The sequence below is a fragment of the Numenius arquata genome, chromosome 1, assembly GCF_964106895.1.
Source record: "Numenius arquata chromosome 1, bNumArq3.hap1.1, whole genome shotgun sequence".
Lineage (NCBI taxonomy): Eukaryota > Metazoa > Chordata > Aves > Charadriiformes > Scolopacidae > Numenius > Numenius arquata.
In genome coordinates, this window is record NC_133576.1 from 122,716,023 (window position 1) to 122,860,201 (window position 144,179).

The 144,179-nt window shown below is 44.4% G+C and overlaps 1 protein-coding gene across 1 annotated transcript; it reads right to left on the reverse strand.

Annotated features, from left to right (window-relative positions):
- Positions 1 to 48,791: 48,791 nt before the first annotated feature.
- LOC141462875 (E3 ubiquitin-protein ligase rnf213-alpha-like) lies at positions 48,792 to 113,292 on the reverse strand. Its single transcript, XM_074145015.1, has 69 exons — positions 113,064 to 113,292; positions 111,882 to 112,059; positions 110,720 to 110,802; positions 110,242 to 110,338; positions 109,676 to 109,797; positions 107,949 to 108,012; positions 107,331 to 107,370; positions 106,929 to 106,997; positions 106,633 to 106,809; positions 105,780 to 105,994; positions 104,803 to 105,089; positions 102,297 to 102,502; positions 101,245 to 101,415; positions 100,406 to 100,604; positions 99,485 to 99,549; positions 98,929 to 99,124; positions 98,431 to 98,550; positions 98,235 to 98,333; positions 97,886 to 98,014; positions 97,477 to 97,681; positions 96,515 to 96,694; positions 92,814 to 92,945; positions 91,386 to 91,963; positions 90,215 to 90,380; positions 89,804 to 90,021; positions 89,069 to 89,206; positions 88,353 to 88,532; positions 85,974 to 87,444; positions 85,004 to 85,197; positions 84,192 to 84,347; positions 79,734 to 83,297; positions 78,611 to 78,744; positions 78,378 to 78,473; positions 76,971 to 77,086; positions 75,772 to 75,900; positions 75,043 to 75,107; positions 74,450 to 74,594; positions 73,073 to 73,214; positions 72,678 to 72,851; positions 71,887 to 72,020; positions 71,530 to 71,687; positions 71,050 to 71,253; positions 69,669 to 69,859; positions 68,646 to 68,766; positions 68,130 to 68,230; positions 67,386 to 67,559; positions 66,685 to 66,860; positions 66,510 to 66,606; positions 66,310 to 66,424; positions 65,487 to 65,670; positions 64,093 to 64,304; positions 63,405 to 63,506; positions 63,002 to 63,217; positions 61,659 to 61,740; positions 61,218 to 61,252; positions 61,026 to 61,120; positions 60,497 to 60,647; positions 60,185 to 60,345; positions 59,922 to 60,021; positions 59,255 to 59,509; positions 58,907 to 59,042; positions 57,873 to 57,956; positions 57,445 to 57,613; positions 57,117 to 57,312; positions 54,275 to 54,352; positions 53,552 to 53,752; positions 53,260 to 53,349; positions 52,695 to 52,855; positions 48,792 to 51,371 (listed from the first exon to the last, which is right to left on the reverse strand). The coding sequence occupies exons 2-69, from the start codon at positions 111,985 to 111,987 to the stop codon at positions 51,194 to 51,196; spliced, it is 14,985 nt and encodes a 4,994-aa protein (XP_074001116.1). The 5' UTR covers positions 111,988 to 112,059; positions 113,064 to 113,292; the 3' UTR covers positions 48,792 to 51,193.
- Between the last annotated feature and the right edge of the window lie 30,887 nt (positions 113,293 to 144,179).

Sequence of the window (144,179 nt, forward strand, 5' to 3'; positions counted from 1 at the left end):
GTGCTGAGGGATTCTTTATACCTACAATTCACTTCAGTCTCCAGAGCAGTGGCAGAAAGTGGTGAACCCAAATGTTAGCACTAGAAAAATAATTTTTAGGAAGGTCTTTATTACCCCATGTATTCATCTGTTGCTACTGTCATGCTCCTGTTTAATGAATAAGGGAGAGAAGGATATGGGAGCGTAAAATGCCTTCATCCCATTTATTTACTATTGGGTGTTTGTATTTTGAAGCAATGAAAATTCAAACAAGAGTAGTTGCTACAGCATTTCAGATTTTGAGTCAAAAACCTTAAAACATTGAGCACTTTTGGATGCAAAAATTTTACAGAATTTTCATTGAGTAAAATAATTTGTGTTTCCATCCTTGGTTGGGTTTTTTGATTCCTTGATTAGGAAGAAATTTTCACTCTGAAATTTCCTTTCATTTGTCTTAAAATATTTTAAATGCCAAAAATTAAAATGAACGAGCACTTGGATGGTAATTTTTAGATAATCAAATGTTAACCTTAGTTCTTTTATTTTCTTTACAGCTGGCAAAAAATTGGCAGAGCACTAGAGGAACAAGCTCTCTTCTCTCCTTCTGCAGCCAATATGACTCTTAATCATATTCTGCTGCTTCACCTGGCAGTATTTTTTTATTATAAATGTTATAGCTCAGTGTTGTGGGTAGTCGGTGCTTTTGTAAGGTGAAGTGATACCATTTTATTTCCTTCATTTTGGTACAGTCTGATCTCACTGACGTAAAAAAAGAATTGATGCTTGTGCTTTTTTTTTCAGGGGGAGGGCATGTATTTCAGATATAGTTCTGTTTCCTGATGGCTCAGAAGTTAACACAACAATTACCACAAATGAACAAACTGGCTTTTGATAGCAGTGAGAATTTGTTTTTTTCAGGAACTGTGCAATTTGACCAAAAGCTGCTAACTACATGCTATCATTTTCTTAGTGGTTTTGCATATCATTAATGAGATAGCAGTAATAACTTCTCTCCTAATGGTTGCTGTTCTTTATACCTCATCTCCTGGGAGATGAGAATCTCTACTTTCTTTATTCCTTCCATTTATATATTTTTTCTGCCCCCTTTTTTTCCAACAAAGCCCTGAACGTAAACAAGCATTAAATCATCTCAGTACTTAATTATTCATTGTATTTGAGCTAGCAATACTATGATAGTTGGAACTGAGCATCCATGCTCTCAGATTTTGGTTCCCTTTGGTACCTTTTCCAATTTTTGAACCAACAGAACAGTTTCCAGTGCCTATATTTTAGTTAGGAGGAAATGAGTTTACACCATCACTTTTTTATCTGCTCCAGTCTTTGAGCCTCTTGGGGCCTATTTCCCCTATTCTTGGCCACCCTTGTACGTCCTTATAAGCAGAATCATAGAAACCGTAGAAAATAGTATGAGAAGAGACATCATTTGGCCCATCTTTATATTCCACAGCAGGATCATCTCCACCTAAATTAGTCCTGAAGGTGTTTGTCCTACTTCTTCTTGAGATTGCCTGGTGATGGAGACACCATATACACTGTAGGCAAAATGCTCCAGCACTGATGGGTCTGTACTCTTCGAATAATTTCCCTGGGAAATGTCTTTCAAACAGTCCTCATGGGATTAATTCTCTAAGTGCAGATGTCTAAGGTATATATCTACAAATACTGTAGGTTTCTAAGTTTCTGCTAGAAGTGGAAATCTGGATCTTGGTTCAGTTGTCTGGTGATGAGAGGGAAAGAGCACCCGTAATGTCTAGCCCATATCAAAAGCCGTTTTGCTCTGTCTCATACATAGGACAGGTATGCAGTTTAATTTATTCCTTTCCTCTTTGTTGTACCCTTTACCCTGATTTACTATATTGCCTACCCTGATTTACCATATTGCCTCACATCTTCTACAGACTAAACAAGTCCACTATTTCTTTAAACACTGTTTATTCTCAGATCATCCTTTTTGTTCCTCTTTGGACTCCTTCCAGCTGGTTCACTTGGTTCTCATAATAAGGAACTCGAAACTAAACACGTGGTGGAAGAGAGACTGCATGACATTAAATGTACACTGCGTGAACCCCAGCTTATCTTTTAGGACGGTGGGTGGGGAACTTAATCAGAGGAAAAGCTCTCTTCCATTACATCACCACAGAAGCAAAAGCAGTACATGCAGCTCTGTAGATCACTTCAGGCTATATTTGCTGCAAAGCTGAGCACTGGATACCAGTGAGCCACAAAGCCTGGTAGGAAAGTATCAAAATCAGCAAGCATTGTGTCAGCAAAAGTGTGCTGGCTGTTCCTTGATTTGTGTCTACAGTGCTTTAAAAAAGATGCTTGCAAAAAGAAGGTGCCAGAAGTGCTCTGAAGAAACTTTATCATCTCAATCACTAGTTTAAGAAGGTATTGCCTTCATTCTTGAAGTTGTGGAGTAAATTTTCAAGTTCACATGTGGGGGAGGAATACTGAGAGGATTTTTTGCATATATCTAAAAAGCAAGTTGATCTAAAAATACACTCCATTGTAGCTCAGTGTTCAGAAATATTACTCTTTTCAGTTCTATTTTTATAAACAGCTTAAATGATTTATAATAGTTCCTTTAAAAATTCCTTATTACTATAGTACATCTTATGATGAAGGATAATTGTCTCTGAATCTTCTAATTGTTCGTGTGTCAATCAATCTATAAGAAACTCAGAACAGTTTTGTAAGAATAACGGAACAAACTTCAAGTGGAGAGAGTTGTCTCAGGTCAAAGGTAATACAAAGAAATGCAAATGACCAGACTAATGTTAGGACTGTGTGAGAATGCACAAGTATCTGCAAAGAGTGTTTGTAGTAAATCCATACCACTTTGATCATACATTGATTTTATTAGCATTATGATCCTAAAATGACCACAGTGAACATGCAAACTGGGACTCTGGATTTCACATGAATATCATTGGTTTAGAAAAGTCATCACATTTTGAAAGATAGAAAACAAGACAGAAGAGTCTTCATATGCTGATGCCACTGTTTGTTCACCTAGAGACATCGTATTCAGATCCTGCTGCTTTGATACTCTTAGTTCAAAATCATCTGAGAGGAAAGATAGGACATTCTCTTCCCTGTGGAGGCAGAACTGCATTAGATTTTCAAGTTTAAACTTTTCTTTCACCTCCAGATCCTCAAGGCAGGGCCCACTGGAGGCTTGGAGGGGGATTTTTGATCAGTTGTTTTGATGCTGAGCCAAGATCCTGGGTGAGTCCCAGCCGTGGCACGTAAGCTGTGGACTGAAGGCTTTTATGTTAGAAACCTTGTGACAACTAATTGGGTTTGTGACTCTGAAATTGAAGACCCATTAACATCTTGATTGGACACCCTCTGCTTTATGATATTGTCTAATAGCATGTAATATTTTCCACTTGCACCTTATATTGCAAAGTACTTTGAATTCATATTGTTATTCTTTAATAAATCTCTCCAGTAGTATTCTATTATTATTGTTACTGATACTTGATAGAGCTTTAAAATTGGGCTATTGGCAAATCTGTATGAGTTTATTGTGATGTACTGACTGCTGCTAAGTTTCTCTGTGGACTTTTGGGTGTGAGTTTTGTCTTTTTAAGTTTTACATTGTTCAGGACTCGCTGATGTAAAGGACAACCTACTTCTTCCAGTTATTTAACTATTATTTATTGTTTGTTTTATTGTTACACCTGAAGGCTTATTAGTAGTAGATCAAGGACTTGTTCTAGGTGTTGCACAAACACAGAATGAAAAGACAACCTCTGTCCTCACCATAGCACCTCACTTAGAACAAGAGAAGATAGATGAATGCCACAGTAAGATGCATGTGGTCTGAACAGCCATTGATTTTGGAGAAACGAAATGAGGTATTTCCATATTTGTATGTAGACAATTCAATTTTTCTCATCTGAAAGTGACTTTTCTACTGAAAGCGTGTGGTGAAAAAAACAAAATAATAATCAAAACTGAATTGAAATCTCTTTTTAAACCCAAGTAATTTTGTAATTTCTTTTTTTTTTTTTTTTTTTTTTAATTGACACAAACACCTCTTATCCTGGAGAATTTTTTTTCAGTTCTTGAAAATTTTCCCCAGGTGGGAAAATTATTTCCCATTTGCCTCTTCCCCAGAGGACAGTGACATGAAGGAAGGCTCTTTGGGTCTTGTGGCACAGCCTGCACTGACACAAGAACACATACAGTAAACTCTACAGCTCGCTTTTCAGAACATCACACAATTTTATAATCAATCTTCCTGATTTTTACTTCTTCCAAGAAATACTTAATAGCAATTACTAAGCATGCCACTAGTGCTTTTCAAAATTTAGAGTTAACCACGTTGTAGGTGACCTCTGTTAAAGGACAGCTTCTCTGTAGAAGCACCGAGATCATCAATGTTATGAACAAACTGAAACCGTGGCTCACTGCAGAGCATTTGAGAGGTAGGATGTGGAAAAGGCCCTGACACTGGTTCTTTTTTTCTCTTGTCAAATGTCAGGTTAATTTTAGTTACCACTATTACTTTTACTTGGTGTTTGTTCTATCTGAAGCTGGTCTGAGTTTGCTTGAGCATTGTAGACTACTGAACCTAAGGCAGAGCTGACACTACGTGGGGTTGATTCTGTGTTAGCAGAAGATTTGTTATTGTTTAGACACACCATTGTGGGGTGAAATCTCACCATGTATTTAAAAGTGACAGTGTGAAAAGATTAACACGGTAAAGAGGCATAATGATTTCCGGTTTGATGTTTTAATATGTCCTGTTGCAAAATTCACTGGCTTGATTGCTTTGTGTGCAATCTCCCAAAACACATTATGAAAGGGTGGCATCTTAGCCAAAGGTGAAAAGACAGCTCAGAAAAGCTTTACTAATATACTAATATAACCCAAACATAGTTGCCTCATGCTAGACCTACCCTAAAAAGGGATGATTAATCTTTTAAATCATAGAATCATAGAATCATTCAGGTTGGAAAAGACCCTTGGGATCATTGAGTCCAACCATCAACCATACGCTACAAAGTTCTTCCCCACACCATATCCCCCAACACCACATCTAAATGACTCTTAAACACATTCAAGGATGGTGACTCAACCACATCCCTGGGCAGCCCGTTCCAGTGTCTGACCACTCTTTCTGTGAAGAATTTTTTCCTAACGTCCAGTCTAAACCTACCCTGTTGCAGCTTAAAGCCATTCCCTCTTGTTCTATTGCTAGTTACCTGTGAGAAGAGATCAGCACCAACCTCTCTATAGTGTCCTTTCAAATAGTTGTAGAGAGTGATGAGGTCTCCCTTCAGCCTCCTCTTCCTCAAACTAAACAGTCCCAGCTCCTTCAACCGCTCTTCATAAGATTTGTTCTCCAGGCCCTTCACCAGCTTTGTTGCCCTCCTCTGCACTCGCTCCAGCACCTCGATATCTCTCTTGTATTGAGGTGCCCAAAACTGGACAAAACTCAAGGTGTGGCCTCACCAGTGCTGAGTACAGCACTGTCTTGGAAGTCCTCAAAAGTATTCCTGCATTTCATTGTCTATACAACACGTTAACTACAATATATTGTGATTGCCACCACGGTTCAAATAAAAATAATACTGCAATTTTTAGTTACAACCCAAAATGAATTTAGTACAGGTCTGGAGGACAGTACATAATGCCGGATGGAAAGCTGCTTCTCTGTTAGCAGCAGCATGTGGGTTTTCAGTAAACTGGGACATTTGGTGATGTTTCAGCTTTCACAGACGAAAGGTAAGAAGATTTACATTTATACATAAACACACACAGCACGGGGGAGGCTCGTCTGCCTCACTGCTTGCAGCAACTGTTCAGTGGAAAATGAACACTTGTTAAGAGTACTATTCTGGGAAGTGCTAAGAGTCCATGCTGCTCACTGCGCCAAGGGCCCCAACAGCAATACACCTTAGATGTATGCCACAACACGGTCTGGCTGACAAGTGCATCCTCGGCTTCAAAGGGTTATGGAGTTCAATGAATTACTTATTGATCAAGCATGAAAGAGCTCAGCAGCTAGTAGTGGAAGTTATACCGTATACCAGAAACATCCATACTGTGTCCGAGGGAGAGACATAGGTTGACAACATTAGTGCAATTACTAACCCAGCAGGAGGCAGGGAGATGGGAAGAGTCTGGGCCATGTATCTGCCTTGGTACCAGACCACTTGTATTTCTGCTTTTAGTGAAATCCTGTCCGATTTGGGACAGGCCTCTATTGCAAAAATCCTCAATGGATTTGTCTTACTGGAGGCAAATCTGTCCCGGTGTTTGCTGTGGGGATGAGTGCAGAGCCACTTTCTTCCTGGGATAGGTGGGAGAAATAGCTTGGTGTCCCAGATCCATGTGATGCTATAGGACCCTTTTTGTTCGTGATGGCAGGAATTGCTTGATGGCAACATTAAACAGCTTTGATTTTAGCTCATGTCCATTTGTGGGTTCTGTCCCTGCTAACAGTCCTGTGTAGTGGGTCTGTTCATGGTTCTGGTGTTCAGGTGTTCTGCATGAGGTTTATGTTTGCTTTGTGTCCTTGAGGAGTTTCTGTCCACTGGGTTTTTGATCAGCAAAGAACCAAGCTGTGCCAGTTTGTTGAGCAGAGGAATGGTTCCCTACCATGGAAAACCATGAATCCCCAGGCTGCTTCTTAGAGCTATAACCTGTTAGAGGCAGAGCTGTGTGTTCCTGGGACAATCTAATGTCATGGTGGAGGTAACCAAGAGAGTATTGAAAAGAAATCACAAAGCTACAGTCTTTGCCTTCTCTAGATCTTACTCAAGAGAATCACTTGCTCTTGTGTTTGCTGCTTTTTAGTAGGTAGCAGTGAGACTTTAACATTTAGAGACAGTTGCCTGACGTAAGTCAGGCCATTAATTCAGCCTTACCTCTTTCTGCAAGAGGCGTTGCAGCCTGGGCTTAGCCTAGCCCTCTTGATAATTGTTTACAAGCATCTTGCCAAAATACTAGCACAATATGTCCCAGGACTGGCTCTAGGCATATCACCACATGAACCAAGCCTTTCTGTACTCTTCTCCGAATGTGTTGCTGAAGGCTATGGTTGCAGGAGGACGATACTCCAGGAATGGTTTGCATAAGGTTAAATTTGTATCCTGTTCTCTGAAGAGAGCTTGCAGCAAGCCTGAATGAAACTTGCTGTTCTTGCCTCATTTTCTTTTAATACATTTTCAGGATCATCTGTTAGTATTACTGCATGTATATTTGCATCACACTTAATCAGTATGATTAATCTGCTATTTTTACACAGGTGACAATCTTCTATATTAGGAAAATGCCAGGTTCTTGCCTTAGATGTCACAACAACTTTCCCCGTATCAGTCCTTATTTTGAGGATTAATTAAATTTGATTTAAGTTATGTCATACCTCAGGGTTAACCCTCTTTTTATTAGAGAGTAAGTGAATGTTTCCTTCTTTAATGTGATTTATTGTTCGGCTGTGTGAGAGTTATGTGTCCAGAAGAAGGCTAAAGTTTAAAACAAGTAAAAAGGCAGCCTTCAGGTCAGTTACTTCTCATCCATATAGGGAAGGAATTTATAAGATATCCAGTTTAGCTCTCTCTAACTGGATTAAGACCATGACTTCATTCTAGCTAACAGTGGTGTATCTGAGCTGGTTTAAAACCAGATTGCCTAGGTACCACTGGCAGTTTCAATGTGCTGGCATGGTACCCCCACGTGAGCTGTGAAACCTGACGGCACAACTTTGTGATTCAGAGAGTTTCCCCGCTGCTCTGTTGCATGCCACCAGCACTTGGCGTCAGTTGGGCTGCTCACGCATGTTTCTCAGCCCACTCCCAGATCCCTAAACTATCTACTAGGGCTCTGGGGATTCTGAGGGGGAATCGGTCTTCTTCAGGATCACCACTAATTCGTGTGTATTTTTCTCTCTACTTTTCCAGCTACCCTAAAATCACTCATAGCACTATGCGTATTAGTACTACAAGAACTGCATTTTTAAAAATAAAAATTAAAAAAAACCCCCTATATTAAACTAAAGCAGATGTGAGAAAGTCATTGCTTTGTTTAAGGTCAAATGCACAGAAATATGGGAGGTTCATTCTCTTTCATTCTGCTACAAAGCTCTCAGGCTGCTCACTGAATCCAGTTCTTTGACGAGTCTCACTCTCAGATTTGTTTGTCCTGAAATCGATTCTGGTTTGGGATCAAACTTATTCCTATGTCACCATTTTTCTCCAGAAGCCTCCAAGGAAGATTTCAAGGAAGCCCTCAAGTGAACCTCTGTAAAGCTCTCTGTGATCTTTTGGATCACAGTTTATAACTGTAAAAAGTAGCTACTGAAAATGAAATATGAACATATTTTTTGAGTGCCCCTTCTGAGACAGAATGTTTATATTTACAAAAGGGTGAAAAATATAAGTCATTATTGGTGCTTTATAGATAACAGTTATGAAGATACCAAAATGAATTTGGGAGCAATAGCGTATCGGTAGTAAATGACTCCTCTCTTCCCCTGTAGTCGCCCAGGTCTGGCTTTCTGACACTGGGATACCGTGATGTGTGCTAGAAAGCCAATAAAACCTCAAGCAAGCAGTTCTGTGCTGTTGGCAACTCCACTGATCGCTGCACCTGAAACAGCATTTTTCACTGAGCAGGTGCAGTCACAAAAATCTTTACTTTGGAGGTGCCTGGTCCAGCTGAGAAAGCGGCTTCGTGATGCATCTTCTCATTGTTCATTCCTGGCCTGATGGCACTCGTCCTGCACCGCTCTGTTGTGGGGGATGTGTAGGAAACTGAGCCTTTTGGGAGTTCTTTTTTTTTTATTCTGCTGTTGTAAACTACAATAACTCCAGCTGGTGCTGGAGTAAAGATATCTTACGTGTGCTCATGCATTTTTAAGAGCTCCAGCTAATGCTTGGGGGAGGTTCTATATATATATTTTTATATATATATATAAAATTAAATACTTTCTGCATATTCATCTGTGAACTTGTTTTAGTCAGTGAGTAACAATCAAATGAGGTATGTTTCAAATATCTTTTTATTTTCACTGGACCCTGACATCCATGCAGTATCAAGGAGGGTGGCATTTATTACCCATACTGTGTGATGTTTTGCACCTGTTGCTTGTGCTATGTATTACTTTTGATTCTCAGGAAGTGTAGTATTTAACAGATATCTTGAAAAATTGTTTTATCTTGCCAGATTTTCCTGCCTATTTGGTGAACGTGGTTTCACCAGAAAAGGTGTTGATAGAGGGTTATTTTCGTCCCTCTGCTTGGTGATTTTGTGCCAGGCTTTATGAAATGCTGATCTGTTTTTCTGTCCAGAGAAAGCATTCAATGATGGTATCAACATTTAAGGGAAAAATGACTGATCACAGAGATTACGCACTAGTGGTTATGGGAAATTCCCTGTTTGCTTCAAATGCAACTGCTAATGGGTTTTGCATTAAAGTAGAGCAAAGTTATCACAGGCTTATTGCAGTAGCTCGCAAACCAGCCAGGGTCATGTTTCTGTGAATTCTGCACCTGCACTCGTTGCAGAAGACCGTGGCTATAACCTGTCAGATGGTGTTGATCACAGGAGCTCCAATGTGTGTGGCTTTTGGGTAAAGTGTCCTCAACTGCTGTCAGTTTTGGTGGCACCGCTGTCTGAGGATGACCTCTCTGAGCAGCTGTGGTGCAGATCTGCGGGTGCCTGGCTCTGTGCGCAGCCCTGGCCAGGAAGAGGGTGCTCCCAAACATCAGCTCAGGGTGCTCAGAGTGACTGTCCCACCACCACCTCTGTTTGGGCTGAGTTCGTAGCACACTTCCCACATGGTGTTGTTCTTGGCCAGCTGATGCTCTGTTGGACAAAGCCTGGTTTAGCACAGGCTTGGGACTATTTAATGGGCTGAGGCCAATGGGATGAGGTTCAGCAAGGTCAAGTGCCAGGTCCTGCACTTGGGTCACAACAACCCCATGCAGTACTACAGGCTTGGGGAAGAGTGGCTGGAGCTGCCCAGTGGAAAAGGACTTGGGGGTGTTGGTCGACAGCCGTCTGAATATGAGCCAGCAGTGTGCCCAGGTGGCCAAGAAGGCCAACAGCATTCTGGCTTGTATCAGGAATATTGTGGTCAGCAGGACTAGGGAAGTGATCATCCCCCTGTGCTCAGCACTGGTGAGGCTGCACCTTGAACACTGTGTCCAGTTTTGGGCCCCTCACTATAGGAAAGACATTGAGGTGCTGGAGCATGTCCAGAGAAGGGCAGTGAAGCTGGAGAACAAGTCTTATGAGGAACGGCTGAGGGAGCTGGGGTTGTTCAGCCTGGAGAAAAGGAGGCTGATGGGAGACCTTATTGCTCTCTACAGCTACCTGAAAGGAGGTTGTAGCGAGGTGGGGGTCTGTCCCTTCCCCCAGGTAACAGGCAATAAGACAAGAAGAAATGGCTTCAAGTTGTGCCAGGGGAGGTTTAGATTGGATATTAGGAAAAATTTCTTCATGGAAAGGGTTACCAAACATTGAAACAGGCTGCCCGGGGTAGACATGGTGCTTAGTGATGTAGTTTAGTGATGTTTTTTGCAGTGTTAGGTTAGTGGTTGGATTTGATGATCTTAAAGACCCCTTCCCACCTAGACAATTGTGTTCCCTGCAGGCAGTTTGGATGAGGCCACTCTGTTTTAGTGGATGGAGGGTATCTACATGGATGTGAGCCGAAAGGTGCCAGTTGGTCAGATAAGAGTCCCTGGCATGTTTTATTTACTTGTACAGATGTGGTGTAATGGATAGTCTTATGGGCCTTACTATCTGTATTTTAATTATTCCTCTGTCATATAGGCTTAGAAAGTGTTACAGAAGTGCTATGCGAATAAATGCATTAAGAAAAGGCTGTGAGATGCTCAGAAAATGTGGCTACCAGGACTACTTAAGCACTATTGATCAAACTGGAGCACCATGTTTAATGAATCTCTGCCATTTCTTTTCCTACTTTAATGTTCTTGCACACTTAGCATAGATGACACTCAAAAAGCATAGAGAAGTAAATGCATGTAAGCCAGCTTCCCCAAAATAAATGACAGGAGAAAAAAAAAACCTGCCATCAAGAGCATGTATTACTATATGGCAAAGGATGTGAATGTTTTAATTGCTGTTGGGAGTGAGAGAGCTTCTTGCTGTTCCTACCTGTTCCTCTTTGTTACCCTGTTTGACATACGGAAAAGCATTTATAAGGCCCTCTTAAAAAAAAAAAGGGCAGTGTATTACCATGCAAAAGCCAGCTCTTTCTGCAACTGAGGAATCCTTTTGGTCTCTTCTGCAGTACTTTTAATACGTAGCCTGACTGGAAGAATACAACATGCTGCTCCATCCCTGCTGGCCAGAAAGCTGCCCTGATCATTGTAGACACAGACTGAACTGTGATGAGCCGTACACCAGAGCTCTTATGGCTTCATTATTGTAACTCATTAGGTCTTAATCAGCTTAAAATCAACAACACTTGATTGTGCCAAGTGACAATGTGTTTGCTTCATGACTGTGCCCTGCTCTGTATTGTCTCTTCTCCCAGTACAGTGCCTGGTTCATGGACAGTGTCCCCTCAGAGCCCTTTGTGACCCTGGCATGAGGTTCCTGGGGCCCTTGCTGCTCCTGGGGTGGTGAGCGATGGAAGATGTCCTCTGCTGGAGGACATTTGGGACTCATGCCATAGCCACGAGTACTCCAGCTTCCTCAAGGTCAAACCGTGGTCAAACCAGTACCGTGGTCTGAGGGAGGGATATTTAAAGCCCTGGATGTGCTGGAGCTTCTTTAGTGTCAGAGCAACTCACACACTAACAGCTAAATAAATATCAAACTAACTGCAGACTCACAAAGCATGGAAAGCCCTTCCAAGCTGAGCTTTCAGTTAAGAATCACTGTTCTCAAAATATCCATCTAGCTTGTCCCATGGGTCACCCGAGCTATCTACTGTATTAAAGAGACCGGGAATTACTTTCTCTTCCAAGTGAAAATATGTGGCAGGTGTCAGCATCCTTTCCAAGGTAGAAGGCCAAGCTGAATGTTTCCTTTCCAAATTAAAGGTCAAATGTGCCAGCAGAGAATTGCGGGAGCCAGAGCAAGATGCCGCTAATCAGATATCTGAAGCATCTTGGCTCAGGGTGAAGCGCCGCCCAGAGGAACAGGGATCTGAAGCCCTTCTCTCTCCTGCCCTGCAAGATGTCATGGCCCTGAGCTCCAGCTCTCTGTGTGCCATGCGGGCTCTGCCCATTGGCTTCCTTGGTCTCTGCTCAGCAGGTTGCCCATCCCTGGTACTCGGCAGGGACTAGCTGCTTGGAGCCCTTTTAAAGTGATCAGCTTCAAGGGCAGCAGCCTGAGGGAGGTGGGGTGGGGAGGAGGATGAGAAAGATGGTCACGAAGTTACTAGATTCAGTTGCTGAAAAGTTGTGACTCAGATTTACACCCCACCCTCACCCCCCAGAATCGGGGCAGTTTTCTTTAAAACACTGATTTATTTTCTTTTCTGGCCCTCCCTCCCCTCTCCCTAGCCACATCTCTGTGCTTTCTTCCACCATGGCAAGATTTAGAAACGGGATTAATTTGCACTTTGTCCGACCTCTGGCCCTGGGTTTTGAGCTGGGAATGAGCAGGAGGTGGGATTAACAGCACAGCAGCCAGCACCAGGGAGTTCAGCCTCAAGTGAGGGTGGAGAGCCCACTCCCAGACCTTTAGGCAAATTCAGAGGGCAGAGAGAAAAGATGAAAACAGGCAGCAAAGTCTATTTTAGCAGGCTCAGAGGAGCAGAGCTGAGGATGAGGGACTCAATGAGCAGTTTTGTAGCTCTGTGCAAATCCGAGGAGGCATTAGGGAGCATCAAGGTATTTGTGGTATCTTCTCCTTCCTGGCGCACTAGCGGGATTGCCTGTGGCAAGTACTCATTTTAAAAATTGGTCCAGGCTTGGGGCTTTTTTTTCCAAGAGTAATTAAGATGCACAGAAAAAATATGGTTTTTGTTATGTCTTTGCTGATGACTGCTGTCAGCCTGTTGCAGTTTGGATTGTCCATGTCAGCATTAGACCTGTGGTTAGTTGGTGTCTTGCATGGGCTTGTTCCAAGTCCACTAGCATCCTCTTAGCTAGACCTGAAAGACCATTCAACAAACTACAAATAAATTTAGGACAGTACAATGCCCTAAAGGAGCGTCTAGTGACTGGGGCCAATCTGACAGGACATTTATTTTCCACTGACTCTGTTAATGAATAAAACCAGTGCTCAGCACTCATCTTCTGCAAAACATGCCCTTTAAAGATGTTGAAAATTGGTACATAAAATAAAATTTTTAAAATTTGGACTACCATTTATTATGGCTTTAGGTTTTTTGACTATGACTATTGTGAAAAAGAAATGGAAAATTGGTGAGCCCTAAAAACTCAGTAATAATATTTTTTTCACCATTACAAAACGTAGTTTTTCCATTAGCTGAACTTTTCTCCTGGTGTTCCAGCAACGAGGCTGAACTCTACTTGCATTTAACATCTCTGAATGCTCCTGTGGTCATTACTTGTGGTGATACCCAGACCTAATTTGTAGGAACAGTAGGCAAGAGAGGGGAAATTTAGTCTGAACATTTTGTCCTTGAAATTATGGGCATGAAGTTAATAATATAGATAAAACCTTAATTAATGTTATTTTCAATCCCTTTTCTGAACCAGAGCTATTGACATCTCTGGTGTAATGTCCTGAATGCAACCCCACAAAAGCTTTCGCCCACATACCCTGTTGTAGGAACCAGAGCACCTGAGCATATCCATGTTTGTTGTCCGGTTCAATCAACCTTAAATACCAGTACCTTTGCCTCAGCAGTGATGCCTTGGGCACGACTCGTCAAGCTCTCTGCACTGACTCAGTATCCTGCACTTCTCTGTGAATCTAACCTTCCCTTTTCTTTCTTCAAAGCCCTCGAGGGCAAAAACCCATTTGCTGGTAGTAGTTCTGCTTTTTTATGGATGGAGAAAATATTCTATTTATTTCTAGAGACGTGCATTTAACTTTCATGTCCTTTTCCTTTTCTTGTTAGCTAAGAAGCTATTGCAAGAGTTTCTTTTTCCCTCGGTGGATTTTTCCACATAATTAGTGAGAAATGGCAATTGCAGTGTTCACCATGTACTTGTGCTGTGGACAAATCACATTCAAGCACTGTGAAAAATGTAGTGTCATTTCCCACCAAACATAATGAACAATATCGTATCACCTACTGAGTGGCAATCTGTAAAGCACTGACTGCTCAGGAGTCGATGCAGAATGACAATTTAGTGGTTGATGTTCTCCGTTTACTCACAAAGCCTAGGTAATATAAATTTGCAGTCCACGAGATGACGTATAGTGCTTAATTTTTATTTCACAGAGACCTTCTGGAGGGGCTGGAGTGGGTCCTGATGGTTTTGGTCTGTCCAAAAATGTGTCTATTGAACAACCTCAGGAGTGACAGCCATACAGGGCAAACAGCTTTAGCCAGCTGCCTTAGGTAGTGGTAGCAGTCTAGCCGTGGTGCTTGTCTTGTGCCCTTCATCCCAGGATGCTGATTAAAGCTGGCAGCTTTTGGAATGCAGATACATTCCCATTAATAGTGGAACTGGGATCAGAAACCTACTAGTTTCTAAAATTACTGCATCTTGAGAGGACTCTGATAAATGGGCATCTTGTAGGATAAAATGTCCTCAACCTGTTCAGTTAAGCCTTCCAGTGACCCCACTCGTGTTTTTGTTGAGATAAAGCAGAGGAACACTCACTGCCCTGTTTACTAGCTCCCCAAGTCAATCAGGTAAAGCTGAGTACTCAAAGGAAGGTCATTAATTACTGTACAAAGCTCTGGTCCCCCCACCCAGCAGCGTCACTCAAACAAAGCAGCAATTCTTTGCTTGGTGCTGCTGCACCACGCAACATTTCCTCACTCTGTTGGTATGCAAGGGCACGTGTCGCGTGGCAGCAATGAAATAGGATGCAAAGGTGAAAAAAAAAATTCTCAGTCATTTACTGTTATCTGTCTGACAGCCCTAATAACAGTAATTTAATAAATGATTCAATATTTTTTACAGGAGGCAGTAAAAGGTCAGTTCTTCACTGTTAAGAGAATGAGACTTGTATCCCAGATGTCCAGTGTGCAGTACATGTACTTTGTGCAATGTCCTAAGTATAAAATCTGAGTTTAACTCTCCTGGCCAGATTTTGACTCAGGAATAGTAGGAAGGCCTGATCCCATGTCCTTCAAAAACAAGGAAGGAAACTACTCTAGTGGACTCCTATATAACACAGATGAGGCTCTGACATTGATTAGCTAGGTTAACTTCAACTTTAATTGAAGTAAATGAAATTGCTGAATATTTACCTGGATATAGCAGAATAGAAAATCTAGCAGGTTATTTCTGCAGCATACTTCCATTCTCAAGTCTGCAAACTCTCATCCTGGCCATAGGAGATGCTCCTTGCTACATACTTAGAGCTTGCTGTCTACTCACAGCTTTCATTGTAAATCAACTGTAATATTTAACAGCTTTCAGCCAAAGAAAACTTTCATGCCTTTATTGAAGAAGCCACTTAAACAATTAATTGTTTACAGAAGAGCATAGGAAACCAACTGCCATTTGTTTTAAATGGAAACAGAATCAGTACCCTTTTAAACAGATATTTTTCCTAGTAGAGTCAAAGCTGTGAATGTTATGGGACATGCCATACTCCTAATTCCTAGATGGGAACCCAGGTGTGATATTGGACACACTGGCCCATTTTCTTGTTCCAGTTTCCTACATAGCTGAGAATTATAGCTGGAAAAAGCGGGGCTGGGTGACTCCTTACAGGTCACCTACAGTTGTCCTTTTACCCAAGGAAAAATTAACTATAACTATGCCATCCCTGAGATGTGTTTCTCCAGTATGTTCTTAATGATGATGAGGATGGGGAGGGGTCAGCTGAGGCCTCATGTGCTCTGAGCAGGTTGTGGGTATCTTCCACAGCTTTCCTGCCCACTTATGTCCGGTTTATTCACTCTGGGGCTGATTTCTGTCTTTTTATAAGAGTTCGGTTTCTCTTCATCCTGTGATTCCCTCTAACTGTACTCTTTCCTGAGTAGTGCTTCATCTTTCTGTATATGTGTGTCTGTAAGTGGTAATTATGGAAGTATGGAAGTAGATCCATTATGCTAAGGAAAAACAGAAATGTTTTTTCTGATTTTGTTGAGGTTTTTTTTGCTGTTTCTAGTTTTGTTCAGTTTGTTGAAATGTGTTTCAACACAAGAGTTTGGGAAAGAAGGGTAGCATTTTTCATCTTGGTTTGGGTAATTCATAGCAAAGTACTTCATAGCTGTACTAATTCAAAGCTGTTATCATGCCTCTTAATTGCCTGGATAATACAAATTAGCTGGATGCATCACTGGCATGTCCCCCATGGAAGGAGGGACATGGGAAGTGACTTAGCTTTTTACTCCGGTGTAAGCCTGGTCCAACCACCCTAAGATTGAAATAAGAAGAGAAAGTGGCATGTGGGGCTGGTTCAATAGATGAATAAGGAATTTTAGCATTTGTAGCTAAAATTTGACACTGTCCACTTGCAGTAGATTTATGAAGGCATGCAAATCCAGAGAAATTGGTATAATTTATAGGACAGTGTCACAGGTGGAACAGATTAACTGGGATCATGGCCACATCTTCTTAAATTCAGTAGCAGTTTTACATTTCAAATGGTAGTTTCTTTCTGTTTTCTCTCAGTTTAATTTCAGCAGGGCTAAATTCCTGTTTTCAGGCTGATTTGCACAGATGGATTATCTGGCAGAACATAATACAGACTCCTGAAAGAATCAGATTTCTGTAGCTGGTTGCCATAATTCACAGCATATTTAAGGCAGTAAAAAATTGCAGCAGAAGGAAAGTAGAGAAGAAAAGACGGGAAGCAGGAGAAATGATGCCAAGGTCATGTCAAGATCATTGAAGTCAGGGGAAAGAGATGCACTGATTTGCATAGCCTGTGGGTTGGGCCCATAGGAGACAATTACTAGAGCCCCTGGGCATTGGGGTGAGTTTGTCTCTGCATTTTATTACTTGCAGTGGGATTACAGCAAGAATGAATTTAGCAGAGTCATCAACCTCTCATACAACTCCTTTCATTTATCTTTCATTTACATGCTGTCCTTTCCCTCCTTATATTTCATTGTTTCTCCTCTGCACCCTGATTTTGCAGCACGTGGAGTAAGAGGCGGATGCCTTTCAGGTGAGACTGGGACAGAGTAGTGAAGGCTGATCTGATTAATGAGCAGTGGGAAAGGAGGGCAAGTCAGGGGAGGAAAGGTGAGACCAGGGAAAGTTCGCCTCAGAGTCCTCTGTGTGAGTGCTGCAGGCACTATCAACTTCTCCTGGTGTTCCCTGCACCTGTGAAAAGAATGGAAAAAAGAATTTCTCCAGGTCTTTTGTACCCATGTGTATTGCCAGGCCCTTGAGAACCTGTCCTGACTATTTTCTCGTCTTCTTCTGTGGCCCTGGAAAAAGGGGTACTTTATTAACAGCGAAATGAGATAATTGAAGCAGCCCTTGCTATTTTGTGTACTAATACAGGGGAGCAGGTAAGGGCATACTGAAGCCCCTTTCAAAGCAGTGAGATTTAAACAAATGTTTAACATACGAATATATGATTGATTGCACCCCAAATAAAAATGCTTTTCTGAACTGGGACATTAGTTATCAAAGCAAAGGCACAAAGGAGAAATAAAACCCTTCAGATGCCCTTCCAAGCTTCTTCAGCAAGATAGTAAGAGACAAGGCATAATTGTCCAGCATTCAGGGAAGGATTCAGATTGTGAAACCTGAATGTAGGGGACTGAGAGCTCTAGTGCAAAGGATCCCGTGATGGGTAATGGCATCCCTGGGGTGGAGGGAGCTGCTCAGCAGCCAGGCTCTAGAGACCTGCATGCATGGTTGGGTGCCTGCACGTAAAGTCGTTTAAGCTGCTTGGCCTCCAGCAGGCCATGATTCCCCATAGGTCATGGGGCTGTCTGCCAGCACAGTGTGGAAGTCTTGGGTGTCCCCATTATGGACCAGAACTTTTATTCTATACTTAGGCAAAACAACTTCAGGGTTATTGACAGTGCTGGTGAAGAGCATTATTTCACATTGAATAATTATTTAATACTGTATAATCATGCTAAGATATTGCAGTCATTTCCTGGGAACTAAACCACAGAGAATAATAAATTGACTGACATCCATTGATTTGTTTGTGACAGTGTTTAAAAAGTAGAAGTTATTAAAGCACTGTTTTGATCAACACAACTTCACTGATTATATATCTCATCTATCTCACTAGATTGATTTCTCCCTATATTATTAACTCTGAAACTTGGGTTCTTCTAACAAAGAGTTATTTCTAAATCCAGTATTTCCATTACGCAGTTAACTCCATCTGTTTTTTGCACATGTGCTGGTTACAGCTGAAAAGTCAGTGTTGGAAACATGGTATATTATGTGAAGTGCTGAATATAGGAGATGAGGTATGCAAAACTGCTGACTGATAAGTGGCAGACTCCCCTCATATACTGCAAAGATGATGGAGAAATCAATGTCACCAGGGTGCAATGTCACCTGGGACATTTTCTCTACACCTCTGAGACCCCCTCTGTGGGGTCAGTACCTGCGGAGCATTGAAGTCATGGCAGGCAGACTTCACTTCACCTGACTTCAGTCATCTAGAAGTAAGGTCCAGGCAAAGCTCATGAAATAGCCTCCATCAGTGTTCAGAGAGGCAGAGAAAGGCATTTCAAAGGGTGATTCACTTCCCCCATTGACTAGAGAGGGAACTTAATCATTAACTGAGACTGGATACCTACCTTTTATACAGCTGAAGTTATGTGACATGAATACCTCCAAAGTCCTAAATCTGTAGGAACATTTGCAACAGCTCTGGAGCCTTTTGCTCTGTACTTAGAAAATTGCTGCATCTGCTGTAATTTTAAGTAAAGGTCTATTGTCATTAAATTGAGACTTCAGTAATAAGCCTGACATTTGAAATTGTGTTAATGAATTGAAAGACCTGCAGAGACCATTTAAAATTACATGCCTTTCTATCTGTGCACTGAGTAACTAATGCTGGTCTGGTTACTAATTTCTGTGTAGTTTAGCAGGGTACTCAGCCTATTATCTTACTCATTTCATCTGGAGCAGAACTCAAGACCAACAAGTACCACTGTGCATATCATTACCAATCACTGCCACTCTTTCTGCAGTTGCCTTAGTTGTACTTCATTACTTGTATCAACATCTTGTATTCCAGGACTTTAAATAAAATGATCTTAGTTTTTAAGGTGCTAGTGGAGAGGCTAGTTTGGACTTTGGCATTTCCGGAGACAGTTTAATAGTGAAAACAGATTACCAAATGCAGAAAGCTTACAGTTTTTTTCTTGTATCTGATATTAACTTTTCTCTAAGTGTGATTTTAACATTTATTTTCCAGTCCAATGAATCATATGTAATGGATTGTATTTTGATCATCACCTCTGATTTTAGGGATGTTAGAGTGAGGTTTGAGTCTCCTAAAAGGACCTTGTTTTTCAGTCATATGAGCCTATGGCTTCTTTTTAATGGCACCAAGAACCTTAATTTTCCACTTTGGGTTCCCTTTATACATCCAGGGTAATTTATTTAAATAAGAAAACATAACAGAAGTCCTAAGAAATGGGCAATTGTTACCAACTGTACCCAACATTTCATTATGGTTACAAAGCATTTTAGGAGTCTTTGGAATGATCAAATACTAAAATGCAAGTCTTGGCCAGTACCTTTCAAAGCTGACAAATCATTTAGGACATCTTATTTCTTAAGTAAGCACCTTGACACCATGACTACAATTGCTGGATTTGACAAATGTGCCAACTCCCAACTTCTAAAAATCAATTCCTTTCATTCAGTTGAATTAAAACTCCAGAAACATTGACCGCTAAATGTACTGATCCTATGTTTAGGAGAAAAAAGGCACGCTTCTTCCTTCCCATGCTATTTTTCTATCAATCAGGTTAATGAGCAATCTTTGCTTAGATAGAGATTTTCTGCACAAGTTTTCTTTTGACCTTGAATATTAAATTTGGCTCAGGCAAGCAACACCAGTAAGAATTTAAATAAACATACTTGGGACTTCAAGGTTTGTTTTTATATTTGTCCCTTTTATCTGGTGCCAAGACATCTTTTATTGCAGAATTTTTTCTCAACTCCTTTCCAATGAATATGTAAAGTTCTACCGATGTCAGGGAACAATCTCCCTTTTGATAGGAGTGTTTGCAATATCTTCTGCCCATTTGTCCCGGTTTGAAGTAAAACCGAACCAATTTTCTGTTCTGTAATTTTACATCTTAGCTAGGCCTCTTCTAACTGTCTGAAATTAGCGGTACATTGTGGAGAAAACTGCTCGTTCTCAGAATGATAAGACCAATGTTTGTGCTCCTTGCCAAGGAATGGGATGCAGGGAGGCCCTTGCTTATACTTATTGCTATAACAACCAAGGTCAGCCCATTTCGTTATTTGCCCCCTTAGGGGGTCAGAAACGGAAAAAACGTAGAGGGGTCACATCGGTGGGGAGGAGTGGACAGGACAGGTGACCCAAACCTGACCAACTGGGGTATTCCATCCCATCTGCCCCATGCTCAGTATAAAGGCTGAGGGATCAAAGGGTCAGCCCCCTTCCTGCGATGGCCGACGTCCAGAGAGGACTCTGTCTGTTCATCTGCCTTTGATCCCGATCCGTGTGTTCCTGACTCCAGAGCTGGAATCCAGTTCCCATTTGTCACTGAGTCCAGTCTGGGACTTCCCCAGTGCCTGCCGGTGATGTGACTGTCATCCTGGGAGTTTGATACGGTTTTGTATATACTGTATCTATTTCATTATTTTTCTTCTTTATTTTTATTTTAATATTAATTCTCCATTAAAGTAGTTTAGTTCATTCTAAACTTCTGAATCTCCTTATCCCTTTTTCTTCCTCTCTCCTCTTTTGGGGGAGTGAGGGGAAGGGAAGGGCCATCTGTCAGTCTGGTTTTGGTAAATTCGGCCGAAACCACGACACCATTTCCCCCTCACATCCCAATTTTAGTGACATAAGTTTGCACTTATGATCAACAACAAAAGTAATTCCAGTTTTCCAAGCGCCATGTCAAGAAGTCTGATTATCTCAAAACAGCAGCAACAGGGTGCTTGTCTTCACAAACTGCATTATCAAGTTCAGAGAAGAGAGTTGTGATATTAAGTTGATTAAGGCTGTTTATGATATAATCTCATATCCAGGGCTTAAGATTTTCTTCAATGAGATGAGGAAGAAACCCAGCACCTATGATTCCAAAAAGTATTTCTTAAACAGAAGTACCTGTATTTGGAAAGACATATAGCCTATTATTTAGTGTTCTTATTTTGATGTGTAAGTCTGAGAGCTCCACCAGACACCACTTCTTTTCATCACATAGAAGCATAGAATCATAGAATGGTTAGAGTTGGAAGGGACCCTAAAGATCATCGAGTTCCAACCTCCCTGCCATGGGCAGGGACATCTCCCACTAGACCAGGTACTCAAAGCCCCATCCATCCCCTCAACACCTCCAGGGATGGGGCATCCACAGCTTCTCTGGGAAACCTGTTCCAGTGTCTCAGCACCCTCACAGTAAAGAATTCCTAGTATCTAATCTAAATCTCCCCTCTTTCAATTTAAAACCATTACCCCTCATCCTACCACTGCACTCCCTGATAAAGGGTCCCTCCCCACATCTTTTCCTTTCCCTGTTGCTGCTGGTAGCTCATGGGAACTTCACCTTCCAATGCCAGACTCAGCTTTTGGTGGGAGTGATTTTTTTTCCTTTGGTTATAGATGAGCCTCAGACAGCTCAGGACTTGGCCAGCTTGCTGCTTCGCTCAAAGCCCGTAGATGGCCACTACTCCTACAACACTGAAAGCTGCAGCATTCTCATTATATGCCATTCCCTTGCATACCTGAGGTGATGGCTGATGGGCCTTCTTGTTGCAGAACAGCTTGGTGGGAGGGCAGATGTGGCAGTGTTGTTGCCCTCAGGTATGAAGAGACTCTGCTGTCTCCTGAGTGAACAGAGATTGTAAAGGCTGATGAGATTTGGAAGATTGTGAGGGACTTTATGGGCTGTTAGGTAAAAGCAGGCCACTCTCTTTCTCCTCTTGAGCTTTCCTGCTTATTTCCACTGCCCTGTAACCTATCCTGGAATAAATGTGACAATGCAGCATCAGTCAGTCAGAAACAGCTACCCTTGGATCAGTCTTCCATCAGAAAAATCAAGAATAATTTGTCTGATTTTTGAAGCAGGGGGCTCTGTGCCATCTGCAAATCAGGTCCTGTATCCAGTTTCAGCTCCAGTTTCTCAGATGCTGAGGTCACCAGAATTAGTGACTGCTCTTTAAAATGTGGACATTAATCCCATAATTAATACCACAATGCTTCACATTGAGATCAGCGTATGCACAACTGAGATCCAGTGGAAGAGACTTGAATATTAGGAGATGACTTAGTGGATTTGTCTGAGTGCATCACTGTAAGTGGACCTAAAGTTTCAGCTTAGTTGTGGAATTTGCATTGTGATGTGAATGAAGAGGTCACAGAAATGGTTTGCCAGACATTGCAATGAGCACATCCCTTGGAAGCACATGTGCAGGCATTGATTCATTGACTCATGGAATGAAATTGTATTTTAAGCATTAAACTGACAGCTGCTAAGCAATTAAAAGACATGCCTGTTCTCAAGTGCTGATAGAAAGAATATAGTCAACATCTTTAAAAAATGTACCATTGCAGCATACTTTGTGACAGGTTTCAATCCCTTACACTTCACGAATTATTAGCAAGTTTGACAGTGTAGGAAGGCTTTGATCAAACCAGTCCAGTGCTTCAACATCACCCCAAAATGGCAGACAGGAAATCCTAGAGAAAAATGAAACAACTTTCCTCCCTGCTTTTGACCAGAGTGCGTGGGAGTGCAACTGCCATTCCCACATAATTTTCAGCAATTTTCTATTTGTAATAATGGAAACTTTTTTTTTCTTTTCTTTTCTTTCTTTTTTTTTTTTTTTTTTAATCACAAAGGAACCAATACCACAGAGAAGACAGTTGTTTATAGGCATACCTTTTTGTACAGGCTGATTAGGAATCAGGCTTTAGGCTGCAAAGCCTCCCACCAAGCCTGATGTCCCACACTGGTACATAAGCGTGAGCCCTGGCGTCACCTGGGGGGGGACGAATGTCCCACCAGCAGGCACCCACCAGAGACACTCTTGCAGCTTTTTTTTTTATGGGAGACTTTGATTGTGGAGATGAACTCCCCAAACTCAACACATCCTGGCAGCGTCTTGACAAGATAATGGGTCTGTATGCCCCTTAGGTCCAAGATATAATTTTTCTACTCATTTTCACAATGCCTTACAATAATTGTCCCTCTTCCCTTCTCTCCCCTGTCATTTCTTTGGTGAAATAACAGGGTCTGTAGCTGTCTGTTTGAAGAAAGGCCCTTTCCTGCTTCTGAAGAAAAGCAGACAGTACTTTTAGGATTATTTTCCACTGTTAAACCCTAGTTTGAAGAAGCTTATGATTCACAGGACATGTATAAATGCTACCCACTGTTCACCACCTCTTGCTGTTATACAATCTCTCAAATCTGATAAACACTTCTAGGGCTTTGTCATATTCTCTTTGTTCAGGTACATGAACAGTCTTCTGTAGGATAACACGTAATTGATATAGTTTGACTTTCATTTAAATCCCCATGGAGGATCCTAGTTTATCAGAGGCAAGAAGTCTTCCATTTGGGAAAAAAAGGGCTCAGTTCAGTACAAACTGCTCTCTAGTGAGACTAGGGGAAAAAAAGAAAACTATTTTAGTGAAAAACTAAAGCTGAAAATAAAGGGGAAGGTTTGTCATCAAGACTTTGAGGCAAATAATAGAAAAATCTCACTTCTGGGCCAGCAGACCCAGGACACTGCAGGAGAAAAGAGTTTAATGGCAGAAAGGCAGCAAGAGGGGGAAATTATCCTGTAGGTAGGCCCCTTCTGCCCAGTGAGGACTCTGTACCCACTTGTACTGGAGATAGTCCTTTGGGAGTGCCTTGGGGAATTTCTCCCCATGGATGAGAAGAGGCAAGTTAAAATGGAAGATGCTTCAGTTGTCAAGCGTGTAGATAACTGGGTTTGTGATGCCAGCTGGATGCAACAGTGGGAGAACTTGTAGACCTCTACAGAGGCTTGTAGGGAGTAGCTGCATGGTGGTCTGCCTTTTGCCATTGCCATCTTTGCTGAAGTGCTCCCAGTGCCACATTTCAGAAAGGCTGTGATTTAGGAAATGAGGAAAAGAAATGAAGCAGAGCACACACTCATCATAGAATCATAGGATGGTAACTGTATCAAGGGGTATGTGCTTCTGTTGAAATGTGAACAGTCTAAAAGCTGAAATCAGGGAACAGGTATGTTGGCTTTTAAATTTAGAAATTGACATAGCAGACACCTCAGAACTGGAAAGAAAAAACCGATAATCATTGGTATATTGTAACACCTGGGAAAAAAAAACCCAACAGAGTGGCTGCCCACTTCTAACAGTCAAATCAGACAAATAGGTTGTGTAACTCAAAACACAAACTCACCATGGATAAAAACTCCAGAACTCAGGAGTTCTCTGGTTCAGCCTCCTGCTCAAAGCAGGGTCAGGCCTGAGACCCGACCAGGCTGCCCAGGGCTTCATCTACTCTAAAATTAGTAGAGAAAGTTTTACAACATGGTGCTTAAATCAGTGGAAGCTGCTTAGTCTTTGTGAAAGAATTTAAAGGGCATTTTGAATCATAGAATCATAGAATCATAGAACCGTCTAGGTTGGAAGAGACCCTTGGGATCATCGAGTCCAACCATCTACCCTACACTACAAAGTTCTCCCCTATATCATATCCCCCAACACCACATCTAAACGTCTCTTAAACACATCCAGGGATGGTGACTCAACCACCTCCCTGGGCAGCCTATTCCAATGCCCGACCACTCTTTCTGTGAAAAATTCTTTCCTAATGTTCAGTCTAAACCTGCCCTGTTGGAGCTTGAAGCCATTCCTTCTTGTTCTGTCATTAGTTACCCGTGCGAAGAGACCAGCACCAACCTCTCTACAGTGTCCTTTCAAGTAGTTGTAGAGAGTGATGAGGTCTCCCCTCAGCCTCCTCTTCCTCAAACTAAACAGTCCCAGATCCTTCAACCGCTCTTCATATGATTTGTTTTCCAGGCCCTTCACCAGCTTCATTGCCCTATAAGTTGCTAAAGTTGAAGTTGCTAAATAATAAGTTGTTACGAATGTCCTGTTGATAAGAGCTGCCTCAGTGACAGAGAAGCTGACAAACGTGGCTCTGATTTTCTACCTGGATTCTACAGATACCCTCAGCAAACTAGAAGGGAACTACAGTAATGAGGAGGATCAGCAGATACATGGACAAACATGGACTTCTGTAGAGATCTTCTGTAGAGTTCGCAGCTAAGAGCCAGTGAGCATGGGAGCTAAGGCCAACTGGTTCAGGTAACTGGGTTTCCAGAAGGCTTTCAGGAAGATCCATCACTGAAGACTCTCAAAGATAATTAGTCACTGAGGATAAAGGTGTACATTTGCTCATGGATTAATAACTCATTAAAAGATGGGGAAAAATGACACCATAGATATAGAGATATTGCAAAGACTTCTGAATCCTCTGTCTGAGTTACTAAATCTCTTGCTGGAGTTGGGGAAGTGTCAGGTAAGTATTTTGGGCAGGTCACAGCTGTACTTCCATTTAATAGCATTTCCTTCTTGAATGACATGTGAGAAATGGAACAAATGTCTCCTAGTTGCATAAAAGCAGTAGCATGTCAGGACCTCACAGGATTTAATTCAGTTTCTTCTTTTCCAGTTTCAATCCAGTCAAGTCTTTTGGTGAAAGTGATTTTGCGCTGTGAAGATTGGTGTTTCTCCTCAGCCGTCTAAAATCTTTACTTCATTGCTTTCTTTTTTTCTTCAATGTACTTGTCTAATTAACTGATTAAAGGGGCTTTTATTTTGTAAAAAGAAACTCTTTTCATAGAATCATAGAATCACAGAATCACAGAATTATTTATGTTGGAAAAGACCCATAAGATCACCGAGTCCAAACGTAAACCTGACACTGCCAACTCCACCACTAAACCATGTCCCTAAGCACCATATCTACTTGTCTCTTAAATACCTCCGGAGCTGGTGACTCAACCACTTCCCTGGGCAGCCTGTTCCAATTTGAGGTGCGACCTCACCAGTGCCGAGTACAGGGGATGATCACTTCCCTAGTCCTGCTGACCACACTATTCCTGATACAAGCCAGGATGCAGTTGGCCTTCCTGGCCACCTGGGCACACTGCTGGCTCATATTCAGCCAGCTGGTGACCAACACCCCTAGGTCTTTTTCCACCGGGCAGCTCTCCAGCCACTCTTCCCCAAGCCTGTAGCGCTGCATGGGGTTGTTGTGACCCAAGTGCAGGACTCGGCACTTGGCCTTGTTGAATTTCATCCCATTGGCCTTGGCCCATTGATCCAGCCTGTTCAGATCCCTCTGTAAAGCCATCATACCCTCAAGCACATCAATGCTCCCGCCCAACTTGGTGGTGTCTGAAAACTTACTGAGGGTGCACTCAATTCCCTTTGTTCAGATCCTTGATGAAGATAAACAGAAGCGGCCCCAAAACTGAGCACTGGCGAACACCACTGTGCTGTAACCTTCTCTGGTGGCCTCCACCCCTTTGCATGAAGGGTGCCTAGGCCCTGATGTCTCCCAAGGTCCACATTGATGTCCCGGAGACAGTGTGTCCAACTTGTTGGTGTACACGGGGTTTAGAGGTTGCTGTGATGGGCACCCTGCTGCATGGGCTCCTTTCAGGTGGGTGCTGTGTTGGGCAGGGCCAGTTGTGCCCCAGGCACAATGGAGACACGGTGCAGAAGCCCCCAGTGCTGTGGTCTGATCGGCTACATTCTGATGCCTTAGGGCCCACAGGACAAGCACTCATGCATGGATCCAGGCTGTCCTCCAGCTGAGGGAGGAGTGGCAGGAAGCCACTGATTCAGGTATATGGGACCCGTTGGGCTGGCTGGTGATGCAGTGCTCAGAAGTACCATTTGGACCTCTTCCACAGGTTGAAACAAGGTTCTCAAACTCTGCTTTGCGTCCAGAAAAGATGAGGGTAGGGGACTAAAGTTATCTCCTCGGTGATGAGGAGGCTGCAGTGGGAGGCAGAAGAGCTCAGGCTCCACTGACTTCCTCACTGTGAGCTACAATGAATGCAAACCAATCATCACTCAATGAAAATTTTAAGAACAATTAAAAAAACCCCAGATACATGTTTTGTTATTAAAATAAACCCATGAAAAATTAACGTAGGTTGTGACGGAAACTTTCAAAATATGTTCTCTTATTTTATGCAGCCTACATCATGAAGCTAAAAATGATACTTATATTTTAGTGTTACTATGGTTACTGATACTATTCTTCTGAGTCTTCAGAGGAAATAAATTGATTGTGTTAAGGAGGAAGCTGTATACAGGAGATAACTTCTGACCTTCATGATTGTTTCATTTATATTGGTCTGATTTGAAACTTTCATGGCCTAATCTGCACTTAGCTGAAGTAGCTGTAGTTTCATTTTTCTGTCTTTGTACAGACAAGTTTAAACTCTAACAGATAAGGTTGAAAGTTTTGGCCTGAACTCCCAGAAGACAGAATTTTTGTTCATTTACTGTTGCTCCCCAAACTATTCTGTGAGATAAATAACTTGTTGAATGTCCTGGTAGACTTTCCCATTTAATTTCATGAATTCCAGATATTTTAGAATGCAGAAGGTATTTTTTGGAGTAAGGATGATCTTACAACCAAAAATATTTTTTATTTGAAACCTCTCTCCATTCCGTTTCTCCCAACCCCACACTGACTCCGTGTGCTATTTGCTGTGAATCACAGCACCCCAGGGTAGCTCAGGCTGGAAGATCTCTGGTCCAACCTCCTGCTCACTGCAGGTCAGCTCTGAGGTCAGACCAGGCTGTTCAGGGTGTGATACAGTTGTGGCTTGAAAACCTACAAGGACGAAGTGTTGGTCCCTGCCCCAAAACACCTGTGACTTCCAAGTACAGGAGAGACAAAAATGCAGAAGAGTAGTCAAGTTATAGCAGGGGATTGGGGCTGTACAAAGAGCTGGTGGCAGAGCCAGGAGCAAAGGCCTGATCTCTGGTACTCAAGTCAGGTCAACAAAAGTTGACAAACTGTTCTATAGACACTGATTTTATGTAGTTTCCAATTTCTCCAGAAGCAACACAGCTATGCAGCCCTTCACCGTAAGGCAGACCTCTCTCTGGGGTGGTGTCTATCATCGGGGTATGCAGTCATGCGGAAGCTAAGAAGACCATCTCATAGCTTTGGTGCCAAAACCATTCAGGCACATTTAGCTTGTGCCCACGCTGGGAGAGGCTGAATTCATTAAAGCAGACATGGTTCTGCATTAATCCTCCTACCTGGTTCTGCTGGATGGAGTGGCTTATGGCTGTCAGCGCGTGATGGTGGAGCAATGCCCCAGGGGAGGAAAGATAAGAGGTGCTGCTGCTTGATGATAATGCCTTTCAGCAATGAACTGCAAGTGGTTTGAGGTGAGTATGTGGATGATTTAAAATAAGGAGACATGCAGAATTTGCATTATTCTCAGGACATTTGTGCTGTAATCGCGTTACGCTGATAACACTCAGCTCAAGTTAATGTGTTACCTGCGTTCAGAGCCTACTCATGGCAGCTTAGAGCTAACGCACGCCTCGTCCTGTAGTCTCACTTAATAATGGGACTGTTTCTCAACTGGAGAAGGTGAAAGTATATGCATGATTTAAGACTAGCACAATATTGTAGGGACAGCTTAACTTGGTCTAAACCTAGTTTAGCTTAAATCAAATGGGTAGTTTTTTGAATTCACACACACAATGCTTGTGTTGTTTTCATTAACTCTGTTTGGAAACCACTCTGGCTAAATCAGGGCATCCCCTGGTGTGATATAATGAGGTGTCTCCTCAGATGAGTTACAGTGATATAAAGAAGCTATACAGGAATGGTCAATGCAGCATAAAACTGTCTGTAAACAGGCCTTAAGACATAGCAGATTAAGACGGCCTGCTCAGGGATTTGCACTGGTTTAATTAATTTGGTTTGTTAATTGAATTCCATTAAATTACAGAAAGTTTTGATTTTAGACAAAGCCATGGGCCCTGATCTTCTGTTTGGACCTTTCAGTAGCACTGGCTGAACTGCTTTGGGTGAGTGCTTCATTTGCAACAGTTCAGTGTTGGTCATCGCCAGACTATTAGTGAGTATGACCCAATTTGCCAAATGCTTTCCCTAAAAGCAATTTCGGGGGCTGATGACGAGGCAGTCTCCTATCTATGATCTCTAAGCTCACTAGCTACAGCATGACTCGAGATGTGTATGACCCAAGTTCACTTTGAATCCTCTGTCTAAGGCGATGTGAACTGATAGCTCCTTGCCTGAGCAAAAAGGTTTCTTCCTCCTCCGCCTCAAGAGCCGTGTGCCCTGTGCTCACTGCAGTAATGCCATTTCTTGTAGGGCTGCTTAACGCAGCAGCTTGGAATATCCTGGTTATGGCTGCTCTGAGACCAAGGAAAATTAGAGAGAAAGAGTGGGAACATACTGGCTGAAGTCAGGAAACACAGCTTTGTCAGTCCCCCTTCTGGAGACCCTATTAGTTAGGTGGCTGTGCCTTGTCTGAGCAAAAGCTACGGCTTATGCTGGCTCCTTCTTAGACATGGGGTGACACCGTAATCTGGAACAAAAGAGCCATAAAAGGGTTTTTTATTATCTAGAAACTAATGTGAAAATCTGGTACGGAGAGACAAACATGATCTGACTCACTGGGTCACTGTTTCCATCGCTATTGACTTGAGCCATGTTAAAAAACAACCAACCAACCAAAAAAATAAGAGTTTTGGACAACAGGGTAAGGCACTGTACCTGGGACCGACATGTGGTACAGAGCACAGCAGCTGTTTCTGTGAATTGCATACTTATAAAAATGCAAGACTTTTACACCATTGTAAAAGCATACAAATTTAATGAAACACAGTTAAGCTTCGTGTAAATAGTACATATTTTCTTAGAGTGCCAAATACGAACAAAAAGAACCTGATGAGTAAACTGAAGCATTTCCAAGGCAGTGCTGCTGTACGCTGGATCCCTAATTCCTGCTCTGGGAGGTTTCACTGACAGTGATGACAGCACATCTTCTGAGGGTCTAGAAATACCACTGGACAACCATTTCTTTTGGTTGTTTTTTTTTTTTTTTTTGTTTATTTCATCCCTCCCTCCCCACCCTGAACATTTTTGTTCAAAAATGTTGCCTGAGGCACATTGCCTGTGCCTCATGGGAGTAGCAATTTGTGTGACTAATCCTCTCATTTTCCTTCTCAGGTGGTGCTCTCTGGCCCTCTGACGCCTTCCCAGGGCGGTGTGTCTCCTGGGACTCCGTGTGGCAGAAGCATGGTCTCTTTCCACTGGGAAAGAGAAGCAATATGCCCTGGGAAGCACAGCTCCTCCAAACAGCCTGGTTCAGGGGAGAAGGGAGCAGGGGGCCTTCATCTGGGCCAGGGTTATGTTACATCTTGGCGTGCCTGTTTGGTGCCAAGTGGGAAATACCTGGCATGACATGGCTGATAACCATGTTTCTTGTGCTCACAGCTCTGAGGTGCTGTCAGGAGGAGGTGAGACTCTTTCCCTGGGTCAGGGGAACCCTGCGTGAGGAGAGAGAGCCCTTCGTTTTGTCAGTTGAAAGAGAGACGGGATAAGATGCCAGGAGGTGTGTAGCAGATGGGCAGCTTGGGTATCTCCTCACACCGCTGGTGCTGGCTGGCTTCTCCTGTGTCAAGGGCTGGGCTGCATGTGGGGCTGACCTCTGCACCCTACAAGGGCTTTGAGGTTTGATGGCTTTGGCACGGGCTGTGCTCGCACCCATGGTACGCAAACACAGCCCGGTGAGAAAATACAGCAGCCCTTCCTTGGAAATTTTGCATTTTACTCAAGGGGTTACTCCTTTTTGCTTGTTTTTGGCACTCTGTAAGAAAGCATGAACCCCGCTGCAACCATATGCTGTCACATGGGACTGGCGTTGCTTCTGGGGCCACCCCGGGGCCCTCTGGGGCAGGAGCAGGGGCATTTCTGCAGTGGGACAGGTGTCACGGGTGGGTGCTCGGGTGGCGACCTCCGGCCAAAGGGGCGACAAGGCCGGTCCTCCTGCGGCCGCGGGCGTTGCTCCCGCTGCCCAGCGGCGGGTCTCCGGTGCGGACGTAGGACAGCTCGCAGGAAAAGCAGATTCGGCGTCTAACAGGGTGGGGGATTTTTTCAGCTTTTAGGACGGCACCGTCTAGCGGGCTGTGTGAGTATTACTGCCCGCCCGAGGAGCTCCCGGCCCGGCGCACCCTTTCCCGCGGCCGGTGGTGGCGGACGGGCAGCGCCGCAGCATCGCTCGCAACCGCCGCCGGCCCGGGGATGCTGCGGTCCGGCCCCGGGGATGCTGCGGGACAGCCTGGGGGCTTTGTGGCCTCAAACCCAACTAATGGACTGAGTGCAAGCACCGCTCCTCAGCCTGCTGCAGGGCTTGCTGCTCCCTGTGTCCTATATCCTCAGGGAAACCGTGGGGATTTTAATCACAGAATCATAGAATATTTAGAGTTGGAAGAGACTTTAAAGATCATCTAGTTCCAACCCCCCTGCCATGGGCAGGGACACCTCCCACTAGAGCAGGTTGCTCAAAGCCCCATCCAGCCTGGCCTTGAACACTTCCAGGGATGGGGCATCCACAGCTTCTCTGGGCAGCCTGTTCCAGTATCTCACCACCCTCAGAGTAAAGAATTTTTTCCTAATATCTAATCTAAATCTCCCCTCTTTCAGTTTAAAACCATTACCCCTCATCCTATCACTGCTTTCCCTGATAGAGTCCCTCACCATATTTCCTGTAGGCACCCTTTAGGTACTGGAAGGTTGCTATAAGGTCTCCCCAGAACCTTCTCTTCTTCAGGCTGAACAACCACAACTCTCTCAGCCTGTCTTCACAGGAAAACGTGCTCAAGCCTTCTGATCATCTTCATGGCCCTCCACTGGACCCGCTCCAACAGGTCTGTGTCCTTCTTGTGTTGAGGGCCCCAGAGCTGGAAGCAGTACTGCAAGTGGGGTCTCACCAAAGTGATGTAGAGAGGCAGAATCACCTCCCTTGACCTGCTGGCCACGCTTCTTTTGATGCAGCCTAGGTTGCCTTTCTGGGCTGCCAGCGCACATTGCTGACTCATGTTGACCTTCTCATCAGCCAACACCCCCAAATCCTGCTCAGGGCTGCTCTCAATCCATTCTCTGCCCAGCCTGTACTTGTACTTGGGATTGCCCTGACCTTGCACTTGGCCTTGTTGAACCACATGAGGTTCACACGGGCCCACCTCTCAAGGTGTCAGGTGCCTCTGGATGGCTGGAGGTGCCTCTGCATCATCCATCATTCAGACTGGCATGGGGCAATATTAATAATTCTCCAACAATATTAGTAATTCTCCCCAGTCATGTTTTTTCTCCCACTTGCTTTCTAGCAGTACTCCCCACTCAGCACAGCTTCAGCCCTGTCCCAGCTCAGGCAGCTCTCCCTAGTGCCCAGAAAGCACGGAGAGGAGAAGAAGAGGGAGACAAGAAACTGAAATTGTTGAGATGTACCAATGTGGATGTTGCAGATGGAGGGGAGGAGGGCCACAGAGCCCAGAGGCCCATACAGCGCCCCTGTGCCTGCAGAGGTGTTAGGCAAGATGTGGAATAGTTATTTCAGGGTCAGAGAACAGAATCATGGAATCACGGAATTTTCAGAGATGGAAGGGACCTCTAGAGATCATCTAGTCCAACTCCCCTGCTAAAGCAGAATTGCCTAGAGCACATTACTCAGGACTGCATCCAGGCAGGTCTTGAAAATCTCCAGAGAAGGGGACTCCACGACCTCCCTGGGCAGCCTGTTCCAGGGCTCTGTCACCCTCACCGTAAAGAAGTTTCACCTCGTATTTAAACGGAACTTCCTATGTTCCAGCTTGTGCCCGTTGCCCCTCGTCCTATCACTGAAAACCACTGAAAAGAGTCCGGCTCCACCATCCTTCAACCCGCCCTTTAGGTACTTGTAAACATAGATAAGGTCTCCCCTCAGCCTTCTCTTCTCCAGGCTAATGAGCCCCAGCTCTTTGAGCCTTTCCTCATATGGGAGATGCTCCAATCCCTTACTCATCTTAGTTGCCCTATGTTGGACTCTCTCCAGTAGTTCCCTGTCTCTCTTGAACTGGGGAGCCCAGAACGGGACACGGTATTCCAGTTGTGACCTCACCAGTGCAGAGTAGAGGGGGAGAATGACCTCCCTCCACCTACTGGCCACACTCTTCCCTATGCAGCCCAGGATCCCATTGGCCCTCTTGGCAACAAGGGCACATTGCTGGCTCATGGAAAGTTTGCTATCCACCAGGACTCCCAGATCCTTCTTCTCAATAGTGCTTTCCAGAAGATCCATCCCTAACCTATATTGGTGCCTGGGGTTCTTCCTCCCCAGGTGCAGGACCCTACATTTGCCCTTGTTGAACCTCATTAGGTTCTTCTCTGCCCAGCTCTCCAGCCTGTTGAGGTCACGCTGGATGGCGGCACAGCCCTCTGGAGTGTCGGCCAGCCCTCCCAGTTTGGTATCATCAGCGAACTTGCTGAGGATACACTCTGTCCCCTCGTCCAGGTCATTGATGAATATGTTGAACAGGACTGGGCCAAGACAAGAATTACTGAAAAAAGCAGTCTGAAAGCCCTGAGCCACCTAATGTTATTTTGACATTGTCTCTGCTTTGAGTGGACACTGGACTACGTGACCAGCACAGATCCACTGCAGTCTAAATTATTCTGTGATTCTACAGTTTGCTCTATGTCTGCATTTTAAAACAGCAAAATTCCCCTGTGGTAATGTATGGTCTTTTGGGAATCATATTACTGGCATTAGCCTCATAAAAACTGACCAGTTATTTACCTAAAGTACTGACACATCTTCCTGCAGCATCAACACATTTCAAACGTTACTGGGGTCATCTCCCTTTGTTGGAATTACAGGATGTTTTCCGACAGCTTCAGAAAAGAAAAGAAAGACTACATTGGAGGGTCCGGCTGTCAAATTAGGGCTTTGCACATTGACTGCATTCTTGAAACTATAGTTTAAGAAGTAGAGAAACATATTGGCTGATCACAAAACTGAGCCCATGCAGGACAGAAATGAAATGTTTTAGATTTGAGAGAGAGGGACACAGTGGAGAATTCTCAGCTCTGTAGAGTTTGTAGCAGCAGTGCTATTCCATACAAACAGAGAGAAGATACATATATTTCCAGAAAGGCAGCAAGTGCATGTTCCAGGAACAGTTAAAGTGAGTAACAGTTGAATTTCTGAAGAAAAAGTGCAAGGTCAGTTAGTCCCTTCTGTTAGCACAAGCAGCATGTGGAGAAAAGTCTTAGTTAACTGTTAAAATCAGTTGGAGTTGAGAGCACAAAGTGCGGGTGACATTGTTTCTCTCCCCCCCCCCCCGCTGGACAAGTGATCCTGCCGGCGATTTTGTCCCCTGGCAGGGGCTCAGGGTCACACATGATTTTCTGACGGTGCAGTGACCAAACAGCTGTCAGTGCAGGCAGATGAATGGCAATAGAGCTGGGCCGTGTTGCACAGGTCAGGATGCCCTGCTCAGTCCCGCTGTCCTCCCCCCTGCCCGCAGCAGGTATGGGGTTCACTGCTTGCCCCCCATTTCACAGACATGATCCGGAATAGATGTATATGCTTAGGTTTATAGACACATCAGAAAAAGGCACCGTAGTGCTTATTCTGCATAACCAGGATATATGGGTAGAGAGAAGGAAAAGAAATCCCTAGAGGAAGACCACGTCTGTAGCTGTCTGCAGCATTACACAGCCGTGGCACTCCCTGCTCAATAAAAGCACATTTGCCCTTCAGTAGTTTCCACGTTATAGATGCTTAGGAAGAAAAGGATGAGCTTTGCAGAGATTAATGTGATTTGGGGCACAGCAGGTGCCCAGATGTGAGACCATGCTAAGTATCAAGGCAGGACCACATCAGTCCCATCTCCAGCAGCCAGCTTTTCCTTGGGGTGACATGTCCCCCCTCTCCCCCAGCATCCCCCTGTGTACCCCCCAGGGCAGAGCAGCCCCCCAAGAAGTTGGTTGGGGAAGGGGCTGGTGCAAGATGGCAGCTGGTACATGGTTGCCAGTGATGGTGCTGGCCCTGCTGCTGCACAGGCCACGGTCCCACATCCTCTGTGTGCTGCCAAAGCTTGAGAAGAAACAGAATTACTTAATTAAAAAAAAAAAAAAAGAAATCCCCTCAGAAGCAATATAAAGAAAGGATTTGCACTCCCCCGTGCCTTCTAATATAACCATGAAGCGGAGCAATTTTGGGTATTTATACTCTTATTCTCCAGGCACCTGCTGAATATTTATTACTGTAACGTCCCTTGTGCCTTTCTGTCTGTTCATAAACAGCTCAATACCAGTGATTTGAACATTCATTGCTTGAAACTGAAGCCAATAGTTATTGAAAGAAAGTGCTTATTCCACACAAGTTCCCCACATCTTCCTCAGAAAAGGTGATTAAGGGACAACTGTAACTCAGGGGCTCTAGAATATGGTAATGATGCCCTGCCTCTGGGAATGAACCACAATTAATTACCTGCCTTGGAGTGATTTGATTGTTTCTGGCAGGTTTCAGATAAGCCAGGTCCCAGGTGCAGACCTCCTTTTCCTTGTCAGAGGGGAAGCATCTGCGCAGTGGTACACAGCATTTCACAGCTGGGGGTCCTGGAGCTCTGCCGGCCTGTAAGGCGTCAGCAAGTGCTCTGCAAGTTAAGAACAAGGACTTTACATGTTTGCATGTAGGCGAGGAGAGAAACCAAATGAGTGGATATAAAAAATAGTAAATAAGCATTCGAAGCTTTTTTTTTTTTTTTTTTAATTTTTCATTGGAAGTGAGAACTGCACAAATATGTACAGGTTTTTTTCCCTCCCCAAAACGGCAGTTGGCTTTGATGGAAAAGTAACTTTATGCTCACTCCTTTGCTTAGGCTTCACAGTTTTGTGAACATGCATCATTGAGTCCTTCTCGGTCAGATCTGTGGGGTGTCGATGAAGACACCCAGACAGTGATGTGTGTACTTAGAGCTGAAACTGAGCTGGATACCTGCCCTGATTTCCCACTGATTCCTGGGGAGGCAGCATCTGAATCCTGGAGCCCAGCTGGCCATGAGTGCACTCCCTGCTCTGGTTCTTGCCAGCACAGCTCCCACAGGATGCTCATCCTGATCACTCTTTCAAAGCTGAGACCTGCATTAGAGCAGGGTCTGTAATCACAACAATTCTTCTGCACTCATCCTGGCAGAACTTCTGTCTTCTCAGAATGCATTTGGTTTTTCTTTTGGGGTTGTTTAACTGGGTTTGTTTGTGTTTTATTTTCACATGGTGGTCAGATTGGTGTAGGAGACAAGGCCAGTGGATCCACATAAAGACTATGAACCACCTTTTCTTGGCTTAATTTCCTCAGGAACTGAGGTTTATGGGATCATGCCATTGCTCTCTCCCTCTATTATTCTCCCTCTAGTAACTTTTGGATCCAATTTGAACCAAGCTGGACAGGAGGGTAGATGTATCAAATAATATGAATTGTCAGCATGTGTTGAGTGAAAATAGCTGGAGAAGCTTGGTTTCTTATGGAGGGAAAACCAAGGAGGTCCTGCTGTATCAGGCACCAGAGAACATAGCCCAGTGGCTGGGACTGAGACGGAAATGCTGAATACGGGGACAGGCTGGTTCTGCTGCTCACGCAGGCATTGAATCCATTCAGCAGTGGGGAGACACAAGCCAGACCACCTCCAGTTACTTGCCAGAGGGCACTGGTCTGAGCACTGAGTCCTGCTCTCTGCTGCAGTTCGAGGATGGATGCTTTGGGCAGTCAGGATTTAAAGGGAGGCCTGGTCCCACTGCTTAAGCAGGGATGGTCTATGTCTGGGCCAGCAGTACCTTCAGCACCTTGTGGGAGAAACTGCTGGACCCTCACAAGGTGGCTGGATGGTGCAGTCTTGGTCCAGCCACCCCACTGCAGATGTGGTCCATGGTGGTGACATGGCACATGGGTTGGCTGTACTCATTTTTCTCAGAAGGGGGATGGAGGCAAGTGGTAGGACAGTGTCTTTCTGGGCTCCAGAGGAGATCATCCAGTGCAATGCAGTGTGTGCTATTGCAGAAACGGAAATAGAGCACCAAGCTTTTAATACTATCACCATGTTCAGAAAAATGGGGTAGGGTTTAAATATGGTGTTCTCCTTCTTTTTCATCAAGCTGGGTGCAGTGCTGAGCCAGATGGGTGCAGTCTGTATTGACAAGGGCACTCGCTTTCTAAGAAGGAGTATTGTTTATCCATCCATCTGCTTTGTATCCATGCAACAGTGAAATGAAGCAGCTTTTGCATATTTATACCCTTGTTCAGCCTGCAGCACTATGAGAACCAAATGACACGATCACAGGGAAGTTTGCCCTTTTAGAAACACTCCAGCAACCACAGAGGACTAAATGTGAAATGAATGCTATTTAATTATTTTTAATCAATAGTAAGAGTTTGGCAAATTCTGGAAAGAAGTATCCGTCAGCGTTAGATCAAACAAAAATTGTGCTTTTACTTTGGTATTCACTCCCATTTTTAATGGTGCTCTGAGAATGTGCATACAAATGATTTGTGCTCAGCTGAATGCAAGTGCGGTGCGGAGAGGCTGTCCTTTGAAGGGAGGGTGGCCTTGTGATTAAAGTCTCAGGAGCTCAGGGACAGGTACTTAGTGCTGTTGCAAACTTTCTTTGTGACCTTGAGCAAGTGATTTAGGGGAAGCATTTTAGAGCGCGTACTGGATCAGGCACTTGGCCACCAGTTAGAATTTGGGTGCTAGATCCTACCTTGTGAATTTTGAAAAAAATTTGCCCTATATGTATCTAAATATCTTCAATTCCCCTTGTGCAAAATTTGGATAATCATATGTCCTGTCATCTGTAATTTGTCTTGTCTACTTACACCATAGACTGTTGCAGGCAGGAGCTATCTCTACCTGTGTGCTTCTGGGGCACGCAGAGCAGCTCTGAGAGCTCTGCAACCACTGGTGCAGAAATCAATATGCGCAGAGTGAAAAACCTTACGAAGGTTCCTGTGATGACCATTTTAAAACTACTTTGATTTCCTTCTAGCCACGTGTCATTCTGGGCAGGGAGCAGATAGCACAGGAGTGTGTTCTGCCACGTGTCTATGGTCCCTGTTGGCTCCTCCTGGGCTGCAACATCTCAGGCACCACCTCCAGGGTATGCATCCACCGTGGCTAGAAGGTCTGAAACCCTGGAGGTCAAGAAGGATCAAACGACCTCACAGAACAGGCTCACCGGCAGCGCAGAGATGGCCAGGGATAGTCTTGGGGCTTTTGAACCTTTCCCATTAAGTGACAGATTAAAACGACTTCTGTGGATAGTTCCTAGGCACAGAGAAGGGCTGTCGTAACCTGATAAAATATTGGCTACTGGCCACTACTGTGTAAAGGAACACCACGGCTAACTGGAAAGTGTCTTTTCTTCATGCTGCAGCGGGATACGTATAACACACCTTCATATATGCCCAAGATACATGCCCATATACTTGTTTAAAAGAGGTTATGTTGAACAGAGGCAAAGTGAACATGGTGTGTAGAGGCAGAAATGACATATTTTTTTGAAAATTCTGTATAGTGAAAAAAAATTTCAAGAATTATCTCCCAGTTCAAACAAAACCTGTAACCTCTCCTTTTCTCTACAGGTTCAAAGGCCAGTGCGAGTCAAGGCTGAATTGAGGTGTAAGGGTTTTCCCCCAGCAACACACTCTGAAGACAAGAGCTACTGTGCCATGGAGGATAGGGGACCTGGGCTTCAATGAGAGTGACCTCAGCCTGACTGTCACTTCTGCTGGCTGCTGTTACTCTCCCTCCTGCTCACCCTGCTTGGACAGCATTTGGCACACGTGAAGAGAAGCTGAGAGGAGGACATATGCATCCCCACACCTTTCCATGTTGGGGTTCTCCCCCTAACCTTTGAGCTGGTAGTGATGCCATGTCAACACTGCGTCACCTTTATGTCCTTGCCAGGCTCTGCTCTGTGGATGTCTCACAGCTTTTCCTGATGACTGACCACAGCCGCCTGAGCTGCAGCCATGCAACCACAAGGGTGTATCAGAGCTAGGCTTTGGGGCCTCGGGCTAGGGATGAGGAGGTGACAGCTGGGGTTGCGGACAGAGGTTGCAGCTCTCAGCATCTATGGCCTGATACCATTTGATTGTGGATACCACCACCCCCTGATATCACTTGATTGCGGATGCCACCCCCCTGCGTGGTGTTAGGGCTTGGTACCAGGCTAAGCCTCTGCTTGCATTTCTGCCGAATGGGCTGCAGCCCCCGGCAGGGATAAAGGTCTCTGCAGGTCCATGGGAGCCAGCCTTGCCCTGCTCCCTCATACATGCAGGGCGTGATGCTGCTCTGCTCCCAGGCCTGGAGCTGTGGTGTTTCGTCATGCTCTCTGCAGCCAGACAGTGGTACGAGCCACTGCTGCGATGTCCAAGGAACTGGCACATGGTGGACAATGCTGCTCAAAGTTGCATTAACTCTTTGGGGGGGTGTCTGCCAAACCTGACAGTATTTCTTTACCTGATAGTGCAACCTTAGTGCTAGCAATGTGAAGACATCAGCTGGGAATCTTTCTCTCCAGCTTGAACACGTATAAATCAAAGTATGCATATCGCAAAGCATTATACTGCATAACAACTTCAAGCACATAAAAGTGGGTTTCACTGATGTTTAATACTTGCTCTTCAGTGACAGCAATATTCACATTTGTGTGTTTTCTAGTAGATCTATAAAATATTTTTGTCTCACCTTATTATAATCTATGCAAACATCAGTGATTTATAAAAACTCCAGTAGCTTGTAATGATGGGATGGCACCAGAATTGATCACACACAGAGTGAGTTATTCTATTGTAAGTTAATTCATGCAGCAAAGAAAATATCTTATTCTAATTTATTAGCTAATATTCCAGCCAACAAGGTACTGTTTCTCTGTGATCTTTTGATTGCTTTTGTTCTTTATTTGCTTAATATCCATCAGTTCCATCTTCTTCCACTAGTAAACAAATTTTCTTTATATTTGGCATAAATAAGCAACCAGTAACACCAGGGCGACATTCTAGTGTAACAGAATGACAGCTACTGAAATCCTCCTGCTTTCTAGGCATAGTTAGTCTTACTGCGGAGATCTTTTAACACTGACGTTTAATGCTTTGTTGCAGCTTGGACAGAAAAAGATTTTTAATGGCTAGGGTGTTCAATACTATTAAAATTTCGTGTCTCTAACTTTCTTTCCCTCTAAAAGAGATGTTGATCTAAAACTGATTAAGGATTAAGTTTATAAGTTACCAATTAAGTTTTTCAGTTAACCATCTGCATTTGACCTATTATATAAATTGCCTTGGTTAAGCCCTGGTTACTAGACAGGTATAAATTTCCTCTAATAGCTCTCTGTATCATCTGGGATTGTTACTTCTGTCCCAATTCAATCACAGTATTTTATTATTTATTACTTCCCTGTCCTAGATTCTTTCCATACTTGTGTGATAGGGCTTACTGGAGTCAAGAGTAATGTTGGTAAGTTGAGCTGCATCCCTTTGAGTTCTGGTCCCATGGTGGACCACCCTGTAACACAACCCAACAAAACCCATTGAGATGGTTATTATATTTTTGAGTACATTTTCCTGAAGCTTGAATTGATGAAATCTCATTTTCCAAGATGTGTTTGCTCTTTGTTTTGTATTTTGTTTGTACTTCTGTGTTCTACACTGTAGGGCTGTTTCCTGGAAAATCCCTGTGGGATTCACTGCACTCTTGGTAGTTTTGGGGCTTTCCAAGTCCTCTGCCTTTTTTCTTTTTATGTATTTTTTTTTAAGTTGCTGCCTACCTGAATAGCTATCTTGATTTTTTTTGTTTTTACAACTTGTTTTATTTGAATGTGTAGCTATTGAATACTTAATATTTTTAGTTGATATTCAACTGGTACTTCATTAACAATGCATATGACTGAGGTGCCTGATTTCTTGGCCAGTCATTGCAACGTGAGAAGAGAATCCATGGATGACAGGGACAGAACATAAACCATTAGAGTGATTGGAAGTTTTTCATCCCCATCTTTTCCTGTGTTGTTGGCCATCCCAAGGCTTCCTTTAATGTTCAGTTTACGCTGCCCACTGAGTTGGAGATGAATCCTAAAATGTTGTTCCATTTTGGAGCAGCTGCTCTAGCACTGTATCTCCGTGGCTCTTAGGGCTGCAGCCTTCACTAGTGCATCAATGTTCTTAACTCAATCCGCTCTTTTATTCTGATTTTCCATGGGCTTTCACATGCATACTTGTTTATCACCATGTCTTTTCCTTAGGGTTTGGGCCACTTTGTTCCCAGAGGGCAACATGTAGTATTAGCTTGCCATCTCCTGAACATGTCCCTTTGTTCTCCCATGTTGGCATCCAGACAGCAATAACTTGGCCAACCTATGAAAATAGCAAGTAGTTTTTCCCAGTCCTCATTTTATAGTATTTCTTTAACAGCCCAAGCTTCAGCTGCTTGAGCTGAATGGAGGAGTACTTTCATTTTTATGTGTTTTTGTGCTTCTCCAAATAGCTGCAAATCCTCTTTCAGCTTCCAAATATTTACAGTCACTGCACCAATCAGTAAACAGTCTTAGCCATTTTCCTTCCCTTCTATTTTTTATGTCTGAGTATGGATTTAACAGTGAAACTTGCTTCCTGATATTTTTGTACTTGGTAGATACTCATTTGGTAGAGGTCCCAAAGCTTTCCTCTTCCCGGTGTTTTCCCCTGATTCATTAAGGACGGTATCTGCCCACTAGCTGTGCTTTGCTACCCACTGTTTTGGGCTTTCCCAGTCCTGTGTGTTTGCTAGGTCTGCGCCGGGGGGGACTTCCCCATGTCCCCCGGCCTGTGTCCCTGGTGTGTGCTCCTCCATGCGGTGCTAGAGCTGGCTGCGAGGCAGTCAGAGCTCTTGCCCCACACATAATTCTTCCTTTTGCATCAAGACTACCCCACCTTGTCAGTGATGGGTCACTGAATACTCAAGGGGTCTCCTACGCTAGGGCATGCCAGTACAGAAGCCTGAGCAAAATCTTCCTTCAGCCATTTTGGTGCCCCTGCCTGGTCCAGGCCCCATGGCCACCATCTCTTCTCCTTGAGGGTCATGGTCAATGTCTAGCTTTTGCCTGTTAACATGGGAATAAAACCTCTGAAAAGTTAAATATTCCTTGCAAGGCTCATAATCCTGATACGACTGAGCATGTGTGTGTTTCAATGAGCTCTACCTGCTGTTTGTCAGCAAACTGTCCTCTTGACCTGAAAGTATACCCAGCTCTTTAAGTTCCTGCTACACCAATTGGGCCTTTGGTAACCTAAACTGAAAACTGGTTTCCTTGGTTACCTGCAACACTATCTCTTTATTTATCCATACAAGAGGGTCCGTGGATCAAAATACCATCTAGAGAAGGTGTAACTGAAGCTTGGCTGTTTTCCAAAAAGTTCTCCCACATCTCCATAACACACACAGAAGAGGTTGCTGGAGCATTAGGATCTCTAAAGCACTGACTGCCCCATCAGAGTATGAAACAGTCCCAAAATCTGTGTTTCTACTTCATGTCCAGTATAGATCATGGCTGCTTTGCTTGGTGGGTCTCTGGGGTCCCCAAGAGGCTCTTGCATTGAGCCAGCTGAGGCTCCTGGACCTGTCAGCATTTTGGGGCTGCCTGTATTCACTGTGTTGTGATCAGTGCTGTAGTTGCTGGTTGGCCCCGTAAAGCATGAACAGCTCTGGGCAGGAGCAGCTGGAGGTTTTGAGGAGGCGTGCATCCCTACTGTGCAGAATCAGGTCTGTCTGTGTCAGGCTTTACTGCTTGTTCCTTGTCCAGCTCTTGTGGTTCGGTTAATTTGGGTTATTGTTCCAAAAAAGCACTAACGGGTGCCCCTCTCCCAGCATTTATGTTTTAATCTTCAGTCCTCAGCTCCATGACCTGCTGAAATTCCCTCTGTCTCCAGTACTCTGGCAAAATCTTAACCTTTGCTTAACTTTGAAATACTGGCATTCCTCCATTAACCTTATTTTATATGGAGCAAACAGTTAGTGGCAAATGTTACTGCTTCTTCTTTCTCTTTACATTCTGCTTTTCTTTCTTGTTACATTCTCTTTACCCTCTTCTTTCTCTTTACATTTTCTATCTATCTGTGCCCTGTAAATTTTTTCTGCCTGAATGACTTTCCTCTTAAGCTAGCGCTGAGTCAAATGCTGTTGATTTACTGGTTCAGTAATTGCCCTAGCAGCTGGTACCAGTCCATCCATCATTGCAGGTTTAATTTTGAACCTCAGCATTAGGTTGCTGTCTTGGTCTCTCCTGGATGAAATCTGATCTTGTATTCAGTACCTGCTTTCTTGACTAAAAAAACCCCTCTGGTCCTTCCTCAGCTTTCTCTTCTTCCAAACTGAGCAACCCCATTACAATTAGGGAGAGCAGCAGTGCCACTGCAGTCCTCTGCAGTGGGCTGTGGGCCATGGCATTCTCCCCCAACTTCCTCCCCTGGTCCAGTTGACACTGGGTTGAGGTTGGACAGTGCTGTGGTGGAGTTACAATCACTCACGGTTGTTACTGGGGCTCCTGTGAGTCCCACTACCCCTATACAGCAACATCCACCCAGGGTCCTAGCAGCTGTTGTACAGCTCTGTCTTGTTCCAGGCTCTGACTGAGGTCTGGCTCAAACCTGCTTCTGCATCCCTCCATCAGCAGCTCTGTGCCAGTGGTGACCGGAGACACGAGGAGGGCCAGGGCTCCAGCGCTTCGCTGAGGAGCCGTCAGAGGTAGGGGCAGGTGTAGACGCAGTAACCTGGTGACTCCACATAAGCCAGCCTGGGATCAGACTAGCCAGCCCCCTCCCTGGCCCAGGGGTCAATATCTCCTCCCAGGAGCCCTTCTCAGAGGGCTGCAGCTACAGGCTGCTGCTGCATGGCTCTTCCAAAGAGTCAGTCATCCTCTGACAAACCAAAGCATCAGATCCATGATGCTGAGTGTCTTTTGCCATTGTTCTCACGGGTCTCATTGCCAATCTGGATTCTGATCTCAAGTTTCTGCTGTATTAGCTCTTGTAAGCTGTCCATCACATCCTGCCCAGGCTCCCTCTGCCACTGGTGTGGATGGCAGGCTGCCTGCTGCAGAGGCACACACGTTTCTCCCTCAGTTCCTTCAGCAATTTGGTCACTTATTTTAAATCCATTCTTCCCTTTTCTAGACCTGCAATTTTATCTCTAAGCCCTCCTTTTACCACTTTCAGTAGACTAGTCAATGTAGCTGCAACTTTCCACAATGCCCATAGCCAGCAACCTTAATAAGTCTTGACTTTCGTACTCTCCTGACAGATTGTAAATGCTCTTTCTGCCTTCCCTGAAGCACTGTCATCCATGCAGTTCATCAGCTGCTGTGGCTGGGCTCGCTCATACTGCATGACCCAAATCCTAAACTTTGCTGTGGATGGGAGAGTCTGTCTTTCCCCCGCAAGCAGCCTTGCTTGTATCTGCGTTGTGGTGTTTAGTGCAGGACCCACAGTGAGATCTGAGCCTCCCTCTGGGGTCACTCTGTTTTGGGCACACTTCAGCACATGTGAGGAGGTGCTGCAAGCAGGACACACACAGCTCCAAAGAGCAAAGCTAGTATTTGCTAGCTAACACACACAGGATAGCTGGAGCTTGATGAGGTCCCAGCTCAGGGAGCTCACCACCCTGTACGGCACCCAGAACCTTTTCTGGCTGCACAGGCACCACCTCAGGGGGAGAAGAGTTGGTCTCTGCAGCCCCAGAACACATCCTTGATGGTGCTGAGTTTCCTTATTTCACCTCTTTGTTTGCTTCTTGAAGGTTTTATACCTTCCCATGACGTTTTTTTTTTCTTGAGCTGGAAGTGATGCCATCTCAATCACCCTACCTCTGCCTCTGGTGTCACCTTGTGTCCTTTCCTGGCTCTGATGTACAGCTGTCTCACAGCTCCTCCTGATGACTGTGCATCAGGCCCGCAACAGTCTAAGTCATGGCCATGGAGCCATAAGAGTGTATCAGAGCTGGGTTTTAGGGCCTTGGGCACAGGCGCTTGGCCCCAGGAGGATGAGGAGGTGACAATTGGGATCACAGACAGAGGATTACATCCCCAGCTGCTGCTGGAGACAATGCAGCAGCCGCAGGTCAGGGAGCTCTGGTGAGTCCCCACTCAGCTCATGTGAACAAACGGGCACTGCTGGTACTAGGTCTCCTGGACCGCGATGTCTCCCTCCTGAGTCCAGCAATATCAGTTTTAGGATGGGTGCTGTAGTCCACTGTGCAAGCTGTAGCACATCGAGCAGGGACCTACACTGGTGAACACTAGGAATGTCATTAAGATTTTTCACTCCCGCACAGAATAAAAAGAACTGGCAGTAATTGGGGTGTATAAGTGGGATGTTTGAGCAGTGGTGACTATGGGAGTACAATCAATAACAGGGGTGAGTTGCAGTGTTGTGGAGAGAACTGTAAGTTGTATGTTTTGTCTGTGTACGCAGGCTTGCACGTTGCTTTTGTAGCCACAAATCGAGCCCATCTGCATGATTTACTTTCTCCTCCTACCGTCTCCCTTTATTAAGTTAAATAAATCATCCCACTGCTCTGTGATTTATGGCTTAATGTTTTGCTGGGTATGTGTCACAAAGTGAAAAGCAGAAGTTTTGATGTATTAGTAAAACCAAACTTGTCTGCCTAGGGTGAGATTGGAAGAATTTAGTTTCCTCTTGGATGAATTCTGATAGATGATATAAATTTCCATCCTTCCCTCTTCTTCCTCCTCCTCCTCAACCCACACCCGGCTGCAGAGAAAAGCCTTGAAATAAGTGGTGCCAAGGCTCAGCCATTTCCCAACCTGTCAGTGTGTCCTGGCACACCTTGACCTGCACCCTTCAATACCTGTGGAAATTTAAGTCTCTGTGGCAGCTCTGCATAAAGCCACAGATGGATGAATGGATGAAGCTGAAGAACTCAGCCCCACCCCAGGTTGCTCTAATGAACTCCAACAGCCAAGAGTGGCTGGCATCGGCCATGGCCAACTGAGGGTTCAATGATGGAGATGCCATCAGCTAGTTGGGCAACATTACATGATATGGTCAGTCTTTGTCTTCACGAAGACTCACCCAAGGAAAATCTGATCAATGTGGGAGACCTTGTGATGGAAAAGGAGTTTCCCATTCAAGTGAGGGGGAAATGGCTGGTCAAATACCAAGGCCACAGTCTGGGGAGCGCCGCAGTCCAAACATGCTGGCTTACCCACCATCCCATGTGCTCTCCACTCCAAGTGTGGACAATAGAGTTTTATTTTTCTGTTGGAGGAAAAGGCAGAGGGGCAGGTATGGCCCTACCATGGCACTGTTCCCTCTTTCAGAAATGGAGACCTCGTCTCTCCCCATCACATGCCTTTAACTGAGCTGAGCAGCTTCTATCATCCCTGCTCTCTCCACTATGACATGGGGTATGTGTGGCCACAGGCCTTTAGAAGCCCTGTCTGAAGGGTTCACACCTCCCTAGACCTATTAAAAAAACTTTTTCCCTGAGGGAGAGTCCACTGTGTGTCTAAATCACAGAATCACACAATCACAGAATCTTCTAGGTTGGAAGGGACCTTCAAGATCATCTTGTCCAACCATCAAACTAACTGACAAAAATAAACACCCACAAAACAACAAAATGCAATACCATCACTAAACCATGTCCCCCAGCACCACGTCAACCCGTCTTTTGAACACTTCCAGGGATGGTGCCTCAACCACCTCCCTGGGCAGCCCATTCCAATGTCTGATAACCCTTTCAGTGAAAAAATTTTTCCTAATATCCAGCCTGAACCTCCCCTGGCGCAACTTGAGGCCGTTTCCTCTAGTCCTGTCGCCCGTGACTTGGGAGAAGAGACCGACCCCCACCTCTCTACACCCTCCTTTCAAGTAGTTGTAGAGAGCAACTCTACAGCTGTAGAGAGCAACTCTCCCCTCAGCCTCCTTTTCTCCAGGCTGAATAACCCTAGTTCATAGATTCATAGATTCATAGATTGGTCCAGGCCGGAAGGGACCTCCAAAGGTCATCTAGTCCGACCTCCCCGCAGTCAGCAGGGACACCCCCTACTAGACCAGGTTGCCCAGGGGCAACCAGTTCCCTCAGCCTCTCCTCATAAGACTTGTGCTCCAGACCCCTCACCAGCATTGTTGCTCTTCTCTGGACCCGCTCCAGCACCTCGATGTCTTTTTTGTGGTAGGGGGCCCAAAACTGGACACAGTACTTGAGGTGGGGCCTCACCAGTGCCGAGTACAGGGGGACGATCACCTCACGAGTCCTACTCGCCACACTGTTCCTGATACAGGCCAGGATGCTGTTGGCCTTCTTGGCCACCTGAGCACACTGCTGGCTCATGTTCAGCCAGCTGTCCACCAACACCCCCAGGTCCTTTTCTGCCAGGCAGCTCTCCAGCCACTCTGGGGCTGGGGTTGTTGTGACCCAAGTGGAGGACCCGGCACTTGGCCTTGTTGAACCTCATCCCGTTGGTCTCAGCCCATCGATCCAGCCTGTCCAGATCCCTCTGCAAAGCCTTTCTACCCTCCAGCAGGTCGACACTGCCACCCACTAGTGTCATCTGCGAACTTACTGAGGGTGCACTCAATTCCCTCATCCAGATCATTGATAAAGATGTTAAAGAGAATGGGTCCCAGTACCAGGCCCTGGGGGACACCACTCGTGACCGGACGCCAACTGGATTTAACTCCATTCACCACCACTCTCTGGGCCCAGCCCTCCAGCCAGTTTTTAACCCAGTGGAGGGTACTCCCATCCAAGCCATGGGCAGCCAGTTTCTCCAGGAGCATACTGCGGGAGACTGTATCAAAGGCTTTACTAAAGTCCAGGTAAACAACATCCACAGCCTTTCCCTCATCCACCAAGCGGGTCACTTTGTCATAGAAGGAGATCAGGTTTGTCAAGCAGGACCTGCCCCTTGTGAACCCGTGCTGGCTGGGCCTGATCACCTGGCTGTCCTTCACGCGCTGCATAATGGCACTCAGGATGATCTGTTCCATGACCTTCCCAGGCACTGAGGTCAGACTGTCAGGCCTGTAGTTCCCCGGATCATCCTTCTGACCCTTCTTGTGGATGGGCGTCACATTTGCTAGATGCCAGTCGGCTGGGACCTCCCCAGTTTGCCAGGACTGCTGGTAAATGATGGAGAGTGGCTCCGCAAGCACTTCTGCCAGCTCCCTCAGTACCCTCGGGTGGATCCCATCTGGTCCCATAGACTTGTTTGTATCTAGGTGTTGGAGCAGGTCCCTCACCACCTCCCTTTGGATTACGGGGGCTTCATTCTGCTCCCCGCCCCTGTCTGCTAGTTCAGGGGTCTGGAGACTTAGGGAACCCCCTACTCTACTACTAAAGACTGAGGCAAAGAATCTCCTCTCCTAGCCTCTTCTTCTTCCCAAGGGTGGAAAGCAGCTACTCCCCAAGTCCAACTCTCCTCCTTTGGTTTGGAGGATTGAAAGGTAGAAGACTGAGATGGTAATGATGTTTGTTTATTAATTAAGCAAAACACACCTCTAAAAAGCTTGTAACACCTTAACTACGTCATAAACATGTCACTTTTTAGTAGCATAATTCACAATTATGTCACTGCAAGTAATACAGAGTGACAATTCTGTTGCTTATTACTGGTATTAGTACTGATACATAATTCTATTACTACAAAGAAATCATATAAATCAAGCACTTATTAAGCTGCAATTCCATTGTCTTTCTTCCTGCACTTAGTATTAAGGTACCAAGCCTATCTTTCCTTAGAAGTTTATGGATATTTACTGCACCCTCCCACACCAAGTCTTTTGGATCAACCTGGTGGGGAGACCAGCGTTCTCTCCAAGAGGTAATTCCCTCCAGCATCCCTGGTGGTGTTGGGTCCACAGCTCAGCTTTGGCATCTGCACTCCTTTTGTCAGAAGCTTCCCACCCATCTTTGTTTTCCACCTGATCTTATACCTCCCTGCCCAATTTTTTCATTTTCCTTTTGCCTCCCTTGCACCCTTTTTTGCCTTTCAGACTCCTCCCAAGCAAATAATCCCCAATTATTCATTGATCTCATCTCTGTTGCATTCATACCCATATACTTTTGGGGGCAGAATTATCTTACTCTAGCCTTACTCTGTTTCTCGTTTTGGGCACAGAGCTTTCATACCTCAGCAACAATATTTGTGCATTTTGTTCTCACATCCCATCTCTCTACTGGAAGAGCTCTCAGCATGCTCTCAGTTCCCATCAGAGGTCTTGAACAGTTTTGGAGCCTGGTGTCTCAGCAGGGCCCCTGGCTCTTAATACCCAGCCCTGCAACAGACTCCACTTCCAAGTCTCCACAGATCTGCTCCATGAAGACATCACTGTGGGCGAGCCCAGCGTGTTTATTCCTGCAGGGGCCTGGCTCACCATCCCATGTTGTCCTCCAGTGGCTTGGTGGAAGGAGATGAGCCATTTGTTCTACTTCTTGCTGCTCAACTGCAAAGTTATGGTGGGGATAGGGGGAAGCCCAGGTTTCACTTTGCACCAGGGCCAGGAGGACCCATCTCTTCCTTCCTTTCTCTGTGAGCTTATAGCACCTAAACTTCCCTGAGCTTTAGCACTGTACAACTGTGTGTTCAACTGTTATGATAGTTTTTGTGTCTTCATGTTTGTATATATATTTATACATGTGCATGTATATGTGTATATATAAATATATGCAAGCATATATACATATGTACCCATATGTACATACACATCTATATTTTTGTATATACACACACAGACACACATATATATAGCAACTAACACTAGTAACAAAAAGTCACTATATGCAGAATAAAGTATGTATGACCCTAGAATAAAAATGCAAAGAGGAGTACAGGCATGGGATGAGATCAGAAGCCTTGAAAATACAGGCACAAGATGATATTCGAAGCTCCAGAGCTATTAACTGCTCACCGATTGTCAATTACTTGTCACCAGACAAATTCAGTCTTGGGAATTGGGATTGATTTTGGGGATACCAACGAAAACAAAGTTGGGACAAATAACGAAGTACAATGTGTACTTCTAGGTCAGGATGAGCAAAACTGAAGACCTGATCCACGCCAGCTGAAGAGGTGACTTATCATTTCTCTCAAGGCGCAGAGTCTCCAAATAGGGTATAAAATGGGTCTTCACTGCAGTTGGAAAGCGTATCTTTATTGTGGAAGTATCACTGCTGAGCCATGCTGAGTGCCGCAGCTGCTCTAAGTTTCTTGCTTTTGCGTTTATTTCTAGGTGTATTTTTGCTTACATTGCTTTTGCTGCCTTGAATATGCTATCGCAGCTATTAGGAAAAAGCACAAATACAGTACTAAGCATTAAAATTGGGTTCCCTTTCACTCCCCCTTTCCAGTTGATTGTGTTTTGGTAACCTACTCTGAAACTTAGATGCAATAAATTGAAACTTAGATGGCAATAAACTGAATGGTTGGTGGAGAGATTTTTGCTAGGGAGCAGCAGGCGTGGGGTTGTTCCAGACAGGAAAAAGAGCTGGGAGCAGAGGTTGACCCCAGGAGTTGAAGGACAGTGTCTCCACTCATCAGGCACAGTCCCACAGAACCTGGGCTGAGCCAGATTCTACTGACTGCCCAGTGATCATCAACAAGGTGAGGTGGAGACAGGTCCAAGGTCAGTGCAGAAAGACCAGTGAGCAAATCAGGATTGTCAGGATTGGACACTGATGCACCTACAACACAGCTCAAGGAGGCCCAGGGCTGATCTTAAGTGGAGCTCCTGGACCAGTGGACAGCGGGTGCATGGGTGGAAATCCTGGGTGCAGTCAGTTAGGACAATTAATGCACTCGGGGCACTGACAACTGGGTTGGAGAAGGTGCAGGGGAGTTAATTCCTGGGGGACTTAGCAAAAGTTAGGTTGGTCTCTCCTGGATGTAAGTAGGGCTATGAAGTTTGCTGGTCCTCACAGCTGTCTTCCAAACAGAAACAACATCCTTCAGTAGTAGATCTGGACTCAAAGTGCCTGTCAGGTTTGCAATGGAGGCATCATCTTGTCTGTCTTCCAGGAAGGTTCCGAAAACTTCCTTTAGCCTGTGGGTGAGACAGATCATAATTTTAAATGTCTGGAGGACTGTTTCCAAATGCCCTGACCTTCAGCAGGCAATGCTGGCAGTCGAAGACATTCTGCTGTGGTACCCCTGAGACAGCCTTGCAGCTAGAAGACAGGCAGTATTCTCTGGATTATCTCTGGTGGTGTCAGACAACAATGTGGTCAACTGTTGGTCAACATTGTCAAAAGCACCCAAATAGAGGTTGTGGCCTTAAAGCTAAGCTCTCTCGGCTTCACTGGCTGCCTCTCCCATCTCAGGTATAACATAACATGCTGAACCTATCTGTATACAATTTGATACATCCCCAGCTCCCTTCTTCATGGGATCTGTCATGATGTCACTGTGGCTTTAGGAGACCTTTCTCATGCAAGAAATAGGGAAATGGAGGTGGTGTTGCCATATCGTCATGTTGGGGTTTCTCATTGTCCTGTTTAGGGGGCATCTTTTTGGTTCTCCTACATGATTTTTTTTTTTTTTTCCCCAAGACACATACTAAACTGTATTAACAAGAATATAGCCAGCTGGTGACTTTTGTCCTCTGCTGGCACTTGTGAAATCACATCTGGAGGATTGTGTCCAATTTTGTGTTCCCAGTACAAGAAAACATTGACCTTCTGGAGTGAGTTCAGTGGAGTGCAACCAGTATGGTTAGAGATCTGGAGCACAGGACATATGAAAAGAAGGTAGGGAGCTGGGTTATTCAGCCTTCAGCTGAGAGGGTAAAGGGGAACTCGAAATGCATCTTTAACTACGTAGTAGGAGCATGTCAAGAAGATGAAGCCAGACTCTTCTTGGAGTGCCCAGTGAAAAGACAAGAATTAACAAGCACAAGATGCAGCAGTGGAAATCCTGAATAAACATAAAGAAAAAAAGGTTCATCAAACAGGTGATGCACCCACAATGCAGAGTGGTGGTGGCATTATCTTTGAAGATAGAACACAACTGTGGTTTTGAAGTCAGACCTGCTTGAACCAAAGGGGTGGACTTAAAGACCTCCAGCGGGCCCTCCCAACCTATGTCTCTATGATGGTATGATTTTTAGTGGTTCTCTTGTTTCCCCATGAGATGTCAGATGAACTGAAGGTGCTGGGGTTTCTGCTGTATTTTACTTCCACTTCTCTTTACAACACAGTAAGAGTTGATGCTCATCACAGCCGCAGTAACTCCCACTTTTGGAAAGCATGGCCCGTCTCTTCAGCAAGCTTCAAGAGCCAGCCTTAAAAGGGAATTCAAGACCCCATCCATCTGGGTCTATGGAGATAGTATCTATCCCTGGAACAAACCAGGAAAAATCTGCTCTTACCCCCACTGTGGATCAAAGCTATCCAGAGGCACAATGATCATCTCATGAAGTTCAACGAGGAACAAGTCCAGGTTAACAGTGGAAAGTGCAGTAGTCAGAGCCTTCTCCTCCTCTGCACTCAACTCCTCCTGGTAATTCTCAGAAACCAGGCAAAAGGGATTCTGCAATGACAAACAACATCAGCAAGAGGATGGCCTGGGACTCCCCACAAAGACCGTCTGGGGGCTACATGTGATAGAAGTGGTAGAACTGGGACCCTCTTTGTTGCTGGCTCTTATACCAGGGCCACCAGAGACCACAGCAGCAGATGCTGATGTGACCCATGCCAGAAAGCACCACTGCTTCTGGCAGAAAATCTTGTGGATGGTCCTTTTCCAAGGGTCTTACATGACTGAAGTAGACTTGCTTGGCTCTTGCTGAATGGTAAGATATTAAAATTTCAAAAATATCTTATTTTTTTCCTAAAAATTTCCAAAGTTTTCCACAGAAAATCAACTTTGTCAAAAAGTTTCTCTCTTCCCCTAGGTCTTGTAGACAGTTTTGTGAACTGGGCTGTCTCCCTTACCTGATTCATCTGCACCAGCAGCACAGATCTCTTTGCTGACAATGTCTGCCACAGAGACAGGATGTGCTTCAGCTGAGTGTTTTGTACCACCTGGAGGAGCAGAAGACAGATGGGCAATAAGTCAGCCAGTTCTTGCTCTTTAGAAAGGCCATGGCTGAGTTTTCCATGTTCTGAGTTAGGTCACAAAAACGGGTGTGACTTAAAGGTGATGTCTTAATCCTTAGGGGAGGGTATGAGGGATGAAAATGTTCAGCCAATTTCCTATTCAGTACAAGCAAAACACCTTGCTTACCGGCATATCTTTGAACTGTTCTACACTTGCATCCATCTTCAGCTCATTTTTTACATACTCAGACAACTGGCGCTCTGGGTCCCCACCAGTCACGGCCAGGAACTCGGCAGCCACTTTCAAGGTGGCTAGAGTTTGGGAAATATCATTCACTGATCGGGCTTCTTCCATGATCCATTTCAGCTGGTTCACACTTAGTGATTCCTATCAATAGGAGAAATATAGCCAGATTGTGACTCTGACACATGAGGTCCAGGTCCTGCAAGCGTGTCTGTACAGCAAAGTGACTGTATAACCTTTGAAGCCAGTTCTGCCCTCTTATCAGAGGGACAGTTAAGAGATACCTGGGTGACGTCCACAGTTTACATGGGAAAGACACAGGCTGTACAAGGACATGGGGTCCCCAGCCTAGTTGCAAGCAGTAAAAATAACCCTACAGTTGCCAGTGCATGGCATGCTGCGGTCACCATATCTCCTTGGTTTTCACACTTGTACAGTTGGGTCCATCTGAGTGAGTTGCCTAGACTCTCTTTAGAGCCAGCAAAGAAAATTGGCTCCTTGTGAGGCTCCAGCCATCTGCCTGATTTGAACTTGGACCTTTCTACACATCCTGCAGGTCTCATATTCTCTGTTGAGTGCTCTGTCCACTGGGGTGGGTTATTATTAAGCATTCCAAGGGAGAAGAAAGCTTGGCTCGAAAAAAAAGGTGGTAAGCTCTTTTCATACCTGTTGCAGCTGTTCTCTCACTTTTGTTTTTGTGTCCTGAAGGGTCTTCATGCTGTTCAGCGCAAAGGATGGAGCAGTCTGGAAAGCAAATGGTGGCTATGAAGACACAAAGTATCACTTGGCACAGGCCAAAGGGGAAACCCATGACCATGCAGTAGGACACAGCTACCTGTGTCCTGGCCGTGGGGCCGGTGGCTATGACAGCCTGGAATAGGAGGTACAGGGGAGGTGGAAGCAAGAAGGGGCTACCCTGGTAGCATATAGAGATGTTGCTTGTGCATGTGGAGTTAAGAAAGACAAAGCTCATCCGGAGCTGAAACTGCTGAGGGATGTGAAGGTCAACAAGAAGGGCTTCTACATCAGTACATCAGTAGCAAAAGGAAGATAAAAAACGGGCCCACTGCTCAACAGGAAAGGGGGTCTACTGACAAAGGACATGGAAAAGGTACTCATTGAGATACTCGGTGCTTTCTTTGCCTCACATTTTACTGTAAATGTCTGCTTTCAGTCCTCTGTGTTTACTGGCAAAGTTTAAAGGCATGTCACAATAACAAGAGGACCAAACTAGGGACTACTGAGATAAGTTACTGTTGTGGAAGCTAAGCACTACAGAGCTGCTCACTCACTTCCCCTCCTTACCCCCAGTGGGAGGGCAAAAGAGGAAAAGAAGAATAAAAGTGAGAACAAAACAAAACAAGTGATGCAAAGGCAATCACTCACCACCTCCCATGGGTAAACTGATGCCCAGCCACTTCCTGAGCAAATGATGGCTAACCTCCCTAAAACCCCATCTTGTTGCTGAGCATGACGTTACACCTCTTCAGTTAGTTTGGGTCATCTGCCTGGCTGGGTCCCCTCCCAACCTCGTGCACATCTCCAATCCATTCACTGCAGGTGAGCAGAATGAGAAGTGGAGAAGGCCTTTGATGCTGTGCAAACACTGCTCAGCAATAGCTGAAACATTACTGTGTTATCAGCACTGGTTTGGTCTCAAATCTAAAACACAGCACCATACGAGCTGCTATGATGAAAATTAACTCCATCTCAGCCAGACCTAGTACAGCTGGATATATACAGGTCCATGGGACCAGCTGGAATGCATCCAATAGTGCTGAGGAACCTGTCATTAAGATACTTCAGCAACACCTGACATGACATCTCAGCCAGTTTGTGGATGATACCAAATTGGGGAAAGGAGTTGATATGCTGGAAAGCATGGCTGCCATTCAGAGGAGGTCTCAACAGGCAGGAGAAATGGGCCAACAGGAACCTCATGAAGTTCAACAAAGGCAAATGCAAAATCCTGCATCTGGGATGGAATAATCCTACGAAACAGCATAGGCTGAGAGCAAAACGGCTCTGGATCAGCTTTGCAGAAAAGACCTGTGTGTCCTGGTCGACAAGCTGAACGCAAGTCAGCAGTGTGCTCTTATGGTGAAAAAGGCCACATGCGCTCCAGGCTGCATTAGCAGGAGTATAGCCAGAAGTGATTCTTTCCATCTATTCAGCTTTTATGGGATTAAATTTGAGTTCTGTGTCCAATTTGTGGTTCCTCAGTACAAGAGACATTGATGAATTGAAGTGAACCCAGCAGAGACTAACAAGATGATTGAGGGCCTGCAGAACAGGATGCAGGGGATTGTTCACCCTGTAGAAGAGAACTCTATGGAGAGAATCTAATTGCTCTTCCACTACCAAAAGGGGAATCGCAGTGAAGGCAATAAGGACAAGGGGCAACCACAGATCTCCTACTTAAGCGTGCAGAAAACATTTTCATGGTGAGAGTGTTAAAACAGCTGGACAGAGGGCCAGAGAGCTAGTGAAACTCCATCCTTGGAGATTTCCAGAATTCAACTGTACAACACCCTTGCTTTGAAGTTACTCCTCTTGGAGTTACTCTCCTTACTTGGAGAAAACAGTTGCACCAGAAACATCCAGAGGTCCTTCTAGCCAAACTGTTTCAGTTTCTCTGTGATTGTGTGTTTCTCTGCTTATCCTCCTCTACTACTGGACAAGCGTGTGGACCTGAATAACTATGTGACAGCCATGTTATAATACCCTTAAACCCTGTTTTCCCACTCCCTAGTGGCCAGATTTTCACATTTCACAAATCCAAACAACCAGTAGGCCTTCCTCTGAAGGAAATAGCTGGGGCAATGAGCAGTCATAGGAGAACCGCAGGCGAAGTTTATGTAACCACCTGAGGGTTATAGGAAGTTTTAAAGGGGCTGAAGGGAATTAGGTACCTAAATTCATTGCTGTCCTGCAAGACTTAATCTTTGAGGTACATACCTCTGGCCTGCCTTTTCAGATGGGAATAACCATTTGTAAATCTGGTCCCCTGAGACCTTCTGGAGGAAAGCCAAAGGCTAATGTGAGTAAGTGAAGATGAATACCATAGGAGAAGACCAGCTTCTCCAACATGGTTCAGAGACTAACATTAGACTCCAGTCCTATACTATGCCCAGGAACTCAACTCTCTTGAGTCTTTTTAGATGGTGTCTTACTCCTCCTTGGTTATAAGAAAATCCAGGCTAAGGTCTCCTGCAGCCTTTGATTGGAAAGGTTCACATTGCCTCTTACAACACCAAGGTTTGCTGAGCACAGTGTGGTTTTTGACCACACAACTGTTACAATCCAAGGAATGCAGACAGATGCAGAGTGGTGGGCTGCCAAATGCACAAGCACCTTAAAGTGTGTTTGCTCCAGCTCTGGAGAGGTGAGTATCAGGGAGGTACTCACCTCTGGAGAGGTGAGTACCAGGTACTGCAAATAAAATCCCTCTGCTGGCCCAAAGCACTGCAACTTGGCTTGGGCTGAATGTGCATTGTGCTAAGCTCACCTGAGGTTTGATGGTGGGTCTCCCACTGATAAAACGTTGGATCACTTGCCGCTGCAGTGTCTGGAAGTCAAAATGCGTTGTCTTGGTGCCATCTTCCTCTATCACATATTGGGAGTTGGCCAGCGTTGCAGTAATCAGATCATTCTCAGTTATCTTCAGCACCGAAGATGGTTTCACTTCTGCTGCAGAGATCATTCTGGGAGAGAAGAAGTTACCTTTTGCTGTTAAGGATAGCAGCTTACTTCTCACCTCATTCTACTTTGCAATCAGTGACACATGCAGCTCTAGAGAAGTCCTGATTGCTCCAGAGAGATGGTTTGAAACATACCGTTGCTTTTCCTTTGTGATCTGTGTAGCTGCATCCACACAACTGTTCTGGAGCTTTATGAGGAGCCTCGTCACAAGGTAACTGATAGAAAGCGGAGTTGGGAGGAGTTTCAGGACAGCAGTCTTAGCATTGATGTCCTCTGGCAACTGGTCCCAGGGGACTCTGACATCTGTAACAAAATGGAGGGTTTCTCTTCTGCCTCATGGTTGTGGTAGGAAGAATTCTCTCATTAGGAAAACTCAGGCTAGCTTTTGTTAAAATCTTTTTGGAGGGTTGTTTTTTTTAATTTATTTTGTATTTTTGGAAGGGTTTTTAATTTATTTTCAGCTAGAAGGTCAAAACAAAGCAAGCTCAGCAATTGGCATAGGTTCCAGCCTTCATCAGTGGCTTAGGAAATGGAAGTAACAATACCTGGAAAGTCAAAATACCTGAGCACTGTGGCTTCCCTCTGATATTGCTCCAGACTTTCTGGATGGTCCCTATAGCTCGGCAGAAAGCTGAACGCTGTTCCTCTTCAGGCACAGAGAAGGAAGAAAAGCAGCAATGTCAGTGTATGCTCCCAAGAGAAAGCAATTGAAAAAGATTTATTTTTGTCTCCTTGAAAGATATAGCTTATGGTGTACAACTGCTCAGTAAACTGTGTTAGGCTGGGCCTTGGTTGCCTTTCACAGCTGTGGCTCCAAGCTTAACCAGAGTTAATTTTTTTCTAGCCCATATTATGCCGTATCTGGCATTAAGGGGCACTGAATCCCAGCTCATGCACACCATGCTAATACACCTGCTTATGATCTAAAAACCTGTTTCATGTATACTGCCCATCCATTCCTGAAACAGCAAGAAAAATCTCTACAAGTTTCTCAAGTCCTACTTACTCTCCAATGTTTCAGAGATCATTCCAGTGTTTCAGAGATCTCTGCCCTCTCCTCCAAACCCCAAAGATGGCCATGAAGATGGAGATGACTGAGAGTCACCACTGTGAGCTTGTTTGAGGGCCCTGAGGGCACTGATAGGCCTTAATAGCCCTGAGCAGCCTGACCTTTGGACTCCATCTCACCCCTTCCTCACGGGCACAGGAGGCACATATAAGCTCAGGCCAGTGCCTGAGTTGTAAGCAGCCCTGTCCCCTGCTCTTGCAACATATTGTCTGAACTTCCTAGACTCTTCGTGGACTTATTACCTTGCCTTGTGTTATGATCACTGAGCTGCTGACAGAACCTGGCTCTATCGCTACCCTGGCCCTGCCCTGATACTGTGAGACTGCACCCTGGTCGCTGCCTGGTCTGTGCTATGGTCACCTTTAGCTCCTGGCTCATCTCCCCTCACGGAGCAGTCATGTATTTGCTGTTCCTTCACAGCTTGCAACAGAAAACACAGGTCCTGCTGCAACAGCAGAGCAGAGCATGTGGGTGTTGAGAACTAGTAGAGGCCAGCTTACCGGGATTTGAATAAGTCTGTGTCATACCTGAAAGCTCATGTTGGTCTAGGAACTGTTGTACTGAGTACATTTCCCCTCCATGGCTGTTCTGGAAGAAGTGGATCAGGGCTTTCTGCAGACTGAATATGTCAGGCAGGTGTTGGACATGCTGGATGTTTTGGAGCTGAAAGGGAAAATTTAGTATGACTTTGCTATCCACACACTTACCTGAGGAACCAGGATTGTGTCTGGCATTGTGTGGTATTGAGGAGAAGGGCACTGTACTGGGAAACACAGGGAAATAAGTCAACTTAGTGCCCCACTGACACCAACAATGGTGAATCCGTGTGGTGCCTGTCTCTGCTTTGAAGGAGGAGGAATGTTTCCACAGCAAACCTGAGACACGAGCTCCAGAAGAACAGGGTAGCGGTTTCCTTCGCCTTCTCTGTGTTCTTGCTGAAGGAGATGCATCAGGGTCTGGATGGACATTTTCTGTTCAAATTCCCACATGCAGGACAGGCCAATCAGTCCAAGGTTTGGCTGGTCTTTGAAAGGAGCCACCTGGCCATAAGCTATTTGTAGGAGCAGGTTGGAGCCCTCAGGATCTCTCATCCTCTCCTGCTTGACAGAATTAAGGCTCTGTTCCAAGGCCTGTGGAATTTGAAGGGTTGTTAGGAGCTGCCTTTTGTTACAAAAGGATTTGGACTTCTTACATGTCTCATGAGAGAAGATAATAGTGGCTCTGAAGAAAGGGAAGAGATGGTAAAAACTTCCTGTTAAAAAACAAGGCTGAGACAAGAACAAAATTGCCAATGAAAAAACCAACAGGGAATTTTCTTGCCCTGCAAGACACAGAGCGATTTTTTTTTTTTCTGAAGGAGATTTGAACCAGCAAATAAAAAGCATTTAAAAAAGAGGTGATAAACCTGTTTATTGCTTGTGGGAATGTCCCAGCTCACTGGATGTGTCTAAGTATTCATCAGAGCCCATATGGGCTCTGCACTTGATCCCTAGCAGAGTGGTAGTTTGTATATGGAAACACGGTGATCGGTCCCTTGCATACCTGGAAGAATGGCTGAGTCAGAGTTTTAAAGCAGGTTTCCCACTGCCTTCGGTCTTCTTGCCTAAGCAAGATGTCTGGGGCCATGTTTTGTCCTGCAGGAAATGCAAAGCAAAATAAGGTCCTTCTCCCAGTAGACACTCAAGTCTGTGCAGAACAGCTGCAGTCATGAGATAAGAATCACCAGTTCCAGTGGCCATGTGAAAACCAACCTGATGTAAGCCTACTGGTACTCTTCCAATGTGTGGAATGTACCTTTACCTGTTGTACTGTTGCTCAAGTGCTGGAGAAACAGATGGACAGTCACTGTGGCATCCTCTGTATTTCTGCCAAGTGCCTCTGACAGACATTCAATATCCTTTTCAAGGTGGTCCCAGAAGAATTTTGCCGCATCTTTTGGCTTCTTTGTCATCAGACTCAGAGTCGCCTGGAAGACAAGGTGGTTTCTTAATTTGTCTCTCAAGAAAGCTTCCTCCCAGAGTAGAGCAGAAGCTATTCAACATGTGGAAGCTGCAGGGTGAGTGGGGTGGACAGACAGACAGAGGTAAGGGAGAGAAGAGAAGCAGAGGCTGTCTCACCTGTTTATCTGTATGAACCCCCAGCAGCATGGATGAATGCAGGAGAGCTCTTGCAAGACAGACAGAGGCAGGTGACAGGTCCCTTTCCAATTCAATTCTCCGTATCAAAGGGCTCCCAAGGATATATCCTTTTCCTGTTTTATCCTCTGTGCTGTGATAAGGAAACATAATTCAGTTTACACTCTCAATGACTGGGTTCATCTCATGGAAGTTAATGTTGACAGAGGCTTGGCCATCACTGGGTCAGAACAAGTATGAACTTGGGGTGACATGAGACTTTTTGGAAGGGAAGAACTGCTGCTGAAGAAATGCCCTTTCCAGATGCTTTATGCCACTTATGCTTTCTCTCCTCTCTGTTCCCCCAATTCTATGTTTCCAAGTTTTCCTCCTGCGATTGGACCCTGAGTCACAAAGAACTTGCTTTGCCCAGGTACAGTGTTTTCCCTCTGCCCAGAGAATGGAGAGAGGGTCAAGCGGCCACAGCCCTGTTCATCTCTCTTGGGCTGTAGGGGAGGGACCATCAACTTACATTTTCTTTCTCTCAAAACCTTTCTCAGGTTTGTGATTAACTCCTCCAACTTTAGCACCACATAGGCATTGTTTGACTTCCCAGGGACGCCCACACTGTAGGTAAAAAATGACAGCAGCATAAGATGTAGGGCAGAAAATTTAACAGCAGACAGAAGATCCTCTGCATCCCCAAAAGCCAAAAGACACTTACATTGGTGATGATCCAGTATGATCCACACTGACAAGCTGTGTATGAAAGGGAAATAAATTAATCAGTCAATTGTCTCCCAATTACAATATCCTCCATGATGTAAGCATGGCCAGAAATTCACTGGGAGTGCAACAGCCCAGGCCATTCCCAAGTAACACCTTCTTCCCATCTACCGGGATCTAGTCTCACAATATGATTCTCACAGAGTTTGCCATAAATGGACCTGGAGTTGCTGCAGCCAAAAGGAGATCGGTAAAGTACACAACAGAAGCACAGAGGTATCTTTAAAGAAATCCACTCTTCCCTCCATCCACCTGTTCCTCCTTTTCCTCCATCCCCATGCCAGGCTGTCTCAGGGCACATTTCTAGTAAGTTCCTTGTGTCTGCCAACCATATAGGAGCAGGTGGGCTATATTGATGTAAAATTTCCCCAGCACTTACTCCAGAGTGTATCACATAGACCAACTTTCCAGTTCTTCTCATCAAAAAGCAGGTCTCCAGGCATGGTGGGAAGGTAGGACCCCTTAGAAATGAGACACAGGTGTAAAGAAGTATTTGAGGAATTGTAACCATTTTCCAAGTTTGCTTCTCATGTACTGGAGAAATAACAGTTCTGGGGATAAACACATTAGGTGTAAATGGGTGCACGAAAAAGCTTAACTAAGACATAGACCAAGGGACATAGCATTATGTCAACTGGGAATACACTGGGGATGGCTGGGCTTACATGAATGGTGATACCCAAGTTAGCATCTTCATCACTTCTTTGGTATCTGCCTATCAAATTGAGGATTCAGAGGGAAGGAGTGGGATCATAGAGTCATAGAATGGTTGGGGTTGGAAGGGACCTTAAAGATCATTGAGTTCCAAGCCCCCTGCTGTGGGCAGGGACACCTCCCACTAGACCAGATACTCAAAACACCATCCAGCCTGGTCTTGAACACTTCTAGGAATGGGGCATCCACAACTTCTCTGGGCAACCTCTTCCAGTGCTTCACCACCCTCACAGTAAAGAATTTATTCCTAATATCTAATAGAAATCTACCCTCTTTCAGTTTAAAACCTTCACCCCTCGTCCTATTGCTATACTCCCTGATAAAGAGTCCCTCCCCATCTCTCCTGTAAACCCCCTTCAGGTACTGGAAGGATGTTATAAGATCTTCCCAGAGCCTTCTCTTCTCCAGGCTGAACAATCCTAACTCTCTCAGCCTGTCTTAATAGGAGAGGTGCTCCAGCCCTCTGATCATTTTCATGGCCCTATCTGGACACTGCCGTTGTATTCACAGCCAAGAGATGGGCAATGCACATCTTGATTGATTTCTGCACTCCTCAAATAACAGGAACAATTTATGCATCATTAGATACAAAGGGGGGCCTAGTCTAGTAAAAAGTTTGTCTTTACCTGACAGGTGGTATATTTGTGGTCAGAATGAAGAAGCTTGGACTAGGATTTGAGTCATATAAGCTCAGTCGACAACTACTATTTGGCAGTCCCCCAGGCTCCTTTAGACTCACTGGAGATAGATGGGCATCTCCAGCAGGCTGTGTCCCCCATCTTCAATACAGATGGTGGTGGACAGTCTCAGTTTGCTCTTAGTGGACTATCCGGTAGGGAGAGGAAGAACTAGAAGGCTCCATATGGAGTTTGCAACAACCCAGAAAGCTGCAAATACGCCTGAACCAAATCCAGCTGTAAGCTGACAGAGCTGGTTGTGTAAAGGCAGATCCCCTCCCAACACTGTTATCATGAAGGGAAGTATCTGTATCCATACATCTTGACTCACCTTCATCACATGGGGCTTAAAGCAGATATTTCTGAAAAGTTCAGTGAGGGGACTTTGGGATATGGCCAGAGTAAATGCAGTGTGAAACACCACCTCCATCAAGACCTTGTTTTTGTGTCTGTGCAGAGCAGCCACCATCTTATTAATTTTGTTTTCCAGAGGCTCTTCTGGGACCAATGGTATTTGGAGAATGTTTTCCATTTGTTTTATGACAGGCTAGAAAAGAAATCAAACAAACCAGATTAAATCTAAAGAGACCCATAAGGCAACTCTTGATGAGGTACTCGCTGTTAGGCTTCAAAAGTGGTGTTTTATATAAATGTGATGATCCTTTTGTCTCCAACTCAGAAGGAAATTCCTTTAGCTTTCTTCAAACACCCCACAGAAATCAACAGATACTCACCATAAGTCTCTGGACTTCCTGGGGATCTTTGTTTTTTATTTGATTTTGTGCTCTGTCCAGCACTGAAAACATCAGTGTTATATTCGACCAGGCACCCATATGCTGTGAAATACAGATGTAAGTTACGTTGTCATAATGAAGATACCACCAGTATGTAGAAGGCTCTCTCAAACCCACTGAACCATTCAGATGGAACCCTCACAAATTATCACATTATTTTTGTGTTTTGCGAATATTACAAGCTGTTTTTGCATTTTTTCAAATTTGTATCATGGGGGAAAGCTTGGGGTGCTGTAGAGATATGAGGTCTGAAATCTATTCTGCTTGAATTTTACTATGCAATTGTTCCATTTCTGCAATCTTACAAATACACGAATAGGTCACTCCAGGAGAACAGTCATGTGCTAGGCAGGTATGAAGGAGGGATTAATTGTTCTCTAGAGGAGATTATATCTCTCCGCAGACTGGAAGAAATCCCCCCAAGAAGCAATTTTTCATGACTGAAGTTGGGTGATTCCTATCCCATGGGCTACACAGGATACAATACAAGATGTATTTCCCCAGACAGGGCAGAAGTCAGTCAGCTGTACACCCTCAGAGCTGTCTGCAAAGAAAAGCCTGCGTGTATCTGCGTGCTTGGGTGGCATAACTTCAGTGACCTGTAGATGGGCTTTTGAAAGATACCCACCTGTGAAATTTCAACCCCTTTGGGTAAAATCCATTTTTCTGTTTGAAGGATCTTCTGCATTGAGATGAACCCGTAGTTGTTATAGAGATTTCTAATGAGGAATACTTGAGGCCATGGTGTCTGTGCATTTGCCACTAGCTTTTTCATTGCATTCACCAAGTCTTGCTCTTCTTGCTTGTTCCCACTAGGAGATGGTATGTTTGGAGCTGCAGCTACCGGTGAGATTTCTCATTAGGCTCACTCCCATGCAGTCATATAACATAGATCCTTTCTACAAGCATACCACCCCCTTAGGCTGCAAGAACACTTTTCCCCCAAGAGTAGAAATATGGCCTGCAACCATAGTATCCCAGGCTTCTTTATATCTACAGCATGCAAAGAAGTAGAATACTAGGTAGTGAATGTGGGGACTGAATGGTCCACTGTTTTTCCATTTTTGCCCCATATAGGATCTTGATTAGGTATTCTTCTCTAGCATCTATCTAAGGTCAGAGAGGAAAGCTCTTAAAGGCTATCCAGAATGCAGGGAGCAATCTCATGGCTCTGTTCTAGGTAGCTGAGAGAAGTGGGAACCCTCTGGCCTATTTTACATCTCGACCTGTATCTCCATTGATAAGTTGAGGTAAGATTGTGCCCTCCAGTTACCTCCAGTTGAAGTAAGATTGTATGAGTCTCTTTACTCAGACTTGGACATGCTTCAAAGCTGACAAAGATGGAGGGAAGTGAATCAACAGAGCTTAAGGTGCAATACATCTGCTTCTAAACCAAGAAACTCACATGTGTTCATTGTGAACTCTGTTGACTTTGCCTGTTTTTTGCAAGAGAGTAATGGGAGAACTGAGTCCCAGCACATTGCCCCTGCCTGTAGACACCTAAATGATTATTGTGATATACTGCTGCACACAACCCCTTAGGTATGGAGAACTTCAGGGGAACTGGCAGTATTCAGTAAAATCTACTTTAACTCTGAACAAAAATTAGATGTTTCAATACTGGGAAAGTAATCCAGAAAAATAAAAACAGTTTCAGAGCAAGTTCTAGGTAATATATACATTTTGGGTGCAAAATACACGCCTTTCGATGCAACTTGTTTATATACTTTAACTCCATTCAGTTTCAATCGTGCCAAAAAACAGTTTTACAGTATCAGAACAAGAGGGCTAAAAAATGATCTAGATTTAAAAGAAATGAATTAGCCTTTCTGATTCTGAATCACCTCTTGAAAATTTGTGTATTAAACCCCCTAAATTTAGACAAAACTTTGCCTATTTTTCTATTCTTTTTCCTCCCCCCAACCCCAAGAAACCTCCTATACTAGCAAATGTTTGGCTTTTCCTAAACCTGTTTATGAGAACACAATTCTCATGCTCTCTGCTGCTAGCAGAAAGACTCACCACAGAGGACCTGTCTGCCAAGCACAGTGGCCACGTGGTTGATGGAGAACCGGAGGCGGGCTATGAACTGGAGGATGTCAATTTTTGAGGCCTTGAGTGAACAGAAAGCAGAAAGGTCTGCAGTGGAGAGGCAGCTTTCAGCAAACTGGTTGACATCGTCTTGGGAAGAAGGATACATAAAATCCTGTTTAACAGAAAAAGAGATAGGAAAAGTTAAGAGTCCAAAGCTGCTATAGGTTCTGGGTAGTCCCTTCTTCTCTCCTAAGCCTTTTCATAGGATGCAGAGATCATTTTTGCTGTGATGTTGTACCCTGTGAATCTCAAGTCCCCAGCAACAACCTGCTTTTCAGGTGGACTGTTTCTCATCATCTTTGAGAGTAGCCCCAACTCCGCTTTTCTGGCAGGACTGCCTCCCTTCTTGATTCACTTGGTGGAGAATCACGTTGAACAGATGTGCTTGTGTATATCTTTAGTGCACCAGCTCAAAACAGAGCAGAGAGCAGGGGCAGTTCTGCTCAGAGTATCAGCTGTGCTCAAGGGAGGCTCTTGTGGCTTACAAATCAGGCCATGGGCACCTCCGGACTCCAGGAGCTCCAGCTCCAAAATTCAGATGGTACATTGCACCTTATTAACTCAGGCCTGGGTTCTTCCAGACTATGTGCTTAGGCACATAACCAAGGGACATCAGCAGTTTGTTCCAGGAAGTTGCAGGATCCAGCAGGGGGAAAGAGAGAGGAAAAGTGTGGTATGCAAAGGGCAGGACAGGAAACAATGGTAGTTTGAGCATGGATTCAAGAAACATCTCAAGCATATATGCACTTACCTCCAAACAATGCACCACCATGAAGTAGAAATGGTTCCAGTTATTTTTGTTGAAAGATATCTTTTCCTCCATCTCAGAAAGATATTTTTCCAGGTGAACCTTTATATTGTTGAACCTATGAGAAAAAAAAGATATAGGATGTGAGCATCCATGTAGCCCATGTGGCTCAGTGATCAGGCTGGGAGCTAACTCATGCTAACCCATGTCGCAGGAGCAGCTTCAAGAGGGAGGACTTGATTGTTGGACTGGTGTCCATGCATTCTTCAAAGGGCGACAGCTCACTTTTTGACTTGGACACTAAAAATGAAGGATGATATTCATTATTTTTCTTCAGCACAAAATCAGGTCAGGGTCCCAGTGAGGTCAGGCTCTTACCCCTTTTTACTGTCTGGTGCTCAGCATTGGGTGGCTTGCAGGCCACAAACTGGATCAGTTGAGTGATGACTTCTGGGGATGGTGTGCCTCTGTCTCCCAAGACAGAGGTGGTGACAAACTCTACAAAGAAGGAGTTACATTTCCTCCTGAATTTGTTGTGACATGCAACAGCTTCCCTGTAAGGAGGAATAAAATCAAGATCTACCATCAAAATGCAACAAAGCAAAGAAACAACTTCTCTTTTCTGCCTCTCTGAATGTGACCAGGAGACCAGGTACACCTAGACTGTGGAGAAGAAATACACTTTTTAAATAGAGAGGGGAATTAACCCCCAGAAAAACCACTCACTACAGCATTTTTTTCTTGAATATGGAGGACAAACTTTCTTCTTCCCCTGTATTCCCCCTCTCTCCTATCTCCGCTTGAGATAGCTAGAGAACAAAGGAAAATGGATTCTCACGTAGTACGTATGCCTGGATAGACTGCCTGTTGAGACAGAGGCAAAGGGGCTAGAATTGACCCCAGATCACATCACATGAATCCTTTCACCACCAAGGGTTTGCTACATGTGGTAAATTTCCCTGGGGCTCACATGTTAATGACATTTGTGTAGCCTCTGCTCTGGTAACTACTCTAGTGTTTTATACAAAGCGATAGAGACTGAAACAACAAAACTTATTGTTTTACTAGTTATAGGGTACCTTGTGGCTGCTGTAGCTGTAGGTGTGTAATCCTCTGGGAAGTTATCCTTGCAGATCTTACACTGTTTGCTTCTCCACTCACGGATGCACTGTGAGCAGAAAATGTGGCCACAGGGCAGCTCTGCTGGGTCAGTGATCTCCAGTAGGCAGCTCTTGCAGTCCTTCACACCCTTCCTGAAAGATGCCACCAAAGGAAGACACAACTCAGGACTTTTTTTACACTGGTGCCAGACTTGAGGGTGGGTATGGGATTCTCATGCTTAAAGTTTACCATGGGCATCAAAACTGGATAGTCATTTTTAACTAGCCTTACTGGTGAGCAGAGAATAAGGGCAACATCTGGTAGTTTAATAAGGAAGTGCCTTCACCAAGGACCATCTCATCTAAGAGATGTGGCCCATCATGCTAAGAGTGGGTGGTTGAGAGGGACAGGCCTTATTCACAGTCTCACTAGGCCTGTAAGTACCTACATCAATTGCACCACATTCAGTTCCAGGGCTGCGTCTGTCACCAGCCAGGTACAACACTGCATGGGAAAGACTTTGCTCCATGGCATTCTGAGGTTGGGCATTAAATGCCCTGGCATTTAGAGTCTCCAGGAGGAATCCTTTGGCCTGAGGAGGTTCATTCCCATTGACTAGTGACAATCTTACCCCAGTCCTTACAAAAATCAGTTTTTGTGTAAATGTCCCCTGAACAGCTTTTTTTGGTTTGGGTTTGGTTTTTTTTTTGGCTTTGACTTACACAAGGTACACAGTGTCAGCATTTTTGTTGCATATCTTGAGCACTTTTGTCACCAACTCAAAAGTTTCTGCTGGCTCAAAATTTTGTTTTTCACTCAGGCGCTGTAGGAAAGAAAGGATGGTGAAAGCTCAATGGAAATATCTTCTTGACATATGAAAGAGGAACAAGGTGAGATGTCAGCATCACAAAACTACATAATAAAACACCAAATCAAACAGACCCACCAAGTATTTTTCCTCATGTAATGCCAGGGATAATTGGCCTCAAATGTCTTATGTTTTCAAGGAAACCTTCCTTTAAATAAAATTCTGATTTTGGGGGGCTTTCATGATGATTCTGGAATCTCAGTGGTTTTTTGCACTGGATGAGATTGCTACACTCTTCCCACCCTCTTCCTTTTTCTGTGCCCTCCCTCAAACTGGGATCAGAGGAATCCCTGGAAGATAAGGCTCCTTCCAACTCTACTGGTCTCCAAGGCTATAAATTGTCCACTCAAGCACTACACTGAGCTCATACCTTCCAGATAAAGATGAAATGCTTCACAAGAAGTCTCAGAAGCTTCTCATCTATTTCTGTCTCATTGTGCAGCAGGTGGTCAAAGAACATGTAGACAATGTTGGTGCAGGTCCACTGATGTCTGGAAAACACACATATACAGATGCTGAACTAAGCTTCAAAACTTGCCAGAGAAAGACACAGGTGACCTACTCTGCTGTTAGCAATGGTGCAATTTTAAGTGGGAGACTGGCCTACAGACCTCTGAGGTCTCTTCCAACCAAGATTTCTATGACAGGTCCCAGGTACTGAGATGATTTGAGGACACAAGACCTCCTGGGCTAGCTTTAGAGGACTAGACTAAGCAAGGAGAGAAAATTATGGCATGGTCCTGTCTACCTCACTTGTTGGAGCGTCCCCAGACCAAACTGGGTTATTGGATTTTTACTGGGTTTTGTCTATAGAAATACCTACTCTACTACAGCAAGCATCCTGGGTATGATCAAGCATGCAGTCAGATATTCAGGAAAACAGGTCTGATTGTCAAGGAATGATGGGTGCTTGATCATGATCAAAATGCGTAGTTCTTAACACAGATTTTTGGAGGGATTTTACCAATGCCTTTATGATAATCAGGCAAAAGAATGAGCAAAGGATTAGGAGGGAGCCAACAGTTTCAGGGATCAAGTTTCTCAAACTAATTACTACGGCTTCCCAATGAAAGGATGGATTAAGGTCACAGTGTAGACATCTAGCTCACAGAAGATGTAAGATAAAGCTCCATGTATTTGTCTAACGTCTTTCAATTTGTTGAAGCACTGGCTTAGGAACTCCAGGGAAAAGGGGTTGGCTACGAGCAATCCTTCTCCACAGACTGTATTTTTAAGCTTCAATCATTTTAGTTTTCAAATCTTTTGGTGAGATCTGGCAGACTCTTTCATTGAACACATGCCAACAATTGGAAGGAAAAAAATTTGGCTTGTCTGAAAGGGGACCTTTTACTTGAAAACAAAGATAAGGCTTGTTGAGAAGGGTTCGACTTACAATACACTCCTCAGGAGTTCCCTTTTCGTGTGGTAAAGATGAATCTGGTAATTGTCCGTACTGATCCACTCCATCCAGGGCTTAATGGACTTGACCCTTCTAAGCCATTCTGTACAGGCCTCAAATGACTGAAGATCATCTGTGGGTTGCACCTTCTTCAGGAGAATATTCAAGGTGTCAAGAGTGACAAACTGAAATTATATTTAAAAAGAGAGAAGAAAATAATAGCTTTTATAGCTGACCTAACCCTATTGCACCTTGGTGAAAAGAAAGCTTTGGAGGCCTTGATGGGGAATTCTCTGAAAACCTTAGCTTGGTGCACACAGCAACAAATACCAGAGTAGGAACTTATTAGGTAGGGAAGTGAAAACAGTACACAAACCATAATTGTACTATAGTGTAACTGTGTTGCACTTGTGTCTTGAATACTCTTTGAATAATTGAACCAGAGCACTGGTTCTCCTCTACAGGTAAACTTTCAGCTCTAGGGTTCTAAGATTGCTGTCTTCAGTCCCCTTGATATTCAAGAGGGAGAAATAGGTGTCTCCAAGCAACAGTTCTTCCATTTCAAAGAGACATGTTTAATGTTGCTGAATTAATTCTTCTTTGGAAAGACTTAGATATTTAGCTGGGATCCAGTTGCCCATTTGCCAGGTGTCTGCTGTCAGTGGAAGCACCTTTGGATGTCTGAGACATCTATACAGAGCTGGCAGATAGGGCACAGGGCCTACAGGAGACTCATGCCCTGCTGCAGCAGGAGCTGGAGGCCCAACAGCATCTGAAATGTAAGTAGATGCCTACTTGTGGGCAACTGAACAGCACCTCTCCAGGTCACTTCAGCCATGAGTCACTCTTCACTATCTCTGTAGCCCATGTTTTCACTAGCAACAAGAGGAGATCAAACAACCATTGCAAATATAGACTCATCCCTGTAGACACATAAGTTGCAGTGTCTGAATTCAGATAATGACCCCACCCCAGAAGTTAAATCCTATGACCATCACCTATGACCAGGTCTGAGTGTTTAAGAAGAGATGAATATTATACCCAGAATAACACAAGCAATAGGATGTATAATATTTTTCTACACAGTGCAGATTAAGTTACAGAAGTTTTGAAGACCAAAAAGTATAAATGGAATTAAAAAGTGGTTAGAGGAGGATGAAGGATAGGTCCTGTGGTGGGGGATAAGCTGAATATGACTACTAGCTCAGAGACTCCCTAAGACTCACAGGAAGCTGAAAAATGCTTCCAAGGAAAGATACCCTGAAGTCTTCACTCCTTTCTTACACACTTTCACTGAGTATTTGATAGTCACCATTGTTAGAAACAGGCTGTGCCGCTTTGCTCTGCGAAACACCAACTGTTCCTTTTTGCTCACCATTTCTGGTGGATTCTTCTCGTACATTTTTTGCAGCTCACTTGTTACAGTCTCATCACTTTTTACCAAGTCAACAAAGAGTTGATACTCCTCTCGCAGGTAGAAATAGTCCATATGAAGCCAAATGGGGGAAAAGCTTATCTCCTCCTGCCCCACAGCAGAGCAGAGCTGTTTTGCATTGACTAGGAGAGCTTTTGACAGAATCTGCAGATAAAATAAAAGGTGTTATTTCTGCTCCAAACAAACAGCAGGTGACTGATTACTGCATTCAACATTGCTGAAGCAGCCTAGTCAAGCTTCTACATCAAAACCCCCAACTTTCTTAAGGTGGAATTAAGACTGAGCACCAACAGCTGTTGGGAAGTGTGCAGAACATGAGAAGCTAATTTTTTTCGCCAGTCCTTGGAACCATAGATATCTGTAGCCCTGTGACTCAAGCTAGTGCCATTTAAAGCCTGTATGCCATCAAACCCCTTTTACCTCATAGACAGAAAGATCTTGTCCAGGAAAAGTCATCCTTAGAAAGTCATTGGTGTAACGCTGCATCATCTCTGGGTTACTGCCATCTAGCGTCAACACATTCTTGATCAGTGTTTGAAACAATTTGGCTGGTTCCTTCATAGGCACTTTTGGATGACCTAGAGGAAAGGACAGAGATGTCAGGTAACCAGAAAATAGAAGCTGACAGGAAAACAGATGTTCTAGGTCATTATGTTTGTGTGGGAAACAGAACTGCTATGGTTGCTGCTACCACAACTTTTGGTTATTGTGGGAAATTTTGGACATCAGCTTCAACTGAGTTAAAAAACAATACCTGCTTGAGAAGTCTGATGTTACCTTTCATACTATAGACTCTCTCCCATAGTTCCTCCAGGTAGGCCTTCAAAACCCAACTGAATGGGAACTGGCAAAACACAGATGTGTTGGGGTCTTCGGTCATCGACAACACGGAAATCTTAACATCTTGTTTCCTTAAACAGCACAGAATGAAGCAATCATGTAATATGCTCTATATGTACTGAACTGAAGCATCACTGAGAAATTTCTGACTGCCACTGGTGTATGTTGTGCTTAAAAGGTTAAAAAACACAGAAAAATATTTTGTAAAAGCTCAGCAATAGTGAAAACAAGGCAGGAGCAGAAAAAGTTCCTGTCTCTGGGAGCTGAAGGCTAAAAGACAGCAGCAGGTGAAAGGCAACAGTCAGACAACATCTCTTTTGACTCTGACCACAGTTGCTGTTCAGAATAAGCTGACTGATCAATTAAAATGTGATTGTTGGATACTAAATGCATTTTGTGCTGGGGAATGGATTCATGTGCTCTGACCTTAGGGAACTCAAATTCAATTTTCTAAATTCTGGGCCTGTTGGTTCTGACTTTACTCTGTGTTTATCACTGTTCCAAGGAACTGGAGTTCCTCACCACTGTTCCTGAGCTGGTGAAGGTTTAAGTGAACAGGAAGGTTTCGATTCCAATGTTATTACACAAAGGTCTTTCATGGATAAGTTATAAGCTGTGTGACCTTATCTTAAGTTCAGACTTGCTTTTTAACCACAGAAGGGTGAATTATGAAGGCAGGTTTTTATTCTCCTAATGTACATACTGTGTTTTTCCACCAAGTCTCTTACTTGCTGGTATATTTAATTCTCAAGAATGATTCTTCTTTGAACATCTGAAGCCACAGTTCTGAGAGTGGAGACAGTGGAGAGAGATGATCCAGGTTGTTGTTTGCATCCACCACTGCGAGAATTTGAGCAAACAGATTGGCCACAATGTCTTCTAAATGCATCCAGAGTGCATGCCTAGAAGTGATAACATGGGTGGTCAAGTGTCTTCCTTGTACCTGACCAATCCCCTATCCATCAGAAACTCATGTAGACTTCTGTATACCAGATAGCGATAGCCCTCCTGGTCATCATATCTGAGCCCCATTAAGCATTGTGCTTCACACACTACAGCTCTTTTAACACTCTCAGAAACAGACCTGTTAGAAATTTGGAAAGGGCTGCACAGATAAAAGTACCTGAATGAAGAGTCTTCAAGGATGAACTCACTGGAGACAGCTCTGCGGAAAACCCACTCCCTTGGCTCAAGGCTTATTTTCTCACGTTCTTGCAGAAGGTGGCAAATTCTCCTTTTCAGCACACTCATAAAATGACTAGAAACTAATTATAATACGATGTTTATTAAAACATTTGAATGAAAGGTGTTTCCATGCAAAGTTTCCAGTCAAAGTAAAGCCAGTCATAGAAAGTGACCACTATGAAAGGTCATGGTTTTCCTCCACAATAGAATCCAGGGGCTTTATATTCTACCCTAGTCTTCCCTTTCCTCTTTATTTCTAGTGAGTTGATTTTTGGGGCAACATTTAGTAAAGACATGCCATTTTTGATCGAGGAAAGAAAATCCACTTCTCTCTGTCTCAATCTTTTAAAAATAATGGTGTGAATTAGGTTCTTTGGTGTATAAATACCATGATATTCATATTGATATGGAGAAATGTTTAGAATTGTATGTATGTCACAAGAATAGTCACAGTGCTGCAGAAGGGTTGACGTCCTGTTCTTATCTGTATGGCATTGGTATGAATATAAAATAAAATTGATGGGATTGTTTTTATTTCAGTATTGATATAACCACAAGCAAAATTCATCCTGCATTATGTTGAGGCATGAAGGTGTCACTATGCAATCACAAGAAAACTTCTTTTTGTGAGTGACATTTTCTTATAGTCAAAATTTAGTACAGAATAAATTCTGGTTTTGCCATGTGACCACAAGAACTTCCAAGACTCACCACATTTTTGAAGTGGCAACATGGTCTATTTTGTTCTTCAGTCATTAACAAACATTCTAGGCACCTGACAGGAACCTATTGCTCAAAGAAGAGCAAGTCATGCTCCACAGTGACAAAGTCTTCCCATATGCAGGAAAGAATAATTTCCAAATGCACCTACAAGGATTTTTGTATTTGGTTTCTAATGAAACCAGACCCTTTCCATTTTGCTGAAGCCACAGTTTTCTATCAAGACACCATATCATCTGCACAAATAATTTATACCAATTCTATGTAAAAATCAGTTGGGTGGGTCTGGACTCTGAAATAGTCATGGGAATATAAAGTGACCTCAGCTTTTTCTACCAAGGTCATCAAATCTCATGCAAAATACTGGATGTTTCAGTACAGTCTCTGAGAATGCACAACATGGAGAGCAGAACAGGCCGTAAGCAAACCTAGTCCTCTCTCCTTTGGGACCTCCCCCAATGTTGGCCTAGACAGACACCAGCACAGATCATTAAAACACTCATTTCATTCCCCTGTTCCATGGTTTGCAATGTGCAAGATGCAGTCATGCATAAATATAAAACCCAACCCGCTCTGGGCATTGGTTTTTACTTACATGTTGTTCTACCACGATCCTGGAAAAGCAAGTTGTGAATAATGGTAATTCTCTCAGTGGCACGTCGACTGTTGTCTGTCTTGTCTTCCAGCTGGATCACGGCTTTCTGGATGCTCTGTTTGATCATAGAGTCCATGCTGAGGAGCTGCAAATGGAAAAGATGGGAGATCAGTATATTGCCTAACACTCTATTGCACTTGCTCTGTCAATTCCTACTTAACTTGACACAACGGACTCCCAGGTATACATCTACTTCACTATCGCATCCTTAGTAAATCAATCCCAACACTGCAGAGAAGTGCTAAAAGCCCTGGCAAGGGATGGAGAAATAGGGAAAGATATTTCATGCTTTGTGAAAGTTCACAAAAGGCTTAAATGTGCCAACTCTGGCTTTGTGCTAGGGTGGGGACCACTTCACCCTCACTGTCTGATTCACAAAGACCTGCAACTACTTTTTTCTGTGGCAAATGTAGTATCCGAACCAGGGACCAGCATAACTGGAACCCTAAATACCTATGAATTTTGTTGTTTCCTAAACCAGTTCCTGTGTAATGTCAGGCAGCTGAAGTAAGAAAAAAAGAAATAAATCATACATTTTCTTCTGGAAAAAGACCGGACTTGTCTGGATCTTCAAGAGCAGCAGATTCCTTGGGAGAACCTGAAATCACAATCCCTCATAAGACTGCTTTGTAAAAAATGTAGAAACCTGAAAAATAGATACCGCTATCCAAAGGAAGCATCTGGAGTCTCTCAACAATCAACAAGAGGTTGCAAAGCTGTCAGTCTAAGAAATTTCAACCTGGACTTTGTCCTCTCTGGGGTTAATTGACCATTAACCAGATCTCAGTTTTGGTTGGCACCCTGTAGCAAATGCAAGTGTGCCAGGACAGGATATGGAGTCCACCTCAAGTGGTCCTGCCTCCCTTTGTCCATACATCCTCAAAATAATGGCAGGGATGTACTGAGTTGGCTTTGAACTCACCAGATCAGGAGCACTTAGTGGTTTTATTTGGGCAAGGCAGGCAGAAAGACTTGCTGGAAATCAGAGTGAATAAGTGTGTGTCTACTGTGTGCTGAATGCCACAGCAGTACAATTTGCTATTGTAACTGAAGAACGATCTTAGGTACCCTGCTGCCCTAGAGTCACAGCTTGCAGATTAGGAGGAAAAAAATGCAGTACTGTGAGGACTCCAGAAACTGCAGGTACAGTAAATCCTGTTGAGACCCAGGGCCGGTGCCTCCACAGACCACCATAGATGGAGCAAATGCGATTCAGAGGAAGGGCTGTGCACGTAGTGGGTGAAAAGCAAGTGGCTGGTTACCTGTTGCGAGATGCCCCTGCAAAGCGGTCATGAAAATCTCAGCAATAGTCATTTTGGCGAGCTGGCCTAGATTGGCTGTAAAGTTGTCTGGGGGCATCAGTTCATCCAAGTGGATCGACATCCATTCACCTGAGGAGGCAGTAAGCATGACAGAAAAAGTAGTACTGGACATAACTCCTGTGAACAGTTGACCCGCTCTCCTTTGTGTACCACGCCCACCCAGAAAAATCAATAAACGTTGGCTGCCCTGGCCTACCAGCAGCCTGGATAACAAGATATTGAGAGATGGAAGATTTACCACCTCCTGTTTCTTTTTGCTCTGAGGGAGGACACAGTTCTCTTGTATCATTCTGTTTCCCCCTTCCCAGTGCTAATGGGCACAAATGCCCTAACTGTCATTCTCGTCCATTGACTAGGGAAGAAAATGATCCTCTAACTCAAAAGGTGTTTGACCACCTTCAACATAAAGAAATTTTTTCTTATGTTTGCATGGAATTTCTTGTATTTCAGTTTGTGCTCATTGCCTTTTATCTTGTCATGGGACACCACTGAAGCGTCTTCATGATGTTCCTGTCAGCCCATTTGTCCAGACTGTCAAGGTCCCTTTGGATGGCAGAATGACACTCTTGTGTATCAGCCACTCTTCCCAGTTTTGTATCATTAGCAAACTTACTGAAGGTACACTCTGTCCCATGATCTGGGTCATTAATGAAGATGCTAAATGGTATTGGCCCCAGTATTTATCCTTGAGGTAACACCACTAGTGACTGGCCTCCAGCTGGACTTTGTGCTGTTAAGCAAAACCTCCTAAGTGCAGCATTTCAGCTACTTGTCAATCCAACTCACTGCCCATTTATCTAGTCCATACTTCATTAGTTTGCCAGTGGGGATGTTACGGGAGATAGTGTCAAAAGACTTACTAAAGTCAAGTTAAACACCATCCACCATTCTCTCCTCATCCACCAAGCCAGTCATCTCATCAGAGAAAGCTATCAGTTTGTTCAGACTTGATTTCCCATTCATAAATCCATGCTGACTTATTGCTTTTCATGTATTTGGAAAAGGTTTCCAGGATTATTTGCTGCATCATCTTTCCAGGGATCAGTGTGTAGTTCCCCGGATCCTTTTTCTTGCCCTTGCACAACCTTTCCTTTCCCTCCCACTCTCTCCCTGATCCAAAGTAGCAATTTCAACCTTACCACTGTCAAATGCCAGGTAGCTGCAGCCTCCCAGAACTCGTGGGACTTGAATAGTCAGGACAACATGTGATGGGCCTGTGCCTGTTGATTTCCTTCTCTCATCTGTGATACAGTACCTAGAATCAGGACAGAGAGGCTAAAAAGTCCATTCTTTCTGTCAGTTGTGCAGAGAATCTCCCAAAGCCATCCCCCACCTCTCCAGGTTTCAGGCAGAGCTTTTAGAAAGACCAACAGCTTGAGGTGTGGCTGCTCTGCCGTGGTGGAAAGGGAAGACAGAAGCTCAGCCCAGCCCTGCTCTGGCAAGGCCAAGAGCCAAAATGGTGTTGGCTACTTCAAGACTCGTGTCCATCTATCTCCCCTACACCCTCTCCAAGCAATGACTTAGTCACATGCCTCAGCAAGCTCTTTCATGACAAATTTCCCTCCCTACTGAACACTAAATTTTTATTTTAATCTGAATTTGTTTTGTTGTAAGTATGGGTCTCTGCCCAATCATATGTTCTTTCTGGCAATCATGGGAATAACATTAGCAATATTTGCCACAAACATACAGACAAATTAGACAGCAAAAGCCATAACACAGACCAATCCAGGACTTGCTGGGAAACAGGCTAAAACCCAGCATAGCTTTCCTAGAAGTAGGACCAGAAAAGTTCAAGTCCCTCTCTAGAAAAGCTCAAATCCACCCAGAACAAAGCATTTCAGGAGACAACATGCACATTAGCTGACATGGTGAAGAAAGGATACGAACAGGAAATGTAGATGAGTGAGAAAGGGGGTAAGAGGGATCACACTGAGAGAGGATGTGTCTGACTGGGGGAGTGTGTCACTAATGTACTTCAAGGGCTTGAGATCAACCTCATATAATGCAACTGTCAATGACTCAAGCCCTCACTGGTGCCCAGAAAGGCTTAAATCTCCTGAAGGCCGGCCCTGAGAGGTGTCTTGGATCCCTAGGATGTCTCAAATGGCACCAGATGTCAGTTTAAGCCCTTTGGTGTGATGACTAAAGGGAAAAAAGTCACATGGTGTTAGGCGCCTGTTTGGAGTAGTTTGTGCTGCGTGAGTCAACCATGCTGGAGGAAGGTGGTTTTAATGTGGGAAGGATGTATAAAGCATGCTCCCAGAATGAAGAAGATGCTCTTTCAGACAAACGAAAGCTGAGCTGTTAGGGTTCTTTTATCTTAACAAACACAGGCTGGAAATTTAAGCTACAGAACATAGGCACGAGCGCACACACAAAAATATACATATAAGGATATATGAGAACATCTGCAATGACTCCACTCAACAGGTCACTAAAACCAATGCTATATCCCATGGCTATTTGGCCACTGCATCTTCCCTTACCGTTGCACTTGACTAAAGAAATACATAAGGAAAGAAGAAAGAAGGAAGAATGTTTACTTGGCACAAGCTAGAAGCCTTTTGCTGCTTTGTGGCTCCTCAAAGTGAAACTGGATGAGGAGCAATTTCTCTTCTGATGATTCTGCAAAAAAATTCCTGCAGATAATGAAATGGTCTGTTATTCCTCTATTCATAAAAACACCTCTGTTCTCTACCCTCCCTGCTCCCTCTTGCCCCCTTTCCCCCAAGCCCCAATCTATAAAAACAAAGATGAGAAGGAAATCTCTCCTCACCTGAGTTCCTGGCGGAAAGCATATTCAGTGTCGAACTGGCTTAGGAAGAGGCAGTGGATTTTATTTTGAAGTTGAAGTGTCTTCCTTATCTTTTCTAAATCTCTCTCATTTAGAAGTCTTGCATGTGTAGAAACCTGCAGTGAAGGTCAAATTAATTCCAGGGAAATATTGTGCGGTTGTATTACCAATTGGGAAAATTGAAGTGATCTCCTATGGACCTTCTCAAGTGCTTCCTAAAGGCAATACCCAAGAACGTGCCCTACTTACAGGGAAAAAGGGTGGGAGACTTATTAACAACCAGAAAAACCCTGATTCCTTGTGCTACAAGTGACTTACTTAGACTTGAGCTGCATCCTTAGGAATGACTCAGATGCTGTGAGACAGTGACTCCAAATGAATCCTGCTGGGAGATTTGCATGAGTACTTCAAACCTTGAGGGCTAGAAGAGCCTTTCCATGCAAAGTTATGGGCCTAGCACAACAGTCCCCATATGGGACGCTACTGGGCTGACTCTCTCCCAAGGCTGTGGGCTCCCAGTACTGTAGATCCTGTTTGGGGATTCAGCTGCTACCCTTTTAGGTGTCTCTATGCAACACAGGTTCCTGAGTTCCTGTGACAGTCACTGGAGAAGTGATTAGGATGATTTCTTTGGTGTAAACAACACTTCCCAAAAATAGATGTCAGGGGGCAGTGGGCATGATCCAGGACTTGCAGAATTGCCAGAACCACTTAAAGTCCTACTGGAGGCTTGGTGGGATCCCCACAGCATCACCAATGGCGCTTGTCACTTGTCTGCAGGCAATGACTGATGCCCTGTGTGTCTTAGCCTTAAACCTCCAGAGCCTTACAAGTTAGGAGCTAGCACCCACTGCCTGCCTGTTAGCAGATCCTCCACATCTGGGTCAAGAGGAGAAGCAGAGGTCACCCTGACTGCAGAGGACCACAGGGCAGAAGCCAGACACGTGTGATACAACTGATGGGGCACGAGCCAAAGAGGGCAGGTAGAAGACCACCACTGTTCAATATAGGAACTTATTCACTGGCATGATGGAAGTCATGTGGCAACTTCCCTCATCAGGAAAATAAAGATCACTCTCACTGCTTTACAGTGAAGCACACGTACCTGAAGGCAGAGCCCAGTGGTCCTCTCCTTCCTTGGCTGCTGGTTAACTGTTTCTCCCAAAACACTAAGAAGGCTGTCGTGCTTCTGCTTGTGGAAGTACAAGTCTTGGATCTGCTCAGGATCATCCAGATGGGAGTACTTAAGGCGCAAGATGGAGTCAGGGGTTGCACACTGAACAAGTTTCCTTTTGGCAATAGAGAGCTCTGGCTTTTCATAGGGCTCAAGGTCTCCCCAGGACCTGCTCTGGGTGCTCTCCAAAGCAACAGCTGCAGATGTGTCATCACTGAAACCGATGAAGACATCATGTTCCTTGGGGCTGGGCTTGGTGGACCAAATGTTGGAGAACTTGCTGCTGTCAATGGAGACAAATAGCCTGGCCCAGGACTGCAGGTCCTGCTTCAGCTGTTTCTGCTGCCAGTTCAGAACAGTGTTCATTTCCAAGCAGTGCTTCTCTAGCCGGTTCAGCAGTGGGGTGGGGAATTGGGTGTAGACTATGTTCTTCTCCTCTATCACAATGAGTCTGAACTCATCCTTCACACGGCTTTTCACTCTGTGAGTGCCAAGACCCAGGTCCACATAGTAATTTCCCCCCAGGGTAACGAAGCACTGGTTGAGTGCATCATAAAGGCTCTCATAAAGGTTGTGTATATTTAAAAGAACAACAGGCCTACCTGTCTCCATGCAGATCTTCACTCTGCTGACAGACCGGCATACCTGGGAATAATCTTGGTCCTGTGGAAAACCAGAGCCAAATATGATTTCACAGTTCTCAGCATCTATAAGCTGTGTCATCTGGATGATGTGGAAAGCTGCGTGGTTGGTTGTCAGCAGCAGGAGGTATCGAGACATGAGCCCTGCCTGCTGTTTGCCCATATTTTCCTTCAGCAAACGAAGTGTGTGGCTGGTTTCCAAGTCAGGGTGAAGGTACACCTCACTGATGCAGTTTCGGAAGAGCTCGACAGGCCTGATGTCACTGGAGCCTCCAAAGTTTCTCTGAATGGCCTTTATAATGATCTCCTCTTGAGAGATGCACTTCTTGTCCTGGGTGTAGGACAGTATCATTTTGATCAAGCTGTAGAAATCACGGAGCCCAAAGAACTCAGTTTTTTGTGTTTTTAGGACCTTGCAGTAGAATTCTGCCAGGAAAGGGAATAAATTCTCAATGCTTTTAAGATGAGGCTGTGCAGCACAGATGCCCTTTGCAGTTTTAACTAGCTCTTCTTCGCTAGGGTCAGTTCGAAGTACAAGAAGACCCCTGTTCATTTTGGCAGGGTCTAGGGCCCAGTTTGAAATGCCCACAAAGCCAACTTTTTTGTAAGGTTCTGGGTTTTCATCATCAACACATCCATCTTCAAGAAGAGGGTGCAGTGTCTTCAGTGGCATCTCTGGTGAGTCTTCCGCAAGGCCGATCTCATCCAAGAGGACCACAGATGCAAATTCATCCAGATTCTTCTCCTTCTGGAACTGTGCACATTGTCGGAAAGTGGAGATGATCCCTTCTGGCTTGGAATGGGGACTGCACTGAAAAGACACCAGCTGGATTTCCTTGCATCTTTTTAACAACTGGCTTTTGGACAGCCTGCCCTCCATGGCATCCACAGCAATGGTTTTAGACAGGGATTTTGAGCTTCCTGGCTTCCCAACCAGAAAGAGTGGAACTCGTAGGTCCATGCATATGATTATCATGAAGATGTTTTCCTTCAGAGCATCATTGCGGGCTGTTGCCTCAGGAACAGAGATGTTATCGAGAAATACCTCTTGGCAAAGCTCAATCTCTTGCTGCAACACGGATGCAGGGACAGAAAAGCATTTTGCAACCTCCCGCAGGTAATCTTCACGGCTCTCCAGAGATACATAATAGCAAGCTCCCACTGAAAGGACCAAGGCCCTATGTGCATCCTTGAAGACTGGCTCCTTTTCGTGCTTCTTCTTATCAATCTGAGGAAATAGCAGGTCTCTTAATTTATAAAACCAAAGCGTAATGCTCATGCAGCGCTCTATATCCCGAAGACTGGCAACTCTGCATTCATCTTTTTTCTTCCTGAGAAACTTCTGGGAGACTGAAATTACACTGCTAAAGATGTCCAAATTTTCAATACTGATCTTGTCCTTCATGGTGGACTTTACAATCTCTCTGATGTACAGGCTCTGTGTCTCTTCATTCAGCTCTCCAAAATCCCAGACAAGGGGCAATAAACTAGGTGGAAGGGGCTTGACCCGATACACCAGCTGTCTCAAAGGAATGTAGCCCAGTTTCTCCAGTGTGTCTTCACTCTGGACTCGGTACCCCAAGCCAGCTTTTTCAAGTTTCTCTACAGTTTCCTTGGTGTGCCTTTTGTAAGGGTTGCAAGCAGTTACTACTTTTAAACTGTCAGTGAGAATCTTCTCTCCATTTACACTGCGATCACACAGCACCTCTTTGATTGCAAAGATAGCTTCTGATGTGTTGGCTTCGTCAAAAAAGAGTACAGTGTCCACTTTGTGCCTTTCTTCATTGATACGTGCCAGCTCAATTGCCTGCCTAACTTTCTTGTGGATGGTCTTGGAAGTAGTGCCACCATGGACGCGTACCACCACCATGTTCTGAATGTCCCTGCCTGCCCTTTGCAGGCTGCACATGAACTGCACAAGCTTTGTCTTCCCACAACCTGTTTCGCCCATGATGATTACAGGGATCCCACACTGGAACCGCAGGTGAATGGCAAGCATCTTCATGGTGTTGTCCAGTGTCAGCTGATATGATTCATCTGGATCTTGGGTGTAGCTCACACCAAAAACTCTGCAGAGGGCCTCCAGCTGCATTGTTCTGGGCAAGTCTTCAAACTTCTTATTGAAAGGAACATGCTGGGCTTTCAAAGTGCGGTATAATTTCTGTTTGATAACATTCCTTTCCAAAACAGCTTGAGAATGGGCATCAATAGCATCCAAGTTATTGCTGATGTGGAAACCCAAGAACTCCATGGAGTCATTGTCTGCATGGAAGACTATATAGGGGTGGGACTCTTGTTCCCATTTTCGTCTTAGCTGGTACTGTCTCATAATGCTGTTTTCCTCATCATCACTTTCTGCACTTGCCACACTTTCATCAGAGATGTCAAGAGAGGGCACAGCAAAGTCCTTGGACATGGTGATCATGAACTTTACCACAAATGTTTTAAACCCCTGGAAATCTTCTCCGACTGCTGGACCACAGAAAACCGATTTCTCACACTTGCTTAGCTGGAAGTTTAGGAAATGAGTGAAGTTGCTAAGCTCAGTCCAGGAAGGGTTATGTTTTCCACAGAACTCCAGTAAGAGCTTTAGGCACTCTTTCTCTGTCCCCTCAGTCCTCTCAGGGATGAAAAAGAAACGGTCAAGGTCTTCCTCCCTCTTGTATCTGCTGAGGTACTGGTAAGACCTCTGGAAAGCTTCAGTCTTCAACTTGTTTTGGTCAAACTGCTCCTCTTTCATTTCAGAAAGGCGACCAGAGCAGGGGTTTTCCAGCAAGTCAAGTACCCGCATTGGTGATACACATTTCACTGCAGGAAAAAGATCCAGGAACTTTTCTTCTGTTTCACTGGACATCTAAACCAAAGTCAATAAGGAGTGCACGGGTTACAATGAGTACAGCTACCCAAGCTTCTGTATTTGCCTACAGTTCAAGAGCTTTTTTTTCTGCACAAAAATAGGTCTGGAAGCTGGGAAAATCATATGTAGATCAAATTTGTCCAAGCCTGCATGCATACTCCTAGACAGATATGTACTGATGTGCCCATAACCTGCAAGGTCCTGGTGCTGAGTGGATGTCCAATGGAAAACTAGAATAGAGCAAGCATGATTATTTCTACCCACCAAATGATCCGCCAAACAGACAGATTTCAGCACAGGGTACTCTCCATGTTGACAATGTCTTTCACTTCCAAATACTTGGCCAGACTCACCCTACATCTGTGTCAACCTGTCAAAGGGGGCAGACACAGCCCTCTTTGGCAGGGACCCTCACAGGTTTATGAATGAATAATGAATAATCACCCCCTTTTCATTTGTTCCAAACTGATCTTGTTAACAGTGTTTAATGCGCCTGATTCTTGTGCTGGAAGAGAGGGTAGATGCTTGCTCCCCATTCACCCTCTCCAGGCCACTCAGGATGTTCTAACTCTCCATTATATCCCTAGTTTCCTCTTTTAGAATGTCCTCCCTCATTTCTCATATGGGAGACTTCTATTATTTTTGAACATGTGGGATGTCTATGTTACACCAGGAATGAACTGAAAAAGGCCCGAACCCCACACAGCACCTTACATTTCCTTTCCAGAGTAAACATATGGTCTGACTACTTGTTTCTATGTAGATGAGCCATCACTCCACTCTTTAAAAAAGACTTTGGATTTTAGCAGGTTTATTGCAGATGAAGACCTGGTTATGTTAACATCCTCCCTCACTATTCCTCTGACCTGCACACCATCCCCAAAGCAATACCTCTTGTTTCCTTGTTCTGCTAACACCTTTCCCTTTTGCCAGGTACTCAATCAAGTAAAGATGAGAGGATTTGCACTTCCAGACCAAGCCGCTGGGACTCTGGATGTGTCTTAGGATGCATAGCTCAATCAGCAGCCGATAGAGACCCGTTGACACCTGACAGGGAAGAAACATTTGAAAACTGGTGAAAGATATGTCTATCAAAACACACTTACTCTACTACCCACAGCAGGTAGTTGTACTTGCAGCCAGGCTACAGCTTTGCTCCCGTTCTTGTGCAGAATTGCTATTCTAGCACACTGAGACAGCTGCAACTGTTAAATGATTGAATGCTTGGTACTTTGCAGCCCTCCGAGGTAGGACTAGGTCATCTGGATTCACCCTTGGCCCTAAGCCCACTACCATTTCTTTAAATAAAGCTTTCCAGAGAGATACAAGACTGGATGTGAGCTGGAGAGTCCATTCCTTTTTCTCCTTGTGTATGGGGGCTTCTATGTCTGACCTGATTGGTCAGCCATCCTCCAGTGCCCTACACTCTGATTGATACCACTGTAGGGGGAAAGATTGCTTTTATGAAATGGGATTCATTTCACACAGCTTCCACATCTGTGGGCATGGAACAAGGAACATGCAGGCACCTGAGCTTCCAAACTGTACCCAGAACTCTTGCTGTTCACTTTAACTTTTAAGCACCTGATGCTACTACTGTAAAGGAGAACAAGCCAGTACAAGAGGCTGTGCAAATACCCTCCTTTAAAAAAACCCATGACGTCTTGGACACTCCACATTCAACCACCAAGAAAAAGACTCACCGCTGGTGACACGTCAATGTGGAAGACTGTGGGCTGAGTTTCAGTTGGGAATCCCTCAACAGAGAGTAGCTCCTCCAGAAGGAACTCGAAATCAATTTGTGACTCCATCAGCCTAATGGTTTTGTGAACCACTGGTAAATCACCCAGCTGGGCACGGATCTTTTGGAGGGTATTGTCCACAAACAGAGACTTCCCTAAAGAACAGAAGAGACAGCCAAGATTCACCTTCAGAGTTGGTCTGCCCTTTCATGTGCATGGGACAGTTATTCTCTAGACATCTGAACTCCCTCCAAACTCAGTGGCCATCTGTCAATAGCCTCTTTAGAACAATACCTGGGACCTAGTCCCAGTCACGAGGGACATCCTCCAAGTCTGTGCTCACAGTTTTAGCAGTACGGCTCATCACAAAACAGAATTCATGTCCCCACTCCAGCCCCTTGAGGTTACCAATACAGATAGCCAGAAGGCTGGATTCTGACCAACTTGCCTCAGATATGCCCTACAAAACCTTGCTGTCTAAAGAGACATGTCTTGAAAGGTTTTGGAAATGGTAGGAAGCATGAGACATCCTGCTGAGGCTTGCAAAGGGCCTACAGAACAATTGTTCCATTCTGGAATAGCAGGTGGAGGCCAGCTGGGCTAGCCTATGGTCTTTCAGAGGACATCTGGGCTTATTTAGGCAACTGACTTTCACTCCTATGGGAGTCTTGTTTCTTGCTCTTTCCCAGACTCTCAGACCATTATTTGTTTCTCTCTGGATTGGACAAATATAGCTCCCTGAAGTTTGTGTTTTCTAGACTGTGTTGTCATTCCCCTTTGGACTCTTTCCAGGTAGCCTAAAATCCCTCTTAAAATTCACTACCCAAAACTAAACACATAAGGAGAGTGGAGGGCTCTCCATTGCATGCCACTTTCCTCTCAAGGCCTCTTCGTTTGAGACATGACTGACAGTAGGACTACTAACACCTACCCATTCCTGCTTGATTTGAAAATATGAACTTCACATTCTGCTGATAGGGCTCTTCGAAGGCCTGAGCAACAGGGGCTGTTCCACAAGGCACTTTGAGATGTGTGCTCAGGTATGCCTGGATTTCTCTGTTAGAGTAGCATGGGATAGTAACTTTGTAGGTGTCGAAGGCTGTGATAACATAAGAATTGTGCACTTTGGCATTGCAAAAGATAATGAACCTATAGTCAGGGACTGTAGAAGATTGCAGCAAGCGGAAGAAGTGGGACTCCAGTTGTTTGGAAACTTTGTACACTAATTTCTCAGCACCCAGCAAGCAGTAGATTTTCTGATTCTGAGAATCAGATGAAAGAGCTCTCCTAACAATCAGCTCCACTTCTTCCTCCTCTGTGTCTGGTGTGCACACCAGGACCTCATCATACGTTGGGAGAGGTTCTGTCTTGGTGTGTCTGTAAATGGAGAGCATGTAGAGTAACATCTCTTCTTCTTTACACATGATGAGAGAAGGCTTCCTGGCTTCAAGGCCTACTGGTAAACTTCTCTTGATACATGTGGTTTCAAGAGCTGCTAATTGCTTCAGTGTTTCACCGAAGACATCCAGGCTGATGTACTTGTCTGACACAAGGCCAGTGAATTTCTTACAGTAAGCGTCCCAGAGCAGATTCACCTTGTCACAGATGGATGGCAAACTCTCAAAGGAGGTAGCCAGTTCATCTTCAGCAAGGGTGCTAAAAGTTGCCTGGTCAACCTCTCTGTTTTTGTTTTTAAACTTCCTTGACTTCTGCAGAAACGCTTCTCGCTGCTCATCATACAGTTTGCTCAGGTTTTCAACCTCTTCCTTGTTATCGCCCCGTTCAAAGGCAAAATTCATCAGCTTCTGCTCTGTGATGTCAGAGTTTTGAAGGCAGCTCTGCAAGGCTGCCTTTGCCACTGACGTATCGTAGCCAGATTCAGCCAGGTTTTTGATGAGCTGGGGAAAACGAATGACATAGTCATGCCAGGTAACAGACTCCTTGCCTCCTGCTGATGTGTTGACAGAGTCGAGTGGAGTCATGAGGGCTTGCTCCAGGGCTTTTCTAATATCTTCTGCTTTAATGTCATGCTTTATGACAGAAAGCATATTAAGAATCTGTGGCTCTATTACACTATTGTGGGCTTTGGCTAGTTGGCTACATAAGTAGAAGAGCTGGTGTGCAGTGAACAGGTTGAGATGATGGTAGGTGTCCCTTTGAGTCTCCAGATATTTCTTCCACTCTACCAGACAGTGCTCCATTGCTTTGCAAAGGCCATCCAGCTCCTCCAGGACAGGTCTGTTGCTCTGAACAAGGATGCCAGCAATTCCAAATTCTGTGTAAACTTTTACTTTGCATTGAGGATTGCAGTAGATGTCAGCCTTCCAGTCAATGAAGAGGATATTGCCAGCACTGAGAAGCTGCAGGTACAACTTCCCAACCATTTGAACTTTTTCCAGGATCTGTAACATGCCACAGACAAAATAGGGAAATGGATTATTGTGTGTTTTCAACAACTACTGAATACTTTTCACATTACATTTTCTTCCAAAGATCTATCAAAACCTGTTAAGAAAAAAAAAAACACCTCAAAACCGATTTGGCTCAATTTTTATGTCCAGTTTCTTCTCAGGATACATTTCTTGGCCAAGGACATGATCTAGAAGTGCATATTTTCCTGGAAGACTTCTACCACTCTTCAAAAATACCAGTTCCACGTAGCACATGTCTGCTGGGGGAAGGAGGTCCATAGATGAAGGACAGCTCCATTGTCTCACTCCTAAAGAGTATGATGAGCTGTATTGCAACCTCACAATCACCACCTTTGAAATATTTGGCTCTTGTGAGGTTTCTTCATCTCTGAGTGAAGTATTGCACTGCCTGCAATTGATCAGACAGCAAGCAGTTGTAGTGGTTCCTCAGGTATGTAAGAGAACACCTCACTTCAAACACCTGAATAAACAGCTTGTATAGGAAATAAGGAAAAGGTATGTGAAGCAACTGGCTTGTAGTGGGTGCCCACATTGGGGTGACTTCCATCATACCCCTGGAGTTTCCTGTTTCTCTTCATTCACTGCAACAGGAGGTTAGATGGCTTGCTTGGGTGGAGGTATACACATAATTAACATGCAGGTGAGGCCAAGACCTCAGAGAGTCAGACTTCTACACACTCCACCATCACCACATTGCAAGGGAATGTCTGTATTTATAACTTGCCTTACATGTGAGATCTGGGAGTCTGCTACCTCTGTTCCTGAAAAGTCAGAGCTAAAGGTGAAGAATGAGTCTCCATGAAAGAATTCCAGCCAAAAATCACAAGCCTTGTGGACACTGTTTTCCAAGCACATATTGATGTTGCACTGTGGCTTACCTCCAGGAAGCGGTTTGCCTCCTCTCTGCCTTGCTCAATTTTTGTGGTGATCAACATAAGCTTGTTCTGGAGCTCTGTGAGCTGAGCCAGGTTGTATTTTTTAGCGTTCTGATCTGTATGAGATTCCTTCTCTGTGGAGTCTTTCAGCAGTAGCACTGAAACACAGTCCTCAAGAGCAGCCTGGAAAGCAAGTAAGAGGATCAGCCCCACTCTACCTCTTGTCTGTGTAATTCCCCATCCTTGTGCAATGGGTCTTCAAGAATAATAGTAGTACATCCCTGCATATCACAGCCAAACATAAAGTTTTCCCATGTCTTAAGATGTGGATCATTCCTTTTCCCTTCTTCTTGTGCAGGGCTCACTCTTTCAGAGTATGCTACAAGCACCACTCCCCTTGAACAATGGAGTGGCATTTCTCATTTTAAATCTTTTCCTTTCCTTTTTTCACTTTCTCAGTGATCATATGACTTCTTTTTCATATTAAAATATTGCTTCATCTCCTCCCTGGGGACAAAAAAAAAAAAAAAGCCTCTTTTGCCTTGAAAATGACCAAGGCTTAATGGAAAATGTGATATGAGGTTGTGCTTCTTTCAAACCTGACTACAGATAAATTGGCTAGCTGACATACTCCTTGGTAATGGTTTTCAAACATGTTAAATTATTTGGGCAGAAACAATCCCCTGAAAAGAACTCCTCAAATTGTGGACAACCATTACCTTTAATTTTTGAGGTGCTGAGATGATAAAAATCCCTCTGCTATTGATGTCTCTGGCTTGAGAGATTGAAGAGCGCTCTATGGAGCCATGAGAATCATGAACCATCTGGATCCACTCTCTGTTATCACAAGAAGCTTTCTGTTAAAGAAAAAAAACCAACACAGCAGAATGAAACCTAATAACCAGTTGCCAGATCTGTAAGGATGATTTTGGTAAGACTGGGGTTTCTTGTGCCTACTGCACCTGAAGAGACAAAGCATAGTTGTTGCACCCAAATCTGCATCTATCTTACTAGCTTTCTGAACGCCAAAGCCAGTGAGCATTCTTGTGCAGCCATTGTGAAGCTGCAGTTCTCTGCCAGTCTTTGGCAATTTGGAGGAAGGATGTCAGTGGAATGGTACCCTGGGGAAGATGTTACAGTTTCTGTGGAGAGGATTATGCAAATCAATGCTAGACTAGTCTTTAGTAAAACACAGAACATTGGATTCACTTTCTTCTGCACATGACACCTAATAGGTCTCCTCCATTTGCCCTCACATAGGCATGTGAGGTCTTTTAAAATGTTCCAACTGGACTTCAGTCCCAGAGAGCACAAATTTCATATAGGTCTTACGTCATATCCACTACACCCACTTGAATGTCTTGACTCCCCCTGTGGCATGGCACCAGACTTCGACAATTCATTCTTCTAGTACAGGTCCAATTAATTTTGGAACATGGGATTTGTAGACTCACCAACTTCTTGGGCAAATTATTGTCTTTTGCGGTGGCTTCAATGATGAATGACAGGGCTTCAGAGAATTGTTCAAATCCAGATGTGGGTCTCAGGTCAAATATAATGGGTGCTGAAGCAGCCATGGCATCACGGAAGAACCGAACTTTGTCAATATCTATGTCATTTTCACCTGCAGAAATTGATGCCAGCTGCACAAATACAGGGATTTCTGTTTTATCTGGAAAAAAAAGAACAAACAAAAAATCCAAAAATGAAACACATAGTTGAGGAGTTTCATAGTTGACTCATGGTTGAGGAGTTCACATAGTTGATTCATACAATGCCTCTGGCTGTTGTGAGAAGTAGGGACAAAGTGATCCCTATCTATTGCCTCTCATATCTGATTACTATTACATCCCAGTACAACTCACCTTTTATTATGGTTTTGATCCAGGAGACAAAGCCTTTCCTTGTGCATTCAAGAAGTACCCTCAAAAATTCCAGCATCTCTTCTGGAAGGTTGCTCAAACTATTTTTCACCTTCATTAAGTCCTGGGTAATGTAATCAAGTCTCTGATTCCTGAATTCCAACTCTTCCTGCAAAAAAACCCCAAGACATACTGGTGTGTGTCCCTTGGTAAGAGAAGAGGGATGGTAAGCTCTGCCTCTGCCCCACACATCAAAGTTTCATTAGCCACTTAGGGTCTCTTCCGAAGGGCCAGCTCCTCAGAGACCTCTATTCTATCTAATCTATCTATCTAATCTATTTCATAAGCTTGGTTTGGTTATTTCAGAACAAGTCCCTGCAGCAGAGGCAGAGTCATGCTATAAAACTTGTCTAACATCTGCATTGAAGTCCTGATCACTAAAAGGACCTTTCCACAAAAGTTAGGTCTGATCCAATTTTAAATTTTTGGGGAAACCTGTCCAAAACATGGAAAGCTATCCAAAATACAAAAAGTTACAGAACACCCAGCTGCTCCTTGGGAGCTACACGTGCAGTGCCCCATCATTGCTACCATAATAGAAAGCTTATGACAATATAACACTTTAACTTTTACAGGATTGGAGCAACCAGGTCTGGAGACCTGCAGAAAAAAAAAAAAACACATGTGGAAGACAAATGAAGAATTACTGGAGGTTGGGATCTACTGTTTAAGTCCTGGAGTTTTTAACTCCTGGTTCTGCCAGAAACTTTCTGTGGAGGTTGGGGACGATAATACTTCCCTGTCTATTCCAAATCACTGGCTGCAGAATTTTGTTGCTGATGCACACAGACGTCTGCATCTGTCAGCCTCACACAGTTGCCTCAGATGCCCTTGGGCATCTCTAATGGCACTGGGAGCTCATTTGCAGACAACCAGGAGTCTGATTAAGGGTGAGCTGAATCACATTCCTGACTTATAAAGGTGCCAGGCTAAAAGAAAGACTGGTACAACAGTGAAATTTATATTCCAGAAGAAAAATTCCACCCACTGTGTCCAGTTTGATTTAGTTAAAAGTTAAGACACACAAAAGCAGAGGTTCCCCATTCAGACTTGCCAACAGAGAAGACACAAGAGCACTCAGTATAAGCCACTTATCCATGTGTCCCCTACATACATATTTTGTTAGGTTGTTGAGAATCTGAAAATTTCCATTAAGCTCAAGTCTCTTCCGTAGTTCATCAATCATCTTGGCAGTGTTCACAACTGTAGACAGGGTCAAGTAGTTTTTAATCTTCTCCACGGCAGCATCCACCCAGGCAGCTCTTCCACTCCCTTTCCCTTCGCTCATCTCCATAATTGTAAACTCCTTTGTGAGTTGATTCTCAGTTGCTAACTGCTTCTCAAAATGGCTGTGCACAGTCCCAAGGGTGATGGAAAAATCTTTGAGGGCCAGATAGGTACTCCGAAAATCGGCAATGGCTGGCTTATAAATGTTTTCTTGCACATCTTCTATCAAGAGAATTTTGTCTTTAGGGATTGTTGCCTTGATTTCCTCTGCTTTTTGCTTCCACAGTCTCTGAAAATAGTTGCTTTCCTCTAAGATATGAATTTTTTTCATCATGTCACTGTATTTAGCAAGGAAGTGCATTTGAGGAATTTTCTTCTCACCATTCACAGAAAATGTGCTTACAGATATCTGATCTTTAAAACTTCCTCTTTTTGTGATGCTTTTATACACAGCTCCTGTATCCACTAAACAAAGTGGAAACAAAAAAAAAATTAGTGCATTTATTCAGCTAGAAAGACACTTACCCTCTAAGCATGGAAATACTCTGAACCTGTCCACAACACCAAAGAGGGGAGTGTGTGTGTGTATGTTTGTGACAAAGTTCCTGGGGAAAACCTGAATCCAAGATCAACACAAAAACAAATAGTGGGCAAAATAAGTTACTCCATGGTGAGGAAGGGAGCCTTCAAACCAAGGTCTTGAAACTGTGGTAGTGTCTATATTATTAGAAAACAACTTGGACCTGAAATAGAGGTTGAGGAGACTTACCCCACCATTTGGCCCACCCCAGCTGGAGAATCACTTATATTGATTCTTGCACCCAATCTGAGAACTTCAACACTGGGATGTGTATGTTCTACTGTCCAGCAGGAAGAGATCACTGGGTGAGTCTTCCCAACCAATATACATTTCTGCTCCCTTTTCCTAGTTTTGTCGTTCCCTTCTAGGTCCCAGATCTTGTCCGAAATTGTTTGTCCTGTCTGAAAGGCACTTACCCTCTACAAACATTTGTCAAAGCAGGTAATCCAACCTTACATGTTTCTTAGAAAAATGAAAAACCTGGCACTGTTTAATATTCTCCTCGAAACAGATTTTCCCACTATACTGAACTCCTTCCATATATAAACCACTACCAGACTTTCCCCATTCCTTTTTTTTTTAAAGAGCCTCCTGCTTACTCTCTCCTCCCAGCTACCTCTTGGCACCAGACAGCTGTGCAGCACCATTTCCCAGTGCTCTTTATTTTTTAGAGACAGGTCCCCACGCAGGAACCACATAGGAAATCCTATCCTCTCAAAGAGAATGGGATGGTACCTCTTATCACATCCTCTATGCTTTTGCACAGACGCAGAAATGAGCATCCTTGCTGCTTCTGCTCTTCCAATTGCTTGTACTCCTCCCTTCTGACTTTCAGCACTGTTACTATGCAGCTGGAGACAGAGGAATCTGGGGAAAGAAATAAAGAAAAACCCCATGCCTAGACCTCATATATAAAGGATTCTTGAGAAAATCACTTGGAGAGAGAGGAGAGCTACAGGAAAGTCTCATGAGGGACTTCAATCATTCTAATATCTGCTGGGAAGGCTACAAAGCCAAGCATGTACAGTCCAGAAGGTTCCTCAAGTGTATTGATGATAACTTTTTGACTCAGGTGGTGGAGGAACCAACAAGGAAAGGTGTACTACTGGACCTAGTAATGATAAGCAAAGAGGGACTGGTGGAGGACATGAAGGTTGGGGTAGCCTTGGCTGTAGTGATCATGAAAAGACAGAGTTCAGGATCATGGGTAGTATGCGTAAAACAACAAGCATGATTGCAGCCTTGGATTTCAGAAGGGCTAACTTTGACCGCTTCAAGAAACTGCTTGGAGAAATCCCATGGGTTAGGGCTCTGGAAGGTAGGGGGGCTCAAGAGAGCTGGTTGATATTCAAATATGACTTTCTCCAAGCTCAAGATCCGTGCATCCCTAAGAGCAAGAAATCAGGCAAGGGAAGCCGGAGAACTACATGGTTGAGCAGGGAGCTTCTGAAAAAGCTCAAGTGGAAGAAGGAAGTTTACAGTGCATGGAAGAAGGGACGGACCACTTGGGAAGATTACAAGAATGCCTTTAGAGTATCCAGGGATGAAACAAGGAAAGCCAAGGCCTCCTTGGAATTAAACCTGGCAAGGAATGTCAAGGTTAACAGGAAAGGTTTCTTCAAGTATATCGGAGGCAAAAGGAAAACTAGAGAAAATGTGGGCCCGCTGTTGAATGAGATGGGTACCGTGGTGACAGAGGATGCAGAGAAGGTGGAGTTGCTGAATGCCTTCCTTGCCTCAGTCCCACAGGGAAATCATGTCTGACTAATCTGATAGCTTTCTATGATGGCATGACTAGATGAGGGGAGAGCAGTGGATGTTGTCTACCTTGACTTCAGCAAGGTTTTTGACGCTGTGTCCCATAGCATCCTCATAGGTAAGCTTAGGAAGTGTGGGTTAGATGAAAGGACAGTGAGGTGGATTGAAAACTGGCTGAGAAACAGAGCTCAGAGGGTCATGATTAGTGGCACAGAGTGTAGCTGGAGGTCCATAACAAGTGGTGTTCCCCAGGCGTCAGTACTGGGTCCAGTCATCTTCAATATATTCATCAATGACCTGGATGAAGGGACAGAGTATACTCTGAGCAAGTTCGCTGGTGATACAAAACTGGGAGGGGTTGTTCACATGCCGGAGGGCTGTGCTGCCATACAGCGAGACCTGGACAGGCTGGAGAGTTGGGGAGAGAGGAACCTGATGTACTTCAATAAAGGCAAATGTAGGGTGCTGCACCTGGGGAGAAATAACCCCATGTACCAGTACAGGTTGGGGGCTGACCTGCTGCAGAGCAGTTCCGAGGAAAAAGACCTGGGAGTCCTGGTAGACAACAGGATGACCATGAGCCAGCAATGTGCCCTTGTGGCCAAGAAGGCCAATGACATCCTGGGGTGCATCAAGAAGACTGTGGCCAGCAGGTCAAGGGAGGTTATCCTTCCCCTCTACTCTGCCCTGGTGAGGCCTCACCTGGAGTCCTGTGTCCATTTCTGGGCTCCCCAGTTCAAGAAGGACAGGCAACTGCTGCAGAGGGTACAGTCAAGGGCTACAAAGATGATTAGGGGCCTGGAACATCTCTCTTATGAGGAAAGGCTGACACATTTGTGTTTTTTCAGTCTGGAGAAGAGAAGACTGAGGGGGGATCTGATCAATGCTTACAAGTACTTAAAGGGTGGGGTGGTCAGGAGGATGGGGCCAGTCTTTTTTCAGTGGTGCCCAGTGACAGGAGAAAAGGAAATGGGCACAAACTTGAGCATAGGAAGTTCCATCTAAACATGAGGAAAAACTCCTTTGAGGGTGGCAGTGCACTGAAACAGGCTGCCCAAGGGGGTGGTGGAGTCTCCTTCTCTGGAGACATTCAAAACCTGTCTGGATGACACCCTGGGTAACCTGCTCTAGGTGGACCTGCTTTGGCAGGGGGGTTGGACTAGATGATCTCCAGAGGTCCTTCCAACCCCTTATCGTTCTGTGATTCTGTGAAACATAATCACTGCCATTAAAAAACTCATGCTTGAATTTGCACAAGAGGTGCATCATTTGATCTAAAAGCAGCAGTATCAACCCAGAGCCATTCTGATTTGATCACTGCCAAAGTCTAAAACACTCTGAAACACATGGATTAAGTTTATTATTACAGAAGAATCTGAAAGACATTTCTTCCAGGTTTTTGTAACTGTAATTTTTAAACTGGCCTGTGACCTTGAAGGTTATTCTGTAACCAGCACAAATAGCAACAGGAAAGCGAAAACTAAACACAGTAAATAAACTAAGCTGAGTGGTGCGGTTGACACACCTGAGGGATGGGATGCCATCCAGAGAGATCTGGACAAGCTCGAGAAGTGGGCCCATGTGAACATCATGAGGTTCAATAAGGCCAAGTACAGGGTCCTTCACTGGGGTCAGGGCAACCCCTGGTATCAATACAGGCTGGGAGATGAAGGGACTGAGAGGAGCCCTGCCGAGAAGGACTTGGGGATACTGGTGGGTGAAAAGCTGGATATGAGTAGACAATGTGCTCTTGCTACCCAGGAGGCCAACTGTATCCTGAGCTGCATAAAGAGAAGTGTGGCCATCAGGGCAAGGGAGGTGATTCTGCCTCTCTGCTCTGCTCTGGTGAAACCCCACCTGGAGTACTGCATCCAGTTCTGGGGTCCCCAGCACAGGAAGGACATGGACCTGTTGGAGTGGGTCCAGAGGAAGGACACAAAAATGATCAGAGGGATGGAGCACCTCTCCTGTAAGGACAGGCTGAGAGAGTTGGGGTTGTTCAGCCTGGAGAAGAGACAGCTCAAGGGAGACCTTATTGCAGCCTTTCAGTACTTAAAGGGGGCTTGTAAGAAAGATGAGGACAGACTTTTTAGCAGGGCCTGTTGCAATAGGACAAGAGGTAATGGTTTTAAACTAAAAGAGGGTAGATTCAGACTGCACATAAGGAAAAAAAATTACAATGAGGGTGGTGAAACACTGGCACAGGTTGCCCAGTTGAGAGGCTGTAGATGCCCCATCCCTGGAAATGTTCATTGTCATGTTGGATGGGGCTCTGAGCAACCTGATCTAGTCGAAGATGTCCCTGCTCATTGCAGGGGGGTTGGACTAGATGACCTTTAAAGGTCCCTTCTAACCCAACCCATTCTATGCTTCTATGATTCTAATACCACAAATACAATTCTATAAATAAATCATAAGAACACTGCAATATTTTAATTGCTATCCATTGTACAGAAGAATATTGTTTTCTGTCCTCCGTACTGGGCTTAAAAATATTCCATGAATTCAACTTTACTATTTTTTGCTGTTTCATTCATTCTCTTGCAGAGAATTTTTGGTTTTCTTTATATTTTAGATACCTTTCCAATAAATATATTTTTTATTTGCCCCATTGAATAGGAAAATACCCCACATGGAACTACAGTTTTGAGAAATAAATTTGGAAGCTGTGAGCTTACCGCAGATGCACAGTATATTCTGAAATAGTTCTTGATGTTGCAAGATGATGGACAGTATGTCGCAGTGGATGTCTCCTGAGAAAAGTTGGTGTCTCAAAAAACAGAAGAAATTGTAAAACTGGGAAAGTAGGGATGTTGCTTTTTCATTGATCTGTTTTTGAAGGTTATGTTCTGATTTTTCTGTAAAATAGATGAAATCTAGTGATAGAGCAGTGCTTTCCAAAGCAGTAGTTTCCCCACTGGATTTATTTTTAACATACATCCTCAGGAAGAGGACGTAGCTGCAGCTTCACAGTCCCCTGCCTCCAAGCAGTGAATAGCAAGGGGATGTTACAGACATCTTTGCGGACTGCACAGATTCATTTGTAGCCAACACTAGCATATGGGAAAAAATGTTGCTTTGTTCCCAGTCAATGTAAAATAGCATTTTTCAATTGATTCAGGTACATGAAAAACAAAATGTATATTTAGAGGACCCTGGCCGAGCTTTGGTTATAATCCTCCTTCACATAGGATACAAACCTCTGGAGTGCTTCACAATCAGCATTTCTATTATTTTTTTCATTTTCAGAGAGTAATTTTTTTTAAATATCCTTCATTTATAAAATGAAATGCTTCCCATAAATGTGCAAACAAAAACATTTCAACTGGAAAAAGAAATGGAGATGCTTCTTAGTTTCTGAAATGAAACATAATTTTTCCAGGATCTGTGAATACTTATCTCTTTCATTTTGTGTTGGCAAAAAACTTGGCAAACCTTTGAACAGAGCTGGTGAAACCTCATATTCCTTTCTAGCAAAAGAAAGGACTTGATTGCAAACTTCACCCAGCTCCATGGCTTAACTTTTGTTTGTCGTGGGATTTTAGTGTTGTGTGCATCAGATGTTACTCGGCTTTCAGAGCCCATCAAAGTACACTGCCAAAACAGAAATTTAAAAAAACCCACTCTGTGGGAAACTTACGGATAGTGGAGAGGAGATCATAGATCATGGAAGAGCTGAGAAACTCTGTGAGAACTAGGCCCGTGCTGTCAACAAATCTGTCTACTTTATGCAATGTGCTCATCTTATCTGAGAATATTTTCTCAACAACAGCAGAAAGCATTTTCCCGACAGTTGACCTGTTTGTCTTGGTGATTTTGGAAACCATTTTTCCTAACATGGGCTCCTGTAAGGACAAGACATTTCTCCTCTTAGCTGTAAATAGGCTTTGCAGAACCTGTCCCTTTACAGAAAATTCCTCTCCCACTCCATTAACGCACCGAAGGACAAATAGGCATAGCTAGAAAAGTGGGTCAGATCAGCATGGCAGGAGGTAAAAACTCTCAGTTGTGCAAAAAGGGATGGTGGCATTTAGACAGCAAGTCCGTACCTCACTTTTGTCAAAGTATTTAATCTTTTGAATGACACAATCTGTAAAGCAGCTCTCCAGATTTGTATTCCAACCCTCGTTCGCCTTCATGAATTCCAGGTAGAAGTCCAGAAGTTTTTTGTCATCTGCCTGCAGGAAGGAAATGCTTAAGCTGCAGTTGCTTTCTGGGGCCTTGCCAAATATCATTGGTTTCTCACATTGGCGGAGGAGTTATGCCCTCTACATCAGCAAGGAGCTGGCTGCTTCAGCTCCCATCATCCAAAACTGACTGGGACAAAACAGAGCATGCTGGGGTCAGGGAAAGTCTGAGCATCACCCCTCTGCTGGGAGATAAGTAACCATAACTCACTTTCTCCAGCCACCTTTCAACCATGCAGCATATCAGGCTTTGCCATTTCTGGGTCCATTCCACACAAAGGATCTCAAATAAGAACAACTCGTTCCACACCTGTGGCAGGAAAGCAAAGCTGGTCAACTGGGCCTCAAGAGATAGACAGACCTTCCAGGGTGAGTGGTTATCCCTTATGTGAGTTCTCACTACTCACATTGATGTTCTCCAGGAACCGTTTAATTAACATGGGTGGCCTTGGCAAGGATTTTTCCAGCCACTTCTTGATGTAATCTGCAAACTCATCGAATCTTTCTGAGGTAAACTGCTGAAATTCCTTGGGAAATAAAAAAAAAGGAGAGAATTGGCAGGAGAGACAAATTTTCACTCTGGCTTTTGATCCTTAACTGCTGTGTACAGAATGAAAACAAAGTCCTTCCCACAACTATCAAGGGCCTCCAAGAAGAGAAATGGCTGGCACACTCTGAGATGCTACCGGCTTTGGTAGCACTTTTTGGGCCACTTCTCTGTCCATGCAAACCCAGCACAAATTCTGACAAGGTTAGAATAAGTAACTGAGAAAGGTAGCCACATGTTCTGCTGTCACTCCTGTAGTTGGCCACATTTGAATGAAGCAAACCTGAATTCCTGGCCCTTCTCAGCTAAAAATACACGGGTATATGTCTTCATGAAAGCTATGGGTGTTTTTTTTTACCTGATTTGCTTGCAACGCATCTGCTATTGCAGCAAACATAGCAAGTATCCGTAGCAGTGACATTATCAAGCTAAATGGTGCTGCATGCCAATGTTTTAAGGAAAATGAAAGCAAGGCGTATGTGTAATTCAGACACTGCAAGGCATCCTCCTTAATCGTGGGCTTCAGCAGCTGCTCTGTATGCATTGGCCGGCGCCTGTGGATACAGAAAAGCACTGTGCTAATTCTAAGAATATAATTTTAAAAACAGTCCACACAACCTTCAGCTTAAGTGTCCTTCATTTGCTGGACAATGCTATGCAATCTCAGCCAACCAGAGCCACTTGTGTCTGAATTTGGAGCCAAATCCTGCAACACGAGATGAAGGTATACTGTCTGACATCCTCCCCATGTGATACTCCTCAGCCCAGAGGGGTTTAAAGGGTTATGACATACAATTAACAATGAAAATTACTGCAACCTCCCTTGTTCTGCTCAACCACAGGTCTAGCAATTCCTTCCCCCCCCCTCCACAGAGCTGTCCTAGTATTTCTCCTCTCAAAAGGTTAGCACTTACAAGTCCTTGAACCAGAATTCCATCCTTTCGGCAATGTTGTTCAAAACTCCATTCAAATCCTTTTCCTGAATAGAGGGTAAAAACATACACTGAAAACCACTCCGAAAATTCATCTACTCCTAGATCTGTGGCAGTCTCCTATGAAAACTGGTGTGAAACCTTCAGAGAATTTTTTTCCACCAATATTTGATTTAAAAAACCCACAGCACTTCCAGATGGAAAGGCTGATCTATATCCTATTAAAACAATCACTTCAAGCCCCAGCTATCCCCAAGATCTTTGGAGTTCAGAGGATGGTGTGGGAGGGCTTAGCTCAGATTTTTTCAAGTACAAATCAGGATGTGTTGGGGTTAAATCCTATGAAAAGCACAAAGAAGTAGATTTTAAGTGGAATTCCTCTCCAGGGCCTCAGAGGATATTACAACATTCTAATTAAAACGTAAGTGAGAATGACAGAAAGTAGGTTCTCACAAACAAGTCCAATTTTTATTTAAAAATAATCACTCCCCCAGAAAGGCAAGTTAGAACTTTAATTTTCTTCTTTTATCCTTTCCAGCTTTAAACAAAGTTCCAATTGGTTGATCGCCACGGTGTTCATTTTAGGTACTGCTTCTGGTGGCAGGATATAAAAATTGCTTAAAGATTCTGACTAAAATAAACTTGATACAGCAGTTGCTAGTAATTTTCCAACCAATGAGATCCCCTTGCCCTTTCTCTTTTACCACTTCTTTCAAAACATGGGTATTGAGCTCTCATTCCCGGTTCCTATGATTCAACCCCTTTGGATACACTGAAAAATTCTTCAGGAGCTACAGAGACTTTCTGGCTCACCCGTATAAAACTGCACAACTTTACATAACCTAGAAAGAAACACCAGCAAGAAGTTAATCTATTACTGTGTGTATTGTCTGATTGCCTTACATGCACTTGGGATGGTTTACAGACGACTTCAACGACACGGTGGTGCACACTATCCAGGAGGAGCTGAGGTGGAAACTTGATTTGGAGCAGGGAGTCCTTGGTGAAATTCTTCAGTGCCAACATCTCCAATACTGTCTTTGCCAGTGGAGAGCAGCTTTCAATGAATGACTTGTGAATCTCTATCATCGCCAAGACTTTCCTATGAAAATGGACCATCAACAGCAGATGGATTTTGAAGCAACAGGCAGCACTTTGTGCCATTTTATGTGCCCCTGTGGCCGGCAAATGTGCCACTGGATTTAAAGAAGAGGTGGTTGAACACTGAATGGGATATCTGGGACTTTTTAGTAAGTGAATTTACACAGTAAGACATTTCTTTTGAGGCTGTTAAAGATGAAATTCTGTGTTTGAGACTTTCAGTCCAGGGGACACCATCTTGTGTGAGTGCACATACATGCCTTTGCTTCCTGTCCAGTTTGCCTGCAGACAGGATATTTTGGAGTGACTCCACCTTTCTGTCTGTGAAATAACATCCAAATGAGGATCTAGGGGTAGTTCTCTCCCTAAAGCCACTCCAAACAGACTGTCTGAATGAGAATGCACAGTCCTCAGCTCAGTCTTCTTCCTCTAATTTTCTTTCAGGCACCCTCCTCTTCCTGGGTTAAACCCCAGGGCAGAAGTAGGATGTCTGAGAAAGGCAATGACTTGCATCCCAGGGAAGAAACACAAAGTTTCTGGTGGCTGGAAGTCCACAAGCCAAGACAATGAAAAATTATTCTAACAGTACAACAGCTTATTTCCCTTACTCAGCCTTGGCTCTCTCTCCCTTTCAAACTTACCTCTGCTTCTCTTCATCGCCTCTCAGCTGCAAGTACTGTAAGGGAATGGTTCCTGGAAAAAAAAGGTCCTCCATCTTCTCTGTGATTGCATACAGTAATGGAATCAGCCAAATACACAAGGTGTTGGCTTTATTACTTGAGCAAATTTTCTTCACAGCTGAAATGTAATTGCTGAAAAAAAAATAGAGAACCCCAAAAAATCTCCATCAGTGGTCAGAGCTCCCAAAACCACCTCCTAGGATGGTAGTGGGAGCTGTGTGTTTTCCTCAGTGCTTTTCAACCCAATGGCATTCATCTTGCCTATGTGTAGATGCATGAAGGTATGTGAGAGAGTGAGAGCTTAGATCTAGAGACCTTATCAGCAAACACCTGAATGAATCCCACCCCAGCTTTCCCAAAACAGTCTCCCTCCGTAAGTTTTATGTAGCAAAGCAAAATGAAAAGAAAAATAATTCAAATGCTATAGTTTATATCAAAACAGCATAACAGAATACAGTAATCTAACTTCGTAATCTAATATATTCATTTTTGTAGTACTCAATTCAGCTGTCTATGCAAAAGTGTCTATTCCCCTTTTAGATGTCTGGGACATCCAAGACACACCTGCAAGGCTTTCAGACATGAACCAGAGCTTCTGGGAGACATTAATCCTTTCAAATTGTCAGCAAGAGGTTTGGTGAGATAGTACACAACATCTAAAACAACACTGATGCTCAGCTGAGTCTTGAACCTCCAAAGATTATAACAGAAGCCCAGACACCTACAGAGGGGCATAAATGTAAGGGTCTGAATCTCAAACCAATTCTTGCCAAAAACATAACCTGTGGCTTTCCTTCCATTGGAGACCTGGAAGAGTGGACAGACTGCAAAGGTTATGGCAGCCAGTGGCAGAAATACAGCTAGGAAGCATCAAAGTGAAGGGGAAAGAGTGTTGGGGAACCACATTCCACTACTATCTTCACATAAATGCTCCATGGAGAAAATGGCTCAATGAACTGAATGACTACAAAAGGATCTGTGACTCAGGAAAGTAGCACAACAATTTTAATTACCTCTTTCCTCTCAGATGATTGAATTTGCCTTGAAAAGGGCCGATGTCCTGGAAGAGTTTGTCAGCCTTGATGATTATATCTTTACTTAGTGGGACGTTATAACAAGATGAGGTGTATAAGGCAAAAAGCAGCCCATCATCTTTGTGCTCCTCTTTCTCCAGGTATCCAATGATCTTGTCCATGAAATTTATCAGGTTATCATTCAACTGGACAATGAGAATAAGGAAGGGGAGTTTCACCAAGATAGATAAGACAACTTTAGTTGGGGAGCTGGAAAGAATTCATGAAGGAGGATGGAAGATGCTAAGAATCATTATTTGTAGGCAAAAGCCTTGCAGTTAGACCACTTACTTAAAGACAGGTTCCTGTCTTTGCAACAGCTAACAAATTTCTTGGCTTTCATTGTGTCTCACTGCCCTGGCACCACCCCAGGGAGAATGTTTTCCTGGCTGTCTTAAGTTTACCTAGTAGTTCTTATGTGCTGAATCCACACAGGTACCAGGAGCTTACTCGCCACCCATTCTAGGATGCTCAAGCCCTACAATAGATGAAGCATAGGTAAACAGATCTTCAGTCTCCCAATTGAGCAGGGAAATCAAAGGGAACTAAAAAGAATAGTGGAGATTCTTTCAGAGGCCTACCTTGCTGTAGGAAGGAGTGTGACTCCATGACTGAGAAACTGAAAGGGCAGATAAACTACTTTCACTGAAACAGATACGCAGCTCCTATCACTAACTCCTTGCATTGGGATTTCCCTACAGATGACTTGCAAGGCATTGCTCTGCATCCTGTGCAGGCCACGTGTATTTCAGGCTTTCCACTATATATGAACTTTTAGGATATGTCCACAATAGAAGATAACATCCCCATCCAGTTACCTCCGAGGCAAGCCCCAGACCATGCCAGGTGGATGTGGCACCCCAGCTCAAACAGAGCTTCCATTAAACAGCACTGGTGGGTTAAGCCTGGCCAACAGCCAAACACCTAACAGGCTTCTCACTTAATCTCTTTCTTGGACCCCAGGATGAAAATAGAAAGGAAGTGAGCAGACTCATAAACTGAGATAATAACTGTTAAATAGGGAAAGCAAAATCTGTGCACATAAACAAAGCAAAAAGAAGAATTCATACACTACTTCTCATTGGCAGGGAGATGTCCAGTCCCTATGTGGCAGGGTCTCAGCACACATAACAATTGCTTGGGAAGACAAATGCCATAACTGCAAACATCCCTATTTCCTCCTCATTTCTCTGAGCTATTATTGCTGAGGATAAAATCACATGGCATGGAATATCTCTTTGGTCAATTTGGATCAGCTGTCTTGGCTATGGCCCCTCCCCACCTCTTGCCCACCACCAGTATACTCACTGTGGAGAGTGAGGGGAGAGAGAAAGCCTTGATGTTGTGTTGTTCAGCAACAGCAAAACATTCACTTGTTTATCAACATTGTTTTAGCCACAAAAGCAAGACATAGCACCATATGGCATGAGGAAAGTTAACTCCACCCCAGACAGACCTAATACCATCTCAGACAGAAGCCATGTTGGGATGGGAGTGGACATCAGTGGTTTCCTTTAGCTGTGGAGATTTTGCCTTTCTATTGCATTTGTAGGAGAAGGATTAACTTCCATGAACAATGAGAATATTGACTTCAATTTTTCTTCCGATTCCTGCTCAATCCATGGCAAGAAATGGATGTATCCAGGGCAAAATTCCACCTGTCTGTCCACCTTAGGATAAGACAAACATCCTCCCCTTTGTCCCTTGCAGAAAGATCTCTGCTGGTTATGAAGGTAGCTGGGAAGGGGGGGCTTGCTCAATTGGACCTGTTCACACTGAAAATAGTACTCATCTCAGGAAAGTAAACACATGAAAGAAGCAATTTCATCCCAGGGAGGATCCATCATTGCAGTCAATAAGGACTGCTAAGCTGTTCATTTGACTAAACATCAGTGCCTACTGAATGGTTCACTCTCTCCAATCCTGCAATAACTCTGGTGACTACTTCTCAGCACCTACAACAGGAGCTAAGACATTCAGCATGTATGCACCCAGTTATTTTTCAGTATGCCAATTTTATTTTAGGTGTGTAAAATCATAAAATGCTTCCTACCTTTGGTTCATACCCCTGAGAAATGTCATATGGGAATCTAATTTTAGACTTCAAAATGAGGCATTGAAGCCAGAATGTCACTGCTTGTGAAATTCTTTTTTTCCCATGCAGGATTTTCAAAAACAAGGTAGTCTTTCCATGGCCCATGCTCAAAGCTAGTTCTACAAATGACACCATTTGGGTCTGATTCCAACAGAAGATCTCCTTTGACCTCGTCAGTCCTTGGGTACAACCCAGAAATTGGAAAAAGCAATGAAAATAAGGTCCAGCCTTTTGATGTTCTCTGGCTGTGGTTCAGAAACCTACACAAAATTAGAGGTAGCTGCAGAAATTTCTCTTCAGAGGTCTGTCTACCTGGGAACTGATTGCTACTTTCGCTTGGTGTATACTCACCATTTGCTCAGTGAGATTAGTTGGAGAAAAGGGTTCGCCTTTTGCAGCATCCCCGAGATAGATTTTGAAGCTCTCTGTGTAGATCTCCAGTTTCCTTTCTATATTCTTAAAGCCCTCCTGGAGCCTGATGGGACAAAGAAATTCATCTGCAAGGTATTCTATGATACCACAGTTGACTGACTTTTGGGGCATTGTTTTTGAAGAAGATTTGAAGGCAGACAAGTATTTCAAGTAATTCTCTTTTTCATGAAAACGGCACTTCAAGTGTTCAAAAATGGTCCATGTTCCTGGGGAGAAATCAGGGTTTGTGAATGAACCTTCAAACCTATAAAGGATTAGTCTTTAACTGGCCCTGAGCTAACGATACCAATTGCTTTATATAAATTCCAAGCCCAGCTGAGCCGTAACTGAACCACTAATGCACAAAACTCACCATGCATATTTGAATTCAGCCCTAGCGATCTCACCTGTGCTTTAGATGGGCCTAGTGTGCATAGCCCATGGCTGATTCAATTGCCCCAACAATAGGTGTCTACTACTTTTTGAATTATCCTGGCATATTCAAAACATCTATATAGGGTGGCAGATCTGACACTGGACCTCCAGCTCACCTGCACCCTTCTGGAATGGCAACTGAAGGCCAGACGATAGGTGCAAAGGTGAGTCAAGTCTTCATTACACACCCTCCCTTGCCCAACAATGAAAAGTCTGAGTTTAGTCTGGGAAAAAGCAAAATAACTTAAGCACTCCTTCCGTAACTGTTTGTGTTTGCGTTATATAAAGAGTCTGTGTTGAATAACTAGCCCATAAGCCTATGTGTCAGAAATCCCCACAATAACAATGCTTCTGTAGTAGTAAGAAGGTGCTACCCCACTGCAAAGCAAAACGAGGGAGAGTCTATATTTGTTTGCTGCATGCAAGAATTCGTTGGTCAAACTTCACCTCAGTCTTACCTTTGAAGAAAGCACAACACTTACCATCTGCTTTGATCTCTTCATTGGGAATGTTTATGACTCGGTGTAATTGACTCTCTATATTTTTGGAGTCCATTCCATAAATATGCTCTAAATCACATAATCTCATTTTGTAGTCATTTGAGAACACATTGCTAAAGATAGCATATTTATAAAAAATTGGTCCTCTCTGTAGGTCAGAAATGGGGATTGTTGCACTGCCCACGATACAGTTGTTTCTAGAATAGAATAAAGAAGAATATGAATCAGTTATTACACTATAAGAAGTTTCGATGAGGTTCAACCCCAGATGAACTTTAGCTGTACAGATCAGTTCATGCAGCAAGAACGAGCAACTAATGTTCACCTTCAAAATGCAAAGTTTAACAAAATGCCTCTGGCCTTTATAATGGCAGACAAAAACTTGATAATCTGACCTGAACTTGAAGGTTTATCAGACAGGTGAGAAATAAAGTAACTGGTAAGAATTCTTGATGTGAACAACTCTGGTCCTAGCCAAAGTTGCAGCTGTCTTGTAAAAAGAGTAGGAAATACATCTAGAGATCTTCCTGCTGAGTACTGCAACTGTACCAGTGAGCAGGGTCAACTAAGGTGACTCTATTCACTCCATTTTCTGTCATGAAAGGCATCTGGTGACATTTGAAAAGCTCTATAACGTTTTAGACCTCCATGCAGATCTGGCAGACCTAATGCAGGACCTATAGAAGTTATGCTTGAAACTGTAATTCACTTCCACAGACACATAAATTTAGGTGTCTTGGTCTGGGGTTGAAGACCAGGCTGGGATCCTAAAGTTGGGGTGAGCTGTATGCTTTCCAAAATGTGACATCAACATACATTTAGGTATGATTTTTACCTTTTTTTCAGAACAGCAAATTCCTGGTATTGTCCAGGTTGCTTGTAAAAAGCAACAACGATCTTGGATGAGTTTTCAGAATATCTGGAGTTTTTTGACATTACAGCAACAAACTCTAGGGTCATTGTTTCTTCTGTCTTAAGTCTTGTATTGTACAGATATGGATTCTGCAGGCAACTATTGGAAGGGAAAGAAATACTGTAAGGTTAACATCAGCCCCCCCCACCCCCTCCACCACTCCTTTGCCATCTTCACCTGATCCCCTCAGGACTTCAGGGCAGCATTCAGACACTCACATGCATTTCTCCCGGCCTCTGGCTGCAGCTCCCAGAAGAGGAGTATCTTCTGCATCATTTCTTCCAGTCCTGTACAAATATCCTGATTACCATAAAGCATTTACAGTGGTCTCAGCTGCCTACATGCAGGTATAAAGCTACTGTGAGAATAATTCAGATTACAGACAGCATGCTGTAGACCAAGGGGCATTGCAAAGAGACCAACGCCTAGTCTGGAGGGCCTCTACCTGTCTCCATCTCGATCTGCTGGTGGAAAAAGGAGTTTAAGGGTGGAGTAGCCTTACAGTACTAAAGCTACACCTCCTCCCAAAGACAGCTTTTCTCCCAGCAAGCTCCCAGATCTCAAGATCCTTGAGGTCTGATGAGAAATCCCGCACAGCACAGATCTCCACGTCAACAAACCTGCTATTGGGTCCTAGGTTTTCTTTTCTTTGAGAGTCATCTGCAAATGAGGAGAATGCTTGGGTTAACATCAGAAGAAGATAGACCAAATCAAGAAAAATTAGAAGGCAGTTGTATACTGGGAATGGGAGAGAAGCTCTTGAAGTTAAAATCCTTACAGCTTGGATATGGTCCTCTGGCTCTTTGAATCCCAGCCGACTTGTTGTGTAACCTCCCACCTATCTTGCCGAGCTCCTCCAATGCTCGGTACAGATTTCCTAGGGATAGCGACGTGGAGCAATTTATGCTGCTGGGGGTGAGTGTGGGCCTAAGGACAATAGTTAGCACATCCCACATCAGTAGAGTTATGGATGGGGGCAAGGGGTGGAAGGAAGACCTGTACAATTATGCTGAACAATCAGCTTTGAGGCTTCTCTTACCAATTGTCTTTCTCCCCCATGTGCAGCTCATGGTAGAAAGCCAAGTACCTCTAGACACTCAAACAATTTACACGTGGCATTGCCAGGAGCCTCTGACTCTCAGCCAGGCCCTGCACACTCAGGCCTGCTCTTCATAATAGTCAACATCAGATTTGCATTAGAGCAGAGATGGGAATGCTAAAATACACTCGTCAGTTACCTCTTCTGTTACAGTTTCTTTGCTCTACTGGTTCCTCTCTCCTCTGGTGATCCAGGACCTTTTCCTTGGAAAATAAAGTTTTAAAGTTAAATAGATCCCCAGCTATGATTCAGACCCAAAAACCCAAACAGCGCTAGAGGCACAGGGCCAGGGGAGGTGCAGAGCTGAAGAAGCAATTCAGTCTTTCTTCCAGTATTTATTTTCATGGCTTCTGCTTTGCACACAACAAATTATGAGTGCAAAGAGCAGAGCTGCATCTCAGCATAACTGCAAGTGAACTCAGGGCGTCACCTTGCAAACTCCATGCTAGTGACCCCCCACACCCAAAAGAACATTATTCTGCATGCTAGAGGGGTGGAAAATACAACCCTTATGCATTATCCTCAGAGGTCCCCAAACAGTTCAGCCATGACTCAGTTTTCTGACAGTTACAGTGTGATTCCCACTCAGAAGGAGTTTTGGCTTCCTTGATTGCTGGGGATCCTGGGTTTCTGATAGCCCCATTTGACTGGAATTAGCACTCAAATAACGCTCCCTCTCCACTGACACAGCAGACTGCTGTTGGTATGTTGGTATAGGACTTAGTGTGTATGGGTCTCCTCCTCGGCTGTAGAAAGGAGAAGAATATGTGCACTAATGGCCATAATTAGAGTTTCCCTGCTGTGCGCTGCATCAGCCCAGATCTCCATTAGTGCTGAAGGGCTTTTGGAGGAACTCCATCATTTGAGACTGCGTCAAAGCATGGCTGTGGTCAAGCCGCAAAATAACTTCTACTGGAGCAGGCAAGAAAAAGAGATAAACAGTGCAGCACCTCATATTGTTTACCTCAGAACAGGAATACTGGCAGCACAGCCAGTGCTGGGATATTTTAGCACAATCTAGTAATGCCTTAATGTCCACAAGATATTCTGAAATTTGAAGACATACTTGCACTCAGAGTTTTTACCCTGCTCCTAGATTGTAATACATCAACACAGTCTGTTAGACCAGAACTTTTACAGTTCGACTGTAGGGTTGATCAGCAGCAGAAGGAAACAAATTCAGTGGGAAATCTTATATTTTCAAGCAAAGACTTTACTTCTTATGTGAACAAAATCAAATGGTCTTTTGATAGAAATTGGCTTTCTCCAAACTGTTTTCTCACAATTAATTTCTTCCAATGAAAAGAAAGAGGTCAGACCTCAAATTTTACATTTTTGTTTGTTTTATATGTATGAGGAAAAGAAGCAAGACACCTGATTTCATTTGCCCTGATGATAGTGATAAAGAAGGCAAAGTCAAAGAAGAAGTTCCCAGAACTAGCCTAAAGACATAAAACAACTGGATATTGATTGGACACAGCCACATGGAAACCTCTTGAGAGAAACCTGAAATTTCTTCAGAGCTGCTCTGTGATATTGTCAGAGCGATCCTTCTCTTTCTGCCTCTTCTACATCCAAAACACTCCCAGAGCCCAGTGCTGGGGTACAGCATCCATTTGGGTTTACTACCGTGGAACAGCAAGTAAGGACCATACACAGCCTTCTTAGTGCGGCCTCTTTTGAGTGAGACAGGAAGAGGCAAATCTCTTCTTTAACGTTAAATATGTCAGTTTAAGGATTTCAATCACCAATAATGGGAAAGTGCCCTAGGTAAAGCCTGATTTTTGCTCTGCATGACTTCTGTCACATTTTTTTTTTTTGGCCTGAATATGTTGACATCAGTGATAATCAATTAAAAACTCTTACCTTGTTAGTTTTGCCAGAGGTGTCATCACTGGACTTGGGGGGTGATTTCTGTCCAGCATGGTGATCTCCCAAGAGTTCTGCACCTGTCGTATGTGCCTGGAGTTTCTCTTCCTCTACAGCATCTGGAGGTGGGCACAAAGTGAGATGAAGGTTTCCATCCCATCACTGGTGCCTGCCCTTCCCTCTGTGACCCAAAGCCACAAGCTGGCCAGCAGAGAGGCACACAGGAAGCCTTGGAGTCCATGGCACTGATTGCAGGGAGCTGCAGACTAACTTGTCAGAGAACTAGGTAGAGCAAAGGTTGTATAGGAGGGGTCTCAACCAGGTCACTTTTTAGTGGTGTTCCCTTGAAAGGATAAATCCCAGTGCTGGCCCCATCTTTTGTCTCATAGGCTCACTTCTTAGGACTGGGAAGTGAATTAGTAATGCTGCAACACAGGCAGTGAGGGGAGCAGTAGCAAAGTAATACATAGGAGAGGGCAGAAGTAGGATTGCATACTGACCTTTTTGCCTGGGTTTTCCTAAACATTTCTGTTTCATCAAGCCATTCCCCAGTCACACTGTACCTGAGTCAGTGGACAGAATCTCCCAGGAGCTGCTGTCACATTCAGTTGAGGAGTCACTTTTCACACATTCCAGGAATGAATGGATATCACAGCTTTCCTTTGGGAATATTTCAGAAATCAGGATACACTCTTCAGAGAAGATCATGGGGGAACAGGTTTCACAGGGAAGGACTATGGATTCCAGCTCTGGGGATCTAATAAATGTGGTTGTATCATTCCCAACTATTTTCCCCTGCCATAAGCCCCTTTCCCATCAGCTGTGGTTAAGATATTCTACAATCTGGAAGCATCAACTCATTTTGCCAGATTCTCTGTGGGACACCAAACAGGGTCAAGCTCAGTTCTTACAGGATGGGTCCTTCGATTCCTCTGCAGCTGCAGATCCTGGCTAAGTGATGCTCAGAAATCGTGTAACTTGACTACTCTGGACCTAGAGAAACAGGGTTCCCACCTCAATGTTTGGTCCTAGAGCTTATACCTGGGATGCAAGCACGGTATCTGTCAGATGGTCTGTGGAGAGAGGTTGCTGCTTGTTGCTTTTCGGTGCTGCAGATTTCATTCCTGGTGCAAGAAAACACATTTATTGACTACAGTGTCTATCTTCACCATATCTGCTACAATGATGCTAAGATCTCTCACTTTACTCCTAATAATGAAGGAGCATCAATGGCTTTTAAAATTCTCCCCTTTTCCAATTAGAATCTGCTGAAAGGTTTGAGCTGGGCCAGCATTCACAGAGCCCAGATTTCTGCCCTAGTGGGTGGACTCATCAAAGCTAGCTAACAGCTGGCATACCTAATCCAAGCCAGTTACCTATATTTAGTAGAGACAAGTTAACAATAGTGCATGGAAAGAAAAATGTCATTGAAAAGGATAAAAGAGAAGCACATGGAAAAGAAGACAAGAAGGACTAATCTAGGCCGGGGTTTGCACCAAGTTTTATGAAGTCAGGAAGCTCTGATTCCTGCTGCTGAAATTCTTCCAAGGGAAACCACCCAGGGACAAACATGGGTCAAAATCATGTGGTAAGAGCAGACTGTGCCTGTGATGTGATGCTCAGCCATCCAGCCTGCTGACAGCACCACAAAAATGCACACATTAGCGCTGCTCCTCCCCATTGTTTGGGACTAGCATACAAATGTAAACGCAGGGTGTGTGTCCCCATGGGGGACAAAGTTTGTTACAGGGCCTTTAGTGAAAGTTTTGGCATCTTCTGATTCTAGTTCTGTGGACTTCCTAATTAAATCCCTGGCGTAGAAGGTAAGAGACTGGCTGTCACACAGATGTGACATGCTGCTTCTTGCAGATAGCTTTTCTTTGGGCCTAGGGCGACTGGACAGAGTTTACCATCTTTTTCTTCTTTTTTTTGTTTTTTAACCAAGTGAAGCAGCTATTTTTTTTTTTCCGTTGGTAGCACTGATGGTAGATCAGCTTTATATACATATACATGCATTTCCTTATAAATAAAGTTCAGGTATTTTAAACACAAGATAAAGTTCAGTTACAGGAGCTGGAAGACTTCAATAGCCAAGTGCCCTTCTATAGTTAGTTTTACTGGGATTCCCCCTACCGCAGGAAGTTGCTAGATTCGAGACATTGGGAGTGAGCTGATTGCCTCCACCCACAACATTTCCTGTTACCTCCTTTCTCATGTAGCAGGTGGCTGCTGCCTTCCTGAGCAGACGGAGTCACAGGATGAGGTTTCTCTCTGCTTTCGTCCTCTCTGCCGCTTGCTGCACTCTCCATTGCAGCAGCTCAAACACGGGCAGCCAAGGAGAAAACTTCAGCAACAAGACTTGCAGCTTAAAAGCCAAAGGTCTAAAAGAAAGGTGACAAAGATCAGCCTGAGAAGCCCAGGTTTGGTCATTTTCCCTACCCCTCTTGCCCCGTGCAAAGAGGAGGGGAACCTCATTTAGTGGTTACAAGCCCACTTGGTTTCAAATCCCTCTTCAAGCCATGTAGGGGCTTGCCAGCACCTCTGAGAATGCTTAGGAGCAGCTGGTTTTTACACTCTCTCCTGGAAATGTGACTTCATGGGTGTGTTTTGAGGAACTTCTATGGACTGGGACTTTCCAGATGAACGCAGTTTGGCTCAGTCCAGCTCTACTTTGTGAAAGTGTAGGAAAAAGAGCTGAAATTTCTGTCCTGGAATCTCTCTCTGTGCACTGCTTCACCCTTTTTCTCGTGTCCTCTGCTTCCTCCTCCCTGATGCTGCTCTCAGCCATATTGCGCATTGCTCATCTCTCTCTTTGCAGCTTAGTCTCTAAAACGCTTAAAACCTGCTCAATCCCTTTCCCGTGCTTGCACTTATTTTTTTTTCCCTCTGAAACAGCAAAACTAGAAAAATATTCAAAAGACAATTAATATTTCCCCTTTCCCAGCAAGTATTTTTCTTGTGATGCAGGAAGGGGCAAGAGTAGCACATTTTGAACAGTTCTGTAAAGCCTCCTACCTCCGCTTCAGGTGCACGGGGAGACCGGGAGCCCTGTTCTGGTCTGGTCATAAATTGGGACGGAGGAAACCAAGGCAGCGACGGCAGCCCTGACCCAGATGGGGAGAGTCCCTCAGCCCCACTGTGTGCCTGGGCAGCCTACAGACCAGAGGCTGGAGGGGGTGGCTGGGGCTCTGCATGGAGAGCCCCGGGGCCAAGCTGGGTGGGAGAGAGTGGGTGAAGCTCCAGGAGAGATGCAGGGCTCCCTGGAGACCCTGTGAGGCAAAAGCATCCACAGAAACATCTCCCCAAAGCCTCCCACTTCGCTTGGGTTTAAAGCCTGCCAAGGCCTGAGCAAAACCCCGGGTCAGGACCCTGCCCCAGCCCTTACCTTGTGCTGTAGCCACCTCAGCTGCATCTCCCCACCAGGCTGGGCTGTCGCCGTCTCTTATACCCGCCTGGGTGTGCCGACTGCTATTTCTCGGAAATCAGTGGAAAGTGAAAGAAATGGTCCGGGGGCAGTGGAGTGCTGCTTGTTCCCCATCGCAGGGTGGAGGAGGAAATTCCTCAGCAAGAACAAAAGCCAGGGCTCACAGGAGTGTAAACATCCCCCCACCCCCTCCCAATCCCGGGGTGTGTGGCTGTCCTGCCATGCTGTGGGGCACCCCTGGGCATCCCTGGCACAGGGTGTTGTGTGGGGGTGCCTCAGCCTCATGGGCCTCCCCCTGCCCCAGGGATCCTGGTGTGCATCAGACCCACAGATCCTCCCCCCCCCCACATTCCCTTAGGTTCTCTAGTGATCCCACTGGTGTCTCTGCCCCACAGATCCTCCCACGGCCCCAGGGATCCTTACCCCACAAATAGTCCCCCACCCCACATGCATATTCCTCTGTGCCCCAGAGATCCTCCTGTGACCCCAGGGATCCTTAACCCAGAAATAGTCCCCCACCCCACATGCATATCCCTCTGTGCCCCAGGGATCCTCGGGTTGTCTTAGCTCTACAAATACCCTTGTGCCTCCAGGGACCTGGGGGCTTTCTCCCCCTCGCCCCTCTCCAACTTTGGCTGTCCCCAGAATCATGACGTCCCTGCCACATGCCCGTCCACATCATGGACAATCATAGAATTGTCCAGGTTGGAAGGGACCTTTAAGATCATCGAGTCCAACCATCAACCTAATTCTCATAAAAAACCATCCCTAAACCATGTCTCTAAGCACTATGTCAACCCGTCTTTTAAATACCTCCAGGGATGGTGCCTCAACCACTTCCCTGGGCAGCCCATTCCAAGGCTTAATAACCCTTTCAAATTAAAAAAAGGACCAGTGACACTGGACTGGCTGGTAGGGTGCTGTGTGAGTCGTAGATGGCGAGTACTAGACAGACTCAGGTATTACAGGGCTTTTCCAACACTAAACTGGTCATTACACTGTGTCATCACCAAAACCACCCTTCTTTTCCCAGGCAGCGTGGATCTCACCGGCAGAAACGACTGTCCATGCCCAGTTCTGAGTTATCCCAGGCTTTTCATGATCACTGCGCTTCTTGCTGATACTTGCACTGCTATGAGTTTTAGTGCCAGGCCAAATTAAATTCATTTTACAGTATGTATTTATTTTCCTGCTTCTTAATAGAACAATTTGGAAACCTACTGGACACCTCCAACAACAACACTGTTTTTTCTTTATCCCCAAAAAAATGGGTTCTTTGCCTTTCTTTTCTCAGGGAAAAGAGTCAGCAAGGGCAGCGCCCCAGCTTGCATAAGAATGTACTTTTTTGACATAGTTTGCACAAAAACTGTTCAGAGTTTAGCACTTCCAAGCTGTCATTTTGTCACATGACTGTCTGTTAATTATATTTATAATTCCTTACACTGGGGGAAGGGGTGGGGAATAGAAATTGAATATCAAGTGAAATTTACTTTGTCTCCCCCCTAGTGAGCAAAGAAAACTCAACTCATCTTATTGTAATTTCGTGACCCACAGCGTGAGCTGGTGAAAAAATCCTCAGTGATGTTACTTATCAGTCCCACGGAGTGCTGGGCGCTTCCTTTAATCTTTGTTATAACCACAGATGTAGAGAGGCTCCAGAATACCTGGCCGGGAACAGTCTTTGTGCCTGGAAAAGCACCGATGTTGCTTCCAGACTGAAAAGTTTCTGCATTGCTCTCCCTTTGCTCCTCTCTCTCCACACCGTATAGATACCCATGTCTCTTCTTCCCTAATAACTGGTTTTACAGCTGTTTCTCAGTCTTAAGTGACAGACATGCTTGTGATACTCTGTTGATTTCCTACAGGTATCCCAAATGATATGGGGAGAGAGAATACACTGAGATGAGGAGGACGTAGGGAGGAAACAATCTCCTTATCACGCCAATGTCACGATGAATAAAGACCTTGGAAGACATAGGATGGTTAATTCAGCTCAGGTGATGCTGGTTTTGCAGGTGTGCCAGCACCAGGGGAATACACTACAGTGAAGGCTGGTTTTCTCTGCTGAGGAAAGAACAGGAAGAGATGACAAGAGAACTTGTGGGAATTCAAATCAGTCCCTTCCCGTTTGGTGTGAAACTGGCTGAGTGTCCTCTGGATCGGCACACAGCCTGGATGGGTTCAAACATGTGTCCTGTGTGGTCCCTCTACACAAGTCCCCAGATACCTTGGTGTGTCTTAGTCTCATAGATTCCCTCATGGCCCAGGGTCCCTCAGTCGCTCCCTGGCTCAATGGATGCACTAGATCCCAGCCATGGCCTTCTGTCCTTGCACGCAGGGCTGAAAGCCAGAGCTTAGTGCTCCACTGTCCAGCATGGTTGAGCAGTGCCAACTGAAGAACATGCCCAAGGTCACTGGCATGGCTGCCATCAGGAGGGCAGTAGGCCCTGGGATTGCTCAGGGGCGATCCTCAGGCTGCTGTGGGGACCGCTGATCTGTGGCCTCCACTGCACATCCCTCAAGGTCCTGTCTGGCAGCGCTGGACAGGCTCAGCAGGTGACCCAGCTCTTCCTCACCCATGCTGGGTGACACAGTGTCTGGCATGCTCCACAGGGGACCCAGGTGTCTACTGAAATTAGACCTTTGTAGCATTGTGTTTGGTCATAGAAAGCTACAACTCTGTGAATCTTGAAAATTTAACTTTGCCTCCTTCTAAAATAGACAAAAGATACAACGCTTGTCCAGACCTTGCCTCCCCACACACAGTTGTGGCGGTGTGCTCTCCCTGTTCTGTTTCCCTACCCCACCCCCTGGCTCCTGCTCGGGTCTTGGCCACCGTGGCCATCACAACATCAGTTGTGATAACTTGCACTAGGACTTTGGGGAATGGCTGCAACATAGTCAAAATACTGTCTGGAGTGGGGACCTAGAAATTTTGTTCCCATGAGAATAAGACTATAGGTCAATTATCTTACTGTATAAATAGTGGACAAACCAAGAGCCCTTTGAGCTCTCCTGTATGGCAGCGGGCTGCAAGCCAGGATATCCCCTTTTGTGAAGACGCTCGCTTTAAGGTTCTGTTCCTCGAGGTTGAGAGATTCCTTGCCGCAACAGATTCTCGGTAAGTGACTAATAGCATGCTAAACTTTGAAATCTTAGCTAAGTAATGTAAAGGATTGATTGTGCATATATAATCCTTTAGACATAAACCATTGACCACGTCTGGGACTAGGATTGGATCCAGCTGCACCTAGACTCCTCTCTGAGAAGGAGTTTAGAAAGCAAGGGGGTCCTTTCTGAACCTCGTGACTCAACGGGAGGGTCTCCCTGGCAGCTTGTCTGACCCTGTCCTCTATGCAGCAAATAATAGAGTGTACCTTGACATCGAGTCTCGTAAAACACTATCGCATTTACTACTGGTTTTATCGCACTTACTACTGATTTTGTTAAATCACTGTTTCACCTTAATAAACATTTCACTACTTCACTCTAATTAGTGAAGTTAATCACTCCGTCCGTGACATCTTGGCGTAGTTGGCAGCATGTCAGGCGTTATCACTGGTTATTTACGGAGGCATGGAGTGAACCCGAGTCCCAAATTCTCAGAGGAACGGGCTTGTGATAATTGGTACTATTGGAAAGCTGTTGAAGAACACTTAAAAGAAGTTAGGGGCCACACAAAGGATGGAAAAGATAAGGGAGTTAGTTGCAAAATGTTAGGCACTTGTTTGGAAGCCACGTATAGAGACGGGGAGGACCTAAAGAGAGAAATAGAGAGCAGGAGGGCAAACAAGTCACTCCTGTATGTTGAAAATAAACAGCTGCAAGAACAACTGCAGGAACAAAAGGAGAAAATGCAAAAATTGGAACAAAAGGTTGAAATGATGCTTATACAGGCTCCCCACCCCCCTGACATGGTACAGATTAGGAAATTAATAGTATCCCGTGAAGATTGGGATGGAGACATTTGGGGTGGTCCCGATGATAGCGAGTTAGAAGAAGATGTTCCTTCGTTCCCCACAGCTCCTCCTGAATATGAAGCCAGACCTGTTATCAAAACAGAAATAACTACAGGACCTCGGGGTGCTAATCCACGCAATACTACGCGAACCAGCCCCTGGGATCCGTTGCAACTGCCAAATTTGCAAGAGAAATATAGCAGAAATGCTGGTGAAACTGAAACTCAATATTTGTGGCGAGTATGCTTAACTGGCGGCGACTGAATAACGTTAAGCCAGGATGAAGCCAGCGGTTACTGGGGTCCGGGAGTTATCTTAAATCTAGGACCCAACCCGGCAAATACACCCCATTCTATCACCAGCCAAGCAGCTTATTGGCCTGGAGGAGTTGACATTCTGGAACGGGGTGAGCCCTCCCTAATCCCCATTGAATCTCTAAGTGAGTTACCCACAGCTATCACAAAAGCCGCTTGCATACAAGCCAGGCATGAAAAAGGATAACACGATATTCCCCACTCTCTGCTACAGTAAACTTTGAAATGTTAAAAACATTAATCAGAGGAGCCCCAGCGGTTCTTAAATCCCAACTGGTTGAAAAATGGGATGAAATTAGAAGAGATACCGAATTTAATGCACAGGGCAATCAACTCCCCAGACGACTTCCCACCTGGGCAGAATGAACGCATGACATCATTAACTACAGCCGTGAAACAGGCTGGGATGCTGCAGCACTCGATAAACAAAGACAGAAATTCTGGGGAGGAGATCAGAAAGTAAGGCCCACAAAACAGGGAACAGAAATTAAATCAAAGGGAAATAAAAACTTGCAAACACAGGCAAGGAACGAAGCGTGGAGGAAAGCATTAGCACTAGGCATTCCCAGATTCATGATTCAAGGTCGGCCTACTGGTGATATCTTGTGGGTAAAACTGAAGCATTCCAGAAATGAGATGGCAGTGAAAACAGAGACTGTATTTCAACTTCTTTGAAGGGGAATAAGCCCTTTCTTCCTCTTAAGGAGGACTTGCGGGACACAAAGTCAAAAAATGAGTGATGTCCGGAAGGTGGTTGGGCCTGCCTGTCCGGAAAGTAGAAGCTTATCACTGGATAAATGATAATGGCCCATACATATTAATTCCAGTTAATCACTCCGTCCACGACAACAGTCCATGCCCCAGTCATTGCATCATTACTTCATTCCCTCTTCTGTGACTCAGAAAGAAAGAAACTATGTCAATACCTGAGAGAGTAGCACACAAATTAAATATGAGGCATTTGTAAATTCAGCAGTGTAACAGCAGCTGGTCCTCATGTGTCCAGGAGGAGCACCCTACCCATAGAAAGCATGTTCAGAGCAGGAGGAAGAGCAGTGGGATGAAAGCTCAGTATAGCAATAAGACTGCTCTCAGACTCAGGGAGAGGCTGACACATCAGTGAACCAAGGAGAGATGTGCAAACAGCGCCAAGAGGACTGCAGCCCTTGGGCAAACATTGACCATCCAACAGTTGCTCTCCCTCGCACAATAACAGAGATGTTGAGCTGTCAAACAGTTGCTGGCCATTGCAGCCAAACGGGAACTGCCACAGCACCCACCTGGGCTCATGCTTTGCCCCAGAGCGCTGACAGCTCAGACAGGGCAGTAGGTCTCCATGCTATGCTCCTCAGGCTTTGCCCCATGCTGGGGGAGATCCTCTGCACTTCTGAGCTTTGTACCCACGTGTGGGGTAGCTGGAACCCAGCCCCAGGCCCACAGGTGGTGAAGGGCATGTACAGAGCTGGCTGCCGAGACCCATTCCTGGTCCCAGGGCTCATAGGTGCCCTCTGGCAGAACAACCATCACTTCTGATACCTTCTGCCAGAGTGGCATCTGTTGTACCTGCCAGCCAAACTCAGAAAAAAGGCATTTTTATGCTTTTTAGGAAGAGCACACAGGAGCTGTCAGTCTGTCACTGAGAACAGCTTATAAGAAACAGAATTGAAAAATTGCCAGTATTGATGTTTTTTTTCCGTATTTGCTACTTTATACAGCTGCAAGGGTGAGAAAGGAAGAACACTGAGCTTGAAGCAAAGCCAGAGCATTATAATGTTCTCTTTGAACATATGTGTGTATTACTCTACTGAAATTCTGTCGTGGTTTGGGCTGGACTGGCCACTGAAATCAACAGATACTCTCTGACCTCCCTCCCTTCAGACAAAGGAGAACATCTCCCTTCAGGGAGAGAAGGAAGAGAGAGAAAGAGACTTATGAGTCTAAAAGAAACTTACTTTAATGAAACATTAATAAAATAATAAAAATAAAATAGCAAAATATATACCGTATATACAAAACTGTATCAAGCTCCCAGGATGATGACCACCTCATCGGCAGGCATGGAGGAAGTCCCAGACTGGACTCAGCGACAGATGGGAACCGGATTCTGGATCTGGAGTCAGAAACACACAGATCAGGATCAAAGGCAGATGAACAGGCAGAACCCTTCTCAGATGCCAGACACTGAAGAAAGAGGCTGACCCTTTGATCCCTCAGCTTTTATACTGAGCATGGGGCAGATGGGATGGAATACCCTATTGGTCAGTTTTGGGTCATCTGTCCTATCTGCTCCTCCCCACAGGTGGGACTCCTCTATGTCCTTCTGCTTCCGACCCTTCAACAGGGCAAATAACAAAGTGAGGTGATCTTCGTTGTTATAGCAATAAGTATAAGCAGGAACCTCTCTGCATACTATTCCTTGGCATAGAGTAGAAACAATTAGGTCTTATCTCTGCTAGAAGTGGACAGTGTCTGACAAATATGCCATTAATTTCAGAGAGTTCAGTTAGTTAGAAGAGGCTTAACTGAAAATAAAATAGGTTCTGCTTTACCTAAAACCAGGGCAAGCTCTTGCTTAGTTTATGTTTCAGGGTTGTATTTCAAGTCTCATTCTTTTCCTTGTCCCTTTTTTTTTTTTTTTTTTTAAAAAAAAAAGGCAAACCAACCAGCTCATCAAAAGAAGACACTGGAAAAGTAAAATTCCCCTGTAGAGTTTGCAGTGTTTGAAGCCCTAAATCCTGCTGAGAACCACAGAAATCAGCATTACAGTACATCATTTTAAACAAGGTCTTTGCATCAAGGGATTCTGCAAACAGAGCAGCAGATATCACAGAATATATTTTGCCTGTTTCCATATCAAAAAGCAAAGATAAAGCCTGGTTCTGTAACATAAACTACACTGTCTAGGAGAGTAATGTCTCTGTTAGCTTTAAATTGACATTTGCCTTATCACATTAATGTTATTTCATCACTGTACCAAATTTTAAGAATAGGGAAATATTCCAAGATAACATGTTAAAATCCATATCACTATTCCAAGTAGCACATATGGTAGCCTATGAGCACATCAGCTGAATGACCTATGATTTTTATGCCATTTTTATCTACTCAAATCATTCTTGCCTGAGTAATCCTTTTGCGTGCATGTATGTGGCAAGGGACAGGTAGGAAGAACTCTTTTGCTGGGGTTTTCAAGGAGAAAAGTTATTTAGTCCTAGTGATGGGCTAAAGTAAATACTTACAAAAAGTCTGAGCCCCTCGAGCTAAAAGAGATTATGTAGTTTGATATCTTATCTCCTGATCTTGTTAGGAGCTGCCACTTTATCTTACCACCAAAAGCAATACCATGGGGAATGATTTGTGTGGCAATGGGTACAGATTAGCTGACTGAAATAACACAGTTTCTTGAAATGGGGTCTTGGTAGGTGTCAGCCCTTAAAAGGTTTTCAGCTCTGCAGAAGTACAAGTAGAAGAAACTAGGTGCTTGAGAGACCCATATCATTCGATGGAAATGAATGAATTGTGGATAGGATGATATATGGAGCAGCTAGTTCTTTACGAAGAAAAGATTAAAGTGATTATACTTATTTGAAAAATATCCCTACTGAAGACATGGCATTCCTGTGAAGTTACAATGCTTGGGCTTACTTAAGAGGATTTGTTTTGGGTAGCAACCAAGTGCAAGCTTGAAGCTGTAAAGTGATACTACTATAATGTCAAAAAGTGTAAGAGACATGGTTAACCTGTAAAATTCGAATACTGTATTGCAGAAAGACCAACTAGATCAGTAAAGGCTTGAAAAAAGTGAATGTAATGCAATTAGCATCTCACTTTGCCATGCCATGTTAGAAAGCTACAGATTACTAGCACACCATGACAGGTCATGAGCTACAGTTGGTCCTGTGGCTATGTTTTATCCCTTGACAGAGAGCAACTGCTTTGTCTTCGTAACGAAGAGGTATTAGCTCATGCCTGTGTTCACTTTCTGTTGTGTGAACATAGGACCTCCCGGAGGAAAATTTGAGAGAGAACAGAGGCAGGACAAAATAACACAACATACCTTGTTTAAATTTCCTGTAAAGTTTACCTTCTGCTCTCTTGAATAGCCTAGCTCTTGCCCCACACACCACAGACATCTTAAATATTCCCTGCCCTCACCAGTCAGGAATTGGGTCTAGAAAAAACAATTCTCAGGCCCCTTTTACTCCCACTAGTCTTTGAGAGTGTTGAGGAGCCACTACAGCCAACGGCTCCACTTCCTTCCCTTTCCCTTCACTTTTGGAGATTTCAGTCAAAGTTTCATACCTAAATATCATTGAGGATCTGGTCCCAGATCCCCAGATGCCTCTTGAAAATGAGCTTTGGAAACTGGTGTTCATTGCATGTTTCATTGAATCATGCAGCAGGACAACCCGTCATTTTCCTCATAAAAAATAAAAACCTTCTCGATTCAATATAAGCATAGACTTCAAAAATATTATACTTTAAATTATGAGTTTGCACTTCTGAAAAAGCCAATGTTCCTTTTTTTCTCCCTGAGGTGGTTGATTTTGTTCCTTCCCCTCCCAGGCTCTTTTCTTTTCCTATTTTACTTTGTCTCTGCTTATTTCAGAGAGCCTTGGTGCTGTTGTATTTTCTGGCCAGCGAATGTTCTGGTGTAATAATGCTGCCTAATGTCTGTACCAAAGCCTAAGCAAATGCAAACATTTGCATCTGCGATGTATGAGGCTCCTGATCTAGGGACTATTTTAATCATGGTGATACTTTCACAATCATTTTACTAAACCATTAAGAGAGGGAAAGAATTATTAGGAATGACACTAATGAATCTAGAAAAAATCCCACCCTAAAACATTTTGCAAGGCATAATATTTGTTTTAAATAAAAGGAAATCCCGCTATGGCAATACTGTGATTAAAATGCTGTGAAAATTCTTTAATAAACGTCAGAGACATCATAGGTATCTCTTGCTCTAATGACCGCTGATTAATAATCATATGGAGCTTATGCTGAATGTTATTTGGACAAATTAGAAATTCTGCCTCAGGCCATCAAACACTGTACTGCTGGTGCTGCAGAAAACGGATGTGTGTTAAACAATGACAGGATCTGATTCAAAATTCTGAAAGCAAGCCAAAGCAACGGCAGTTGCTTGCTCTGTAAATCATCCCAGGGGCTTCATCTGCAGGAGGAAATTACAGGTTTGCAATTGCCCCACAGCACAGCCGCGCCAGTAGTTTGTGTGAGAGTTACGTGGTAGGCACAGAGGTCACATTTTAATTCTAGAGCTTCTTGCTTCCCTCTGGTAAAGTTAGAGGATGGAGTTGAACATCCCTGTCTCTGGTTTGTGGCACCTCACTTTTGAGAGACTGACAGCACAGGCAAGTAATGCAGTAGTGCATACATTGGTGTGCACTAAGGCACCTCTCAAGCAGTACCAGAGCTCAAAGAGAGAGACTTAGGCACTGTTTCTGAAAGGTCTTGGGCAGGCTGTGCAATACAATTGTTATAGCTTGTTCTGAAGCTTATTTCATTCTCAGTATTTTCTCTCCTAATTCTTCACTTGCATTGTGCTTTACAATACTACCTAAAGTTTTGCAAAATATTCAAAACTAAATCAGCAAAATTCATATGCCAAATTTAGGGATTAATCTGATAAACTGTGGGTGCAACATATATTTTTTTGCACAAATAGAGACCCAAGAGCTCTGCTTGATCTGTAGCCATGTAGATTTTTCCTCACTGCCATAAAACTTACAGATTTCTCAAGTTCTAATTCTGCAGACCCTGTGAATATCAACATAAGTTCTTCTGTTTTCTTACCATGCAGTTGTAATGAGCAAAATCCTTCAATTTTATTTTCAATGGGTAGAATTCAAACTGTAGTTCTATTCTCCCAAGTATTTTAGCAAAGGTTATTTTCTTAGTGTCATGCTCCCCTGGCTGCATCTCACCAGTAGTCTTTCTTTCTTAAAAAAGAGAAATAAGCTCTCAACTCCTTCATGTAACTAAAGTCTCTGTTAAATCATTTTGGCATATTGAGAATAGATCAGGAGAACAGTGAAACTCTTTCTTCCCTCTATTATAATCTGAATAATTCTATCTCTGCACATACCATTAACCAATGTGTCTTTTCTTTCCCTTAGGGCATTTTTGGAGTAGTCTCTGTATGATGATCTTTTTTCTGATGGCAAAAAGCAGTACCTTTTCAAAGAGCAGGTCACTTTGAGAGCACATGAGCTATGTTTATGTTCTTATATTTGAGCAGATTTTCCTTTTGTCATTGGGATATACAGCACAATTAATATTTTGCCATGTTTAATCTTAAGTGCCCAAATCTACATTCCTGGCACCACTCTTCCCTGAAGAAGAGCGATAATGGTTACTGCTGGTGCTGCTCAGCTCTGGTCTTCCAGGTGGTGTGAATCAGAGCTACGCAGCAGACCCATAGGTAGCTCAGGACCTGCTCACCTTATTTGTAGTCATGCTCACGTACAAACAACAAGCCCAACTGTTGCCTGATGTTGCACTTTCTATATGTTAACAGAGATTCCCCCTACCCAGCAAATTGCTGACTCACCAGATGGTATCACTTCTACCATGACTGGGCAGGTGCCATGACTTATGGCTGCCCAGGGAAGTGGTTGAGGCACCATCCCTAGAGGTTTTCAAAAGACAGGTTGATGTAGTGCTTAGAGACATAGTTTAGCAATGTAAGGGGGTTTTTTGTATGGCTTTCTTTCTTTTTTTTTTTTTTTAATCAGAGTTAGGTTGATGTTTGGACTAGATGATCTTAAAGGTCCCTTCCAACCTAGATGATTCTATGATTCTACCCTGCTATGCAACCTCCCAGCCAATGGTGCCCTTCTCCTGAGAGGTATAAGATGCTCCTGATCCTGATCCTAACCCATCCAGGGTCCACTAAACCTCCAGTGCCGTTGGGTAGAAAACAGTTCATCCCCTTTAGTGATTTCCACCCAATGGTTTCAGACTGGGCAAGTGCAACATTTTGTTAGCCCAAATGCTCAGTGAGTTTTTCTTCAGGCAGGTGTTAGCCTGCACAGACGGAGATAGCACTATCTCCCTCCAAGGGTGCCAAGAACAAGTGAGCACTTGCTGATAAAGGAAAGCAAGCAGCTTATCAGTTACTCAATAAGGACCAAGGCTTCACTCATATGAAGACTTCAGAAGCTTCGTACAAGCAACTTATTCAAATATCATCAGCATTTCAGTTAGAATCTCTGAAAACACCTCTTTGGTCTGTGCCTCAGTCTGATGTACAGTCACAGACAGCAGGGTAAGAACCTCTTTGTCAAAGCAACCACTACACTACAGTCCAGTCTACCCCTCTTTTATTCCTGTGATATCTGATCCCCTCAACTAATTTAATTTGTCTCTGTGAAGGTTCTCTCTCACTTAATGCAAGTTATCTTCAGGTGCATAGCAGGTGTACTCTTGTAATTTATTCTTAATTACTTGTTTACTTATATAATGTTGCTAATAAAAGTGGGGGCGGTGGGTAAGGAAGGCAGGAAACCCATTTAGGTACGTAAATAAAAGCCAGGTGTTTGGCCATATTTCCTCTCGCTATCTCCCGTTTTCACAGCTATAGGGGCTTTGGCTGTTGCTACCATAAGCTTTTTATAAAACCCAGGTGCTTAACAAGGTAACTAAAAAGTACTGAGCACTCTTGGTGCGCTGGTTTTGGCTGGGATAGAGTTAAATTCCTTCACAGTAGCTTGTATGGTGCTATGTTTTGCACTTATGATGAAAACAGCGTGGTAACACAGGAGTGTTTTAGTTATTGCTGAGCAGTGCTTACACAGCAACAAGGCTGTTTCTGCTTCTCACACCACCCCAACAGCGAGTAGGTTGGTGGTGCAGAGGGAGTTGGGAGTGGACACCGCTGGGACAGCTGACCCCAATTGAGAAAGGGATGTCCCATACCATCTGACAACATGCTCAGCAATTAAAAGCTGCAGAGAAGAAGGGGAGGGGAGTTGGTGTTAGTTGTTTTTCTTCCCAAGTAACCATTGCGTGTGATGGAACCCTGCTTTCCTAGAGATGGCTGAGCATCTGCCTGCTGATGGGAAGTAATGAATTAATTCCTTATTTTGCTTTGCTTGCGTGCACAGCTTTAGTTTTACCTATTAAACTGTTTGGTTGTTTTTGTTGTTTTGTTTTGGTTTTTATCTCAACCTACAAGTTTCTTTCACACTTCTACCCTTCTGATTCTGTCCTCCATCCCACTGGGGTGGTAGTCATGGGCAATGGGAAGTAAGCAAGCAGCTGTGTGGTACTGACCACAACAGCCCTTTTTGGTATCCAGTGCAGGGCTCAAAGGGTTTGAGGTAATGACAGATTTGGTTGGGGTGTGCTAGATTAAACTTATAGTTGTTATAGCTCTTTAGCTATTAATGGGTATGCTCCTGTGTTTGCCATAGGCCTTGCTTGCCTCATGGTGTATTAAAGTCTAGTGCTTGTTAATGGCTGCTTTTGCTTTCAGTGCTTGCTGTACTGCTTATCGTCTTACTCTGCTGTGCCTGGGAACAGTTTGATAGCAGCAGCGGCCATGCGCCTGGACTGGCATGATGGCCAGGGCATCGTTGCTGTTTCTGTGTTGGTCTACAGCACAAGCTGGAACTCCAGCGTGAACTTGAGTCAAAGACACTGCAACCTGTGGATGAGTCCACATGAGAGCAGGACACCCCAAAGAGTCTGTGGATGAGTCCATGCCAGAGCAAGTATGTGTTGAAGCATCTGTGGCTATGCCTGTGCCACGGCAGGTATACTTCTGAAGAGACAGTACTCATAGATGACGCCACACTGGATACACCCTTAAGGGACTGTTGTCTGTGGTTAAGTCCAAACTGGAGCAGGGGCAAGAGGAGGAGTTAATTGCGAAGTTAAACATTATAACCTGGCCCAAAGGTACAAGGGATGGAGACTATAATTGATACACCTTTAAATTGTTGTAACTCATTATTTGAGTTGCATGTTACAGGAATTACTTTAGGAGGAACCACCTGAACAAATGGAGAACAAGCCTTTCAAGAAGCAGTGCAAGTGCAGCAGTGACCCGACCTGAGCTGGCTTTGATGCCCAATAACTCCATGCAACACATCACTTCTCCTTGTCCTGAATGAAGGCTGTAACAGATGAATCATAGACACTTATGGACATTTTATGGGTGTTTTACAGGAGTGGCCCATAGACTAAAGGAACGATATCTGTACATATATCAAAGGATGGGTAGAGGGGTTGGTGATTAATAAGGATGTATTGGATAGTGTGGGACCTGAGCATGGTGGATGAGAAGCTCAACATGAGCCGGCAATGTGCACTGGCAGCCCAGAAAGCCAACCGTGTCCTGGGCTACATCAAGAGAAGTGTGGCCAGCAGGTCGCGGAGGTGATTCTACCCCTCTACTCTGCACTCATGAGACTCCACTTGGAATACTGTGTCTGGCTTTGGAGTCCTCAACACAGGAAGGACATGGACCTGTTGGAATGGGTCCACCAGAGGGCCACGAAGATGATCAGAGGGCTGGAGCACCTCCCCTATGAAGACAGGCTGAGAGAGCTGGGGTTGTTCAGCCTGGAGAAGAGAAGGCTCTGGGGAGACCTCATAGCAGCCTTCCAATCACAGAATCTTCTTGGTTGGAAGGGACCTTTTGAGATCGAGTCCAACCAACAAAAAAAAAAAAAAAAAACAACAAAAAACCCACCAAAAAAACTCCAACAACAAAAAATCCCCCACAAAACACAACACCAAACACCAAAACAAAACAAACACCCACACACCACACCCACCCACAAACAGATGCGAACCAACAATCTCAGGCACTAGAGCATGCCCTGAAGTGCCATGTCTACAAGTTTCTTAAATAACCTTCAGGGATGGCGACTCCACCACCTCCCTGGGCAGGCGGTTCCAGTGCCTGACCACCCTCCCAGTAAAGTAATTCTTCCTAATATCTAATCTAATCCTCCCCTGCTGTAACTTCAGACCATTTTCTCTGGTCCTGTCATTATTCGCTTGGGAGAAGAGGCCAACACCCACCTCTCTACAACCTCCTTTCAGGTAGTTGTAGAGGGCAATGAGGTCCCTCCTCAGCCTCCTCTTCTCCAAACTAAACATGCCCAGTTCCCTCGGCCTCTCCTCATATGACTTGTTCTCTAGACCCCTCACCAGCTTGGTGGCTCTCCTCTGGACACGCTCCAGCAGCTCAACGTCCTTCCTGTAGTGAGGGGCCCAGAACCGAACACAGTACTCGAGGTGAGGCCTCACCAGTGCCGAGTACAGAGGCGCGATCACTTCCCTACTCCTGCTGGCCACGCTATTCCTGATACAAGCCAGGATGCCGTTGGCCTTCTTGGCCACCTGGGCACACTGCTGGCTCATGTTAAGCCGGCTGTCCACCAATACCCCCAGGTCCTTTTCTGCTGGGCAGCTTTCCAGCCACTCTTCCCCAAGCCTGTAGCGTTGTCTGGGGTTGTTGTGACTGAAATGCAGGACCCAGCACTTGGCCTTATTAAACCTCATCCCATTAGCCTTGGCCTATTGATCCAATATCTGAAGGGAGCCTACAGGAGTGCCAGAGAGGGACTCTTTGTCAGGAAATGTAGTGACAGGGCAAGGGGTAATGGTTTTAAATTGGAAGAGGGGAGATTTAGATTAGATATTAGGAGGAAATTCTTTCCTGTGAGGGTGGTGAAGCACTGGAACAGGTTGCCCAGGGAGGCTGTGGATGCCCCATCCCTGGAAGTGTTTAAGACCAGGCTGGATGGGGCTTTGAGCAACCTGGTCTGGTGGGAGGTGTCCCTGCCCATGGGAGGGGGGTTGGAACTCGATGATCTTTAAGGTCCCTTCCAACTCTAACCATTCTATGATATAAATGGTATGGAATAAAGGCTGGGAAATGTGCTGATATTTATTTAGTTCTATCCCAGCTAAAAGTAGCTTGTATGGGGCTATGTTTTGGAATTGGGATGAAAACAGTGTTGGTAACACAGGGATGTTTTAGCTATTACTGAACAGTACTTACAAAGCGTCCAGGCCATTTCTGCTTCTCACACTACCCCACCAACGATTAGGCTGGCGACGTGGAAGGAGTCAGGAGGGAACACAGCTGGGACAGCTGACCCAGCTGATCAAAGGAATATTCCATGCCATATGAGATCATGCTCAGCAATAAAATGTTGGGGGAAGAAGAAGGAAAGGGGGAACATTTGGAGTTGTGGCATTATGCGTGATGGAGCTTTCCAATTCTCTCCCCAATCTGCCCAGAAGGGAGTGAGGAAGGGGCTGTGTGGTGCTTAGTTGCCATCTGGCGTTAAACCATGAAACCTGGACACCCAGCTTGAATAGTATGGTTCTCCTTTCCTGGCTAGATTTTCATTGTGGCTTCACCCTGTGAGAGTAATTGTTTGTTGCTGATGTCAACAGAGAGACGAAGCAGCCATGATAATGGTTTTATTCCAAGTACTCGGAGATACCAACCTACTGTTGGCTCAGCACACTGAGTGAGCAGAGCTGATGGCTGACCTGGTGTCTGCACAATTATGGACATAAAGAAACTGGAATCCCTGTCATAACTGTCAACAGACCTCTGAGTCTAATGTACAGTCACTTTAGCTTTTAGCAGCACAGATGGACATAGAGCTGGTGACTACTGCCAAACACCCAACTAGAATTGCGGACTCAGCTGGAAGATGCTTGGAAGATGTAAATGATCATATAGCAGCATCTGCTGCCATATTGCAGGCCCTTGTGTGGCCCACACAGAGACACATTGATACGGAGCTTATCATAAAGCTGTAGATTTACTGGACTTGGTTTGTATTGTAACACGTAGCAAGGAAATAAGTGTTCAGTGCTTTGGATTGCCATGGAGCAGCAGACAAGAACCATGCCAGACAGTAGGTTAAGATCAACAACTAATGGTTCACAGCTGAAGTTTGTACCTCTTCAACCAACATAGGCTGGAAAGTAGTAGCTTCCTTAGTGTTATTTTTAATGTTAACCTTCCCAAGTGCATCCACCAAGGTGTGTGACTGTGTGGCCAGTTTCACCATCTCTTGGCAGGGGATAAGTGTTCAGCCAAACTTTTCTTAAGCACTGGGAAGGACACTGACTTCAGTAGTACTTGAATCCTGAGGCATTTGTTTCAGTGAAAGTGACTTTGGTGACTTCAAAATCTGTACTGAAATGGCTTAAAACACACACTTGACCTATGTAAAAATATGCTAGTCTGGGTAATATCTTTAGGGCTCTAAACATATTCAGTTTGTTGTTTTTTGTGTTTTTTTTTTTTTTTTTTTTTTAAGAAGAAAAGTCTCCCCAGAACATCAAAATATATGTAAAGCTATTACTTTGCAAGTGTATCCATCAGGTTAGCTCAGCAAGTGTTTTCCTCTGAAACTTCTCTTCCACGTGTCAAAAGGGAATAAAGACCTCTGTAGCTGTAAGAAACTGAGAAAAAAGATCAATGCTTTGAACATCCTACTTTTCTACAACATTTCCATAGTCTCTAGTGTTTGTGCTTTAATATTTGTCCACTGTCACTTTGTAATCTTGAGTTTATTCCATTAAAGGCCATGCCTTTCTCTTCTCAGAGGGAGCCAGTGCTGTTAGCCATTGCTTTCTGATGAGATTTATTCAGGTAGTCAGTGACCTTTCCTATACCCCCTATTGACTGCCTGGAATGGCCCGGCCTGACAAGGTGAAAATAGCTACAGTGTTTTATTGTTTCTAGTACTTGTTTATTTACCTGGTTATGCAATGCACTTATAGACTGGATGGCTGATTGATTTATTGCTGCTTCGTACTGCTGCCAGCGTCCTTCTGGGCAACAGGACTGGAAAAGGACTTTCCGCAGCTGAGAGCTATTGCCAGTGTCCATGCATTAACAAACTGCACGTACGACATTTTAGTCAAAACCTTCCCTTGTAAGCCATGGCTGTCCATTTGCCCAGGGTTTGTGACTGCAAGTCTAGGCTTATACATGCTGTAAGACTGCCAGCTGTCAGTGCAGCAAATTACTGCTAAGACAGGCTTGTATCAAAAGCAGTATAAACGAAACAGGGAAAATATATTGTAAAACATAGTAAAAGAGCTACTCTAACTTCTGTCACCTCTAAGCAACAACTTCTCAAAGTGGACACAGGATAAAGCCATATCTTCTTCCAGCAATGCTTGTCTCTGGGATTATTCTGCAGACAAAATGAGAGAGAGATTGAGAGATCTCAGCTAACTGGACAGAGTGGGAATCTATGGCCAAAGTGTGACTGAATGAATGGGGGAGACCTTGTGTTGCCCTGGCAATTCAAGGATGAACCAGTTACAATGATCCAGGAGCCACAATATGTTTTTTCACCTCTACAGCTAACTGGGAACCACTGTCCTGTATGTACAGCCCGAATCCTTTGACAACAGGTGAATGAAGGTGAGATTTGGGCTGTTACAGGGCAATAGGCCAGTCAAACACTACTGTACAGCATAGACTTCTACAGTTCCTGATATTCAGGAGCAGATGATGGCCACTGGAAAAGCAGAGACCCATAAAGAACAAAGGAAAAGGAAGGTGAGGAATAGTTAGATTTGGGATCTGGAGAGTGGGCAGTACTAAGCTTAGAGATGCTCATGTTCCTCTCCTAGGTCAGATGTCTTTTCTCGTGCTTTTAGGCAAGCAGCTATCAACTGACCACTCAAGAAAGAATAAACTTTCTTCTAGTGACTCAGTCACCATGACACTCTGAAACATATGTACATGCACTGACCTACATCTCTTATCTGTCTCATATCAATAAACACTAACGATGCAAAGCTCTGGATGGTGCGCATGGAGGTACCGTGTTACTCCTCCTGCCTGAAACTACATATGAGTGTAATTAACCACAGTTGGCTAACATTGCATCTGGGATGACTGATCCCCAAAATCATTCTCAAAACGAAAAATGATACCATCCCCTTAATGGCTGGGACCAGGAGCCTTGAAACCTCAAGGGAAAAGTTTCCTCTGCTTCTTAGTGCTAATCAGGAAAAAAGAACACCTTTGAGGAAGAACTGTATCTTAATGGAGGTGCGTAGTTCCATCAGAGAAAGTCAAAGTCATGGCATCTGTGGAAGAAGGTGATTTAGGATCACAGTTCAACCAGGGAAATCCAAGCAAGGGCAGTCCAAGTACAGGACTTCTGAAAAATGGAGAAGAAACCTACTGGGATGATTTTGTGGATTGCAAAGAAAGCTATGGCTTCTCGATCAAAAGGAAGAGGCCTAAAGTGGAGCTAATGGTGCAAACTATTTAGCAAAGTTAGTGACAAACGGACAATCTGTATCCAGAAGACCTGGAAGTGCAGCAGAATGTTCAGATGGAGAAGAAGGAGCTTCTGTCTGGACAGGTGACCACAGTGGATGGCTCCATCTGTCAGAACTGGGGAAGCAATGTGAAAGAACTAAGAAAAAGGGGATGAGGAGGTCTTCAGAAGGTGGCAATAATATTGGCACCACCCTAATTCAGAGCTGCAGTTCTACCAAGTTTCAGAATAATCTCCACCTTCGCTACTGCTCAGGTATTTTCTCATGCTGTCCTATATACACCACTTGTTAACAGGAATGTATAATGCATTTGCTCTGTATCACTATTTCAGCCGCATGGTTTCCGGTACTGGTGACAGTGCACTTGGCTCCTTTCTCTAATGGATGAAACAGTTGCACCAAAATCAGACAAAGTACCAGTGGGAAAGGACACAGTCTTTCAATGCCCTCTTTGACACTTCGTCCTTAAGACATCTGCGTATTCATCTCTGTGAGAGTGGCTTTGCAGGTGTATTTCAAGGTCAAAACAACACTGAGGCAGGAAATGCATCACTTCCTGGCTGGATATAAATCTGAAGCCCAACTAACTTCCCAGACTGGGATTGTTTAGCCTAGAGAAAAGGAGGCTGAGGGGAGACCTTATCGCTCTCTACGACTACCTAAAAGGAGGTTGTAGAGAGGCGGGGGTCAGTCTCTTCTCCCAAGTCACAGGCGATAGGACAAGAGGAAATGGCCTCAAGTTGAGCCGGGGGAGGTTCAGATTGGATTTTAGGAAAAATTTTTACACTGAAAGGGTTATTAAGCGTTGGAATGGGCTTCCCAGGGAAGTGGTTGAGGCACTATCCCTGGAGGTTTTCAAAAGACAGGTTGACGTAGTGCTTAGAGACATAGTTTAGTAATGTGGGGGGGGGGTTTTGTATGGTTTTCTTTTGGTTTTTTATCAGAGTTAGGTTGATGGTTGGACTAGATGATCTTAAAGCTCCCTTCCAACCTAGACGATTCTATGATTCTATGTAGCTGTCACCTGTAACTTCTCAAGCGTGTGCCTTTGCAGTGCCACTTCCAGTCTTTCAACACTGGGTGGCACCAACAATATAAAGAATGAAGTGCACGTCTCTAGCCTTTCCCTGTTCAAAGGGAGTTGCGATCCTGGGAAAAGTGAGGTGCTATCCATTTGTTTATAGTCTTGACGCAGTGCATGTAAGAAAAACATTACTCTAGCAAGAGACCTCACCTAATGGTAGGATTAGGAGAAGGTGAGGATATATGATAGGAAGAACTGCCTGTAAAGTTTGACTACTTCCACTGTGGAACTATTTCAGCTAAGCAAAACCCTGGCTTGTGATTAAAGTTTTTTTGTCTTGTTGTTATGAATCAACCCTCTCCTCAGGCACAGGAAAAAAACAGAGACAGGAAAGCAGTGGAGAGTTAGGGCCAGTCTCAGGCTCTACACCAGTGTTGTCCGTGTCACAGAGATTGCTGGAGCCAGGAGTGGCCCTTGCAGCTCCCCTGCTCCCTCCACCTCCAGCTGCATTGCTCTGTGCACCAGCCAGCAAAGCAGGACCTGACCAAGAGGCAGAGCCCCTCCATCAGCAATTTGTTCTTTCTCACACCTCATCTAGCATGGGATGCTAATGTCATCCCTTTAGCAGATACGGCCAATTTCTTTAGGAAAAACACTCTGCATGCAATTTTTTGGTGGGAGCTTAGAGACAGAAATTTCTAGGTGCCGAACTGAAGGTATGCCATGTGCTCGTTACTGATCTCTCATCGCTGGCTATGATAAATTCCAAGAGTGTAGCTACACAGAGCAGAAAGTCGTGGAGGAGCTGCCGTCTTACGGAGTGCTTTGTATGCCTTCCTTAACATCTGTCATTTGTGACCAATGCCACTGAATGCAGTTATCCAATAAGATGCCAAACTGTCAGCATTTCGTTAAAATATGCTGCAGGGAGGAGTTCAGTTAACTACTTAGCATGCCATATGCATAGTCTGTGCCAACATATTTATCCTATAATGTTCTTAAGAGCTGCAAGCCTCTGTTCATTGGTAGTAATCAATTCCATTTTCATATACGGTGGACCTTGAACCCTGCTCTGCACTCACATGGCAACAATTTAATTTTTTCACCAGACGATCAGAGTTAATAGATGCAGTACCTCTACCGGGAGCTTTGGCAGTAAGCTTTATTGATATTCTGAGCTAAAAAAGCCCCACAGATCTCTGCACACTGTGGGAAGGATCTAAAAATACATAATAAAAGCGTGATTAGTACAGCATGCAACAAGGTGAGGAGTACATGCTGCTGAACAGAAATAAAGTCTTGACAACGTAAAAGCAACACAGCCCAATAACGTAATTCAGCATCAAGAGTATTAAGCTCAGCTTTATTGCAATATGAAATAAAGAACAGTTATGGTTCTAGTGGAGCTGAAAGAATCTACCCCAGTGACTGGTAATTAATAGTTCAAGGAGACCTTCAGTCCCCTGTTCAACCTTTGGATCGCCTCATTAGACATTGTCAGTCTCTGGGACGTGCAAATCCTCTGTGTCAAAAAGCACTGGTTTTCATGCACTCAGCAACCTTTCTCATTTCTTGTATCCCTTCTTTCCTTTCTGTCTGACAACCCCAAAGTGCTTACAGAGACTCTGTTCCCAGGCAATTACTTGTTGGGCAGCTCTCCCACAGCTGAAATCATAGAATCATAGAATCATAGAATGGTTAGAGTTGGAAGGGACCTTAAAGATCATTGAGTTCCAACCCCCCTCCCATGGGCAGGGACACCTCCCAACAGGCCAGGTTGCTCAAAGCCCCATCCAGTCTGGCCTTAAACACTTCCAGGGATGGGGCATCCACAACTTCCCTGGGCAACCTGTTCCAGTGCTTCACCACCCTCACAGGAAAGAGTTTCCTCCTAATATCTAATCTAAATCTCCCCTCTTCCAATTTAAAGCCATTACCCCTTGCCCTGTCACTACATTTCCTGACAGAGTCCCTCTCCGGCTCTCCTGTAGGCTCTCTTCAGATATTGGAAGGCTGCTATAAGGTCTCCCCGGAGCCTTCTCTTCTCCAGGCTGAACAACCCCAGCTCTCTCAGCCTGTCTTCATAGGGGAGGTGCTCCAGCCCTCTGATCATCTTTGTGGCCCTCTGGTGGACCCGTTCCAACAGGTCCATGTCCTTCCTGTGTTGAGGACTCCAAAGCTGGACACGGTATTCCAGGTGGGGTCTCACAAGCACAGAGTAGAGGGGTAGAATCACCTCCCATGACTTGCTGGCCACACTTCTCCTGACGCAGCCCAGGATGTGGTTGGCTTTCTGGGCTGCCAGTGCGCACTGCCAGCTCATGTTGAGCTTCTCATCCACCAACACCCCCAAGTCCTTCTCCTCAGGGCTGCTCTCCAGTCATTCTCCGCCCAACCTGTATTTGTGCCTGGGATTGCCACGTCCCACGTGCAGGACCCTGCACTTGGCCTGGTTGAACTTCATGCCATTTGCACGAGCCCATCTCTCAAGCCTGTCTAGGTCCCTCTGGATGGCAGCATCCCTTCCCTCCAGTGTGTCGACCGTGCCACCGAGCTTGGTGTCGTTGGCAAACTTGCTGAGGGTGCACTCTATCCCACTGTCCATGTCTCTGACAAAGATGTCGAACAGCACTGGTCCCAGTACCGATCCCTGAGGAACTCCACTCGTCACTGGCCGCCAACTGGATATTGGACCATTGACCACAACCCTTTGAGTGCGGCCATTCAGCCAGTTCCTTATCCACTGAGTGGTCCATCCATTGAACACATGACTTTCCAATTTTGAGACCAGGATGTCGTGCGGGACAGTGTGAAACACTTTGCATAAGTCCAGATAGATGACGTCTGTTGCTCTGCCCTTGTCCACCAAGCCTGTGGCAGTATTGTAAAAGGCCACCAAATTTGTCAGGCACCATTTGCCCTTGGTGAAGCCATGCTGGCTGTCTCCAATCACCTCTTTATTTTCCATGTGCCTTAGCAGAGATTCCAGGAGGATCTGCTCCATGATCTTGCCAGGCACAGAGGTGAGGCTGACTGGCCTATAGTTCCCTGGGTCTTCCTTTTTTCTTTTAGTCTCTCCTCTGATTGTGAAAGCTGGGCTGCACTTTGTCAAGCCAGGCCTTGTGTACAGCTTCAGCAACCCTCCACGACCTCTCTCCATGGGAAGCCTGGCTCCTGAACCTTGGGTTTTCATCTTTACTTTGTATAATGTGCTGCCAAATAGTCATAGTCAAACCCTGAGGCCACCAAAGGGGCATCAGCATGTTCCTGAGCCTTGTGCCCCTAACCCTTCCCATCCCTGGCAATGGAATCCAGCGCCTTGTTGCGCATATGTCTTGCTAGGACAGACATAAAACATCTGTGTTATCACATACCTCTTTAAATCCTAAAATGCCACTCTGGCTCTATAGCAACACTAGCAGGCATCATCTGTTTTTTTATAGCTGGGAGGCTCACAGAGGCCCTACTGCAGTGTTTTGTAGCTACAGTTAAACAATTCAAACCTAGAAATGAGTCTGAGGTGAAATCTCATCTGTTACACCTCTGCTCCCAGACCATGCTCCTGGGGGCTTTATTTCTGATCTCGGTGAGATCTACAGGAGCTTTATGACCTTGAAAATCAGACTGCGTATTAGGATCCCAAAAGAGGATGTGGAAACCCAGCTCTAAGCTTCAAAAATCAATAAAATAGGACACGTAGAATACACCAACCCACCAAGACTTGCAGAGACTGTGTATACATACAAACATCCTCATAAAATCCGACGAGAGTTTTTCCCCAAAACGGGCATTTCCTCAGGATGGGTTTGCTGAAGGGGAAGGTGCAGGGAGGAGTGGAAGGAAAGAAGGGAGGAAGCACAGGAATAAATTCAGTTTGTGTGCACAGAAGGAGCAAGGAAACCTGTAAACATACCTAGAGTGATAAAAGGTAACAGAAGCAAGGGGCTTTTGAAGATGTGAAACCCACCTACTCTGTCAAGCAGAGCTGAAGACAAATAAAGACTTACGATCTGGGTGAGACAGTTTGCTGCGTGCTTGTCCCTCCTGGCACTGCTGTCTATTCCTCTGAGGCAAATGGGCTTGTTTGCAGCTGTAGAAAATATAGTGCTACCTGGAAAGCAGCTTCTGTGTTGCTGCACAGTCCTGACGTATATGGAATAAAAGGTGCTCTTTAATTATACACAGGGCTCAGACTGGCCAGATTGCATGCCCCAGGCCAGATGCTCACAGTGTTTACTGCTTTGCCCACGTCTACAACATCCAAGCCCAAATCACAGGTATTTATTGTGGCTTTTCTCCCCCTCCTGACCCACTGTTTTGGGGATACGCTGGCCTGGCCCTGCAGCTGGACAATAAAGGACAGTGGTCCTTGAGGGGCAGCAAGGCACCACAGACCCTTCCCCAAGTTGAGAGCACAGGCTCTGACCTCGGCTGTTTGGGGGAGAATATTTGAATGGTCAGCTCATATTACAGTCTTAATCGCAGCAGAAACATCATGAATAAATTCTTCTCCTTCTGCATTATGTAAATCATTTTCTGGGCTGTGTCAGCTCTTCTGCGAGTGAGAGCTTGTTTTAATCACTCGAGAGAGGATCTGACTGACACAGGCAGATCTGCTGAATAAAGGAGTGCATAGTCTGGTAGAGTTGCTTTTCAGAGCAAAGTTTTCAGACTTTTTATTTCCACCTGCTATTGTGTTTCATACCTTCAATACAGGGGACATGACAAAGAGTCACTGCCTGGAGAAGTAAAGGCTGCATCAGACAGAATACATTTGAAGGGCTGTGTTTACTTCATGAATATTCATGAATATTACAGGATCACAGTGAGACTTTGGTCATAAACTTCCTGGACATTTTTTAACAGGGGAATTGATGCTTGGTAGTTACATTTAACTGGTAATTTTTTGCTGTTAATCATACAGCCTGTTAGGGCAATAGGTTGCTTATAATCATGCTGCTTACAGGTGTATCTATGGTTCCCATGTCTTTAGTACAGTAATACATTCTTTCTTCCTTCTCCTCCCTCCCAATCCCTTCCCCCCCCCGCTTCCTTCCTCCCTCCCTCGCCCCCTTCCTTCCTTCCTTCCTTCCTTCCTGTTCCCTCTCTTCCTCTGCCCCTGTGATGCGCTGATGCAGGTACCAGGTGCTGGAGGTCCATGGTGACCTGACTGACTTTGTGAGTTTGGCTTGATTTCATGTGTTGCTTCTGGAAAGACATGCAAAGACCAGCGATGATACACTCTCATCCCTTTTTAAATTGCTTTCTCCATTAGCAGTGGCTACAGTTACCAACAGGCTATAGTGCAGTCAGAAGGGGAAGGGCAATCATTCTGCAACTGGAAGGTCTCCACTTTTTGCTTCACACTTGCAGAAACATAGGTCCCAGAAGAGAAGACAGGGTCTTGCAACTTACTTGAGTTTGTCACCTACAGCTTCTGATGGGCAGGACTTGAAAACCTATTAAAAGTTTTAGCAAAAAAAAGAACAAAGGGGACATGCTTTTGCAGTGAGATTTTTGTGGCACGCCTCTTCTCCTGCTGCTTTTTTAATTAGTTTTGCTTCTACCCAGCAAGGAGAGTAATGAGAGCATCTTTCTTTCTGTTTCGTTTTCTGGGGTTTTGTTGTTGGTTTGGTTTTTTTTTTTTTTGGATTGTGCCTATTGTCAGTGCAGGAAACAATTTGCTATGCTGTTTTTTTCGGGTTTTTTTTGTTTGGTTGGTTGGTTTTTTTTTTTTTTTTTTTTTTTTTTGTGGCTTTGACCAGTTTCACAGGCTCTAACTTTTTTCCAGTGGGTCAGCTACACTTTTCTTGTCTTGTGGAAGAGGGATGTGAGAGAACACAACTGGCCCTGGAGGGGCTGGTAGTGGCATGTACTAGGGGTCAGTCTCTGAAAATCTGTGGCTCCTCTGGTCCAGCCAGGCAGTCCTGCTTGACATTTGTTCACCACCTAGCAATGTTTCAGTAGCTTGCACTGAATTTATTTACGGGCGGGTGTCCCAGGGAGGCAGACACAGCATTTATCAGGTGCCAGTTAGCAAACTCTGCTGCTTTTGCCAGTAAATTGAAGAGCCACTGCTGTATTAGGAAAAAGATATTATATACAGAGCACCTATTAATAGTCTTATCTCTGTCCACAGTGAATCAGTGTGAAGTGCACAGGCTTCTACCCAAACTGCAAATTCAAAATGCTGTTTGGGTTGAGCAGACCACAGGGCAGAAAACCAGTTTCATGAAAGCTGCTAATGCAATGTAACTCTGCAACGGAAGCTCCAGGTGATAAAGATTGCTCCTGAGCACATCTATCAGTTCCTGCACTGCCTGACATTGCTGTCCTTGTCCAAGTGATGGCTGTTTCCTTTTCATTGGTTTTCTCCCCCGTATCACAGGTTGGAGGAGGATCTGCCTCCACAGGCTGGAGGCAAAAACCACCCAGGAGGTGGGTTTTGCCTTCCTACTGACAGACACTGCCTGTGCTCTTCTCTGACCCAAACCTCCTTCCTACCTGCTTTGTATTCCAGTTCAATCACCAGTGGTAGTGGCACTAAATGCTGTCTAGCCATCTGTCACAAGACATTCAGGGCATCTATTATGATATGATTCATTTGAGCAATCTATGTTCATTATTAGTCTTCCCTTACTGCAGGCTAAAGTAACCCTGGCTTATAAGGTCTCTGTTCTTTCCAAAGCTGGCTTTACTATCATTGCATTTTCTGCTGTATCTGCTTGCTTGCTTGTTTGTTTCACAGTGCTTTGCAGGATGTTGTCTCTCTTCATATCTTCTGAACTGTGCCATTCGTCCCAGAAAATGTTTATTGGGGATTAATATGCAGTCAATCACTGTTGTGTTCTCAGCTTCTGGAAGAGTGCTTTGGAATATAGCTCATCCTTCACTAGGCTGAAGGGGTTAAATACAGAAATCTTGTTTTTCTTGCTCTCCTGCCACCAAAAAAAGGAGTTTGGATCCTTAAAAGAACAGGGACAGGCTGTGGGTTTTCAGACCTTGTGCTTTTTAGTGTTATGCTAAAAAAATTTCACGTGGTTTCCCCACTGACCATCCTGCCGCTGCCGGCTGAGCGCTGTGTGCAGCTCTTGAATGCGTTTGTGCATCCTTGCAGGTTACCTATTCTTCAAGGTTGGTTCCTTTTTTCCCTTCAGATACAGCAGGAGATTTCATGAGATTAAATCACATCTGTGCCCAGCCAGTGCACTGGGGAGGGACAAGGTGCAGGAAGCCTCTATTTCCAGCCTAGATATTGTTACTGAGGAGGGAACAGCAAAAATAGGTGATGGCACTCCAAGAATGTGACGAGGAGATGAGCTGACCCTAGGCAGCACATGGGAGCCCTTTGAGTCAGGGACACCAAATCCGGGCCATTGACTGGGATCCTCAGTTGTGCTGTAGGAGTAATAAAGAATGAATACACCACCAAACTGTCCTGGGTCTGCTACCAAGCCCTGCTTTCTTCCTCTACAGCTAGGAAGACACATTCAACCAGCAACTCTCAGACCTGCCTAAGTGAAATGGCTCTGGGAGCCTCTGCTGTAACTGCGTTCCCCCTTCCAGTACACAACAGCTCTAATTCATGCTCCAAAGTTACAGCAAGGGACAGACAAGCCCACATCATCCCAAATTTGTTAGGAAAAACCTTTGGGTTAATTTTTTTCTTAAAGCAGGGTGGAATAGCAAAAGGCCAGTAGATTCTGCTGTATCCAGGGTTAAATCACTCTGACAGTGGCTTGATTTAGCTACTGACAACTGACTTACAAATGTGGCTAAATGTCACCAAGCAGTAATTTTTTTATGGGGCATTTATAGTCTGTATTTTTATTTGGAAAAAAAATCTTGGTAACCAGTGATCCCAAATATTTCAAAAACTGTGGGACTTATTTTTGGTTATTGAGAGCTAGGTTATTCCCTATCAGTCCTGTGGCATTTTTATTCACCCATGAGCAGAAGGAACATTAGGTCCCTTTGCCTTCATTGCACTGAAAGCAACTGCATTTTACGTTTTAGAGAAGAGGTGCAAGCTGCAACAACAGAACTGAAAGTGAAGGAGCTGGGAATAAAAGGCAAGTACGTCTAAGGGGAAAAGGCAAAGGGAATACACAGAAGACTTCTGCTTGGCTGCTCTGATGCTCCTCTCCTCAGCAGTGCCCTTTCTAATCACAGCACACTGTGCATGCTCACACTGATTTCCTCACCGACAATTCCATTCAGGCCAGTCAAAGTAGCCAGGAGAGGCAGTGTGGGTAAATGAATAGCAACTAGACTGCTTGGTAAGTCTTGGCTCTGCCACAAACTCACTGCTCATCTCCTATCTTGCTTCCTTTCCCATCTTTGTCATCTTTGTTTCTAGGATACTGCCTAGGGTCTGCCACTGCAAGGTAGGTTTTCACACACAACATAGCCATGCGTCTGGACACGCTGCCGTTCAGGTCAGCACTGTCCACAGCCACCACCCATGCTCACCAAGTCTTCACGTGGAACTGTAGAGGTCATCTGGTCCATCTTTCCACCCTTGCCAAGCTGGTCTTCAATATCTTGTACTATGTATGTGCAGAGTGTAATGTAGGGGAAAGTTGGTCTGAATTGGACCCAGTGGATGCTGCCCCCTGGAAGTGGTAAACAATAATAACAAGAGTTCAGCCCACATGCCAGGGTTAAAAACACAGAAGAGAATATTTGGTTTCTGTTACATTTGTAGGTTGAGTTGTGGATTTAGGTATATAAACTTCGTCAGTCTTTGAATGTCGTAGTTGTGAAAGCCAATAATGAGCACAGAAGCTACCCCTTTTCAGCTATTGCAACTTCACTCTCTTACAAGGGGGGAAAAAAATAAAAAAAAAAAAAAAAGAAAAATTGTAGTTTGACCATGACACAGCATTTAGCAGTTTTCTTTCCCTTTTCAGTTGATTAAGTGGCCTCCTCTATTAAAAAACTCTCAATAAGACAGTGAGAGCTATTAGGAACTCATGAGAATCTGTGGTTGGTAAATAGAATTACAACTCTGAGAAGAAATACTGTAGATATCTTACAGTGAGTAAGTGGCATGGCAGTAGAAGTAGGTTAAAATACCATATTATTTTAGCAGGTGAATTCCTAGAAGGCGATCGGAGAAGCTGTCACAACTTGATTGAGGTCATCACTGAGCGATACCTGCAGAAAGACAGCAATATATCCCCTGTACAGCTGTAACATCTGTAAGCAACTTTCTTGCATTTAGTGTGCTCTGACCTGAGCTCCAGCAATGCCCTGTTCAGGGTAGACAGAGTGTGCCCTCTGTGTGACCGGAGTCCCAGCTTGGAAAGGTTCCCCTTGTCTTCCATGGATGACAACCTTCATTCAAAAGGCATTAAGCTCACATTAATCTTCCCTTATTCTAGTGCCTGCTCCCTTGCATAGTAAAATCCTCTTTTGGCTGGTTCAGTTGGCGATGAGAGCACGTCTTCCAGATGACAGTATCTGTAGCACACACACAGCCCCCTCCACCCTGAGAATACTGAAATCAACCCAAGCGCCAGAGCTGCTCTTTAAAATATTAAATACACAAATATTTTACAAATAGTATTTTAGCTGTGAATAATAACCTGGTGGTGCCTTGGAGAGGCAGACAATTCACATCCTCCCTTTCCATGAGAGCTGTTTTGCTGTGACTTCCAGATGCCAAATAAATTATTAATCAAGTCTGAGAAATATACTGGAGCCTTCCTTCCTGAGAAGAAGGATGATGCTAATCACCAGATGGATTTGGCATGTAAGTCACATCATTGCCACTAAATAAGTGATCAACAACTTTTACCACCATTTTCTTGTGTTCAGAGTTTACCTGTCTAACTTGGAATATGTTGCAGGTGTGCCCTAATTCTTCCTTTTTCAGTGACACCACTGGTGATGTACATTTGCCCCAGCATGGGTATAACGACACAGGTGGACACAAATTACAGGGCAGATGGCAGAACTGCACAGCATGCTGGTGAAGCATCAGAAAGCACAGGAGAAAAGTCCTGTGGATCTTTGTGTTTTGGGGCTGGGTTTTTCTTTCCATTTGAACTGTGATTAATGGCTACATCAGACATCACAAACCAAAGGATGCAGTTTGTGAACACCCCTGCATTGACTTCAGGACAAAGTGGTAGAGAAAAGGAGAAATTTCTGGTATTTTAATGTCTTTTTCACAGCTTACTTTTGCAGTGTCACGGGCACTTGGTCAATGTATTTCTTTCTTAGCACAAGGCAGAGAACACAGAATAGGAGACAACACAGAATAGACACATCAGTTGGACTGTTAACGTATGCCCTGAATTAACAGAGGGCTCTTATTTTCAAAAAACGCGGACTCCAAGAGCCTCACCGTATAAGCAAATCCACCAGGAAAGGGTGAAGACACTGTTACCACCGATGGTGGTCAACCATTGGTCAACCAAGTGATCTTGTCAAAGTCTCTCCTAAAAAAAGACAATTTGCACGCCTTACTTTCCAGCTAGAGGCTAACAGAAAAAAACATTATTGTGTCTCAGGCACTATTGTTTTTTGGGCCACATCTTGTGCCCTAACATTTCCATTCAAAGCCTGACTGACCCGTAGCTGTGGAGTTGGGTGCTCATGTCTCCATGATCCTGGTCTCTACCCAGAAAGCCCAGGCCTTTAAAGCATGGCGGAGAGAACTGATGATAAGTACTGCTAAAGGAAAACTGGTCTTTGGTGGTCTCCAGAAACACCACCCTGGCGTTCCTCTGCTGCTAGTCCAGAATCAAAGGGAGCAAAGTCTATGACAGTTGTGCACAGATCACTCTTCTGTGGTACAGAGAGGAAGAGAGGAAGTGCTTTCCCTGCTGATTCTGCTGTGTCTTTCTTTTGAAACACATTTAGATTAATCTTTTAAATGTCCAATTCTAACCTGAGTATTTTATATCAATAGAAATCCATTAGTGCAACCAGAATGCACACCAGACAACCCACAAATACATTTACACACAACATATCTTGAGACGTGTAATACTATTTCTTCACTGTGGACTGGCCAGAAGGAAAAGATTTCAGAACACTGCCAGAAGTGGAGGTGACACATGCTGAAGAGGCCCCATGTTGGGCATCAAAAGGAACTGTCGTGGTTTAATCCCAGCCAGCAACTAGGACCACGCAGCCATTCACTCACTTCCCACCCATCCCCAGCAGGGTAGGGAGAAAAGGGAGGAAAAGGAGGGAAAAGACCCCCTCACAGGTTGAGATAAAGACAGTTAAATAGAACAGTAACAGAAGAGAGGAAAAAAATAATAATGGTAAAAGAATATACAAAATAAAGTGGTGCAATGCAATTGCTTTCACCACCCGAAGATCGATTGCACAGACCTGTTCCCAGCTCCCAGTATGTCAGAATCATGCCTTGGCACCTTACTTAGTGATAATAAATCAGGCTCAGCTGCTATGATCCAGAGCCAGTGAGTATCCTTGGTACATACCT

Excerpts from the sequence above, each read along its gene's own strand:
- LOC141462875 (XM_074145015.1), bottom strand. The coding sequence starts at position 111,987 with ATGGAGAGTGCAGCAAGCGGCAGAGAGGACGAAAGCAGAGAGAAACCT. Across the intron at positions 91,964-92,813 it reads CATAGAGGATGTGATAAGAG|TGGATACAGGAGCTGTGTAT; the intron begins GTACCATCCCAT and ends CACTTTGTTTAG. Across the intron at positions 57,614-57,872 it reads AGGGAAGCCACAGTGCTCAG|ATGTCAGAGTCCCCTGGGAC; the intron begins GTATTTTGACTT and ends ATTTTGTTACAG.